This window comes from Plectropomus leopardus, chromosome 14, assembly GCF_026936395.1.
Source record: "Plectropomus leopardus strain MGB_pleo_1.0 chromosome 14, ASM2693639v1, whole genome shotgun sequence".
In the NCBI taxonomy this organism is placed as follows: domain Eukaryota; kingdom Metazoa; phylum Chordata; class Actinopteri; order Perciformes; family Serranidae; genus Plectropomus; species Plectropomus leopardus.
This window is the reverse complement of record NC_142189.1, coordinates 29,991,836-30,136,014: the sequence shown is the minus strand read 5'-3', so window position 1 is coordinate 30,136,014 and position 144,179 is coordinate 29,991,836. Positions and strand designations below refer to the sequence as shown.

At 37.3% G+C, this 144,179-nt stretch overlaps 6 protein-coding genes and 1 long non-coding RNA gene across 8 annotated transcripts; 2 read left to right on the top strand and 5 right to left on the bottom strand.

Annotated features, from left to right (window-relative positions):
* Window positions 1-34,782: 34,782 nt before the first annotated feature.
* On the bottom strand, window positions 34,783-47,450 carry gnmt (glycine N-methyltransferase). Its single transcript, XM_042501117.2, has 6 exons — window positions 47,119-47,450; window positions 41,619-41,746; window positions 41,336-41,449; window positions 41,096-41,238; window positions 38,047-38,168; window positions 34,783-37,231 (listed from the first exon to the last, which is right to left on the bottom strand). The coding sequence occupies exons 1-6, from the start codon at window positions 47,325-47,327 to the stop codon at window positions 37,060-37,062; spliced, it is 888 nt and encodes a 295-aa protein (XP_042357051.1). The 5' UTR covers window positions 47,328-47,450; the 3' UTR covers window positions 34,783-37,059.
* Window positions 47,451-51,510: 4,060 nt separating this feature from the next.
* Window positions 51,511-56,326, bottom strand: LOC121954062 (thrombomodulin). Its single transcript, XM_088087499.1, has one exon. It carries the CDS (start codon window positions 55,308-55,310, stop codon window positions 54,189-54,191), a length of 1,122 nt encoding a protein of 373 aa, XP_087943625.1. The 5' UTR covers window positions 55,311-56,326; the 3' UTR covers window positions 51,511-54,188.
* Window positions 56,327-56,466: 140 nt separating this feature from the next.
* cd93 (CD93 molecule) lies at window positions 56,467-60,528 on the bottom strand. Its single transcript, XM_042501077.2, has one exon. The coding sequence runs from the start codon at window positions 60,365-60,367 to the stop codon at window positions 58,670-58,672; it is 1,698 nt and encodes a 565-aa protein (XP_042357011.1). The 5' UTR covers window positions 60,368-60,528; the 3' UTR covers window positions 56,467-58,669.
* A 2,967-nt stretch (window positions 60,529-63,495) lies between these two features.
* On the top strand, window positions 63,496-87,048 carry LOC121954138 (calpain-1 catalytic subunit-like). The gene is made up of 22 exons (XM_088087221.1): window positions 63,496-63,695; window positions 66,139-66,393; window positions 67,859-67,928; window positions 68,013-68,131; window positions 69,005-69,138; window positions 69,246-69,420; window positions 71,414-71,488; window positions 71,700-71,785; window positions 73,214-73,288; window positions 75,316-75,476; window positions 76,476-76,633; window positions 79,320-79,331; window positions 79,442-79,650; window positions 79,798-79,837; window positions 79,986-80,054; window positions 81,063-81,120; window positions 81,620-81,681; window positions 82,917-82,985; window positions 83,136-83,214; window positions 85,407-85,523; window positions 85,810-85,862; window positions 85,958-87,048. Exons 2-22 carry the CDS (start codon window positions 66,157-66,159, stop codon window positions 85,982-85,984), a joined length of 2,085 nt encoding a protein of 694 aa, XP_087943347.1. The 5' UTR covers window positions 63,496-63,695; window positions 66,139-66,156; the 3' UTR covers window positions 85,985-87,048.
* On the bottom strand, window positions 69,275-110,261 carry LOC148187522 (uncharacterized). Its single transcript, XR_015778604.1, has 3 exons — window positions 109,658-110,261; window positions 106,462-106,578; window positions 69,275-69,412 (listed from the first exon to the last, which is right to left on the bottom strand). It is a non-coding gene; the product is annotated as an uncharacterized LOC148187522 (long non-coding RNA).
* Window positions 89,620-114,789, top strand: LOC121953760 (calpain-8-like). Its single transcript, XM_042500981.2, has 22 exons — window positions 89,620-89,778; window positions 94,597-94,851; window positions 95,092-95,161; window positions 95,301-95,419; window positions 95,526-95,659; window positions 95,752-95,926; window positions 97,926-98,000; window positions 98,228-98,313; window positions 99,956-100,030; window positions 100,815-100,975; window positions 102,039-102,205; window positions 102,518-102,529; window positions 102,622-102,830; window positions 104,346-104,391; window positions 104,565-104,633; window positions 110,268-110,325; window positions 110,471-110,529; window positions 110,785-110,859; window positions 111,386-111,464; window positions 111,944-112,060; window positions 112,828-112,880; window positions 113,078-114,789. The coding sequence occupies exons 2-22, from the start codon at window positions 94,615-94,617 to the stop codon at window positions 113,102-113,104; spliced, it is 2,103 nt and encodes a 700-aa protein (XP_042356915.2). The 5' UTR covers window positions 89,620-89,778; window positions 94,597-94,614; the 3' UTR covers window positions 113,105-114,789.
* A 270-nt stretch (window positions 114,790-115,059) lies between these two features.
* LOC121953318 (uncharacterized) lies at window positions 115,060-139,272 on the bottom strand. 2 transcript variants are annotated; one of them, XM_088087673.1, is made up of 35 exons: window positions 139,077-139,272; window positions 138,867-138,979; window positions 138,648-138,754; window positions 138,066-138,236; window positions 137,757-137,962; window positions 137,556-137,656; window positions 137,300-137,418; window positions 135,748-135,903; window positions 133,591-133,805; window positions 133,424-133,509; window positions 133,139-133,266; window positions 132,832-132,957; window positions 132,444-132,634; window positions 132,265-132,350; window positions 130,186-130,316; window positions 129,882-130,006; window positions 129,632-129,758; window positions 127,850-128,062; window positions 127,531-127,701; window positions 127,011-127,157; window positions 125,672-125,721; window positions 125,425-125,557; window positions 124,476-124,558; window positions 124,256-124,382; window positions 122,087-122,277; window positions 120,418-120,508; window positions 120,149-120,269; window positions 119,813-119,994; window positions 118,893-119,054; window positions 118,620-118,753; window positions 118,381-118,514; window positions 118,175-118,269; window positions 116,474-116,873; window positions 115,781-115,819; window positions 115,060-115,591 (listed from the first exon to the last, which is right to left on the bottom strand). In XM_088087673.1, the coding sequence occupies exons 1-35, from the start codon at window positions 139,238-139,240 to the stop codon at window positions 115,488-115,490; spliced, it is 4,929 nt and encodes a 1,642-aa protein (XP_087943799.1). In that variant the 5' UTR covers window positions 139,241-139,272; the 3' UTR covers window positions 115,060-115,487. The 2 variants fall into 2 exon arrangements, with proteins under 2 accessions (XP_087943799.1, XP_087943800.1); XM_088087674.1 differs by having other exon boundaries at window positions 118,893-119,048.
* Between the last annotated feature and the right edge of the window lie 4,907 nt (window positions 139,273-144,179).

Genomic DNA, 144,179 nt, shown 5'->3' with positions numbered 1-144,179 from the left:
GCATATCTTTCTCGTTCTCTAAATGGCCTAATTAAGCCTAAAAGTTCCTGTGTAAGAGATGTTATCTCCTACGTAGGAGATAACATCACATACACAGAAGATACTTAGGAGATAAAAACCTGCAAATAAGAGATAATACCTTGTACCCAGGAGATAAACTTAGATTTTGCCCAATATCCAGTGAATATATTGATATATAATATAATGAAGCTTCATCTTCTACATAGGAGATAACATCCCATACACAGGGCACAACATCCTGTACTTAGGAGATAACAACCCTCAAATATGAGATAATATCTTGAACCCTTTTTGCCCAACATCCAGTATGTATATATGTATATATATATATATATATACTTACAAAAGCTCATCATCCTTATCTCCTTTATAGGCGATAACATCCCATACATATACATATATATATTTATATGTATATATATATATATACACACACTTGGACACACTTTTTTTTAAAAATTATCTTTTCAGATTGTCTTAAATGTTGCCATTTCTCCTACCTATTTTGGTTACTCCTTGACCTTTTTTTTTTTTTGGCAGGCAACCCTCAACTAGCCCAACATGCTATTCTGAAAACTAAGGGTATGACGTAAATTACATTAAATCATTTTTCATTTGACAATTATGGTCTGTAGGAAGTGAATCCTCATGTTTTGGTGACCGCAAAGACTCTTTCTCTGCAACATCATGAAGCCATAAATTCCCCTTTGTAAGCAGGAAATTAATTCAGTTTACTGAGCACAGTCATGTCCCCCAAAGAATGAACCATGTCCACACTGAACACTGAGGTCAGTTAGACAATATACCTTGTTTAATATTAATTTACGATGGAAAATACTTATATTGAGTATTACTTGTCTTTATGTCATGGTGAATTCACCACTTGACAAAATCTACAATCTTTAATGGCTTAGAGTGTAAGCTTTACCTAAATCCTTCTTTAACATTTCAAACATGCAGAAATCTTGAGCTTCTGCGGGGGTGGCCTGCCAGGAGGAAAAACTTCTCTCTATGAAAATTTTATGTGATGATGTCCATACATGTGCGTGTGTGTGTCTGTGCATGCGTGTGTGCGTGCTAGGTGCAGGTTACGCTGAACTGTATACCATTAGGAGAGCTCACCATGTGGCTGCAGTTAGGAGAATGAGTGTATTTCCCCTGTTGTGTAAAAATGGCTATTCACCCTGCCCCTCCCCCCCATGTCCCTCTCTTTAGGCAAACACTTCCCCACTCTCTTTGGGACCCACAAAGCCTCCGAACAATAGACGCAGTGTACCCGGGACTTTCATTAATTTCACCACAGCAAGGGTTTGCCCATGTGTGTCTACTTTGTGCGCATAAGAGTTACACCTTCCGTGTGTGTGAGAGTGACATCTGTATGTTCATTTCTCCACGCGTTTAGGTTTGTTTGGTGGTGTGTGCAGACTGTGCCATTTCTCAGAGAACTGAAGATACATTATTTGAGCGGTGGGCGGCCCAGAGGAAGCAGAGGGGCTTTCAGATGGTTTGACAAGGTCGCTGTTTAACTTGGAGAGCCAGACTGTTATTTCTGTCTAACCTGTGGCACGCTGGCAACACTCTCTGAACCTGGAGGACCACTGGGAGGAAAACCAAGCTGAGTGCATGAATGGGAAGTTGGGGGCGGAGGGATAGACGCAGACAGAAAGAGAGGGAGACCTCACACACCAAAAATTTTTAGAGGCTAACTGAAGAAAAACAAACCACACAGGGTGTTGTAAAGAGGGCCTGAGAGTCATAGGTGCCATGACTCCATGACTGTGCCTCTCTGAAGAACAGTCCCATTGATGAACCTCTGGATTCACACTCTCAGTGAATGTTCAGTTTGTGTTTGTTAATGTGTTTCCATTGATGTGTGAGTATATGTGTGCGAATATATGCATACAAATGGACTCTGTTTGTGAGTGTGTGTGTGTATGTGTGCACGTGTGTATGCATGCGTGCGTGCTTGTGTGTGTGTACAATTTCTCTGTAAGTGGTGTGTCACAAGCTGTACACACTAACAGTGGCTGCACCTTTGCATCACTTTGACTCAATCCCACACCAGAACCATGTCCTGCTGGACTTGTGTTTAATGAGGTACTTAAAACTCAGTTTGCAACAAAGTGCCAGAATTTGTTCTAATGCAGCTTTAAGGGACTGAAGTTTAACATGCCCCAGTCACCTTCATGACACAAGTTCATCATGGCATACCGACCTATTGTTATGCGTTTTTTGATGGCATGCTATACTATGAAACACTAAACCATGAGGGGTTTTTTGTGACCTAATATATTTTGACTGTTGTGACACAATGTGCTATGACTGATCTAATAATATTTTTCATCGCATAGTGACTGCAATAGTATGACATTGTTATGGCATATAATATATTGACTATTTTTTGACATTTTGATGGCATACTGTACGTCTATATCATTTCTTTGTGACATACTACACAAGGAAATCATGACTTTCATTTTTTATTCGTCTTTCACTGCCTATTATACAGAAACAATTTTGTTACATTTATAATGACATTTTTTGGAAACATTGCTTTGAAATTTTTGGTTCAAATTTTTATTACACATAAAACATAAATGACATTCTACAACATGATGTTTTTGTTGATTTTAGGATGACATAATATGGTGTGATGTTTTTTCACAGTTTTCACTATACCATATTTTATATAGATATATATATATAAAATGTCATAGTATAGTATGTTTTCCATGAATCTTATTTACTGACAACATACTTTACCATGAAGTGTTTAATGATTTTTGGAAAAAATACTATACTATGATGTTTTTGATGATTTTTGGATGACATACTATCCCATGATATTTTCTGGACAACATACTACATACTATGACTTTTTAATGGTTTTGGACAAACTACTAACCTATGAAGTACTTTATGATTTTTGGATGACATACTATACTATTTTTACCCAAAAAGATCAAAAGCGTAATACTGTAGTATTGCAAAGTATGGCAAAAATGTCAAATTTTAACTGCTCCTAAAGATGGCTAAAAATGACATAATATAACGTATAGAGATGTGTCATAGTATATTAAGTAGAAACAAAGGCCAAAAAAGGCCAAAAACATCATAATTGAGCATATTGAAAAAATGGCAAAGATCGCATACTATACTATAGCAAAAATGTCAAAATTTGACCGCTCCCAAACATGGCTGAAAATGACATATTATAGCTTGTAGAGACACGTCATGTTATGTCAAGTAGAAATAAAGGCTAAAAAAGGCCCAAAACATCATAATTTTATAGTATGGCAAAAATGCCAAATTTTCACCGGTCCTAAAAATGGCTAAAAACAACATCATATAGCTTGTACAGACACGTCATAGTATATTAAGTGGAAACAAAGGCCAAAAAAGGCCAAAAACATCATAATTTAGCATGTTGAAAAAATGGCCAAAAGTCGCATACTATAGTATGGCAAAAATGTCAAATTTTGAGCGCTCCTAAAAATGGCTAAAAACGACATAGCTTGTAAAGACGCCTCATTCTATATTAAGTGGAATCAAAGGCCAAAAAAGGCCCAAAACATCATAATTTAGCATGTTGAAAAAATGGCCAAAAATCGTATGGCAAAAATGTCAAATTTTGACCGCTCCTAAAAATGGCTAAAAACAACATCATATAACTTGTAGAGATGCGTCATTGTATATTAAGTGGAAATAAAGGCTAAAAAAGGCCAAAAACATCATAATTTAGCATGTTGAAAAAATGGCCAAAAATCCCATACTATAGTATGGCAAAAATGTCAAATTTTGACCGATCCTAAAAATGGCTAAAAACGACATAATATAGCTTTTAGAAATGCCTCATTGTATAATAAGTGGAAACAAATGCCAAAAAAGGCCCAAAACATCATAATTTAGCATGTTGAAAAAATGGCCAAAAGTCGCATACTATAGTATGGCAAAAATGTCAAATTTTGACCGCTCCTAAAAATGGCTAAAAACGACATAATATGGCTTGTGGAGACGCCTCATTGTATATTTAGTGGAAACAAATGCCAAAAAAGGCCCAAAACATCATAATTTAGCATGTTGAAAAAATGGCCAAAAGTCGCATACTATAGTATGGCAAAAATGTCAAATTTTGACCGCTCCTAAAAATGGCTAAAAACGACATAATATGGCTTGTGGAGATGCCTCATTGTATATTTAGTGGAAAAGAATGCCAAAAAAGGCCCAAAACATCATAATTTAGCATGTTGAAAAAATGGCCAAAAGTCACATACTATAGTATGGCAAAAATGTCAAATTTTGACCGATCCTAAAAATGGCTAAAAATGACATAATGTAGCTTTTAGAAATGCCTCATTGTATATTTAGTGGAAACAAATGCCAAAAAAGGCCCAAAACATCATAATTTAGCATGTTGAAAAAATGGCCAAAAGTCACATACTATAGTATGGCAAAAATGTCAAATTTTGACCGCTCCTAAAAATGGCTAAAAACGACATAATATGGCTTGTGGAGATGCCTCATTGTATATTTAGTGGAAACAAATGCCAAAAAAGGCCCAAAACATCATAATTTAGCATGTTGAAAAAATGGCCAAAAGTCGCATACTATAGTATGGCAAAAATGTCAAATTTTGACCGCTCCTAAAAATGGCTAAAAACGACATAATATGGCTTGTGGAGATGCCTCATTGTATATTTAGTGGAAACAGAGGCCAAAAAAGGCCCAAAACATCATAATTTAGCATGTTGAAAAAATGGCCAAAAGTCGCATACTATAGTATGGCAAAAATGTCAAATTTTGACCGCTCCTAAAAATGGCTAAAAACGACATAATATGGCTTGTGGAGACGCCTCATTGTATATTTAGTGGAAACAAATGCCAAAACAGGCCCAAAACATCATAATTTAGCATGTTGAAAAAATGGCCAAAAGTCGCATACTATAGTATGGCAAAAATGTCAAATTTTGACCGCTCCTAAAAATGGCTAAAAATGACATAATGTAGCTTTTAGAAATGCCTCATTGTATATTTAGAGGAAACAAATGCCAAAAAAGGCCCAAAACATCATAATTTAGCATGTTGAAAAAATGGCCAAAAGTCACATACTATAGTATGGCAAAAATGTCAAATTTTGACCGATCCTAAAAATGGCTAAAAATGACATAATGTAGCTTTTAGAAATGCCTCATTGTATAATAAGTGGAAACAGAGGCCAAAACAGGCCAAAAACATCATAATTTAGCATGTTGAAAAAATGGCCAAAAGTCGCATACTATAGTATGGCAAAAATGTCAAATTTTGACCGCTCCTAAAAATGGCTAAAAACGACATAATATGGCTTGTGGAGATGCCTCATTGTATATTTAGTGGAAACAAATGCCAAAAAAGGCCCAAAACATCATAATTTAGCATGTTGAAAAAATGGCCAAAAGTCGCATACTATAGTATGGCAAAAATGTCAAATTTTGACCGCTCCTAAAAATGGCTAAAAACGACATAATATGGCTTGTGGAGACGCCTCATTGTATATTTAGTGGAAACAGAGGCCAAAACAGGCCAAAAACATCATAATTTAGCATGTTGAAAAAATGGCCAAAAGTCGCATACTATAGTATGGCAAAAATGTCAAATTTTGACCGCTCCTAAAAATGGCTAAAAACGACATAACATGGCTTGTGGAGATGCCTCATTGTATATTTAGTGGAAACAAATGCCAAAAAAGGCCAAAAACATCATAATTTAGCATGTTGAAATAATGGCCAAAAGTCGCATACTATAGTATGGCAAAAATGTCAAATTTTGACCGCTCCTAAAAATGGCTAAAAACGACATAATATGGCTTGTGGAGATGCCTCATTGTATATTTAGTGGAAACAAAGGCCAAAAAAGGCCCAAAACATCATAATTTAGCATGTTGAAAAAATGGCCAAAAGTCACATACTATAGTATGGCAAAAATGTCAAATTTTGACCGCTCCTAAAAATGGCTAAAAATGACATAATGTAGCTTTTAGAAATGCCTCATTGTATATTTAGTGGAAACAGAGGCCAAAAAAGGCCCAAAACATCATAATTTAGCATGTTGAAAAAATGGCCAAAAGTCGCATACTATAGTATGGCAAAAATGTCAAATTTTGACCGCTCCTAAAAATGGCTAAAAACGACATAATATGGCTTGTGGAGACGCCTCATTGTATATTTAGTGGAAACAAATGCCAAAAAAGGCCCAAAACATCATAATTTAGCATGTTGAAAAAATGGCCAAAAGTCACATACTATAGTATGGCAAAATGTCAAATTTTGACCGCTTCCTAAAATGGCTAAAAATGACATAATGTAGCTTTTAGAAATGCCTCATTGTATAATAAGTGGAAACAGAGGCCAAAACAGGCCAAAAACATCATAATTTAGCATGTTGAAAAAATGGCCAAAAGTCGCATACTATAGTATGGCAAAAATGTCAAATTTTGACCGCTCCTAAAAATGGCTAAAAACGACATAACATGGCTTGTGGAGATGCCTCATTGTATATTTAGTGGAAACAAAGGCCAAAAAAGGCCAAAAACATCATAATTTAGCATGTTGAAATAATGGCCAAAAGTCGCATACTATGGTATGGCAAAAATGTCAAATTTTGACCGCTCCTAAAAATGGCTAAAAACGACATAATATGGCTTGTGGAGATGCCTCATTGTATATTTAGTGGAAACAAATGCCAAAAAGGCCCAAAACATCATAATTTAGCATGTTGAAAAATGGCCAAAAGTCACATACTATAGTATGGCAAAAATGTCAAATTTTGACCGATCCTAAAAATGGCTAAAAATGACATAATGTAGCTTTTAGAAATGCCTCATTGTATAATAAGTGGAAACAGAGGCCAAAACAGGCCAAAAACATCATAATTTAGCATGTTGAAAAACTGGTAGAAAGTCGCATACTATAGTATGGCAAAAATGTCAAATTTTGACCGCTCCTAAAAATGGCTAAAAACGACATAATATGGCTTGTGGAGATGCCTCATTGTATATTTAGTGGAAACAAAGGCCAAAAAAGGCCCAAAACATCATAATTTAGCATGTTGAAAAATGGCCAAAAGTCACATACTATAGTATGGCAAAAATGTCAAATTTTGACCGCTCCTAAAATGGCTAAAACGACATAATATGGCTTGTGGAGATGCCTCATTGTATATTTAGTGGAAACAAATGCCAAAAAAGGCCCAAAACATCATAATTTAGCATGTTGAAAAAATGGCCAAAAGTCGCATACTATAGTATGGCAAAAATGTCAAATTTTGACCGCTCCTAAAAATGGCTAAAAATGACATAATGTAGCTTTTAGAAATGCCTCATTGTATAATAAGTGGAAACAGAGGCCAAAACAGGCCAAAAACATCATAATTTAGCATGTTGAAAAAATGGCCAAAAAGTCACATACTATAGTATGGCAAAATGTCAAATTTGACCGCTCTAAAAATGGCTAAAAACGACATAATATGGCTTGTGGAGATGCCTCATTGTATATTTAGTGGAAACAAATGCCAAAAAGGCCCAAAACATCATAATTTAGCATGTTAAAAAATGGCCAAAAGTCGCATACTATAGTATGGCAAAATGTCAAATTTTGACCGCTCCTAAAAATGGCTAAAATGACATAATGTAGCTTTTAGAAATGCCTCATTGTATAATAAGTGGAAACAGAGGCCAAAACAGGCCAAAAACATCATAATTTAGCATGTTGAAAAAATGGCCAAAAGTCGCATACTATAGTATGGCAAAAATGTCAAATTTTGACCGCTCCTAAAAATGGCTAAAAACGACATAACATGGCTTGTGGAGATGCCTCATTGTATATTTAGTGGAAACAAATGCCAAAAAAGGCCAAAAACATCATAATTTAGCATGTTGAAATAATGGCCAAAAGTCGCATACTATAGTATGGCAAAAATGTCAAATTTTGACCGCTCCTAAAAATGGCTAAAAACGACATAATATGGCTTGTGGAGATGCCTCATTGTATATTTAGTGGAAACAAAGGCCAAAAAAGGCCCAAAACATCATAATTTAGCATGTTGGAAAAATGGCGAAAAAGTCACATACTATAGTATGGCAAAATGTCAAATTTTGACCGCTCCTAAAATGGCTAAAAATGACATAATGTAGCTTTTAGAAATGCCTCATTGTATAATAAGTGGAAACAGAGGCCAAAACAGGCCAAAAACATCATAATTTAGCATGTTGAAAAATGGCCAAAAGTCGCATACTATAGTATGGCAAAATGTCAAATTTTGACCGCTCCTAAAAATGGCTAAAAACGACATAATATGGCTTGTGGAGACGCCTCATTGTATATTTAGTGGAAACAAATGCCAAAAAAGGCCCAAAACATCATAATTTAGCATGTTGAAAAAATGGCCAAAAGTCACATACTATAGTATGGCAAAAATGTCAAATTTTGACCGCTCCTAAAAATGGCTAAAAACGACATAATGTAGCTTTTAGAAATGCCTCATTGTATAATAAGTGGAAACAGAGGCCAAAACAGGCCAAAAACATCATAATTTAGCATGTTGAAAAATGGCCAAAAGTCGCATACTATAGTATGGCAAAAATGTCAAATTTTGACCGCTCCTAAAAATGGCTAAAAACGACATAATATGGCTTGTGGAGATGCCTCATTGTATATTTAGTGGAAACAAAGGCCAAAAAAGGCCAAAAACATCATAATTTAGCATGTTGAAATAATGGCCAAAAGTCGCATACTATAGTATGGCAAAAATGTCAAATTTTGACCGCTCCTAAAAATGGCTAAAAACGACATAATATGGCTTGTGGAGATGCCTCATTGTATATTTAGTGGAAACAAAGGCCAAAAAAGGCCCAAAACATCATAATTTAGCATGTTGAAAAAATGGCCAAAACTCGCATACTATAGTATGGCAAAAATGTCAAATTTTGACCGCTCCTAAAAATGGCTAAAAACGACATAATATGGCTTGTGGAGATGCCTCATTGTATATTTAGTGGAAACAAAGGCCAAAAAAGGCCCAAAACATCATAATTTAGCATGTTGAAAAAATGGCCAAAAGTCGCATACTATAGTATGGCAAAAATGTCAAATTTTGACCGCTCCTAAAAATGGCTAAAAACGACATAATATGGCTTGTGGAGACGCCTCATTGTATATTTAGTGGAAACAAATGCCAAAAAAGGCCCAAAACATCATAATTTAGCATGTTGAAAAAATGGCCAAAAGTCGCATACTATAGTATGGCAAAAATGTCAAATTTTGACCGCTCCTAAAAATGGCTAAAAACGACATAATATGGCTTGTGGAGATGCCTCATTGTATATTTAGTGGAAACAAAGGCCAAAAAAGGCCCAAAACATCATAATTTAGCATGTTGAAAAAATGGCCAAAAGTCGCATACTATAGTATGGCAAAAATGTCAAATTTTGACCGCTCCTAAAAATGGCTAAAAATGACATAATGTAGCTTTTAGAAATGCCTCATTGTATAATAAGTGGAAACAGAGGCCAAAACAGGCCAAAAACATCATAATTTAGCATGTTGAAAAAATGGCCAAAAGTCGCATACTATAGTATGGCAAAAATGTCAAATTTTGACCGCTCCTAAAAATGGCTAAAAACGACATAATATGGCTTGTGGAGATGCCTCATTGTATATTTAGTGGAAACAAAGGCCAAAAAAGGCCAAAAACATCATAATTTAGCATGTTGAAATAATGGCCAAAAGTCGCATACTATAGTATGGCAAAAATGTCAAATTTTGACCGCTCCTAAAAATGGCTAAAAACGACATAATATGGCTTGTGGAGATGCCTCATTGTATATTTAGTGGAAACAAATGCCAAAAAAGGCCCAAAACATCATAATTTAGCATGTTGAAAAAATGGCCAAAAGTCGCATACTATAGTATGGCAAAATGTCAAATTTTGACCGCTCCTAAAATGGCTAAAAACGACATAATATGGCTTGTGGAGACGCCTCATTGTATATTTAGTGGAAACAGAGGCCAAAAAAGGCCAAAAACATCATAATTTAGCATGTTGAAAAAATGGCAAAAAGTCGCATACTATAGTATGGCAAAAATGTCAAATTTTGACCGCTCCTAAAAATGGCTAAAAACGACATAATATGGCTTGTGGAGACGCCTCATTGTATATTTAGTGGAAACAAATGCCAAAAAAGGCCCAAAACATCATAATTTAGCATGTTGAAAAAATGGCCAAAAGTCGCATACTATAGTATGGCAAAAATGTCAAATTTTGACCGCTCCTAAAAATGGCTAAAAACGACATAATAAGGCTTGTAGAAATGCTTCATTGTATATTTAGTGGAAACAAAGGCCAAAAAAGGCCCAAAACATCATAATTTAGCATGTTGAAAAAATGGCCAAAAGTCGCATACTATAGTATGGCAAAAATGTCAAATTTTGACCGCTCCTAAAAATGGCTAAAAACGACATAATATGGCTTGTGGAGATGCCTCATTGTATATTTAGTGGAAACAAAGGCCAAAAAAGGCCCAAAACATCATAATTTAGCATGTTGAAAAATGGCCAAAAGTCGCATACTATAGTATGGCAAAAATGTCAAATTTTGACCGCTCCTAAAAATGGCTAAAACGACATAATATGGCTTGTGGAGACGCCTCATTGTATATTTAGTGGAAACAAATGCCAAAAAAGGCCAAAAACATCATAATTTAGCATGTTGAAAAAATGGCCAAAAGTCGCATACTATAGTATGGCAAAAATGTCAAATTTTGACCGCTCCTAAAATGGCTAAAAACGACATAATATGGCTTGTGGAGACGCCTCATTGTATATTTAGTGGAAACAAATGCCAAAAAAGGCCCAAAACATCATAATTTAGCATGTTGAAAAACTGGTAGAAAGTCGCATACTATAGTATGGCAAAAATGTCAAATTTTGACCGCTCCTAAAAATGGCTAAAAACGACATAATATGGCTTGTGGAGACGCCTCATTGTATATTTAGTGGAAACAAATGCCAAAAAAGGCCCAAAACATCATAATTTAGCATGTTGAAAAAATGGCCAAAAGTCGCATACTATAGTATGGCAAAAATGTCAAATTTTGACCGCTCCTAAAAATGGCTAAAAACGACATAATATGGCTTGTGGAGATGCCTCATTGTATATTTAGTGGAAACAAATGCCAAAAGAGGCCAAAAACATCATAATTTAGCATGTTGAAAAATGGCCAAAAGTCGCATACTATAGTATGGCAAAAATGTCAAATTTTGACCGCTCCTAAAAATGGCTAAAAACGACATAATATGGCTTGTGGAGACGCCTCATTGTATATTTAGTGGAAACAAATGCCAAAAAAGGCCCAAAACATCATAATTTAGCATGTTGAAAAAATGGCCAAAAGTCGCATACTATAGTATGGCAAAAATGTCAAATTTTGACCGCTCCTAAAAATGGCTAAAAACGACATAATATGGCTTGTGGAGACGCCTCATTGTATATTTAGTGGAAACAGAGGCCAAAAAAGGCCCAAAACATCATAATTTAGCATGTTGAAAAAATGGCCAAAAGTCTCATACTATAGTATGGCAAAAATGTCAAATTTTGACCGCTCCTAAAAATGGCTAAAAACGACATAATATGGCTTGTGGAGATGCCTCATTGTATATTTAGTGGAAACAAATGCCAAAAAAGGCCCAAAACATCATAATTTAGCATGTTGAAAAATGGCCAAAAGTCGCATACTATAGTATGGCAAAATGTCAAATTTTGACCGCTCCTAAAATGGCTAAAAATGACATAATGTAGCTTTTAGAAATGCCTCATTGTATAATAAGTGGAAACAGAGGCCAAAACAGGCCAAAAACATCATAATTTAGCATGTTGAAAAAATGGCCAAAAGTCGCATACTATAGTATGGCAAAAATGTCAAATTTTGACCGCTCCTAAAAATGGCTAAAAACGACATAATATGGCTTGTGGAGACGCCTCATTGTATATTTAGTGGAAACAAATGCCAAAAAAGGCCCAAAACATCATAATTTAGCATGTTGAAAAAATGGCCAAAAGTCGCATACTATAGTATGGCAAAAATGTCAAATTTTGACCGCTCCTAAAATGGCTAAAACGACATAATATGGCTTGTGGAGATGCCTCATTGTATATTTAGTGGAAACAAAGGCCAAAAAGGCCCAAAACATCATAATTTAGCATGTTGAAAAAATGGCCAAAAAGTCGCATACTATAGTATGGCAAAATGTCAAATTTTGACCGCTCCTAAAAATGGCTAAAAACGACATAATATGGCTTGTGGAGATGCCTCATTGTATATTTAGTGGAAACAGAGGCCAAAAAAGGCCCAAAACATCATAATTTAGCATGTTGAAAAAATGGCCAAAAGTCGCATACTATAGTATGGCAAAAATGTCAAATTTTGACCGCTCCTAAAAATGGCTAAAAACGACATAATATGGCTTGTGGAGACGCCTCATTGTATATTTAGTGGAAACAAATGCCAAAAAAAGCCCAAAACATCATAATTTAGCATGTTGAAAAAATGGCCAAAAGTCGCATACTATAGTATGGCAAAAATGTCAAATTTTGACCGCTCCTAAAAATGGCTAAAAATGACATAATGTAGCTTTTAGAAATGCCTCATTGTATAATAAGTGGAAACAGAGGCCAAAACAGGCCAAAAACATCATAATTTAGCATGTTGAAAAAATGGCCAAAAGTCGCATACTATAGTATGGCAAAAATGTCAAATTTTGACCGCTCCTAAAAATGGCTAAAACGACATAATATGGCTTGTGGAGACGCCTCATTGTATATTTAGTGGAAACAAAGGCCAAAAAAGGCCAAAAACATCATAATTTAGCATTTTGAAATAATGGCAAAAAGTCGCATACTATAGTATGGCAAAAATGTCAAATTTTGACCGCTCCTAAAAATGGCTAAAAACGACATAATATGGCTTGTGGAGACGCCTCATTGTATATTTAGTGGAAACAAATGCCAAAAAAGGCCCAAAACATCATAATTTAGCATGTTGAAAAAATGGCCAAAAGTCACATACTATAGTATGGCAAAATGTCAAATTTTGACCGCTCCTACAAATGGCTAAAAACGACATAATATGGCTTGTGGAGATGCCTCATTGTATATTTAGTGGAAACAGAGGCCAAAAAAGGCCCAAAACATCATAATTTAGCATGTTGAAAAAATGGCCAAAAGTCGCATACTATAGTATGGCAAAAATGTCAAATTTTGACCGCTCCTAAAAATGGCTAAAAACGACATAATATGGCTTGTGGAGACGCCTCATTGTATATTTAGTGGAAACAAATGCCAAAAAAGGCCCAAAACATCATAATTTAGCATGTTGAAAAAATGGCCAAAAGTCGCATACTATAGTATGGCAAAAATGTCAAATTTTGACCGCTCCTAAAAATGGCTAAAAATGACATAATGTAGCTTTAGAAATGCCTCATTGTATATTTAGTGGAAACAGAGGCCAAAAAGGCCCAAAACATCATAATTTAGCATGTTGAAAAAATGGCCAAAAGTCGCATACTATAGTATGGCAAAAATGTCAAATTTTGACCGCTCCTAAAAATGGCTAAAAACAACATAATATGGCTTGTGGAGATGCCTCATTGTATATTTAGTGGAAACAAAGGCCAAAAAAGGCCAAAAACATCATAATTTAGCATGTTGAAATAATGGCCAAAAGTCGCACACTATAGTATGGCAAAAATGTCAAATTTTGACCGCTCCTAAAAATGGCTAAAAACGACATAATATGGCTTGTGGAGATGCCTCATTGTATATTTAGTGGAAACAAAGGCCAAAAAAGGCCAAAAACATCATAATTTAGCATGTTGAAAAATGGCCAAAAGTCGCATACTATAGTATGGCAAAATGTCAAATTTTGACCGCTCCTAAAAATGGCTAAAACGACATAATATGGCTTGTGGAGATGCCTCATTGTATATTTAGTGGAAACAAATGCCAAAAAAGGCCCAAAACATCATAATTTAGCATGTTGAAAAAATGGCCAAAAGTCGCATACTATAGTATGGCAAAAATGTCAAATTTTGACCGCTCCTAAAATGGCTAAAAACGACATAATAAGGCTTGTGGAGACGCCTCATTGTATATTTAGTGGAAACAAATGCCAAAAAAGGCCCAAAACATCATAATTTAGCATGTTGAAAAAATGGCCAAAAGTCTCACACTATAGTATGGCAAAAATGTCAAATTTTGACCGCTCCTAAAAATGGCTAAAAACGACATAATATGGCTTGTGGAGACGCCTCATTGTATATTTAGTGGAAACAAATGTCAAAAAAGGCCCAAAACATCATAATTTAGCATGTTGAAAAAATGGCCAAAAGTCGCATACTATAGTATGGCAAAAATGTCAAATTTTGACCGCTCCTAAAAATGGCTAAAAACGACATAATATGGCTTGTGGAGATGCCTCATTGTATATTTAGTGGAAACAAATGCCAAAAAGGCCCAAAACATCATAATTTAGCATGTTGAAAAAATGGCCAAAAGTCGCATACTATAGTATGGCAAATATGTCAAATTTTGACCGATCCTAAAAATGGCTAAAAATGACATAATGTAGCTTTTAGAAATGCCTCATTGTATATTTAGTGGAAACAGAGGCCAAAACAGGCCAAAACATCATAATTTAGCATGTTGAAAAATGGCCAAAAGTCGCATACTATAGTATGGCAAAAATGTCAAATTTTGACCGCTCCTAAAAATGGCTAAAAACGACATAATATGGCTTGTGGAGACGCCTCATTGTATATTTAGTGGAAACAAATGCCAAAAAAGGCCCAAAACATCATAATTTAGCATGTTGAAAAAATGGCCAAAAGTCACATACTATAGTATGGCAAAAATGTCAAATTTTGACCGCTCCTAAAAATGGCTAAAAACGACATAATATGGCTTGTGGAGACGCCTCATTGTATATTTAGTGGAAACAAATGCCAAAAGAGGCCCAAAACATCATAATTTAGCATGTTGAAAAAATGGCCAAAAGTCGCATACTATAGTATGGCAAAAATGTCAAATTTTGACCGCTCCTAAAAATGGCTAAAAACGACATAATATGGCTTGTGGAGATGCCTCATTGTATATTTAGTGGAAACAAATGCCAAAAAAGGCCCAAAACATCATAATTTAGCATGTTGAAAAAATGGCCAAAAGTCGCATACTATAGTATGGCAAAAATGTCAAATTTTGACCGCTCCTAAAAATGGCTAAAAATGACATAATGTAGCTTTTAGAAATGCCTCATTGTATAATAAGTGGAAACAGAGGCCAAAACAGGCCAAAAACATCATAATTTAGCATGTTGAAAAAATGGCCAAAAGTCGCATACTATAGTATGGCAAAAATGTCAAATTTTGACCGCTCCTAAAAATGGCTAAAACGACATAATATGGCTTGTGGAGACGCCTCATTGTATATTTAGTGGAAACAAATGCCAAAAAGGCCCAAAACATCATAATTTAGCATGTTGAAATAATGGCCAAAAGTCGCATACTATAGTATGGCAAAAATGTCAAATTTTGACCGCTCCTAAAATGGCTAAAACGACATAATATGGCTTGTGGAGATGCCTCATTGTATATTTAGTGGAAACAAATGCCAAAAAGGCCCAAAACATCATAATTTAGCATGTTGGAAAAATGGCCAAAAGTCGCAGACTCTAGTATGGCAAATATGTCAACTTTTGACCGCTCCTAAAAATGGCTAAAAACGACATAATATGGCTTGTGGAGACGCCTCATTGTATATTTAGTGGAAACAAATGCCAAAAAAGGCCCAAAACATCATAATTTAGCATGTTGAAAAAATGGCCAAAAGTCGCATACTATAGTATGGCAAAAATGTCAAATTTTGACCGCTCCTAAAAATGGCTAAAAACGACATAATATGGCTTGTGGAGACGCCTCATTGTATATTTAGTGGAAACAAATGCCAAAAAGGCCCAAAACATCATAATTTAGCATGTTGAAAAAATGGCCAAAAGTCTCATACTATAGTATGGCAAAATGTCAAATTTTGACCGCTCCTAAAATGGCTAAAACGACATAATATGGCTTGTGGAGATGCCTCATTGTATATTTAGTGGAAACAAATGCCAAAAAGGCCCAAAAACATCATAATTTAGCATGTTGAAAAAATGGCCAAAAGTCGCATACTATAGTATGGCAAAAATGTCAAATTTTGACCGATCCTAAAAATGGCTAAAACGACATAATGTAGCTTTTAGAAATGCCTCATTGTATATTTAGTGGAAACAGAGGCCAAAACAGGCCAAAACATCATAATTTAGCATGTTGAAAAAATGGCCAAAAGTCGCATACTATAGTATGGCAAAATGTCAAATTTTGACCGCTCCTAAAAATGGCTAAAAACGACATAATATGGCTTGTGGAGACGCCTCATTGTATATTTAGTGGAAACAAATGCCAAAAAGGCCCAAAACATCATAATTTAGCATGTTGAAAAAATGGCCAAAAGTCACATACTATAGTATGGCAAAAATGTCAAATTTTGACCGCTCCTAAAAATGGCTAAAACGACATAATATGGCTTGTGGAGACGCCTCATTGTATATTTAGTGGAAACAAATGCCAAAAAAGCCCAAAACATCATAATTTAGCATGTTGAAAAATGGCCAAAAGTCGCATACTATAGTATGGCAAAAATGTCAAATTTTGACCGCTCCTAAAATGGCTAAAAACGACATAATATGGCTTGTGGAGATGCCTCATTGTATATTTAGTGGAAACAAATGCCAAAAAGGCCCAAAACATCATAATTTAGCATGTTGAAAAATGGCCAAAAGTCGCATACTATAGTATGGCAAAATGTCAAATTTTGACCGCTCCTAAAAATGGCTAAAATGACATAATGTAGCTTTTAGAAATGCCTCATTGTATAATAAGTGGAAACAGAGGCCAAAACAGGCCAAAAACATCATAATTTAGCATGTTGAAAAAATGGCCAAAAGTCGCATACTATAGTATGGCAAAAATGTCAAATTTTGACCGCTCCTAAAAATGGCTAAAACGACATAATATGGCTTGTGGAGACGCCTCATTGTATATTTAGTGGAAACAAATGCCAAAAAGGCCCAAAACATCATAATTTAGCATGTTGAAAAATGGCCAAAAGTCGCATACTATAGTATGGCAAAAATGTCAAATTTTGACCGCTCCTAAAAATGGCTAAAAACGACATAATATGGCTTGTGGAGATGCCTCATTGTATATTTAGTGGTAACAAATGCCAAAAAGGCCCAAAACATCATAATTTAGCATGTTGAAAAAATGGCCAAAAGTCGCATACTATAGTATGGCAAAAATGTCAAATTTTGACCGCTCCTAAAATGGCTAAAAACGACATAATGTAGCTTTTAGAAATGCCTCATTGTATAATTAGTGGAAACAGAGGCCAAAACAGGCCCAAAACATCATAATTTAGCATGTTGAAAAAATGGCCAAAAATTAAGCATACTATAGTATGGCAAAAATGTCAAATTTTGACCGCTCCTAAAAATGGCTAAAAACGACATAATATGGCTTGTGGAGATGCCTCATTGTATATGTAGTGGAAACAGACGCCAAAATAGGCCCAAAACATCATAATTTAGCATGTTGAAAAAATGGCCAAAAGTCGCATACTATAGTATGGCAAAAATGTCAAATTTTGACCGCTCCTAAAAATGGCTAAAAACGACATAATATGGCTTGTGGAGACGCCTCATTGTATATTTAGTGGAAACAAATGCCAAAAAAGGCCCAAAACATCATAATTTAGCATGTTGAAAAATGGCCAAAAGTCGCATACTATAGTATGGCAAAAATGTCAAATTTTGACCGCTCCTAAAATGGCTAAAAATGACATAATGTAGCTTTTAGAAATGCCTCATTGTATATTTAGTGGAAACAGAGGCCAAAACAGGCCAAAACATCATAATTTAGCATGTTGAAAAAATGGCCAAAAGTCTCATACTATAGTATGGCAAAAATGTCAAATTTTGACCGCTCCTAAAATGGCTAAAAATGACATAATGTAGCTTTTAGAAATGCCTCATTGTATATTTAGTGGAAACAGAGGCCAAAACAGGCCAAAAACATCATAATTTAGCATGTTGAAAAAATGGCCAAAAGTCGCATACTATAGTATGGCAAAAATGTCAAATTTTGACCGCTCCTAAAAATGGCTAAAAACGACATAATATGGCTTGTGGAGACGCCTCATTGTATATTTAGTGGAAACAAAGGCCAAAAAAGGCCAAAAACATCATAATTTAGCATTTTGAAATAATGGCAAAAAGTCGCATACTATAGTATGGCAAAAATGTCAAATTTTGACCGCTCCTAAAAATGGCTAAAAACGACATAATATGGCTTGTGGAGACGCCTCATTGTATATTTAGTGGAAACAAATGCCAAAAAAGGCCCAAAACATCATAATTTAGCATGTTGAAAAAATGGCCAAAAGTCGCATACTATAGTATGGCAAAAATGTCAAATTTTGACCGCTCCTAAAAATGGCTAAAAACGACATAATATGGCTTGTGGAGACGCCTCATTGTATAATTAGTGGAAACAAAGGCCAAAAAGGCCCAAAACATCATAATTTAGCATGTTGAAAAATGGCCAAAAGTCGCATACTATAGTATGGCAAAAATGTCAAATTTTGACCGCTCCTAAAATGGCTAAAACGACATAATATGGCTTGTGGAGACGCCTCATTGTATATTTAGTGGAAACAAATGCCAAAAAGGCCCAAAACATCATAATTTAGCATGTTGAAAAATGGCCAAAAGTCGCATACTATAGTATGGCAAAAATGTCAAATTTTGACCGCTCCTAAAAATGGCTAAAAACGACATAATATGGCTTGTGGAGACGCCTCATTGTATATTTAGTGGAAACAAATGCCAAAAAAGGCCAAAAACATCATAATTTAGCATGTTGAAAAAATGGCCAAAAGTCGCATACTATAGTATGGCAAAAATGTCAAATTTTGACCGCTCCTAAAAATGGCTAAAAACGACATAATATGGCTTGTGGAGACGCCTCATTGTATATTTAGTGGAAACAAATGCCAAAAAAGGCCCAAAACATCATAATTTAGCATGTTGAAAAAATGGCCAAAAGTCGCATACTATAGTATGGCAAAATTGTCAAATTTGACCGCTCCTAAAATGGCTAAAACGACATAATATGGCTTGTGGAGATGCCTCATTGTATATTTAGTGGAAACAAATGCCAAAAAAGGCCCAAAACATCATAATTTAGCATGTTGACAAAATGTCCAAAAGTCGCATACTATAGTGTGGCAAAAATGTCAAATTTTGACCGCTCCTAAAAATGGCTAAAATGACATAATATGGCTTGGAGACGCCTCATTGTATATTTAGGGGAAACAGAGGCCAAAACAGGCCAAAAACATCATAATTTAGCATGTTGAAAAAATGGCCAAAAGTCGCATACTATAGTATGGCAAAAATGTCAAATTTTGACCGCTCCTAAAAATGGCTAAAAACGACATAATATGGCTTGTGGAGACGCCTCATTGTATATTTAGTGGAAACAAATGCCAAAAAAGGCCCAAAACATCATAATTTAGCATGTTGAAAAAATGGCCAAAAGTCGCATACTATAGTATGGCAAAAATGTCAAATTTTGACCGCTCCTAAAAATGGCTAAAACGACATAATATGGCTTGTGGAGACGCCTCATTGTATATTTAGTGGAAACAAATGTCAAAAAAGGCCCAAAACATCATAATTTAGCATGTTGAAAAAATGGCCAAAAGTCGCATACTATAGTATGGCAAAAATGTCAAATTTTGACCGCTCCTAAAAATGGCTAAAAACGACATAATATGGCTTGTGGAGACGCCTCATTGTATATTTAGTGGAAACAAATGCCAAAAAGGCCCAAAACATCATAATTTAGCATGTTGAAAAAATGGCCAAAAGTCTCATACTATAGTATGGCAAAAATGTCAAATTTTGACCGCTCCTAAAAATGGCTAAAACGACATAATATGGCTTTTAGAAATCCCTCATTGTATAATAAGTGGAAACAGAGGCCAAAACAGGCCAAAAACATCATAATTTAGCATGTTGAAAAAATGGCCAAAAGTCGCATACTATAGTATGGCAAAAATGTCAAATTTTGACCGCTCCTAAAAATGGCTAAAAACGACATAATATGGCTTGTGGAGACGCCTCATTGTATATTTAGTGGAAACAAAGGCCAAAAAAGGCCAAAAACATCATAATTTAGCATGTTGAAAAAATGGCCAAAAGTCGCATACTACAGTATGGCAAAAAAGTCAAATTTTGACCGCTCCTAAAAATGGCTAAAAACGACATAATATGGCTTGTGGAGACGCCTCATTGTATATTTAGTGGAAACAGAGGCCAAAAAAGGCCCAAAACATCATAATTTAGCATGTTGAAAAATGGCCAAAAGTCGCATACTATAGTATGGCAAAATGTCAAATTTTGACCGCTCCTAAAATGGCTAAAAACGACATAATATGGCTTGTGGAGACGCCTCATTGTATATTTAGTGGAAACAAATGCCAAAAAGGCCCAAAACATCATAATTTAGCATGTTGAAAAATGGCCAAAAGTCGCATACTATAGTATGGCAAAATGTCAAATTTTGACCGCTCCTAAAATGGCTAAAAATGACATAATGTAGCTTTTAGAAATGCCTCATTGTATATTTAGTGGAAACAGAGGCCAAAACAGGCCAAAACATCATAATTTAGCATGTTGAAAAATGGCCAAAAGTCGCATACTATAGTATGGCAAAATGTCAAATTTTGACCGCTCCTAAAAATGGCTAAAACGACATAATATGGCTTGTGGAGACGCCTCATTGTATATTTAGTGGAAACAAATGCCAAAAAGGCCCAAAACATCATAATTTAGCATGTTGAAAAAATGGCCAAAAGTCGCATACTATAGTATGGCAAAATGTCAAATTTTGACCGCTCCTAAAATGGCTAAAACGACATAATATGGCTTGTGGAGACGCCTCATTGTATATTTAGTGGAAACAAATGCCAAAAAAGGCCCAAAACATCATAGTTTAGCATGTTGAAAAAATGGCCAAAAGTCGCATACTATAGTATGGCAAAAAATGTCAAATTTTGACCGCTCCTAAAAATGGCTAAAAACGACATAATATGGCTTGTGGAGACGCCTCATTGTATATTTAGTGGAAACAAATGCCAAAAAAGGCCCAAAACATCATAATTTAGCATGTTGAAAAAATGGCCAAAAGTCACATACTATAGTATGGCAAAAATGTCAAATTTTGACCGCTCCTAAAAATGGCTAAAACGACATAATGTAGCTTGTGGAGAAATGCCTCATTGTATAATAAGTGGAAACAGAGGCCAAAACAGGCCAAAACATCATAATTTAGCATGTTGAAAAAATGGCCAAAAGTCGCATACTATAGTATGGCAAAATGTCAAATTTTGACCGCTCCTAAAAATGGCTAAAAACGACATAATATGGCTTGTGGAGACGCCTCATTGTATATTTAGTGGAAACAAAGGCCACAAAAGGCCCAAAACATCATAATTTAGCATGTTGAAAAAATGGCCAAAAGTCGCATACTATAGTATGGCAAAATTGTCAAATTTTGACCGCTCCTAAAAATGGCTAAAAACGACATAATTTGGCTTGTGGAGACGCCTCATTGTATATTTAGTGGAAACAAAGGCCAAAAAAGGCCCAAAACATCATAATTTGGCATGTTGAAAAATTGGCCAAAAGTCGCATACTATAGTATGGCAAAAATGTCAAATTTTGACCGCTCCTAAAAATGGCTAAAAACGACATAATATGGCTTGTGGAGACGCCTCATTGTATATTTAGTGGAAACAAATGCCAAAAAAGGCCAAAAACATCATAATTTAGCATGTTGAAAAATGGCCAAAAGTCGCATACTATAGTATGGCAAAAATGTCAAATTTTGACCGCTCCTAAAATGGCTAAAACGACATAATATGGCTTGTGGAGACGCCTCATTGTATATTTAGTGGAAACAAATGCCAAAAAGGCCCAAAACATCATAATTTAGCATGTTGAAAAAAATGGCCAAAAGTCGCATACTATAGTATGGCAAAATGTCAAATTTTGACCGCTCCTAAAATGGCTAAAAACGACATAATATGGCTTGTGGAGACGCCTCATTGTATATTTAGTGGAAACAAATGTCAAAAAGGCCCAAAAACATCATAATTTAGCATGTTGAAAAAATGGCCAAAAGTCGCATACTATAGTATGGCAAAATGTCAAATTTTGACCGCTCCTAAAATGGCTAAAACGACATAATATGGCTTGTGGAGATGCCTCATTGTATATTTAGTGGAAACAAATGCCAAAAAGGCCCAAAACATCATAATTTAGCATGTTGAAAAATGGCCAAAAGTGCATACTATAGTATGGCAAAATGTCAAATTTTGACCGCTCCTAAAATGGCTAAAAATGACATAATGTAGCTTTTAGAAACGCCTCATTGTATATTTAGTGGAAACAAAGGCCAAAACAGGCCAAAAACATCATAATTTAGCATGTTGAAAAAATGGCCAAAAGTCGCATACTATAGTATGGCAAAATGTCAAATTTTGACCGCTCCTAAAATGGCTAAAAACGACATAATATGGCTTGTGGAGACGCCTCATTGTATATTTAGTGGAAACAAATGCCAAAAGGCCCAAAACATCATAATTTAGCATGTTGAAATAATGGCCAAAAGTCGCATACTATAGTATGGCAAAATGTCAAATTTTGACCGCTCCTAAAATGGCTAAAAACGACATAATATGGCTTGTGGAGACGCCTCATTGTATATTTAGTGGAAACAAATGCCAAAAAAGGCCCAAAACATCATAATTTAGCATGTTGAAAAAATGGCCAAAAGTCGCATACTATAGTATGGCAAAAAATGTCAAATTTTGACCGCTCCTAAAATGGCTAAAAACGACATAATATGGCTTGTGGAGACGCCTCATTGTATATTTAGTGGAAACAAATGCCAAAAAGGCCCAAAACATCATAATTTAGCATGTTGAAAAATGGCCAAAAGTCTCATACTATAGTATGGCAAAAATGTCAAATTTTGACCGCTCCTAAAAATGGCTAAAATGACATAATGTAGCTTTTAGAAATGCCTCATTGTATATTTAGTGGAAACAAATGTCAAAAAAGGCCCAAAACATCATAATTTAGCATGTTGAAAAAATGGCCAAAAGTCGCATACTATAGTATGGCAAAAATGTCAAATTTTGACCGCTCCTAAAAATGGCTAAAAACGACATAATATGGCTTGTGGAGACGCCTCATTGTATATTTAGTGGAAACAAATGTCAAAAAAGGCCCAAAACATCATAATTTAGCATGTTGAAAAAATGGCCAAAAGTCGCATACTATAGTATGGCAAAATTGTCAAATTTTGACCGCTCCTAAAAATGGCTAAAAACGACATAATATGGCTTGTGGAGACGCCTCGTTGTATATTTAGTGGAAACAAATGCCAAAAGAGGCCCAAAACATCATAATTTAGCATGTTGAAAAAATGGCCAAAAGTCGCATACTATAGTATGGCAAAAATGTCAAATTTTGACCGCTCCTAAAAATGGCTAAAAACAACATAATATAAACGTGGAGACGCCTCATTGTATATTTAGTGGAAACAGAGGCCAAAAAGGCCCAAAACATCATAATTTAGCATGTTGAAAAATGGCCAAAAGTTGCATACTATAGTATGGCAAAAATGTCAAATTTTGACCGCTCCTAAAATGGCTAAAAACGACATAATATGGCTTGTGGAGACGCCTCATTGTATATTTAGTGGAAACAAATGTCAAAAAAGGCCCAAAACATCATAATTTAGCATGTTGAAAAAATGGCCAAAAGTCGCATACTATAGTATGGCAAAAATGTCAAATTTTGACCGCTCCTAAAAATGGCTAAAAACGACATAATATGGCTTGTGGAGACGCCTCATTGTATATTTAGTGGAAACAAATGTCAAAAAAGGCCCAAAACATCATAATTTAGCATGTTGAAAAAATGGCCAAAAGTCGCATACTATAGTATGGCAAAATTGTCAAATTTTGACCGCTCCTAAAAATGGCTAAAAACGACATAATATGGCTTGTGGAGACGCCTCATTGTATATTTAGTGGAAACAAATGTCAAAAAAGGCCCAAAACATCATAATTTAGCATGTTGAAAAAATGGCCAAAAGTCGCATACTATAGTATGGCAAAAATGTCAAATTTTGACCGCTCCTAAAACGTGCTAAAAACGACATAATAGGGCTTGTGGAGACGCCTCATTGTATATTTAGTGGAAACAAATGTCAAAAAGGCCCAAAACATCATAATTTAGCATGTTGAAAAAATGGCCAAAAGTCGCATACTATAGTATGGCAAAATTGTCAAATTTTGACCGCTCCTAAAAATGGCTAAAAACGACATAATATGGCTTGTGGAGACGCCTCATTGTATATTTAGTGGAAACAAATGCCAAAAAAGGCCCAAAACATCATAATTTAGCATGTTGAAAAATGGCCAAAAGTCGCATACTATAGTATGGCAAAAATGTCAAATTTTGACCGCTCCTAAAAATGGCTAAAAACGACATAATTTGGCTTGTGGAGACGCCTCATTGTATATTTAGTGGAAACAGAGGCCAAAAAAGGCCCAAAACATCATAATTTAGCATGTTGAAAAAATGGCCAAAAGTTGCATACTATAGTATGGCAAAAATGTCAAATTTTGACCGCTCCTAAAAATGGCTAAAAACCACATATTATGGTTTGTGGACACGCCTCATTTTATATTTAGGGGAAACAAATGTCAAAAAAGGCCCAAAACATCATAATTTAGCATTTTGAAAAATGGCCAAAAGTCGCATACTATAGTATGGCAAAATGTCAAATTTTGACCGCTCCTAAAAATGGCTAAAACGACATAATATGGCTTGTGGAGACGCCTCATTGTATATTTAGTGGAAACAAATGTCAAAAAAGGCCCAAAACATCATAATTTAGCATGTTGAAAAAATGGCCAAAAGTCGCATACTATAGTATGGCAAAATTGTCAAATTTTGACCGCTCCTAAAAATGGCTAAAAACGACATAATATGGCTTGTGGAGACGCCTCATTGTATATTTAGTGGAAACAAATGTCAAAAAAGGCCCAAAACATCATAATTTAGCATGTTGAAAAAATGGCCAAAAGTCGCATACTATAGTATGGCAAAAATGTCAAATTTTGACCGCTCCTAAAAATGGCTAAAAACGACATAATATGGCTTGTGGAGACGCCTCATTGTATATTTAGTGGAAACAAATGTCAAAAAAGGCCCAAAACATCATAATTTAGCATGTTGAAAAAATGGCCAAAAGTCGCATACTATAGTATGGCAAAATTGTCAAATTTTGACCGCTCCTAAAAATGGCTAAAAACGACATAATATGGCTTGTGGAGACGCCTCATTGTATATTTAGTGGAAACAAATGCCAAAAGAGGCCCGAAAAACCATAATTTAGCATGTTGAAAAATGGCCAAAAGTCGCATACTATAGTATGGCAAAAATGTCAAATTTTGACCGCTCCTAAAAATGGCTAAAAACGACATAATTTGGCTTGTGGAGACGCCTCATTGTATATTTAGTGGAAACAAAGGCCAAAAAAGGCCCAAAACATCATAATTTAGCATGTTGAAAAATTGGCCAAAAGTCGCATACTATAGTATGGCAAAAATGTCAAATTTTGACCGCTCCTAAAAATGGCTAAAAACGACATAATATGGCTTGTGGAGACGCCTCATTGTATATTTAGTGGAAACAGAGGCCAAAAAAGGCCCAAAACATCATAATTTAGCATGTTGAAAAAATGGCCAAAAGTCGCATACTATAGTATGGCAAAATTGTCAAATTTTGACCGCTCCTAAAAATGGCTAAAAACGACATAATATGGCTTGTGGAGACGCCTCATTGCATATTTAGTGGAAACAAATGCCAAAAGAGGCCCAAAACATCATAATTTAGCATGTTGAAAAACTGGCCAAAAGTCGCATACTATAGTATGGCAAAAATGTCAAATTTTGACCGCTCCTAAAAATGGCTAAAAACGACATAATATGGCTTGTGGAGACGCCTCATTGTATATTTAGTGGAAACAGAGGCCAAAAAAGGCCAAAAACATCATAATTTAGCATGTTGAAAAAATGGCCAAAAGTCGCATACTATAGTATGGCAAAAATGTCAAATTTTGACCGCTCCTAAAAATGGCTAAAAACGACATAATATGGCTTGTGGAGACGCCTCATTGTATATTTAGTGGAAACAAATGCCAAAAGAGGCCCAAAACATCATAATTTAGCATGTTGAAAAAATGGCCAAAAGTCGCATACTATAGTATGGCAAAAAATGTCAAATTTTGACCACTCCTAAAAATGGCTGAAAACGTCATAATATAGGTTGTAGTCATGTGTCATTTTATATTAAGTTGAAATAAAGACCAAAAAAGGCCACAAACATCATAATTTAGCATGTTGAAAAAATGGCCAAAAGTCGCATACTATAGTATGGCAAAAATGTCAAATTTTGACCGCTCCTAAAAATGGCTAAAAACGACATAATATGGCTTGTAGAGACGCCTCATTGTATATTTAGTGGAAACAAATGCCAAAAAAGGCCCAAAACATCATAATTTAGCATGTTGAAAAAATGGCCAAAAGTCGCATACTATAGTATGGCAAAAATGTCAAATTTTGGCCGCTCCTAAAAATGGCTAAAAACGACATAATATGGCTTGTGGAGATGCCTCATTGTATATTTAGTGGAAACAAAGGCCAAAAAAGGCCCAAAACATCATAATTTAGCATGTTGAAAAAATTGCCAAAAGTCGCATACTACAGTATGGCAAAAATGTCAAATTTTGACCGCTCCTAAAAATGGCTAAAAACGATATAATATGGCTTGTGGAGACGCCTCATTGTATATTTAGTGGAAACAAATGCCAAAAAAGGCCCAAAACATCATAATTTAGCATGTTGGAAAAAATGGCCAAAAGTCGCATACTATCGTATGGCAAAAATGTCAAATTTTGACCGCTCCTAAAAATGGCTAAAAACGACATAATATGGCTTGTGGAGACGCCTCATTGTATATTTAGTGGAAACAAATGCCAAAAAAGGCCCAAAACATCATAATTTAGCATGTTGAAAAAATGGCCAAAAGTCGCATACTATAGTATGGCAAAAATGTCAAATTTTGACCGCTCCTAAAAATGGCTAAAAACGACATAATATGGCTTGTGGAGATGCCTCATTGTATATTTAGTGGAAACAAATGCCAAAAAAGGCCCAAAACATCATAATTTAGCATGTTGAAAAAATGGCCAAAAGTCGCATACTATAGTATGGCAAAAATGTCAAATTTTGACCACTCCTAAAAATGGCTGAAAACGTCATAATATAGGTTGTAGTCATGTGTCATTTTATATTAAGTTAAAATAAAGACCAAAAAAGGCCACAAACATCATAATTTAGCATGTTGAAAAAATGGCCACAAATCGCATACTATAGTATGGCAAAAATGTCAAATTTTGACCGCTCCTGAAAATGGCTAAAAACAACATCATATAGCTTCTTGAATTGCGTCATATTACATTTATTTAGTTTAGTTTATTTATTTATATTTAGTGGAAACACAGGCCAAAAAAGGCCAACAACATAATTACCATATTGAAAAAAAACCAGTTTGTGCTACAATGCTTTTTTTGTAGTGCTGTATAAATAAAGTTTGATTGATTGATGTCATCCAAAAATCATCAAAAATGTCATAGTATATTATATCATCCAAAAATCATCAAAAACGTCATAGTATAGAGTGTTGTCCAAAAAGTATAAAAACATTTAACGATAGAATGTCATCCCAAAATCATCAAAAACATCATAGTATAGTATGTTATCCAAAAATCAATAAAAATGTCAGTGTAGTATGTCGTCCAAAAATCATCAAAAAGGTCATAGTATAGTTCGTCGTCCAAAAATCATCACAAACCTCATAGTATAGTATGTAATCAAGTATGTAATCAAAGACTTTTTTTATATATTTGTCCAAATATAATAAAAACATTCATAGTATAGTCTGTCTTCCAAAAATCATCAAATGCTCAATACTATAGTATGTTGTCCAAAAATCATCAAAAACATCATCGTATAGTTTCTCATCCAAAATCATCAAAAATATCATACAATAGTATGTCTTCAATAATTATTAAAAATTTCATACTATAGTATGTCATCCAAAAATCGTCAAAAAAGTCATAGTATATAGTATGTCGTCCAAAAATCATCAAAAACGTCACAGTATACTATGTCCTGCAAAAATTCATCAAAAATGTCATAGTATAGTATGTCCTCCAAAAATCGTCCAAAAATCATCAAAAACGTCACTATACTATACTTTCTCGTTTTTGATGATTTTCTGGTGACATATACTTGGTTGTTTTTTATAATTTTTGGGCGACATACCTTATTATGTCGTTTTTGACGAATTTTGACATTTTTTGGGCAACATACTATACTATGTTGTTTTTGACGATTTTTGGACTACATACTTTAATATGTTGTTGACAATTTTTAGATGAAATACTATATTTTATTGTTTTTTTTTTTCAGGTTGCAGACTTGCCATGACACAATGGAGCACTGATTTGTGCTGACATAGTATACTATGAAATATTTTCATGATGTTTGGACAACATACTACACAATGACATTTTTGATGAATATTGCATCTCATCCTGCAATATGACGTCTTCGATGATGTTCAGATGACATACTATACTGTGGCGATGAAAGCCTCCTGTTGCACTGTCTCACATCGCTGTATCTTGGACAAAAAGTTACACTAGACCACAGCAAATTGACAGCCAATAAGCATGTATGTTTTGCGCCTACGTGATAGGAAATACCACTTTGTATCAGCAGATGGCAGTCATCTGTAATGATCATTCAAAACAGGAAACCAGAGGACAGTTGTGACACTAGTTAGCCAGTTAGCACATCAACAACACAACACAATATCAAAAGAACACAGCATATCTACTGTGTGAAAGACAGCACAACCCATCAGGAAATGTTTCGGTAAATGAGCTCAGTGGTTAAATAATTTCTTACCTCATATTACTTCTTTCTTTTGACTTCTCTCCCTCTTGATGTTAGCCATTTCTTTACACTTTTCACCTCAGTTTCTTGTCTCATGCGCTGAGCTAACTGGCCAATCAGAATGATTCCATTCAAAGGTGGGCTCCATGGCCACCGCTGCCGATTCAATTCGCTGTTCAGTGGGAACAGGTGACGAAGGTCGACCGGGGCAAATGATGCAAGGCACACTGTGGCAACAAGGACCACGAGCGTTCGCCATCGGCCAAATGTGAACAAGTGCTTGCTGTCGACTTGGTGTGTCAGGGCCTTTAGGCAGAAGAGCAACAACACAAATGCCAAACAAATAGAGCTCAAAATATTCACTGAGCTAAATCTGCCTCTGCATGCTGTTAAATCTTGACTTGCAGATAGATTATAGCATGATTTAGTTTTGTCCTTGTGCAATGCTTTTGTTAATAATAAACCATATTGTGCGTGTGTGTGTGTGTCCGTGTGTGTGAGCTTGTGAAACTGAGAGGAACTCTGTCATTCATTTGTTTCGGCACCCAAAACAAGCTCAGCGTTGTCCAGTCGCGGGCCTCTAGCCAGAGTGCTTCCTTCACTAGCCAGGCTTTATTGTTCTTCAGGCCCTCTCTGCACAGCAGGAGGATGTTGTCTGTTCCTTGATTCTCATACCGGACCCTTTTAACACACACACACACACACACACACAAACACACATCCACGCAGCGAGGCACAGACAAACACACACCATTCATGTGGGAAAGAATGGGCCCAGTCTGGATTAGGCTATTCCCCTGCGTAACACTAGACAAGGCATTCAATATCTGCAGCTTTCTCTGTCCAAACAGTGTCTTGGCACAAGCTGAGTGGAGGGCTGGAAAATCCCAGAGCTGCTGTTGAGTTTTTTTGGTGTGACCTACTCTTTTTTATTGCAACAACTCTATAAATGCTTACAGACCCTCGACTTGGCCTGGGCCCTGAGGAGGAAATTCAAAGAAAGTCCCGTTACACAAACACATTATGTAAACACAGACACACAAGCAGGACTTGACAAAAAGAGGTGAAGATACAACAAAAACACACAACCAACTATTCTTTCACTGTGTCCACTTTTCTCATCAGGAGTCAAGCAGTGGCAGCTGGGAAAGAGACAGCTGGGACTCCTTTAGTCTTGCTCCTCTGCCTCCCCACACACACACACACACACACACACACACGCACGCACACACACACGCACACACACAGGGAGATTGAAAAATGAGAGCCAGGCTTTTAGTATTAAGGAATCACATGACACACACATAAAAACATCATTTCTCATGCGCCCTGGAAAGAAAACCATCAGTGAAGTGGGAGGAAGAAGTAAAAAGAGAGGTGGAGGGGAGAGACAGCAGTTCAGTGAGTTTATAGCAAGCCATCAAGCCCAACAGGTTTTTTTTTCCCCCCAACATCTATTGTTTTCTGTGAATGCTGTGAGGCTAATAGAGGCTATCAAAGCACTCAGAGGCCCTCACCTTGCTGAAGTGTTTGCTGCCACTTACCATGTGCTCTGACCAGCCGTGGAAACTAACAGGAGGACAAAAAAAAAAAAGAGAAAAATCAGTATTGAGTTTTTCTTCCCTCCACATCCCCTCCCTAGTCTTCATCTTACCTCTAACATCTGGAAAATCCTCATCTGGCAGCACACAGTGGAAGCAACTGAAGCCAGTTTGATACTGTCTGACTTTTTTTCACCTCCTCAGCTTTTTCTCTTTCAGCACCTCTGAATTTCTCCTGCACCCCCCCTCCCCGCTCTTGCCTCGTAACATGTCTTCCTCCTTGCTTCTTGGTTGAAGTTTTTGTTGGGTGATTTTGTTGGCAGAGATTTAAGTTCTGCTTCATGTTTCTCACCTTCTATTCTTCTCCTCCAACGTCCTTTTTCTATTTTCGGAAACACATCAAAGAAAGCCCTCTATGTTTCCCTCTCTTTTCTGAAAACTCCTACTCAGACTAGGTTGGTAAATTTCACTGGAAAATAACAGCAACATGAACAAATTTATACACAGAAGATAGTTTGACATTTTCAGCTGAGAGATAGATGAAAACATACATACCACTCTCATGTCTGTAGCCTACTGAAGCTAACTCTAGCAGCCTGTTAGCTTAGCTTAGCATACGAAGCTTTGTTTTAATGCCGTGAGCAAATGTTTAATCAAAACTGAAACAATCAACATCATATACAGCAAGCGCCCAGCAATTTATTTTCATAAATATAGTTAATTGAAAATTTAAATAAAAAATTAATTGATAAAAATACCTTCCTGTGGTTTTAAAAAGTTCCTCCCATACTAACAATTTTTTTTACGCTTGTTAATTATTTATTTTTATTGGTGATCATTGAAATAAAATGCCAATACAGATCATTGTCAAAATGCCAAATATCGGCCCCAATAATGGTTCAGAGTGATAACCTGTCGACCCCTAATTTTAACCTGATGTTATGTAACTGATCTCCGGCACTCAAATGAAATATTTATGCCATGCTACGTGCTTATTTTAATCCAAAACATGATTTTTCTAAATGTAAGTAGTTTTGTTGCCTAAACCTAGCCGCCAGCTTTGACAGCTTTAACCATGTGTTGCAAGCTTCACCCTGTAAACAGCTGTGCGTTACATGCAGACAATAAAAGATGCATCTTTTAGAGACGCCAAAGGGTGCCGTACTGCGCCGAACGCACAAGAAAGCTTTGGGGTTTGATGACTTGTGAGCATATGGTAGACTAGACTGTTTTGGTCTTGTTAAGCTAGCAAACATCTCAAACAAACTACTGGATGACATAAAACCTGAGGCGTAGTTTAGATCGGGGCTTAGTTTGACAATACTTAAATACTTCACCCCTTCAAACTGCGCATACTGTGTATGGCTTGTTAGTTACAAATACAGTAAGTCCTCCATCATAATTTCAAGGGTTTGAAGTCTTACAGCAGCCCATTGTGTCCTTTTAACCAAAATAATGCTTGAATTTGTACAGAGCTCTGAGAACAGGTCTGGTTACAGAAGATTAACTCTAAACAAACTGCTGTTGCTTCACTCTGTTTTTTCCCAGAGTGACAGAGGATACGCAGAGTTTAGGAAGACAAAATATGGAACAGCTGGATGAGTGGGTGTATAGATACAGTAACCAAACAAGAGTCAGGAATGGCCTTAATATCAGTTGTTGAAGGATGTGTTAAAAACTGGATCTTATTATTAAATGCTGCAGACAGAAAATCCATAATTGACTAGTGAATTTAATGTGGAAGTGTCTAGACATATACTTCCACAACTCTTTTGTAACAAGATACTTTATGGTAAAAACACTTAATTTTAGGTATTTTCTTCTCCTCTCCTTTAATGGCTTTTCAGAGTAACTATTATTAATCATAATTACTCATCTCCTCCTTTCCAGCCAATCTGTCTCTTTCAGCTCCCTCTGTTTTTGTTTGATTTGGCCAATGACGTGCTGTGAAAGCGATCCTCCCCAGTAAAGCCAGTCATGGTTGACCACTTTGACTCCCCTAACTGGAGCAAAGCGAAGCAGAGCAGCCACATCTGGCAAACGGTTCTCACATCTGGTTTGTGTATCAGCTCCTTGCACGGCCGTCTACCGCAGAGTCTCATCGCATACCTCGGAGACATGAGAGGAGATGAGCTGCAGACGCTGCACTCACGGGAAGAGATGCTGGACAACGGTGAGCAAGTTCACGCTCAGGAGGTCAGACAGACGCGGTAGGAAATGTCACTCACTGACAAACTGTCAGACAGTGAAGAGGCTGTGTTCTTTATTGAGGCAGAGAACTTTATACTGGTCTTTGGATTTTAATTTGTTGCAGCAGTTTTGAGAGCTAGAAGGTAAAAACATCAATTTTTATAGGTTTCAATCTCCCATAATATAAAACAAAGTCAACTAAATTTGAAGGCCTTGGGTCTTGAAACAAAACAGTTTAGCAGTTACAATAAACATAATTGAGGCCAGACCAGTGCCATTAAAATGAAATGAGACATTTAAATCTTGCTTAGATTAAGTTAAAGAATTGCACTGGTATAATGACAAAATTTATCATGCAGAAAGACAAAACGCAGAAGTTTACTAATGAAGTTTGGTCCTCATTTCAGGCATTTTGACTGCTTTTCAATAGTTACATATGATGTAATACCGCCCTCTTGTGTTCAACTTATATTCTGCACTTACAGGACAATGATGCCTTTTTATGTGGGTGTTGGGACCTCAATAACAAAGACATTTTTGACTTGTTACGATAGTAAAAGCAAAGTTGCAAATAATAAAATGAACAATGGCTGAATTCAATCCAGCTGATTTGGTGTCAGGGTCTGGATATCATGCATGATGGCTCATTATCACTTTGGTACCCCTTTTCCACCAACATGGAATGAGTTAAGCTCTGGTTTTCCCCCCTAATTTTGAAACATTCTGAACTTTTTGGCAAAAAAAAAAATTAGTTTGGAATCTGAAAAAGTGGTCACCAAATGGACCAAAAAAAGAGTTTTTTCTTGACCTGAACAGCAAACTGTGACATTAGCAGGTGTGTCACAGAGATGAGACCAAGTCGTTGCTTTGCAACTCAAACATAAGTACAGGCCTTTGCACTCATGTCCAAAATCATGAACCAAAGTCAAGACTGACAAGTCTCAAGTCAAGTCCGAAGTGCTTAACACTGAATTTTGACTCCAACACAAATCACACCTTCTTCTCGTAACGTACAGTCATTTTAACAACAGAGTAATAATATATTGAATTTACAGAAACTTTTATTTTTTAAAAAGTATCTTGGAAGTTGTCTTTGTCTGTATTTTATTGGCTGCACATTGATTTGTTTTATGGTAACCACCATGTTCTTTTAGTTTACAAACTAGAGTATCTTTGGTTTCATTTTTTCCAAATGATACTCTGTAATGTAACTTGTTTGGATGCTGTCAAACTGGTTAGAAACCAGGAAATTAAGTCCTCTTAAATATAATTTTTTTAATCTGTGAGCTTGGGGGAGAGGTATCAAGTATTTTATAGTCAAAAGGTTCAAGTCCAAGTAAAGTTACGAGTCATTGCTGTTAAAACAGTCGAGTCTTTTTTTTTCTTTTTTAAAATTTTATCAAGTCGAGTCTAAAATCATCAAATTTGTTACTTGAGTCCAAATCAGATTGACTGCAGTTCACAAACAGTGATTAACATGATTGACAGCTGCATTAGAGACTCCACGGCTCTGACTGTTCGCTTGGATTGGTGCATTTTTGCAAATGCCACAAGAAGCTTGATGAGCAGGAGAAAAATGTTTTTTTTTTCTTTTTTATAGATTTGTCTCATGCACTACTGTCTGGATGTCTTGATATCAGTTACTACAAAAAGTTATTTTTAGAAAAGTTACCAACCAAATCATTAGTATCAAATATGCCAAAGAAACTTGACACGGAAAATATAAATACAAGAATCAGGTAGCTTATTTCAATTTTTTTTAAATTTTTATTTCATGCAAAAGAATTCCAATAATAACTGTTTATTATAAAATCTTTTACACTTTTTTTTAAAGAATTGGCAACATAATAAGACTGTTGTGAGATAGTTTTATCTTTACACAAACTTTTAAAGCCACTAAAACATCCAGCCATTCTTACCACATTCTGAACTAACTGTTTATCTCAAATGCAAACTACAACGTACCGTAAATTTAGTTCTACAAGAGGCACTGGCAGAGGATCCGAACGCACCATGTGCTCTTGTTTAGGCAAACAGCAGGGGTAGTGATAATGTTTGATTTCTCCCTGGTAGAACTTCTTTCTCATCCTAGTAAAAAACACTTTTTTAATTTGGTGCTGAAGCAAAACCTGGATAAACACTGCAAAATAAATTATTCTTCCATCACATTCTCCTGTTTTGGGTAAACTATTATTTGAGATGTGTTCTGTGCAGCACAACTGAACCACATTCAAGATTGTCTCGCTTTTGAGGCAAAAAAAAAAAAAAGAAAATTACACTTAAAAAATATCTTTGGTTGATAACACAATTTTAAAGACTGTAGGTTTTCCAGTTATTACTTTAATGCAACAATTTGCATTTTTAACTTTTCATTATGAGTATTCCTGAAATAATTGTGAAAGTAGTTTTCGGATGAATCCTCAATAGAATGATCATAATGACTGACTCTCACCTCTAACCTGCTGTATGTTCATTCGTGTCCAGAATATGTAAAAGCTGTTTTTGGCTCAAATAGAGCAAACATATTTGTACCATTAAAAATAAGAGGAACCATTCAACGAAACCTAAATTGCTACAAAGAAAAGGCAAATTCCGTAAAAATATGAGAAGCCGTCCTCTCAAGATCAGGCTCTGATTCTATGATTTGTTTTCAGCTTCAGAGAGGTCAGAGGTCATCTGTAGCTGCAGGAGATTTAGTGAGGTAGCCAAGGACACTTCAGAGTGGACGTCCATGACTTTGATTACTACAGAGCTTTAGGTTGAACGTGAAGGGATTTGCCTGAACTTGCAGAAAGGCAGTGAGCCAGCATGAGATCTGCTTTTTTTTCCTTCTCCGGCTCAAAAACAAAAGCAAAAGAACAGCAACTGTATTCACGAAACACAGATCTGTGTTTTAAGACCCTTGTGATAAACTTACAAAACACAGGTTTCTAAGAATATATCTTAGCGCTTTGTACATTACTGGCGATTAATATCAAGTGTTCCATCATGAGAAATATCACTAACATACAGCACCATTTCCAAACAAGTTTGTTGTGGATGTCAGCGTTCAGAAAAGCACGAAGCAGGAAGAAAACAAGGAAAACATAAGAGCAGCACAATTTGAAAATATCAGATATGGGAAAAACAGTGGTCCAATACTTGGGGGGGGGGGGGTCGATTCGGCACAGTACTGTGATATTTTTTGTGTGGCAACAATGTATCGATAAACAATTCTATAAATTATTAATCTCGCAAATAAAAATCAAACTTTTGGTATTTGAATGAAATGATAAAATCGACTGCTTTTAAGTGCACTAGATACATTTTGCTGCGATAAAAATGAAGTAAATTGAACTGACTAAGAACAGATGTAAACAAAGTTTTCCTTTGGGGAGACTATTTTCAGTTGAAAAAATAATGCTATAATATTATATTGTGACTTAAGCATCATGATAATATTCTAGTGTGGGGTAATTTGGTGATTCTCATCCCTACTGGATATTTTTTGAAAACATTTCACATACTTGGTTTGACATTTTTTGGTTTCTGTTACTATTTGAGACTTTATGATCTGCACTGTTTTTTAAGTTAAAAAAAAAGAGATCAGAGGCAACAATTTGCTCCTGGTGATGACATGAAATGTAGCAAATTATATGAATTTCAACTTTTCAGACCATAGGAAAAAAAAATAAAATCAATGGTAATAGAATTTCTTATGTAATGATAACAATGCCAGCTACTGGCATCAGCACGCCCGCTACTGTATGAACACTGGACAATTTATCAGGTGGATTTAAGTGCTAATATGCTTCTTTCTTTCTTTTTAAAAATTATTATTATCTATTTTTCTACACATATCTGAGATGAAATATAAAACAAACAAACATACATTTAGATATAATTTTGGCCAAATCTGAAGGACAGTAGGAGCATGTTGGGACTTAAAGAGAACCGACTGCTATTATTGTCTTATCAATTTCTGTGAGTGTAAGTGTGTGCGTGTGTGTGTGTGTGTGCAGCTTGTTGGTCGGTAGGACTCTCAGGCTGTCTTCTTACAGACATGGATGAAGTAGCACGGGGCCTGGGCCTGGCCTGGGATGTATGTCTTGAAATCTCCGTAGACGCTGTGCTCCATTTTGCTGTTGAAGGCGTCGTTCAGTAAACCTTTGAAGCTCTCCAGACGGTGAGGGTAGTAGGACAGACGAAATTTACTGCGGGAGACAAACAAAAGCGTGCACACGTTAGTTTCTCCAACCACTCTTAAAAAGTTACCTCCTAATGTGTAGTGTCGACCTTGACTGAAAAAAGTAACTTATGCAAGTGGATATGAGATAACATGTTCCTTTTACACTAGAGAATATATACATATATCTATCTATCTATCTATCTATATATATATATATATATATATATATATATATGGAGAGAGAGAAAGACAGCGAGAGAGATATACAAACACACACACCACACACACATAGGCTTGGGTGGTATCATGGTATAACAGTACACCAGGATATTTAAAAATCCTGTTTATAAAAAGGTTTTTGAATACTATTTATTGGAACAGGCAGCTAAGCTAAAAAATACAGCACCACCGTGGGGAGTAACGGCATGATTTTTTACATCTAACTTGGTAAATTGAGGATTTATTCCAACCAAACTAGAGAAAAAAGAAAAAGTTTAAAAACAAAAAAACAAACGTTATTGTTGTTTAGCGAGAGGACTTTAACAATTTCTTTAGAATTCCTCAACATCTCTGGGTGTATGACATGATTTTTGCATCAATGTGATGAAATGCTTGTTTTTTATTACATATTTAATTTGCTGAATTCCCCAAAAAATTGACATTCAATTCTGGTAATTGTATCCAATTAGCAATGGCTAAATTGATTACCAAGTACATTTTATATTGAAATAAACAAACAGAAAATGACATATTAATATATATAAGTATTATATTCATTCCATAAAAGAGGCTTTTTTTCTCATATAATGGTGCTGTCAGTGTTGCAGAGTGCTGACCGACCTGACTTCAGGAAGATTGTTGATGGCAGCCTTGGGCACCTGGATGGTGTAGTCCAGAGTGATCATATGAGGCTTGTTGTTGACCCACAGCACCGAGGTGGAGATGTCCTGAGTTAGATCACTCTGCACCAAAACACACACACACTTATGAGCTGTGTTGATGAGGGTTAGGATTCAAAATACTTATCACAACCTTTCATCTCTTCTACAGTGGTGACCAGTGTCAGCAGTGACTGAAGAGAGGCAGGAGGTAGTAGCTCTTGCTGTTATGGAGTACAGAGTTGGACCACGAGAGCAGACTCTGGGATTACAGAGGTATCAGAAGTGGATTTCACTCGAGCACAAGACTGTTGATTTAGTATTTCCATTTAGGCCTTCCAGCTGGTTTGTTCATTCTCTGGCTGGATTAAAGAATATGGAACTTGTTTTGAGAAAAATAAATCAAATATGGCTGGTTGTTTTTGGCGCCTGCTGTTTTATCTTTATATTTCCACATCATATCTTTCGGCTAAGATGGATAATAAATTGCACAATGGGTTATTTAACTGAACCCAAATGTATGCTGTCACGGTACCATGCTCTGTACAAATAAATGTGCATTTTTGCTACAAAGTTGATGCTACACATTATTTTAAGTGTACAAACTTGAAATATTTTTCCTTCTTTCCAATCCCAAATGGATACTTCCTCAGTTCTCCTGACATCACCTGATAAAAACAGTCTTAAAACACAGTTCCATCCACATTTCCTTCTGTTTCTCTGGGGCCACTTTCATTTAAAATCTCACAATATCCGGCAGGCTCTGGATAGAGATTTAGGTCTTAAACTCAGCTGCTGCTAGGGATGGTGTAAATAAACCATTCATAAACAATACTGTCTGTCTGACTCCTCTTCATGGAGCAATAAAGAGTCAGATAGAGCAGAACTCTTATTTACCGTCAGGCTGATGTCTTTGGTCTCCGTTGACATCTTTAAGTCGTCTCTTATGAGCTCGTAATGCATTTCACTTTTCTTTGGGAATCATTTCAAAAACTAGCTTGTTCATTTGACTGTCTGGCTCAAATAGAAGTGAATAAAATATGAAAACCTACATGGTCAAATGGTTAGGAAAAAACACAAAAAATGTTTTCACTTTTGGCAAAACTGCACCAGTGGATTCTTGGCATTTTACAATGGACTATTACAGAACCAGGACTCCAAAGCCAAAAGCACTATGTAAACATTAAACAAACGCATTAATTTGCTTTTTATATAACCTGTAATACATTGAAATAAACCATTGCCCTTTGGCTTTTCTTCAGTTTCAGTTTCTGTGTAATATTGTTGACACTGGCGGCCTGAGGAGAATGTAAGCAGCCACGTGATTTCTGAAACACATCAGACTAATTCTCTTTCTCTTCTCTCTTCTCTTTCGCTTTCCTGAGAGGGATCCACTCCCTTTGATCGTGATCCCCCTCTGGCTTCCCACCAACAAACGCAGACTCTGTTTGTTGGAGAGTGAGACCAAACCAGAAGTACGGCTACCAAGTATTAAAGACACAGTTGGTAACTTTTATGAAAACGACTCTGTCATATTTCATGAAAGTGTCACTATATGAAGAAAGAACTACATTAGAAAGATAATCTGTGAATAAAGTCATGTCCCTCCTTCTGCCTCTACTGACATTTGCTAGAATATAGTGCCAGGTGTCTTTAACACAGTTGACAATCGTGTCAATCGCTCCATGAACTGCAGTCAAACTAGGCAGCACTGATCAAATATGAATTAAGATTCTGTTACTGCATTGCCTATTTTTTGCCTCAAATGTTTTCAGAAACATATCTTAATGTACTGTTTAACCGCAGCCAGGTCACAAATTTTCTTATTTTATAGCTAAACAGTACACAAAAATATTTTAACCGTAATATGATCTTGGAACCCATCGGCTATTGTTGGACGTTAACTTTGCTTTGTACCCGACTCAGAATTACGCCAGTCAAATTAGATTCTGCTGTTCAATATGAATATTCCACAATTCATTTTTTTTCCATATAAAGTTTAAAAGTTTGAACGGGCTCAGCGGGACATTCAATGTGACAGCAACATTCATGTAATATAGTAAACAAGCTAAATGCGCTAACGATAGAGCAATTATGAATCAAGATTCTGTTACTGCATTGCCTATTTTCTGCCTCAAATGGTTTAAGAAACATATTTAAATGTACTGTTTAGCTGTAAAATGAGAAATTTGGTCCGAAAGTTGGTGGGCAGCGCTTGGTATTCTCGTTTAACTGTATCTATAATGGCAGCCAAGTCACAAACTTTCTTATTTTACAGCTAAACATAGACCAAAATATGTTTCAGAAAATTGGAATACGATCGTGGAACCCATCGGCTGTTGTCAGACGTCAGTTTTGCTTTGAGTTGCACACCCTTCAGAATTATGCCAGTCGAATCAGATTCTGCTGTTCAAGATGAATATTCCGTGATTCTTTTTTCCATATAAAGTTTGAACAAGCTCAGCGGGTCATTCAGTGTGACAGTGACATTGCACTAACCACAGATCTGCAAATGTGCAACATTTTTTGCTTACACTAGATATCAAACAAAAGCCAGAGACATTGTCATATTAAGTTGCTGTGAGCTGTAAATTCACCACTTCTAAGCAAAAGAGAGAAGAAAATGTTTTCTCAGAGCCTTACAGTGTAAAGTTACTCCTCCTCTGTGCCACTGCATTGTGTCTGCAGTTGCTGTGGAGCCTCTAACGCAGCTGTCATTAATGTCAATTACTGCTTGCAAAAACCCTTCAAACTGTCAAACTAAGCAGGTCTGATCAAATATGAATTAAGACTGTATTACTGCACTGCCTGTTTCTCACCTCTAATGTTTTCATATTTTTGTGTACTCTTTAGCTGTAACATGAGAAAGTTTGTGACTTGTGAAAGTTTGCCGGCATTTTGGATAGAGTTGAATCGAGCATCGCCCAGCTGCCGGACCAAGCAGAAATTCTGATACAAATTGATACATCTACATAATAGTTTATACCCACTAACTCCATTATGTTTCATACCTTATAATAGATATTTTTGCCTTGTGGCGCCCGCCCGGTTTCCAGGATGTAGTCGTAGTTACGGTGGTCGATGATGAGGATCCCACCTGGTCTGACCATGCTGGCAATGTTCTGAAGGGCCAGCTTTTGGTCACTCTGGTCCCCTGAGAGCATTAAAACATCACTAACATGATGATACCCTGTTAACTTAATGTTCTTTCGTTATTTATGATAATTGCTGTCACTTTATCTCTCGCATACCTTTAAAGTCTGGTAAGTGGGCAAATGAGTTGCCGAGGCAGATAACAGCATCGAAGCCAGCTCCTGGTTTCTGAATATCCTCTGGTAACGTCAACCAGTTGGCCTCTTCAATCACTGAGAATCAGAGGGAAGAGAATGGACAGAGAGGAAAACATTAAGAGAGAAAACATGAGAATGCCATCAGATGCTAATTTATTCAATAAAGACTGGTTTATGTAATGTTCAAGTGTTTTCAACAGTCAAACATGACAATCAAATGTGAATAAAATGAAAAATGCCATACCCCACTGGTCAAAAGCTGTTTCTTTTCTCCTCTCCCACCTTGACTTCAGAGCATACTTGAGCATTTTGTCACTGGCATCCACGCTTGTCATATTAAAGCCCTCCTCCACCAACATAATGGAGTCAACTCTAAAAAAAAACAGAGAACATGTATGCTCTGTAAATAAGTGTTCTATATATATCAACAGAATGACCTCAAAAGCTCTGCTCAAGCAGTAACCTCTGGGGATGAAAAACGAAGCCAACACAGCATCTCTAATAACTGCAGCACAAAACTGGACACTCCAGAAGCAAGTCAGTCTCCTGACCTTTATGTTAAAATGTTCAACTTTACAGCAGAAATAAACATGTTACAAAATAACAGCTTTGGTCGTTAATTTCAACATTAATGACAACTGCAAATGTTATTAAGACTGAGGCTGAATTAAGGACTAGTCTGCTTAATAGTGCAGGAGGGTAACGTCCATTGACAAGTTGCTACAAACTCAAAAACATTGGTAAGGTAATGTAAAAATAGCACTGCCATAGTTCACCATAGCCGTAAACACAACATGGTAACTAGTAACAAGCGTAGTAGTAGCATTAGAAATATCTCCACGCTGTTGTCCAAATATGATCACTTATGGTTAATAAAAAAATATTTTAAAAAAAGGATGGCAATGTCTTAAATGCAAAACTTGTTTTAAAACACAACTCTGTAACTCAAAGGCCGATGTCACAGCGCTTACGTCCATTATGTTATACAGTCTTTGGCTCTGCTAATTAAGGCTGCCTCCTGAAATCTGGAGATTCAAATCATCAGTTGCAGAGTTTTTCATGTTGAGCAGTTGCCTTTTTTGTTTGTTATCAGTCAATCGGTATGCAGTGTCCATCTGGGGACATTCTGATTTAGCTGCAGAGTTAGCGCTCTTTGCTTTTACGTTTCTCTTCGGTACAGGCAGCTGCTGACACAGAACCACATTGAGTCTGAGTGAATCAAAGGAAGCTTCCCAGAGGAGGAAAGACTTTTACAGTTCTGCCTTCAAGGTAACGTTATCGTCTTCCTTCTGCTTAGAAGTAAGATAGTTCTCATCATCCTGATGTTTCTTCAAGTAATCGTTTCATGATAAGCTTGGTTTTAATGAGTTATTCAGTTCTGGTTGGATGGGCTTTTGGGGGGACCTCCTCCGCAGATATCCAGACTGCAGACTCCTGCTCTGAATGATGTCACCAGCGCAAGATAGCAACAGCCGTATCCAGGATAGTTTAGCTTCATTTTAGCTTCAGCGGGGGTAACTGGGGACATGTTGTCCATCTTAATATGCAGTCTATGGTTTAAACTCTGAAACTCTATATGGACAAAATGAACTAATAGTCAAATTTGTTGATGAAGATTCTGAGTCATCGAGGTCATGGTAATTCTAAGTCCTTTATCGTAGGCAACTGGACTTGCTTGAGTTTCTTGAAGATATTTCTTATCAGAGCGGCTTCTTCAGTTCTCAACTGAAAGTTGAGAACTGAAGAAGCAACTTGGATGAGTGACCTCTTCAGAACTGAAGAAGCTGCTCATATGAGAAGCATATCTTCTTCAAGAAACAAGTAAGTACATTTGGCAACGATATAGCACCTAGAAGTAGTAGCTGAATATTTCAATTCAACAGCAAATCTGATTCAACTGAAAAAAAAATCTGAGTAAGGTTCAGCTCTACTGCTAATAACACACTCTACTGTGCACAACAGCAAAGTGAGACACATATCTGAAATGTTCAGCAATGGTTTTGCAAAGAGATGGTTGATTTATTTGATAATATCTTTTTTTGCTTACAAAACCTGGCAGAACATAAACCCAGGTCAAAACACAGTCTGGTTTAAGCGGCTGTTGAGTTTTGTCTGGACTCGTCTTGCCCTGAAGTCTCTTGTATGAGTGGAACTCTTTCCAAAGAGTAACTAGTTGTGAGTTAATGTTAAACAATGTGCAAGAGCTGTGGAAAAATTAAATGACAAAATCAAATTGACTCTCAGTCCTTGCTAAGGATAAGTTAAAGAAAAGGCAAAACAGTGACAAGGAGTGAGGCTCATTGCACAATGACCTGAAAAAAACTCCAGCCATTATCAACAACTGGTGATAAATATAACAGTATAGAACTAGAAAAAAAACAAGAGTATGAATACAGTGAGACAAACAAACCAATAGTAAGAATGCAGAGTACAACTACATAATAATACCCCAAAGTTCTACCTCGTACTTGAGAATAGGGAACATTTTCACAAACTTTGATTCAATTGCAATTACACAACAGGCCCAAGGCCAAACAAAAAAAAAGCAAATAAAAAACCCCACTGTGGGTCATATCCTTAAATTAAAAGCATAATCTGCAGCTTCTTCTGCTCTTACATAAGTTGCTGCTAAATTTGAAGGCAGAACAACTGGATAGCCTTGCATCACAGACAGCCAAAAATAGTGAGGCCATGTGTAACCTCATTCCACTGTGAGTGTGTTTACATCACCCCGTTTGGTTGTGCCGCTAAGACACACTTCTACTACTGAATGGGGTCAGAGTGTGTTCATGCTGATTTCCATACTGGATCCCAGAAGCCATGTGAGAAATGAAAACTGGAGGGCATTATGATGAAGATTATCAGCTCTGTATTATTAATCAGCCAAATAGAGGGGTTTTCTTGGTGATTAACCCTTAGGGACTATTTGGTGCATTTTAAGTGCTTTTCATTCTTCATTTTTTTTTTTTTTATAATTCTGGCTGTGTTCATGCATATGGCACAAATTTTAGCATGATTGTGCATTGCTGTTTAATCATGGAATTTCCAGCTCAGCTTCTACAATAAGTCTAAAATACACTGTGGAAACTAAATTGTTACATTCATACTGTTAAGTACAAAAAATGCATCATTGAAACCCATTCAAACTGTAATTTTTGATCCCATAGTCATCAAAGCATAAAAAACATGACTTGCATTACTTCTGGGTATCATTCTGGGCTTTTGCCTTGAAATTTGTCATTTTTACTATTTTCCACCTGATGCCGTCATTTTTACCATAGTTGTTATATGGAGAAAATACAAGCAATTTTCACTAGGTTCACTGTCACAATCAGTGTTGCTGCAAATCATTGACATATCCCAGGCTGTGATGATTAAGAACAAAAAAAATCTCCTTTGCATGTAGTGTATTGAAAATAATTCATTTCTTGTGCGTTCTTTTAAACATAGTGGATTCATCACAAAAACCTGGCATTTAAAGGGTTAAAATTCAAAAAAATTTTAAATATTTGATATTTATGATTAGGACTGATATTGTTTAGAAAATTACCTCTACATAGTAGAAAATAATGTAAATGTATAACATTTTTCAAAGCTTGATTTTGAAAGATGCATTCTGCATGCAGATCAATACAAGTGTGTGATATTAAAGTGGGCCCTAAGGGTTAAAAAGAGACACATTTCTTCAACCCTCACTGAATGCATATTGAACATGTCATAAAATGATTAAATAAATGATAATATTGCACCCGATGCACAATTACTCCCAGACAGAGAGGCCAATTGAAGTGAATTGAGGGGCTAACACGAACAGGTTAAAGTATGTTGTCTTGTCTGAGTTGAGCCAGTGGCCTTGCTGTTGTTCCAGGTCACAGATACACTATCAGCAGAGGTGAACAGATTACATGAAACCAGTCAAAACTCCCTGCAACAACCCAGAACCAGCTCATCCACCACTGAACCCTCCATCTGCTATCTCTCACATTCACGCACATTCAGCAGCTAGCCTTTACTTTAAAGGAATACTTCACAGCATCGTTACCCAGGCAGTGAGAATCCTGAAATTCTTCCTTCCACTCCAAAAGATGTAGCAGAATTAAGGACAGATTTTTATTTCATTTTTTAAAACTACTAAAGCTAATAAATCTACCTTGTACCTTTACCCTCCGTATATTTTTTGAATTATTCACCCCATTACATTGAACTCTGGATCAAATCTTTGTTTTTCTCGCACAGTGAATGAAGAATCCGAAGATTGAAATGAATGGGGAACATCAGCAAAACAACATCAAAACATCTTTTTACAAACTCTCACACACCTCATGCAGAATATTCCAAGTCTCATTTATCAAGTCATTTTTGCTAAATCATTACTATTACTAACATTTTTGCATAAAACAGAGCAGGTGTGTGACTGAAAAAAAGTTTTCATCATGATTTCGCAATAACACAGGGTGAGTAACTGAATTACTATTTATCATCTGGGGGTGTGAAGTATCCCTTTAACAAACAAAACAGTACATCCCACATTTACTAGCCCCATGTGGATTTAAATGTGCTTCAAATTTGGGTAACCTGTAAAAATGTAAAAAGCAAAAAATGTATACGAGCTGCACAATAACACTTTTATCTTGAGGCCTTTGATTAAGTCTTATAAGCCCTCTTAGTTGAAACATAAAAACACTTCTGGCTCAGCTCATGGTACCAGCTCTCTACTGCAGCCTGAGGCAGCAACCAGCACTGAGGCTGGTGCAACTCTGCACTTTCATTCATCACCCTCTCGCCTAATCCGGATTTTGTCTGGAGTAAAAGGGTCAGCCATCTGAAATTCCAGGAAAGTCAAGTGAACTTGATTATCTATAAAAAATCAGTCTAGCTTATTCATTGCTGAGCAAAATAGGCATTCTAATACTTTTAAATAGTGAGTGATCTGAACCTGAAATTACATCTTTAATTCATTTTTTTATTCTTCTGTGGCTCTTCCAAGCACAAGAAAAAAAAAACAAGAAAAAAAAAAGAAGGAAAAGATATGCCCAAAATAACACGTGGCAAAATTCACATCTTACATATACTGTATAATCAGTCTGTACTTCAAGCATGTTCACACCCATTCACAAACCTGTTGGGCGATTATGGGAGCCCAGTTTTGATCAGCATGTTGCATAACTTTTTTAACACGACTGCACGTTTTAATAAAAGGGTTTAGTTTTCAATTCGGCATACACTTAACAGACAACTCTGCATGTTTTGGCATTGCAACGTTTCAAACATAATTTATCACAGACGCTACAAATAAAAACAGGGTCGCTAGATTAATTCTATTTAAACAATGTAGACATGCTAAACAGAACTAATGCCGGACTGACGACTGGGTTGTGCAAATATAGAAAATGTCTAAAAGTTTGCACTAGGGATGTTGGTTTTGCAGATACTTAAGGGTTAAGTTTAAACTGACCACATTTTTAATGGAGTTTGGTAACACAGGTCTTGTAAATAATTTAGCCTCGACTTAAAAAAACAAAACAAAAAGAAAAAACTAAAGCCGAATTAAAAACTGGGTGGTGAAAATAAAGAAAATGTAAAAAAGTTTGGACTGGGCGCGTTACATTTGCTGATATATAAGGGTAAATATTAAATTGAACGCATTTTTCATAGAGTTTGGTGACGTGTTCACTGCCACACCAGCCCAAACCGAACCCCCTCTGAAAGCAGCGTGTGAAACTGCTGAGTCGGCCTGACATTACCCTGTTCCGCAGGCTACGTCCAGCACCCTCCGCACACCGTGCTCTTTCAGCAAAGACACCACCCAGCTTTTGTACTCCTGCGTCCTACTCTGCGTGTCTCCGATGTACAACTCCCAGACTTTGGCTGCTTTGCCGTCGGCGTACTGGTCAGGAAGACCCTCGGCGGCCACACCAAGAGAGCGGGTCCTAAACACGCCGTCGGCCGACATGCTGCTGCTTGGCTGTTTTCTGATAGCTAACTCTGCAAAGTGACAACGTTTAACGTTCGTGGCGTAAACGAGCTACTTGTCTAACAAGTACTCTGTCCACATGCTAGCTTAAGTTGTTATTACTTGTATGACAACGAGGGGAGGGGGGCAAACTTTAACCCAATAACACTGTTGTATGAACTGACGCCTACTTTGTGATAGGGCGAAGCGCGAGACGGCCCCCACTTCCGTGTTTACGTTTGCAGACGCCCCTCACGTTAGGTTTGATGCATTTCGTGGCCTAAAATGGCCTCTCAGGATCATTTACACATTTGCTTCATTATAAAATAACGCACAACTGGGTTATTCGGATACTTTGGTTGACAGATGTTAAGGTTAGGCTCAGGTTTGAGATTAGCCGGGCTGCATAGTAAAGCAGAATTAATTCACTGACTAAGGAAAGGTGTTGCCTGTGAGGCTAAACTCAGGTGTAAAAATTGAAATTCTCTTCCTCATTATCTCTCAAATATTATATCATTCATTATTTCATCATGCAGCCTGGACACACTGCTACCGAATTATCTAATATTTGTTTTACAAAATTACATAATAAATATTATTCACAGTTCATTTGCAAATCTATGCTATACTTATAACTTCATGTACGGTCTAAACACAGAGTGCATATTACTTATTGTAAGTATATGAACTCAAAAACATATCACAAAAAACAAAAAGCATGATACAGAGTAGAGAAAAGGAACAAAGCACCCTAAATGTGTCCAGATACACATTGTACAAAATGTTTTTCCTTTTTTTTTTTTGTTCCCTCCTCAAAAAGTGAACTCCTCTTGTTGTGATTGGCCCATGAAGCTTAAAAAGGTCCATGTATTAACTGGCAGAGCTGAGGCTGTGTCAGCCACAACCGGTGCCATCCAGGTTAGGTTTGTACCACCCAGTCTTATCAACAACTTTACAATGTGTTCTCTGTTCATCACATACACACCTATTTTCAAGAGAACAGAAGAATGAGGTCACATGGTGGCCTACAACTCCACTTCCTCTAATAATAACTAATAATAATAGCTGTGCAGTCAATAATTTATGTACTCACAACAAATGCATTCTGATTTTCTGTGTCCAATGGGTGAAACTGGGAGCCCAGACTTATAGTTACAAACATGTGTGCAGACACATGTTAAGTTAAGTGACTTCAAGAAATATCTTATATAATACACATCATATATATATATATATATATATATATATATATATATATATATATATATATGCATGACCTGTCCTGAATCACTGAGGTTGCATTTCATTCATGTTCACATTTTTTTTTTCAGGTGGTTTTTTTCACTGTGTTTTGGTCTTATTAAAACTTGTACGTTAACAGCTACAATCCCTTCACTGTTTATCTGACCCTTTCTACACTGAGACATCATTGACCTTCTGACCTTATGGAAACAAAAAACAATTATGAGTATTTGAAATTAAACCGCTACTGAATATACTGAATATCGAAATTTAAACGGTATGTATCCGACTTTCTATCTGAATTAATGTGTTCTGAATTAAACCCTATAAAATTAACTTCAACTTGAATTTTTAGATCTAAATATGACTGGAATTTGTGTCATATTTAATCAACTGTCTCCATTTTTCAAAATTCATTCATTAGCCATAACTGCTTATTGTCTTAAAGGTAATGATAATGTGTTTTTCATTGTTCAAAAATTATGATAAAAAACTTAAACGTCAGAATTAAAAAAAAACAAACAGATCTAGGTAACCTAAATTATTTGAATTAAAATCAAACCTTCAATTTGAAATTAAATTTAAAATTTGAAATTATGTCAAAGAGAAAAAGAACAGAAAACCAGCCAATTGCAACTGGTCAAGTTCAGATAAAAAAAAAAAAAAAAGTTAAAATAATCATATTTTATTTTTATAGAGGTGTATTTAGAATAACTTAATTACTTAGTTTTTAAAGTAAAATACTGTAATGATATGAATTTAGTGGTATTTAAATGTAAATATTTATAATTCAGGAGCTGTTAAAATTCAAAAACTGTCTTTTATTTGCTTCCGTACACAGCCAGTACACCATAAATGTGTCCCTGTCCAAATACTTCATGCATGCAGAAATATGTTGATTTGGACTGTGCATTTCGATATCTGTCATCATGTTTTAATTTATCTAAAATCATAATGCTTGAAAGTTCCAATTTTCCAAGCACAGTATGAGATTTCCACCACCACTGATCTACAATTACATGTTTTCTTTGGTGTTTGTTCATTCAGTGTTGCGCCTGTGTGCCTGATCAAAGTCTGTGAAAGCAACACACAGCCACGGTGTTTCTTTACTTATTACACACTGGAATTCCTGTCATTAACAGTCTTATCTTGTGTTTCTTTTCTGGGAGAGAGGAGGAAAAAGCAGGCAAAGACCCAGTGAGATAAAGGCAGCAATAGATGACGGTCAAAGTTTCTCTCCTGCTTAGAACCAGATGTTTACAATCAGGATTTTCTCTGTCATTTGATAGTTTTACCAGTTGACCATTTAACTGATCTTTGTTTCTGGAACTATTGGTGTCTTCTCTGCGGTGGCTTATTTTAACCCTCAGGGACTGCAGGGTGCAATTTACAAGCTTTTCATTCTTCATTTTGGGAGTAATTTTGGCTGTGTTCATGAATATGGCATACATTTTTAGAAAGATTGTGTATTTTTGTTTAATATGTGACTTTCCAGCTCAGCTCCTACAATAAGTGTAAAACACACCGTGGAAGCAAAACTGCTACATTCATACTGTGTGAAAAATGCTCAGTTGAAGCCCATTCAAACTGACATTTTTGGTCCTAGAGCCATTAAAGCATAAAACATGCATTGTATTAATTCTGAGTATTCTGGGCTTCTGAGTTGGAATTTGTCATTTTCAAAATTTTCCACCTGATGACATCATTTTTTTTAAAACCATATTTGTCATATTGAGAAAATATATGCAATTTCCAATAGGTGTGCTGTCACAATCAATGTTGCTGCAAATCATTGACATATCCCAGACTGTGATTAAAAACAAACAAAAATTATATTGAAAATAATTAATATTATTAAAACATACTGACATCATGAGAGAAACCTGGCGTTTACAGGGTTAATATTCTGAAAACATTTAGTTAGGATTAGGACTGATAAATAAACTCAATGAAAATAGAAAATCATATGTTTTTTGGTTGCAGAGCAGAATGAGTGAGTATTTGACACTGCACAAAAAATAATAATAATTATTGACATATCCCAGGCTGTGGTAATCAAAATAATAATATTAAAATTCTAATAAGCATGTATCTAAAAACATAGTGGCATCATGACAAAACCTGGAATTTAAAGGGTTAAAATTGAAGGGAAAAAAAACTGTGAGTGTTTCATATTCATGATAACAACTGATGTAGGTGAAAAAAAAAATCAATGAAAGTAAAAATTACATTTTGTGCACGGAGAAATACAAGTGTGTGTAAAATTAAAGTTGACCCTAAGGGTTAAATAGGTTGTCGCTGGTAATAAGTGGTTTGTTAGGCGCTCTGAGTAAAATATGTCTCTATAGTAACATCTAGTGGCAGCTGTGGGAAACTGCAACAAGATATGATGCTGTGATACTGAACTACAGATCAAAATGAAGAGAGATCTAATAATTTTTCCATGCACAGCAAAAGCTGAAAAAAGGTTAAAACTGGTATTTATGATTCGTGTAGCTCTGCAAAACTGCACAATGAGCAGCTCATCGTAGACGGCCCAAAGGTAGAGACAGGAAACAGACACAGAACAGACTGAAAGCATGAGGTGCAGAGCACTCGTTCTCTGTTAGCCGCCCCTCCCTGGTTTGAGCTCCTTTCAGCTGTTTCTTATTTCCAGATTTTTCCCTCCCTATAATAGTACAAGAAGTCCCAGAATGCATGAAGCTAATGAAAACAGTGTGTTGAATCTTTGAAAGAAAAAAGTCATAGTCCAGCTGAACCATATGGATCAGCAGTGGGCTTACTAGCACCCATCCAAAAATATCAACACTGCCTTTGCATACAACTGGTACAAAACAGGAAGTGGGTACTGTTCGTTCAGTCAGTACTGACAATAGGTTTAGGTAGATGATTCAACAGGAAACAGATGCAGAAAAAAATAAGATTCTGAACAATGTGCATCTAGAATAAAAGTATAATGGACTCCCTTTATTCTGTCCAACAATATGCTTCATTTATCATAAAAAGCAAAAAAAATCTAATTCATCATAACTGTCAAGCTGATCACAAGTTTTAAGAATCCAATTGTGGACAACAGGAAAGTATGTTTAGAAATATTTTGCAGTGCAGTTTTAATAGTCATCTGACTTTATGGTGAGATTTGTACAGAAACAATCCATTATCCTCTTTAAAATCCCTCTGAAAAATGCACGTTCACAGGGATTGTGGCCTGAACTCACTTTCATCTGTAAGTCACTTTTTAAGACCTATTTATGTACGGAGGCATTCTCTTAACTTATTGTTTAATTTATGTAATTTTTTATATAAATCTTTTACTCGTGTCGTGTAACTCCTAAATTGTTCAACTTTTTTGTTTTGTTTTACTTTTTTAATTTGAATTTCTGTTTCTGTCATTTTTTTTTAAGTAAAGCACCTTGTGGCTTAATTTTTAAAAATGCTATACAAATACAGGTTATTATTATTATAATAATTATTATTGCTGATGGACTAACCTTTCATTTAAAGTTGTAAGGCTGATGAAATAGAGTGGATACATTAAATCAGCTGACAACATCTAACAGAAATAATGCAATAGGCCATTAGTCTTATGGAAGACAATATGACACGTCATAGGAAGAAAACCCCCACAGGTGTAAAAAATGATATTACATATCCCACTGAGTCATAACAGTACACCTACATGAACTACAGGACCCTGAACCCCCCTTTTTTTGAGCTGCGTCAATCAGCTCTCATCCTCAGCACTCACAGTTTATAACTGGTTGGTCCATAAAACATTTCCAGCTTCTGGAGGTCACATATTTTAGACTAGGAGGCAGAAATTTGACATGGAGGTCGCAGCTGTTGCCAAAATGGACTTGATTTTATTTAAATTAAATAAAAAAAATTTAAAAAAAAAGAAGAATTAAAGACAAATTAGACAAAAATGTCAATATGAAAATTTACCAAAAAAAGATGCAGATTTAAAAAGTTTGTATGTTCTTTATAGCAGCATCTGATTAAAAAAAAAACCAAAACTATATATATGATTTTTCAGGAAATAATGAGGCCACGTGTTTGTCTTGTGTAACTAGTTTTTCCCTTTTTCAGCAGTTTGTTCAGAAGAGCAGCAGAGGGCACTATGAGAACAAGAATGACGACAACAACGAACCTGCTGATATAAATGAGTGAAGTCACATTTTTGATTTCATGATTTTATGCAAAATTTCACATGAAATCACACGAAATCCCATATTTAGGACCATTTAAGTCGCATACTTGAAAACTTATCTTTTACAAAAAGTTCAGTGCATTTGCAGACAAATTCATTTCTCACTCCATGAAAAAAGTCAGTGCTGAAAAAGAACACTGCACATTTACTTTTATATTTTCAGGAGCTGCACTTTCCCTGAAGATTTCCTTTTTTTGTGAGATTTGTCTCTGCTCAGCTCCACTTTACTTTATTTTTAACAGACCATTTTACTTTAGGAAATACTTCACTCACTGAATGATTTTGTAAAGTAATTAGTTGTGCCGTGTTTTTCTTGCACGCCTCCATGGAAAACAACAAACTTGTTGATTTATTGTTTGATCTGAGACCATGTAAACCAAGTCTCATTTATTCAGTGAAGATCCGTACTTCCCAAACACAAGCATTTTCAAAACAGAATAAAATATAAATCGAACTGGAGTCTGATTTTGAAGCGAGCACTTTCAGTTCAGTTTTAAAATGTAGTTCTGGCAAAAATCCATGTGTTTGGGAGATACTGAGCATGAATGAGACTTGGATGATGCTGCGCGATTTGTGTGCGAGTTTGTCAATAACTCAATATGTTCGCTTTTTTGGAGGCATGTGAGAAAAACAAAATATCCTTCAGAAAGTCAAAGTAACACACAGTGAATATTTGATATACAAATGGTTCTTTTGAGTCCGAAGTATTTCTTTAATGTGTACTTCGCAGGTTAGCATTTTATAAATGAAACATATACCCTAAGATTATGAAATGAGAACTACTAAGCAGTATATTGAAATGAGCTCTCAGCTCCATCTGGGACACCTGAAACCTGAACCTGAGCAAACTGGTGAACTTCTTCAAAAACATGGGGAAAAAAAAGGAGTGAGCAATGTGGTAAAAAATGTTTAATGAATTGAAAGAAAATAGTAGATTTAGAATATTCTTTTTAAAAAGCTAAGGAAAAATGTCGAGGGGTAAACAGAAGAAGCTTGAGTAAAAGAATATTTAGAATTATCATCATTACATATTTAATTTTTTTTACAGAATTGCTATACAGTTTAAAGTTTTATTTGCCTTGTTTTATTTTTTCCTTTCTTCTTGATTTTAATATTATTTATTATTTATTCTGTTTTATCTAATTTTCAGATCATTTTATTATCCTTTTTTTTTTTCTAATTTCGACAATTTTTAAGTTATTTCTTCTTTTGTTTGTTGTTGCCTTCTTCCCATATTTGCAAAAGAAATCAAGACATTTTTCCTCAGGTTTCAAAGAGTAAAAACTAATACTCAAAATGGTTTATTCTGAGAAGTTACTTTTCTGCAGCCATCTGATAAACGATAAACGTGATGAAGTCTCCCAAACTCTGAAAGCTCAAGGAACCATTAAAAGTGATCAGAATTGTTTTTAACACTCAATATTGTCCATGGGAGCAGCAGAGCGCTGACCGGAGTTTAGTTCCCTGTGCTTCTGACGCTGAACAACATAAAACCTCATCACAACTACAAACACGACCACAGCCACAACAACCAAAATCCATATCCAGAGAGGCGCGGCGGACCCGCTCAGTGTGTGATTATTGGCAGCTGCTTGGTTAACACTCACGACGACAGGAGTCGTGACAACCAAACTTTTGCTGCTCTTCGCTTTGACACATTTGACTTGATTTTTAAGTACAAATCCTTCTCGGCAGGAGCAAACAAAACTCCCAAACGTGTTTCTACACCTGTGGTCGCATTGTTCGCTGGAACATTCATCAATGTCAATACAAGATGTATAATTTAATAGATATCCATCGGGACAGGAGCAGTCAGTGTGCCTCACACAAACTGCCGGGCATTTCTCTTGTGCACAGTGTATTTTGCAGCGCTCAGGGCTCTTGCTGTCTGGGATATATCCTTTGAAACAAGAGCATATGTAACCTCCCTTCACTGCGGTGCATGTATGCTCACAGGGTTCACCTGAGCAGCCTTTGGAGCTTTGGATGACATTTGGCTCTGACAATGCTTGTGCCCGACATGCATCTTTGTGCTTAGTTTTGCACAGATAGCCATCTGTTTTGTCCGAGCACAGCCGCTCTGTCCACTTCTGATTCTTTGAAAATGACACACAGCTTGGAGAGCAGAGCTTAACGCTTTCCTTCCAGGTGCTGGAGGCTGGATTAAAGCTGTACACACCAGTAGAAGTCCACTTATAGCCTCTGAGAGGAGCTGAAAGGTTGCTGCAGGTGGCAGCTGGTAAACGCAGTCCAATCCAGAAGTCTCCAAATAATTTTTGACTTAAAATCTTAACAGTGTTCTCATCTTCCTCAGACTGCAATGTCAGCAGCTCTCCTTTGCTGTCATGGCAGGCTTCCTCAGCTGACTGAAAATCCACTCTGTGTTGGTTTACAGTGATGCAGTCAGTCCCAGTGCAGAACGGCCTACAGACAGCAGCCTGCTGCACGCCAAATCCAGTTTTAACACTTGAAAAAATCAAAATAATCATCATCTTCATTGGCACAAACGCAATCAGTTGTGAGCAGGCCATGATGTCGTGCAGTAGATCATCCTACAATGTTGGCAGACTGGAGTTAATGCAGGATTTAGAGCCAGGGGCCACAAACTGCGGAAGCAACGCCCCTCTGCACAATGACCAAGTTAAAGACAGGAAGGATGTGAGATAAAGTCATACATTAGTATGACTCCAAGGCTGCAGATGGCAGAGATCATCTTCATGCAAACCCAGGAACACAACGCTTTTCATGATTCAAAACAAACTATTTATTTTCCTTTTGTGTCAAAGCATGACTTTACATATACATAATATACAGGACATTTAACCCACACACTGGTGCACGTGTTTATCATCACAGCGAGGTAAAACTGAGTGATATGGAGAAAAAAAACCCAAAATATCTTTTATAAAAACCTCAATATCAATACAGCAATAGTATCGTCGGTTTGACTGATGGTGCTTTCACAACATATTTACACATCGATTTTTGATAAATAATTATCAGTAATGTGGATAAAGGCAAATAATAAAACAGGTACATCAGTCTGGTAAGCTCAGCAAATTACATCACTTTACCGTAATACTGCCTTTAAAGCAGGAAGAAAAAAAAACAATAACTTAATGGAATAATACACACAATGTACAGTATATTGCGGCAAACACATACAGTATCCCCCAATGATCAAAAAAATGATAGTTTGCTAGGTTACCACTGGCAACCATGCACCACTTTCCAGAATATCATATGCAAATGTATCATAATCATAAATAAACTTAACAGAGTGTCATTATTATTACTACTAGTTCTAGTGAAACCATGCATGGGTGTAGATTTCAGGAGGGATGCAGGGGGCACCTCCCCCTTGATATTTAGTCATTGAAAAAAAATTTGGCAAGCCCGTATAGCCTTACAAGACACTGGAAAACATAAAGGATGGCCACAGGCGGGGGCGTAGCACGAAATTCTGGGCCCTATGCATAAGCAGCTTCTGTGGGCTCCCTTCACTTCCTCTCTGGATCCATGTTTCTCTCACACCACCTTTTGAATTTTTTCTCTTCAAAGTTAGTTTGCTTTCCTCTTCTTTCTTTCTTAATTTCTAGAGACCCAATGTTCTGTTCTTTAGGGAAGACTGGTCAAAGTACACTGTTGATTCAGCAGTATGACCAGTCACTCGTGTCTCTAGCTGCATTTTTTTTTTTTACAAAGTTCAACCAATTTATTCAGCCAATTACTTCCAGCACTTAATACCTAGAAATTAAAAAATCACAAACAAAACCAAACTTCTCATTCCAGGCTTTATGAAGCTTCTCTTACCATTGGGAACCTAGATATAAGTCCAACTTTTCCCACACTACCATGCGCCTGGCCACATGACTAGTCTAACATACAGTTCCACAAAAAGAAAATATGTGGAAATTTAAAAAAAAAAAAAAAAAAAGTCATGATGGATACTGGATACTGTGTTATTAATCTTAATTTAAATACACTTTCTATAAATCTTTCTAAGGCAAAAAAAACACTTCATTTAACCAAAACAAATCAGGATTCCTCAACTGCATTTTTTTTTCAAATATTCTGCAAGATTCTGCAAGTCAGTGTAAACAATGGAACCCCCCCAATATGTTTATAATATGTATAATGTATCCACCAAAATATCAAATCAAATTCCTTTTAGATAAAACCTTCATGGCAAATTCTTTTCTGAATTCTGATTCTGACATCCGCCTAGTTTTATAGACAATAGTAGTCAAAGGTACCAGGTCTTAACTGAGCACATAGGGAGCTTCTTTCGTTATATCTATCAGATCACCCACATGAGGCCACAACAAAGTGCCAACCATTTATGCTGCACTGCATGTGTAATTAATGTAATAGTAGTAGCTTTTATTTATTGCATATTTATAGTAGTATACTTTACAGCTATACTTGCTCATGATCTATAATAAAACAGGAAATGAATTTTTAATTAAGTTTTAATTTTTTAAATTAAAGTGTGGTGGTTAACACTGACGCCTTACAGCAAGAGGGTCCCGGGTTCTAATCCAGGTTGGGGCAATGTACAGACCTTGGGGTGCCCTTCTGTGCGGAGTTTGCATGTTCTCCCCATGTCTACCTGGGTTCTCTCCAGGGTCTCCGGCTTCCTCCTACAGTCCAAAGGCATGCATGTCAGGTTAATTGGTGAATCTAAATTGCTGTAGGTGTGCATGTGAGTGTGAAGTCTGTATGTGTTGGCCCTGCGATACTCTGATGACCTGTTCAGGGTGTCCCCCGCCTCAATGAAAGCTGGGATAGCCTCCAGCCCCCCACGACCCTTACGAGGACATGTGGTTACAGACAATGAATGAATAAATGAATATTTTTTTCTTGGGGGAGAGGGTCCCCAGCAGATTTGTGCCCCCCAATTTTGACCCCATTACTATGGCCCCGCATTACATCTTGTACACCAGCATCAGATCTGCAAACTCCATTCAGCAAATTAAATATAAAATCAGATAAAGCAGGCTTGATTAAATGATCTGAAGACTTTCATTATTGCCATGTGGTTTTGGGAGGTGAACATACTGTTTGATTATCTGATGAAGCAGTGAAGACACCAATAATCCAGGAGCTGATCACAGGTTGAGCGAAGAGGAAAATGTGGCCCGATATGACAAAGTACAATATTAGCAGACTGATCTTAACATTTAAATGCTTACTTTCAATATTACATTCTAACGCAACTTTCTCCTTCTTAACACTTTGAAACCTGTCACGACTTCATTTTTCTTGTGCTGCGTTCATACACCTTTCACAAGTATTTAAACCTTTGAATTTTGAGCAAAGTGGTGTGATTTCTTTCAAAAACATGGGGAAAATGGCAATGAGCAACTTGGTAAGAAATGTTCCACTAATTCCAAGAAATTTGTAGATTTAGAAGATTATTTTCTTAAGCAAAAGAAATGTGTCTAAAGTAAAAAGGAAACACTAATTATCAGGTAATTTTCGGTAATAATTGCTGGCTAATTTCGGTGGAATTTCTTCTGTCATCACTCAATGCTTTCTTCCTGTGATTTTGAAAGAAATCAAGGCAAATTGCCCGGGTTTTAAAGGATTAAACTCAAATCAAAAGGTCATCTGGGATCATCTGGCACCTGGTTCAAACTTTTATTTCTCTACATCCAGTCACCCTCATTACACATCCTCTATATAACAGTTGTTTTTCACCAACACCTACATGTATTTAAAGTTGCTACTTCTTGCCAAAGTCACAATTTTTAAATGGTTTTTCTGATATGTCATTTGATATGTAAAAAAATGAAAACAACACATACCCTTGAGAGGTTTGCAAGAACAAAATTTACATAAATAAACATGATAATCCATGTACACAGTCTTCTCCACCACCATCAGGTCATAGGTCATCAGTCAAGATGGACTCGTATAGTTTCTCTAAACGCGGATCCAAACCTGAAGACACCCAGCAGTACCCGTCCGTAGTGGTCATTTTCTTGGCTTCTTTTTTGGAGCGACTGCATCGAAATATTGCGATCGCCAGACTCACTGCGATCAACAGCAGCAGAGGGATGACTGAACCCAGGACGCAGATGATCACCCTGGAGTTTACTGTCTTGTCCAGACTTGTCACCAGGGACGCATTGTTCTGCTGATCACTGTGCGTGACATTGACCAGGGCTGGGAGTGGCGCGTCGGTGTGAGGGGACTGGTGTTGGAGCTCCACTGTGGTTCTGGTTAAAGACTCGGTGACGTTTTCTTGTGTTTCCTCCTCAGCTGGGTTGTCTGATGAGGCAGATGATGTCTCCGTGTTGTCTGGAGTGCAGGTTGATGAATCTGTCATGTGGAAGCCTTGCGGGCAGGTGCACAGGAAGCTGCCGTCAGTATTAATGCATTTGAACAGACATGGATTACTGACGCATTCGTTAACATCTTCGCATGAGAGGCCATCCTCGGCTAAACTGAAGCCTTTGTTGCAGTAACAAGAGAAAGATCCAACATTGTTCAAGCAGCTGTGCTCGCATCTTGTCTGCACACACTCGTCCACATCAATGCATGCACCATCAACCATTTCGTAGCCGCTATTACACACACACATGTAACTGCCGTGTGTATTTACACACAAATGATGGTCACAGGCTTTTGACTTGCACTCATCAATATCAGAGCAGTTACGCTGGTTTGCATCCAGTTTGAACCCATGTGGGCATTTGCAGTAATACCCAGACTCCCTCATTATGCACTGATGCTCACAGGTGTCAGCGCCACACAAGTCTTTCATCCTGCAAGCTAGTCCGTCCTCACCGAGGTTGTAACCATCTTTGCAAAGGCATCGAACCTCATCTGCATGCTGGCGGCACAAATGTTCACATCCGCCGTTGTTTATTGCACAACTTTGCTTCCCTGCTTTGCAAAACGGACCAGGGACAGTCCAACGATAGACGTTGTCCACGTCATTGCACAGGGAGACATGAGACTCTTGGTCGTTGCATGAAATTGTAGCATACGTTGCGAGTGGAAATGATTGCATTTCACTTCTAAGTGGCTTTGGAGAGAAAGGCGCCGTGTAGATTATCTGTCCCGGCCCCAGCAGAGCCAAAGGTTTGCACATTCCCTTGAAATAAAACTTGCATGCATAAAAAGAAGACCTTTTGCAAGGTCCGGCAGTCCACTTCAGTTGACCTGATAAGTTGTAATTAACCTCTACACATCTCTCTCTCGTGCAGGTGGTGTCAGGTTCTTTCTCCCAGTTGGAGTAACTGGAATCTTCCTCCCCAGATACCCACTTAAACCCAAAAAGAGCCTCTCTTGGCAGCACACAGTCCCCTCTGTTCAATTTTAATCCGATCCAAACTTTAAGTGGACGTTGGATCTGTGAAAGAAGAGAGCGCAGAACATCCTCTTCTTCTATGTCTCTCACCGTTATCAGATAACCTCCGTAGTGGAAGCAGTACTGCCGGGCCTCCTCAAAGGTCACTAAGTCCGTATGCAGTGTGTAACAGGCGTCGGAGGTGCACAGCGTCTCATCTTGAGCTGCGGATAAACCCTCAAAGCTGTTGATGAGCTGCACTAGAAAAATCCACAGCATAATTGCCATAGAGATCAACAAATAAGCTGATATCCACAAGGTCCCCGGGAGATTTTGGGGTGAAATGTGAGCAATATGTGGTTGTCCATTCGAAGCCAAAAACAAGTGGTGCCGGGCTGAGACTAACAGTCATGCTCATGCATCCTGTTTGGGACCTAAACTAAAGACGGAAACCATGTTTAGCAGCAGTTATGGGTTCTTTTTTTCCTCCCCCGCTGACCAGTTCCGTTCTGGAATAAAAAAAACAATGGCAGGGTCCGCAGTGTTTTGACTGCTTCTCCAGATGTCTCCGGCCCCAGTGGGCTAAAGGAATTTAAGCTAACTCCCTTGATTGTGGTGCCTTACAATACATGAGCATGCAGGGGTCAGTCTCACAGACAACTTGACATTATAAATGGATCCTGTGGATGGACGCACAATGGGTGTTGGACTGAAAAAACCTGTGACCTTTGCCACGCTGCTGCCATGGAGACTACAGCGCACTAACAGTTTATTGTTTATAGTAGGGGAGACTGGAGGCCATTGTAACAATTTTGGGCTTTGATGGAGTTACTCAAAAACCTCTTCAAAGCCTATGGAAATAGTAAGAATGCATGAATTATATCAAAGTTGAGTGTCTCATTAAGTAACTATAAAAATCTGAGTGAAAATTAATGTACCGACTATAAGAAAATCTAGTTCAAAAGAGCTCATTTTGAGGTTACCCGCATTTCTCCAGACTGTGTGGGTGTGACAGATCACATTTTTAATTGACACCTTATTGGATCCCATCATTGTCAACTATCTCTCGTCTCCACGACAACCATGGAGCAAAGCAGAGTCAGCTTGGTGCAGTGCTGTCTGTTCCAGTCCTCCGAACAGATGACCACTGTGCTACGCCACAAAATACACAATCAACTGAGCAACTGGACATTTAAACTGAACACAAAAAACTTTTCTGAAATTATTATAAAAAACAATAATCTGCTGTTACTACGTCAGACATCATTTTGATGTTGTCAGGGTCAAATGTACACCGTTTACAACTCTTGACTGCAACTGTACCACCCATGAAACAAGCCAGTGGCTGGCTATATGAAGTTAATATGTGACAAACGTAAGATATAAAATCCTCCAGTCTCCCCTTGAAATATACCACCAAGTGTCAAACATATATCACCTTATTTGCCATCTGGTGTAATAGTTTAAAAAAAGATTGTATTTATTGTGTCTTGATCATCATCAGTAAAGATAACGTTTTATGATAAACTTCTGCTGTTTTGGTGCCAAAATTTAGTGGGAGATAAGGCACAAACTGATTTTATAATGTGGTGGTACTGAACCTGCCTTGTGGGAATAATGGGAAATAGTATATATACCTGACTACACAAAGTAAAAAAAGGATAATATATGACTGCTCACCCAAATTACAATTTAATAATCAAAATGAAGTACCTGTCTTTAAAATAAATAAATAAACTCATCATATTTACTTTCAGTTAATGCCTACAGAAACTACAATGCACATTTCCAAACTGAACACTCAAATCTACAAAACAAAGTCAATTTAGGTTCAGTTGTGTATCACCTGTGTGTGTTTCAGGGGCCCCAATGTACTGTTTTGGATGCCAAGGACATTCACACATTTCCTGTATTTGTTTAAACACAGGAAGTGCCCCCAACCAGAATCACAGGAAGTAGAATAACAGGCACTTACTTCAAAGACAGACTTCATGGACAGATTCTTCAATTTCTGTTGAATTTAATACTGCTATCAGGTTAAGACCAACATCTGTTTTTCAGGAATTCCCACGCAAAGTTAAATCACTCAAATTCTATCACAGTTAGTTATGTCAACACATACAGCAGAAACAAACAAGATGGATATCAGCTCTGGCTATTTAACAAGAAACACCAGTCATGACTCACATAATGGCACTAATATGGGATCAGTTAACACATGACAGTACACCCTTAAACAGTCAAGAGGGCAATTCTCTGAATAACAAGCACTTTTATGTTTGATACTTTCTAGTACGCCTTTATTTTTACATAAGTATGATAAAGAACATAGGATTTTCCTTGTCCTGGGCTATTTTTGCATTGCTGTATTGCAACTATTAGGGCCTTTTTCCACAGCTGAAAAGTTTAAGTGTAATCTGCAAATGTGTAAGAAAAGCCTCTCCAGACTAGTTTGCCTTTCATGGCTCTCAGAATGGCAATGTTGGTCCTTCACTCAAGTCACCACTTTGGTCCATACTGGGGAGCTGTGGTCGAATTTTTTTTTTTTTTAATTGTGATTTATTGCAGAATTTCAATAGTTAACCTTTTAAAACCTAAGCAAATTTACCTAGTTTTTATTTTACAAATATAATAATTTTCTAAATCTACTGCATTTTCTAATCGCATTATTTCAATTCCATTATTCTACATTAAAAATCGGTTTTGAGGTCCATATTGACGAGGTAAAGCAATTCTTACAAGGTTGTCTTGATTAGAAATCAAATGACAGCAATAAACTACATGGGACTAGCAGGAAGTGGGCATGTCAGAAAAGGGGAGACTCATTAATGTTCAATAACTGCATGATGTACTATAGGCCAATGAGTAATCATGTTAAATAATCGTGATTATTTTTTTGCCATAATCGAGCAACCCTAGTTCAAACATGATGAACAATCATTTCTTACGGTTGGCGGACTGATATTAACTTTACACTGTTAATGATTAAGCTACAGGTTTCACTGCCTTCCATTTGGCTTTATGATGTCTGACATATACAGGATTAAAGATATATTGGCATCTATCTTGATTTCATGCCTCTGTACCGATGAAGTCGGTCATTGTTAAATAAAAATGATAAGCTGCTCGCTACATCTTAACCGATTGGCTAATGATACTTAATCACAGGGCATCAAGGGTTCATGTGAGGACAGACGGAGCTGACCATAATCTCACCATCAAACCTTTTGTAAACACTGGCAGAGAACAGATGGCACCACATTTGTACTGTTAACGTGACAGCTTTGTGTATTGACTAATCATTGACAGCCACTGTAAAGATAATAACTATAGAATAAACACATAAACAGCCCATAATTCTGAACCTCTGCAGGATCTTTCCTCGTAAAATAAAACTCTTTGTCTCACTTGCTCTCTCTCTCTCTCTCTGCAGGTGACCGCGGGTTCTTTTTGTTCAAAGACAAATAACACATGTTGTCAAGATGCACTAAACAAAAAGAAAGTACACCTGGGCAGCCCCGGCAGCCTTAGGCGTTTACAGGCATTATATAAGTGACAAAGCCTCTCCGGCACCTACCTGCTGATCCACTCATTCTTTCTGTCTCCAGCCTTCAAGGTAAGATCTTCGAAAAGCCAATGATATCTAAACCGGTTCATTACAACTTCACATACTAGCAGTCTGCTGCATATTGACATTTAGCCTATATCGCAATTCTTTTTACTGCAGGAGGCCAGACAGCTCATGTTAACATTCAACACTACAAAAGTTGAAGTTACTTAAAATAATCTCGGAAACCAATTGCCTTGAAAAAGTAAATTAATTAATTAAATTAATTTTTTTATTCATGTTTACTTTATATCTAATTGTTGAGTTTACTAAAAAAAAATTGCTGTATTAACTTTTGCTACGTTGTTACATCTTAAAAATGACAAGTGAGATGACCTTGTTCTTTCTAAGTGTTAGCAATTTCAGTCAACCAAGTCCATCTGACCTAACTTGGTCATGAAGAAGAGCATTTGGCCAGTGATAAAGTTTGGAGATCTGGAAGTCCTATTTTAACATATTCAAGAAAATACAAATATGACTGAATAGCATACAACCAGCAGAATACAGAATATTGCACAGTAAACTAGGTAACTCAGTTTGCTTTAACTTGGTTTAATTAAACTTGTCATTTTTAAAAAAAAAAAGTAAATAAAACTTAATTTTAAGTAAACTTAACAATCAGATACATTTTGCAATGAGATATAAAGTAAACATAAGTTACATTTTCAAGGCAATCCCAAGGCAATTTCCCAGACTTAAAAAAAAGTAAAAGCAACTTGTTAGATTTTACAGTGAATTACCAACCTTAGAAACTGAGGTACACATTTGGTCTCAAGTGGCAAAGCTGTTTTAAGCATTAATGCTATATTTTTACTTACTACATTGTATAGCAATATGTTATGTTGTTGTTTTTTTCTCTATGACAGTGGAGTAGTTGCTGTTTTGTTTATAGTCTAAAAAGTTTTGGATATAAACAGGAGACAAAATTAAATAGGAAATTAATGTATAAATGTGAATAAATGAGCAGAAAAAGAAATCAAATATAGATGCTTTTCCATACTTTTACTTCATAATATACAGTACTGTATATGTACTGCCAGCCAAGACACTTTATTTTTTCTTTTTTTTTTTTAATTGCAAATGATTATATCAACTTAACCATTGGAGTGAAAAGTTAATATCTGATAAAGGTACATACATTTCAGAATATTTCAGTATTTCGTATGTACCCCTTTGCTTTGGTGACAGCATGTAAGTTGAGCTGATTAAATATGTCTCATCTGAGTAAATCCAGTCCACCTGAGTGCCATCTGAGTACATGCTTTAGTAGAAGAAATACAAGTCAAGGAAATATGACCTATATATATAGGTCATATTTCCTTGACTTGTATATGTATATATATATATATATATATATATAAAGAGATGCTTCCATACAAGGCTTAATGTCAAAAGTGAAATCTTAGACCTATGTGAAAAAAACCACAATAATCTCTACTAGACAACTTACAAATGAAAGCTAATTATGTAATTTATTTTGATTTAAAAACGCTCCTATACTTAAAAGAGCCTCAGTGATCTCTTTTTTCAAGAAAAAATCCTAGATGGCTGCTGGACAAAAACAAGTTATCCCATACCATCAGAGAGATTTTATTGTTTTTTATGAAAAATGTTAATCATAATATGTATTACCAAATAAGACATAAATAAGCATTTTATCTGTCTTAGTTTTTTATCTGTCTTTTATTTGTAGATTTGATTGGATGTTAAATCAGTTTACTTCTAAGTATTAGAGGTAAATTGATAATAGAGCAAACATAATCACTTTCCCTGCATCTGCAGTGCCGTCACTTGGAAAAGGATCTGCGCTTGTATTACATACTTCTAGTCATTCAACCACTCAAAGCACTTTCATACTACTTGGCCCGAGGCTACCATACAAGGTGCCACCTGCTACTCAGTTTGGAGAAGCCGAGGATTGAACTGCCAACCTTCCTGTGAATGGACAACCCCGCTCTATCTCCTGAGCCACAGCCGACCCCCTTGTAGATGTTGTATTCGATCTAACAGCAGAATTTGTTAGGGATTACCACAAATAAAACAAACTTTTTTAAAAAGTAATACGTTTTTGCAAAAAAAGACAACAACCCAAAAAAAACCTTATTATTCCTGCTTTAAGCATGTATTTGTCATGTGATCAGCTCCTTACTACCTCTTATATAGAGCCTATGTGTTGATTAAACAGGCTCTGATCACAACCTGACTAAACAACTTTAAGAGATTTGTGGACACCTTTGAGAGCAATCTCTTTTGATAGAACTGCGTTCATCCTTTAAAGCAGAGATCTATCTCAAGACTTGCAAAATCTATGAGCATGACAGCTGCTCTGGCTGCTTCTAGTAGACCATAACCTTTTATTGTATTTTGGTTTCTCCTATAATTTGTCTGCATCTCTTACATTTGTACTCAAAAATTACTGTTAAAAATGCTTCTGGATCTAATTCCTCAACAGAGCCCAAACACTGCAGCAATGCCTCCTCCAGGAGTGTGTCTGAACATCATAGAGGCTCGTCAGAAGCAAAGCGGTTATGGGAGCATCGCCAACCCTGACAGGCTGTTCAACCAAGACTACCAACAGCTGAAACAGTACTGTCTTGCCCGAGGAGTGAGGTACATCGACGACACGTTCCCCCCTGACAGGCAGTCTATTGGTGAAGGGATACTGAAACCTCATGACCTGGCCAAGGTGGTGTGGCTGAGACCAGCGGTGAGAGCCTCTATCACAAATAAATGTCTAATCAAGAGTGGATCTTATTGTACTGTGTCACTGGCAGGAAGCTCAATCATTTCAGACCTATCATCTTTGAGTGATTAAGTGCGTCGCACATTTTAACTCACAATGAGGTTCTGTGTTCAAACTCAACCTAACAGACAGGTTAGAGTGACATTTGTGTGTTCTTCATGTGTTGCCTCCCACAGTCCAAATACGAGTTTGTTAGGCAACTGACTCTGGCCGCAACAACACGTGCAGCTATTTGTTTGTTTTCACATTTTTGAAATGCATGCAATAGCTGCTGGTTGAGGGTATACATATTGCTATACAAACACAACCAAATTCCAACAGTCATGCACCATTTTTACAAAATACAGTAAAACATGGCAAATCTTCATACTTTTAAAAGCTTTAACAACAGTAAACATTAACAGTAGGCTGCGGTTTTTCATTATGAGGTATTTTACCAAAGTGAGCCTAGTGGAGGGAAACCGCATGCAGGTTAGTTACAGTATTACACTGCAACCCTCACATTCTACTGTGGAATACTGTAATTAATTTAATATATTCATTGATTAATTTAATATACTGTTGAAGTAAATAAAGTAGCAACACTGTAAAGTAGCAGTGTTACGCTGCCAACTACACCTGCAAGTAGTTAACCAGAATTTTACAGGAAGATTTGTTACTTGAATAGAAGCCTGATGTGGAACTTAGCATTGGTCTGGTTCCCATGCCAAAAAGCCTATGGGATTTTTTCATAGGATTTTGAATTATTGCAGAAAATAAGCTTGGTGACAGACAAACGTTTATGATACTAACAGGTTTTGTTCAGTGAGATATTATATATATCTTCACAAATGAGCACCACGTTTAGGGTTTTTGAAAACTAAACGCAATCGTCAGAAATAAAAAGTGAACGTATTTATTTCCCAGTTTTAGGACTAATTTCTGGGTAAAACACAGAAGTCAAAAACTAACATGACCGCTGTAAATACACCTTTCTAAACTGCTCGGGGACCATACAAAAATATTGGGGTTGAGTGCCCTTTTAGTTGAAAATGATGGGGTAAAAAACAATCTAATCTCATATTCGGAGGCTGACATCACCATTCTGTCATTCTGTATTGATATGTGTGTACTTTTTCCAGTATCAAATAATAGGTCAGATTCTCTTTCATGTCTATCTACATACAAACACACATGTATTTATGCAAATCAAGAGTCATTAGTAATTGTATTGTACTAAGAGAGACTTAAAACCAGAGGCACCACCTTGGGTTGTATGCTTCTGCAAACAGGTCAAGTTTTAGTTACAGTTAACATTCATGTCTGTGAAAATATGGATGTTCTACACACAACTTTGACCCGGCAGCACAAAAGATATATAAAATTAGCACAGTGGACACCCAAGATTTAATTTGTCGTTTTTGACCTGGTAATATTCTCTGTGTTTCAGAAAATTGCTCCTTATCCAGCCTTCGTACTTGACGGGATCTCCAGGTTTGACTTTGGTCAAGGAATACTTGGTAGGAAAGTGTATTTATTCCTAATTTTTTTCTTATTGTGTGCCGTCTTGTCTTTCTAATAACTTTCTGATCACTTTGTCACAGGAAACTGCTGGTTTCTCGCATCTATTGGAGCTCTGACATTTCAGAAAGACGTCTTTGGGCAAGTTGTCCCTCTTGAGCAAACCTTTGACGAGAAATACTGTGGACTGTTCCACTTTAGGGTAAAAACAGCACAACTGTTTTTTTGTTGTTTTTTTTTTTTAGATGTACATACTTCAACACACTCTCATCCCAACTCATCAAATACTGCTGCTTGGTCAGTGCAATTCTCATCTACATATTATGCTAGATATCCTCCTGTCTTCGTTGTTGATGTTCTGGGACAGCATGCCAGTTTATACCTGTTAAATGCATTGCCTTTTTAAAATACACAGGAAATGTGCAGCTTCTGCTTGTTAGATGCATACAGTTTTTTTCAGAATAAACTAACAACGTCAGTAAAACACTCCGTATTTACGTTTATTTATTTGGTTAGGCAACCAAAGCACATGATTAGGTTTAGAAAAAAACATCATGGTTTGGCTCAACATTCTTAGAAAACGAATGGCGGGCTCCTGGCTGAAAGTCTGGGATTTGTTGGACCAGTCCACCGCCTCTACCCTGCCTTATGGACGTTCCAAGTCATTAAATTACATTGTTACTAGCAGCGTTTGAAACTGATGCTGTTTAGCGGCGTATGATACTTCGGCGGCAGGTGATGCTAGGCTGACCAACTGAAAATTCTGAGCAGGCAGCAGTATTTGACAAGTTGGATTGAGAATGGACTGCAGATTAAAATCGAAGGCACAAGGCTGAGTGAGTTAAATCATTCTCCAAACTTTTGAAGGCTGCACTTTACATTTTTGGAAATATAATCAGTTGATGAATAACTGTGAAAAAGCAATATTTTAAAATAACTGACCACACACTAACACAGAACTTCAGTCATGGCACATACAGTACAGTGCCATGTTTTACTTTCAGCAGTTACTTGGTAATAAATGAATCTCATTTTAAATAAAGCTTTTATATTTCCTTCTTTTTTCACCATTTAGTTCTGGAGATTTGGAAGATGGGTGGATGTCATCATTGATGACAAGCTACCAACACTCAATGAGAGACCAATTTTTGTTCACGCCAAAAACCAAAATGAGTTCTGGCCTGCTTTGCTGGAGAAAGCTTATGCCAAGTATGGAAAGAAAAGTACATTGTTTCTCAGACATAAATGTGTTTCCTTAGTACAGTTTGGTCTTATATCTGGAGTATCTGTAATAATATCACATCTACCTCTGTCAGAGTGTGTGGTTCGTACACCGATATGAGTTGTGGAACTCCTGCTGAGGCTATGATGGACTTCACTGGTGGTGTTCACATGTCTATCCAGCTGTCAAATCCCCTTGCAAACCTGTGGGAGCTGATGTGCAGAGCTGGCCAATCCAAGTCACTGATGAGCTGTGTTACACCTGCAGGGGTAAGATCAACATATGACACCAAACCAACACTAGCTGGTTATTTTTCATCTGTTGTGTTAACTGCATGGGCAACTTGGAGAGATGACTGAAAGCAAAGCTAAACTTCGGTTAAGACAGTTTGAAATTTAAGCTTGGGTAGATTTACCACATTGATTGTGCTGGGGCTACTTGGGCACCAAGTAGGTCTTGGCCCAAAATGGGCTTCTTATTATGGGCCCACAGGCCCACGTGGACAATGGGCATGGAACCATTATGAAACCCCTGGACAATCCTATATAGGGCCCATTTTTTAGGCCAATTTACTACCAGCATAGGCCCCACATACAAATTTTGGCTGGGCTAGAGAAACAATGATGGGTTCAAACTGTTCCTGCCTACGTTGTTACAAAAATACATTCCACTACAATACCACAACTACTGTCATGATGAATAGTTCAGGCACTGAAATTATGGGGCATAAAGAAAGAAATGCCAAAGTGATGGATTGGTGCAACCCATGTCTTCTTCAAAAAATTATTTAAAAAAAGCCTTCTCTTAATTAACTCTATTATACCCAAAGGGTTTTACTTGACCTGTTGCTTAAAGGAGTAGTTTGACATTTTAAGAAATATGCCAGATGCTTTCTTGCTTAATGTTAAGATTATAAAATCACTACCATCACAATATAGTAATGACATGTCGAGATGAAATGAAAAAAATGCTTTCTTAAACCTTTCACATCCCTGGCCATATTGTGCACCATTTTTATATTTGCCAGAAAAATAAATCAGTTTTCTTATATTGTTACATCAAATTCCATTCATGTTTTCTTTCTGTGCAACAAGATATGAAATGTGATTTTGTAAGCTAGTACCAAACAATGTAAAAACAATAACATAAAGATATCTGCCTATAAGACTACATTATCTAGGCCTAGTAAGCAACAGTATGCTATGACAAAGTGTCTTTGTTTCCTCAAAATACCATGGTTACAGGCCCCCTGGATAAAATTCATTCACTCTGAGGAGACTGGTATCAATGCCAGGTAGAGATTGTGGGCAAGGTACTCTGCAACTTTTAGCCGCACAGAGCTAAGATTGAGTTAGCTAGCTAGCAACAGTATGCTATGTCAATGTTTCTTAATTTCCTCATAATACCATGTTAACAGGCCATCTGGCAAAAAATTATTCACTCTGAGGAAACTGATATCTGTGACAGGAATGGGCAAGGCATTTTACAGTTGACCGATTTAGCAACTACCATTACATAGAGCATACCATGGACTTTGCCTCTCTCTCACTGAAGGATACAATCCTGTCTGCCTCACACAGTCGCGGCCTCGCTGTTATGGCACACCCACTTGTCAATGATCAAATCAATACCTACCAACATTGTATCCTACATGCTTCTCCTGTTTCACAGGAAAGTATGTCACGCCACTGAGCTCCTCTCGAAATGCCATTTCATCGAGACTAAATATAAAGCTACAGCCAGCAGCTAGTTAGCAAACCTCAGCACAAAGCCTGAAAACAAAAGGAAACAGCTAGCTTGGGTCTGGCTTTAATAAGATATGACAAACTGAGACGTGCGCATTTGGCATTGCACACCTCGAACGCAGATTTCAACTGGGAAACTCTGACCTCCAGCTTTGACACAGCAATACCTTCAGTCTGTTGCCGGTCTTTATGCTCAGCTACTGTTAGCTGTTCACATGTACTGTACAGACAACATAGCAGACTAAAATTCCCTCTCTAACTCTAAAGTGAAAAAGTGTTTCCCTAAATGTTAAAATATAGCTTTAAGCTACCCCAGAGTCTAACCATTCATTTTCATCCCTTGTTCCAGCACATGAAGATTTTTTATTGACTACTGTTGCAGCAATTCACTGCAATTAAGTTTCTTTTGGACAGGTCTTCACATGAGATATGTCTGCAACACATATTCTGCTGCATTTTTTTTTTTACTGTGAAGGTCAGTCAACTACTGTTAATTATTAAAGTTTTTGGCTTACAGGAGACACCTTCCAACAGACCCTCGCCTAATGGACTGATCCAAGGCCATGCCTACACGATCACGGGTGTGAAACAGGTAAAGAATTACACTTAAGAAATTGCACTTGAAATTGGAAATAACAACATAACTTGTCCAGTAGTAGTCAAAATGATTTTATTACTAACAGCAAGTGATGTTTGAAGCTCTTACTAAACCATATCTTTAGAAATGATGTATAGAATAATTTATTGCATGTTTATATTGACGGTACATAACTATGGCGCTGTCTCCAATGACTGCTTGTCAGATGATGAGCCGAGGGAAAATAGTAAACCTGGTGCGCTTGTGGAACCCCTGGGGCAAAGTAGAGTGGAACGGAGGCTGGAGTGATCGGTAAGAACCACTCCCACTCAGTGACTGTTTCACAGAGACATGACTAGCTGGCAGAAATATTAGTATTATTTTCTAATGACAAAATAAGTGAAGATGTACCTATTATCATACACCACTTTGACATACCACTTTTTACATACCACCTTTCACATCAGATTTGAGCTTAAACCTAACCAGTTGGTAACAGCCAAGGGTCAAGGGCTTTTAACAAAACATTTATTCACTTAAGTGGTTTGTACTAACATAACATGAGGTTCCTCAGTATGTTGTTTACTCTTCATATGCTAAGAGATTCAAAAAAAGACATGGCAGGTGCTGGATCTAAGATAAACCAAAATGTGAAAAAATAGAGGTACGCACACTGGAGAGCTCCCCTTAAAGGATTTTATTCTGCAAAAATAAGTGATATTTTGAGCCAAAACACTCTTCCTCAGACTTAATATTCATATGCTGCCATTGGAAAATACCATCAGAGAACACTGAACTTATATTATATGTTGATGATATAAAACTATAGGCATACATATCTTTATACCAAATGACATCAGCCATACTTTTAAATTAGTTCAATGCACTGATTGCATCAACAAAGACAACATATTTTATTAACAGTTCAAAGGCCCAGAAAGTGACACTGCAATAAATTATTAACCCTGGCATCACATAAAACCTCTTCGCAAAAAAAAAGTTGGCATACTTCCAGACCTCTACTACTTAGGTCTTCAGACACTAGCCTTTTAGTTGGGTGGATAAGGACAAAGTGACAAAGTACAACCAAGGGGGTGGCAATAAGTGTCATGGATCTCACTTCTGGAATAGTCTGCCAGAAGAGCTGAGGGCATCACAATCTGTAATTACCTTTAAAATGAACCTAAAACTTACCATTTTAGCTTAGCATTCTCTCCTCTAATACTTTGTCAATATTTACTTTTTTTCTCATGCTGCCTTTTATCCTTGTATTGCTGTATTTTCCTAGTTTTGTTGTGTTTTTATTGAATGTTTGTATTTTCGTTGTATTGTTAAGAACTCTGTTTTTTGTAGTTTTGAATGAAAGGTGTTACAGAAACGAATAAAGGTTAAGTTTACAGTACGCTACATTCCTCTAAGTAACATATAAATGCTTTCAAAGGTCATTTGGAAACGAGCATGAGAAGCCTGTGAAAATTGCCCTCTTAAAACATCCCTCTAGTTATTCTTAACTGGTTTTGCGAGTTACAGTGAAGTAATCCGCTATAAAGCCCTGCCTTAAGGCGACATAGGCATAGCATTCAAAGAAAATACCACCTAAACTAAATTACAGTATGTGTTGAGTAGAAAATTGACAGGCACTGAGTCTAAGCCTCAGAACATGTGTAACAACATGCTTCCAAATGCCTCGAAGCAACTGCTGATTTTCTTTCCCCTCTTACTTAACAAAACGTCTTCAAGGTCACCCCTGTGGCAAACTGTGAGCGCCCAAGATCGTGACATGTGCCTTGCAGTGGCTGATGATGGAGAGTTTTGGTAAGCAATTTCAATCAAATCTATCATCTTTTCATTGCATCATACCTACATGGTAGCAATTACACGAATAACTACAAATCAGTGTATACTCAAAACATAAGGTATTCACAACTTTGCTTTATGGTAACAAATTAAAAAGTACTACAAATGCAGCATTATAAGATATAAGATATTGCATATTTGAACATTCAAGAAATTGAGACACATTTTACAATGAAATCATTTTCACTGGGGTGGCTGTATATATTTGTGATTTAAGTGTAATTCAAGGTCACATACTTTCAGGCACAAATCAAAGATTTCAAATGCAAGATTTCATGTGCTTCTCTTTAACAAGGTGTCTACAGGTATTAGAAACTTAAATCGAATGCTTTTTTAAACCTTTTCAAGATATCCATTAACCAAATTTAAGTCTGATTTCTGGGAGAATAACCTTGTTCTTATTCAAGCACTGAATGTAAGTGTAAAGGTTATTAGTGTATGTGTTGTCCCATGTAGAGGTAGGTTTTATGCAAAGATAAGGTTTTTAGAGCAAATATAGTATAAGACTGTGGGATTCAGTGGTAGATTGAAAGATATATAACATCATATCAAATTAGATAAAATATTGGTGGACAGACCTCCCAAATTCAAATTTGAGTCTAATGAACCCTTTGAAACCTGAGCAAATCGACCTTGTTTCTGTCAAAAGCATAGGAAAAGGGCAATGAGCAACAAAAGAAGATATTACCCCAAAATTAGCCAGAAGGTAAGTTATTAAAAAGTGCGCAAACCTTATCTAAAAATTAGTTTAAAAAATATACATGAGAAGCCTGTGAAAATTGCCCTCTTAAAACATCCCTCTAGTTATTCTTAACTGGTTTTGCGAGTTACAGTGAAGTAATCCGCTATAAAGCCCTGCCTTAAGGCGACATAGGCATAGCATTCAAAGAAAATGCCACCTAAACTAAATTACAGTATGTGTTGAGTAGAAAATTGACAGGCACTGAGTCTAAGCCTCAGAACATGTGTAACAACATGCTTCCAAATGCCTCGAATGCCTTCAAATTTAAGTCTGATTTCTGGGAGAATAACCTTGTTCTTATTCAAGCACTGAATGTAAGTGTAAAGGTTATTAGTGTATGTGTTGTCCCATGTAGAGGTAGGTTTTATGCAAAGATAAGGTTTTTAGAGCAAATATAGTATAAGACTGTGGGATTCAGTGGTAGATTGAAAGATATATAACATCATATCAAATTAGATAAAATATTGGTGGACAGACCTCCCAAATTCAAATTTGAGTCTAATGAACCCTTTGAAACCTGAGCAAATCGACCTTGTTTCTGTCAGAAAGCATTGGAAAAGGGCAATGAGCAACAAAAGAAGATATTACCCCAAAATTAGCCAGAAGGTAAGTTATTAAAAAGTGCGCAAAACTTATCTAAAAATTAGTTTAAAAAATATACAAAAATAGAAGTTAAAGAAAGTAAAAAACAGACAAACAAGGAAATAACCTGAAAATGTTTAAAATTATAATAATTTTGTGACATAATTTTAAATAAATAATAGTGATACTTATTAACATTGTTTTTCCCCCAGACAATTTCCCCTAACTTTTTACAAATAGTTTTGTAAATCTGCTTATTTCTTGGAACATTTCTCACCAAGTTGCTCATTGCCTTATTACCCATTTCTAAAAAAAGAAATCGCACAAATATGCTCAGGGTCCAAAGGTTCAAATAGTTGTGAAAGGCATCTGAAAGCAGCACAAGAAAAGTGATGTTGCTCCAGGTTTCAGAGGGTTAATAACTTTTAAGGCCTAATATTTAAAATTGGATTAAAGACATTTTATAAGGACCTGCATACACCCTGTTGAAAATGGAACTTCCCAAAGAGAGATTAATAAAGTACTTCTCAACACAAATGATAAAAAAGGAATTTATGACTCCTTATGGATCTTTTGTTGCATTTCTAAGGGCCGGAGTTTCATCGTAACAGCATCACATCCAGAGGAAGACTTATTCAAAAAGAATCTCTTTTTTCAACAGGATGACTCTGGAAGACTTGTGTAAGTTTTACACAAATCTTGACATCTGCTCCCTTTATCCTGACTTTCTTGATGCACACTCCTCTCATTGCTGGAAGACCTCCATGTATGAAGGCAGATGGGTTGCAGGGACAACTGCTGGAGGATGCAAAAATAACAAAGGTACTATCAGGATATCTGGACTTAAATTTAGTAAGGTCCGATGTTGTCGCCATCTTGTTTTTTTTTTGGAGCCACAAGTGACCAGATTTGGACAAAAAGTTTAGAGCTATGCAGAGGTGAGGGGTGGATCAGACTCATAGACTGTAGAAACGCCTCTCAGACAGACTCTCGCTCAAGCGGCCCTGCCTTTAAATAGTATGTGTGGCTTTAAACTTTATTCAAATTTAGAAAGGTTTCAGCTGAGGACAGATGCAATGAATGTTGAAATTAGCTGAAGAGACCAAAACTGGTTTTGTATCAGGATGTAGACGTTTACGTCTGCTGTGGCCACCAGAGGAACTGCAGTTTTTGCTGGACCCAATCCCAGCTGATCAGGTATCGGTATTGGTCAGGTATTTGTTAAAATTCAGGCACAAAGTGGTCAAAAGCAACAGACGTCAAGCAATACAATGTGTTACTTTCCGGCTTCAAATGTACACCCTTTCCATGTTACTGGGAAAGAGAAGTTGATAGCCACAAAAGCAAAGCAAACAGTGTAAAGTGCTTGAGATAAGACTAGACTTTACTGTAACAAAGTTTTACACAAGACCTTTATTATCTCACACCAGTGATGAACATAATGCCATTAAATTTACAATAAAAAAGAATTGCGTCAAAATGTTTATGTAACTTTAACTCTTTCACTATAGCCAAACTTTTTTTTTTTTTGGGAGGGGGTGGTGACAGCAATGCAAGTGGTATTATGTTTTTGCACTTTTAAGACTAATAAATAATTAATTTAAGACATTTTAAGAACAATTAAGGCCTTCTTTTTGGATTGATTAATTCTATTTTGAAGACACAGACGCTTAACTTAAATCTTAAATTTAAAATCTTAGTTCAACAGTAAGACCCAATAACATCTCGTTTTAATCAGACCATATCACTCAAAACACTAACCCGATTCTCTGCAAAATGATACAATGCTAATAATTTTTTGTGTCTCTGTTTGTCTTTCAGACAGTTTCTGGACTAATCCACAGTATCGGGTCAAGATTGACCGTGAATATTCAGAGAAAGATGGTGAGAAAAATGTGCTGATATCTCTCATGCAAAAGTCAGACAAAAGGCACAGACACCTGGCAAAACATCTCCATATTGGACTCTATATATTTGAGGTAAGTATTATCCTCATTTGTGTTTGCCACAGTATGAGGACTATTATGCATATGTCATGCATACAGAAGACATATATGATACACATACACTTTCAGTGTAACACTGGTATAAACTGCTTCCTACTTTATTGCAGCTCCATTAGTGAAGCTGACATTCAAAAGTTATGAAACACAGTCACGGCAAAACAGAAAGAGAAAGAAAGAGGGGAAGAGATGTATAGCAATAGTGGAAACAGGCGCATGTCATAATACAATAACGATAGGTGTAAAATTACTAAATGCACTCTATGGTAATGTGGGTGTTTATAAGAGTCCCATGCGTATACTGATAGTGGAGGCATGGCTCATAATGGCAGTAGACGGTGTCTGCCTCCCTGACCAAAACTGGAAGATGGTTCCATAAAAGAGAAGCGTGGTAGCTGAAGGCTCTGGCTCCCATCCTACTTTTGGAAACTATGGGAACCACAATTAACCCTGCGTTTTCAGAGCGCAGTGATCTTAAGATACAGTTAAGATGGAGCCTGACCATTTATATGTAAGGAGGAGGATTTTAAATTCAATCCTGGATTTTACAGGGAGCCAGTGCAGAGAAGCTAAAACAGTTCCTGTTAAAACAAGTGCAGCAGCGTTCTACTCCAGTTAGAGAGACCTAAGAGATTTGTTGGGGCAAGTGAATAATAGGGAGTTACAGTAATCCAGCCTAGAAGTGACAAAAGCATGTACTAATTTTTCAGTATCTGTTTGGGACAGGATATGTCCATGTAATGCAAGTGAGAGAAAGCAGTCCGAGAAGTTTGTTTTATATGGGAGGCAAAAGATAGATCTTGATCAAATAAAAGTCAGAGGCTCCTGACAGTTGTGCTAGAGGCCAAGGTAATGCCATCTAGAGTAATTACATCCTCAGAAAAGAGGTTTCTGAAGTGTTTGGGGCCAAGAACAATAACTTCAGCTTTGTCTGAATTCAACATCAAGAAATTACGGCTCATCCAGGCTTTTATGTCTTTAAGACATGTTTAAAGTCTAGATAGCTGATTGGTTTCATAGATAGATATAGTTGCATATCATCAGTATAACAATGGAAATTTAATGAGAGATTTGTGATTATGTTGCCTAGGGGAAACATAGAAAGTAAAAAGGATTGGTCCAAGGACAGAACCATGTGGCACTCCAAAGCAGACCTTAGTATGCACAAAGGATTGATCATTGATATGAACAAACTGGGAACAATCTGATAAGTAAGATTTAAACCAGCTTAGTGCCGTTACTTGAAGGCCAATTAAGTGTTTCAGTCTGTGCAGTAAGATTTGATGGTCAATAGTGTCAAATGTGGCACTGAGATCTAATAGGATTAAGACAGAGACCAGGCCTTTATTAGAGGGAATCAATAAGTTGTTATTAATTTTTACTAGCGGCATCTCTGTACTATGATGAACTCTGAAACCTGAATGAAAGTCCTCGAATAAACTGTTGTTTTGGAGAAAGCACTTTCTCAAGGATTTTAGATATAAAGGGGAGGTTAGATATCGGTCAATAGTTAACTAAAACCTCTGGATCGAGAGAGGGCTTCTTTAGAAGGGGTCTAATGACAGCTGCTTTAAAGCTGATTGTGGTACATAGCCTGTTAATAAAGACACATTGATTAAAATCTTGATGCATGTTGGGGGTGCGCGTGGGAAACCAGTTGACTTTTCTGTGAAAGTCGGACACTGCTCACCCAGCTAAAGGCTTAATTATACTCCTTTTATGTAGGAAAATAGATGGGATCGTTTCAATCACTGTAAATGTCAATGTCCTCATAGTTCCATGCATCCTTTATGTTGGCACAGATACAGCCTGTAGATGGCACAAGAGGGCAGAGTCAAAAGTTTCAAACAAAAACGGCAACAGTGGAGGAGATCATAATATTGGGCCTTTAAAAGGAGGTAGCATTTTTGACAGCGCAGATCTGTGCGGCTATTATATTCATCAAAACGTGGACGGAGAAATATTTTAACTAATTTCACTACTACATATTATTGCATATATTATCAATTGTTCCATACAGCGAATATCTAAATGTCTGTGCTGTCTTTCAAGGATCTTATCCCAACTGAACTAATGCCTTTCCTTTATTGCTCACATAATACACCTACGAAACCTTGGATTGGAAATAACAACGGCTAGTGGCTGCAATGGAAAAAACCTGCTCATCTTTTGAACACCCATCGCTATGCTTCTTGGAATGTTATTGCGAGAGAAAAGTCGCATAACATCACTTAATGGAAATGCGTCATCTCGCAACTGTGTTTTATCAACATTTTGAAAATATTGCGTAAGTTTTGCACAGATCTGTAATGGAAACCCACCTCGTGACTAAATCAGATTAACAAGGCTTTTAGCATTCGACCACTGACAAAACAGCTCAGGTTTTTCAAGAAACCACATTCTGAGGAGTCAGAGAAGGGCCACAGTAAATCAAATGTGTATACAGTAAATGGACTACCACAATCAAAGTCCACACAACTTCTAGGTTAGACAACAGTTGGCCACTAAGGCAGGGATAAATCTCCGTCAGTTTCCTTTTCCAGGGACTGAATATATGCATATGATAGTAACACATTATTTTATGTGTAACTTTGACACCCATTAACTGAATTAATTGCTTTTTTCTCCAACATGAATTCATCTTCCACTGATTTCACTCAAGTTGGCTGAACAAGTAAGATACAATTCTACCCTAATCTAAAAATATGACTCTACCCACATTGTGAAGCTAAGTTTAAATATATAAACTGCATAGAACTAAAATATATTTATTTATCATGACAGTACAAATCCCACAAAGGGAAGTTCCCAGAGTCTTTCTTCAGCAGCCATGCACCTGTCGCCCACAGTGAGAAATTCATAAACTCACGTGAGGTAATGGAGTTCCTGATGCTGAAGCCTGGTGAATACCTGATTGTGCCGTCCACCTACGATCCCAACCAGTCATCCTCCTTCGTCCTCACCATTATCTCCAAGGCCGAAACTCACGGCTAGTATGCTAACTCTCTCCACTACCCACTGTTTGTATGACACACACCATGATGCAAAATCACCCCAAAATAATCTGCGTACCATATGTCACACATTACTGGTGTTTTACATTAAAAAAAAAAAAAAATCCCATTGGTCTTTCCCGACAGTGAGAATTCCGGTGACCATAAACTTGAGCCATTGGAAAAGGTGTGCAAGATTTAATAATATTAAAAATATCATTGGAGTTCATATAAATATGACACTGTTGTTTATGTTCTTAAATACTTTAGGTGAATTATGCATTTCTTTTGGGATAAAATGACTCAATTTCTCTTCCACTTCTTTTAATTCCCAGCTCGAAAAGACAACAAATGCACAGGATGATGAAAACAAGAAAACAGTTTTCCGCCAATACTCTGACAAGGTGATATTGGTATACTTGCTAACTAGCAGTACTGACTATGACTTTAGTAAAATCCATCAATTTGCACACATTTTAAAGCTGTAGTAATAAAAATTCTTATATGAATAAAGCCTTAAATAATTGTATAAAGTGAGAGGGGTCATTCATTATAACAAAGTCACAGATAATTATCACCTGGCTCTGCAGTTCCCCTGAGCTTTATGGAGCATTTTAGTATTTTTTAGCTCATTGTTTTGGTTAAACAGACCACGTTCCCAGCACCAAACAGCTGACAGACAAAAAAGACCTTAAAGGAGAGTAAACATTGGACGTCCGTTTGTCAGGTGAACAAAAACAAGACTTGAATAGTGTTGCAGGAATTATATTTTTCTGTAGGCCGACGTCACCCTGGTTCTCTCCTTAAAAGGTCTATCACACTTTCCATTGGACTGGGACTATAGCAAAAAATAAGCTCTTTGGTTATGATTTTTTGAGGCTGAATGCAATCAGCAAAAGTAAAAAGCTAATGTTAGGCTATAAACATACTACACCAGGGTCGCATGTCTTGATATCACTACCACAACAAAACTATAAAGCCGCGATTGGCGCAATGATGTTCTCTAGTAACAAAGACACATAAAAACGTAAAAATCTACGAGCGGGGGATTTACTGACGTATTTTCGTCATAAAACCAAACTTACTTGGTAACTCATTTCCAGGTGTTAGGACTCATTCCAAGAGCACTCAAAAGCAAAGAGCAAAGAGAGCAACATTAGCTTGCTGAAGGCAAATAGTTATAGCCTTATGTAGTCTGCACTGATTTTGTCTGTTAGCATAAAGATATATAAATTGCCACCATAGCAACTGGCAAATAAGCCAAATAAAGTAGGCTTATCAGTCTTTGCTGAGTGGGTGTGGGGAGCATTTCTGTTTTATCTGTTGACATGTAGGTGAGAGAAAACTCAATAATGAAAGCTTAGAAAAAGTTTACCACAGTATATCTTATCTAACTTCAATGTAATTTCCAGTATGAAGAAGTGGATGCCGAGCAGCTCCAGAGGCTTCTAAATGAGAACATCCTGAAAGGTATGGACTGTAAAGTAATATTACCAGACTTGACAAATAGCATAATAGCCCAGAAAACATTAAAATACACTAAAAATCTAAAATGTGTGCACTGCTATATTGCAGGGGTTAATTACATATCATATCTGCATGATTTTGTCTTTTGCCTGTATTGTGTAGTATATGGTGTACACCTCTAATGTAAGGAAATGTGTCTCTTGGATGGATAGATATTTTACTGTATTATTGGCAGAAAAGTTCATTTCAGGCGTTTTTGTTGTCCAATCTTGTGGAATGCGCACATGGAGCAACTAAACATGGGGGAGACTTTTTACATAGAAAAATGTATAAATGAAGCTGTATTACATCCGAAAATCTGCTGGCTAAGTTGTTTTATGCTAACTTCCTTTGGCACAATGATTTTGTTCTGTCTGAAATCTGCCAAAGGTTAAGTATTCCTACAGTATACCTAAAGCCAAAGTATGTCTAATACTGATTTTTGTTCCTTTTTATTTTTTAGGAGACTTGAAATCTGGAGGCTTCAGCATTGATGCCTGTCGCAGCATGGTCGCTCTGATGGATGTATCCTGCTGTGATGCATTTGATATTTGTTACAATTCCATATAACTTAACCAATGACAAGAATACATGTATTCACATTTTCACTTTCCTTTATTCAAGCTGCTTAAATGTTAAAGGGGAGGGATTACGCTAATTTCCAGCTTCATACCTCAGAGTCTCACACAACATTTTTTTCCCAAGCATGCCTAGTCCCAACTGTGCAGTACCCGCCATGTCACCATTTTAAGGGTTAGCTAATCACAGCACAATATTGGCATTTCTTTTCTAAGAACACACTTAGGAATCATTGCAGCCAGGAAACTGACTGTAACGGAGTAGGAGCTCTTTCTGCAAGGGGTTGACCAATATTGGTTTTTCTGGGTCGATACCAATACCAATTATTAGTACTTAATGAGACTGATAACCAATATTTGGAACTGATGTCCATGTACAATAACAACAAAAATGTCTGGGGATATTTAGAATTCAGAATGTAGCAAACTCCAACACAAAACTTTGTTTCAATGCCTTTAGCAATTGTTTAATCAAAACTGAACCTTTAAACATAAAATACAGTTGCAGTTCCCTGCAACTTTCTTTCTAAAGTTCAGTGAAAATTTCAATTAAAAATGAATAAACAGAAATAGCTCCCTGAGGTTTTACAAAGTAAAAGTTCCTCCCATGCTGACACTTTCTTTCTATGTATTGCAGACTGTGCTGTTTGTTGAGTTGTATACGCACACTTTTTCATCAATTAATTTTTATCAGCGATCATTAAAATAAAACGTTGATGCGGATAACCTGCAAAATGCCAAGATAATCTGTCACCCCCTGGAAAAATTACCAATGAAAGCTTATAAACCAAAAGCTTCAAAACTGCCCATGATCCTGCAGGATTCTGACCTGAAATTCTGATCAAACAAACTTTTACTTTTCCTCTCTGGTACGTATAAGGTGCTAAATTTATTTTATTTTGTCAGTCTTTCAGCCTTTGTTTGCATACCGTGGCGCCAATAGTTTCCGCCACGGTGGGCGTGACCTTCAGGACAGATGCATTGCGTTCTGTCTCTATAGGTCCCCTTTCAAAGAAAATCCCCCCAGTAAATGCAGTTACATAATCCATTTAAGTTATTCACATGAAAACAGTGCCAAAACCTGCCAGCTATTTTGTCTATTTAGCACAAAAGAACAGATTTAAAGGTCAGGCTAAGACATGAAACAACATGTGCAGCTCTGATACCTTAATGCTGAGTTAGACATCAATCACTGGCAAGCTGAACAGTGAGGAATTTTTTCGTTTGTGGAGGAAGGTCGTCACATACAAGGTAAGAGGCACCCAGTCCAGCACAAACATTTCAAATTACTTGTAATATTTACAACTGTGTAGCGGCTCCCTTATTCTACCATGAACAAATATGCATCTAAATATATCAAAGACTGACCTGATCATTGTTGGTGTTCTCTTTGTTTAACAGGACATTTTCTTTCGCACTGATGTTTCACGAACTGGAACGCTGTCAATGAGCGAGCTGAGGAACGCTTTCATAGCTTCAGGTAGACCTGTTACATTCATTCCCTTGATTGATTTATTAAATTATTTATGACTATTTATTTATTATTATTATTATTATTTATTAAATGCCATTTACAACTCAGAGCCAAACAAAACTGGGAAACAGGCGAATAATGTGACCAATGTGCGCACACTCACAAAGAACATTTTCATCAAAGTCATATTAGATGAAACGAAGGTTGTGTAAATGTGCATACAACTCTACCTCTTCCACAAAATACTTACACAGACGGAACCAGCTTACCTGAGCCTGATACAGCAAGAAATTATAACGTCAAAGTGGAAATTTCACAATCTGAACTGAATCCTAATTGTTATTATTATTATTATTATTATTATTATTATTATTATTATTTGCATTCCAAAAAAACTAAATTGGCCAAAGCTTACTTTAAATTTTCAGATGGAAATTACACCTTCCAGGTCCATCACATAATGCCAAGGAGCCCAAAGGACTATTGTCCATTAACATACACTGGTAAATAGATGTCTGTGAATCACTGGATATATGTCTTTTGAGCATTAAAATACATGCAAAATCACTGGTTACACTGCCAGGATTCAATCCATTTAGTCTGATAACAGTTTGAACATGTAGAAGAGCCACATGATTAGGTATTTTGTCCCTATTCAAGTTAGCAGAGCGCTAAACTCTAAGTTAGCCATTTAGCAGGCGGAGGTAGCTGCTCGGCCACGATTGCTGCACCCAGCAGCTGCAAGTCTTTAGTGTACATGCTCTATGAAACCCATAAGATCCAGGTTATTACATACCATGGACATAGAAGGTTTTAGGCTTCATGCACCACTGAGCACCTTTCATAGGAATGAAAGAGGCCCCTGCCTAAAATGCTGAATCCAGGTCTCTTAATATATCCATGATAATAATATGCCAGAAAACATTCACAGGCTGTTTCTGCAGACCCCCTGCTGAAATCAGTAACTGTTGCTTTAAAGCATTTACGTATGGTAGAGTGTAATGAGTCCCAATAAGGACAAATAAAGAGTTTAGTTTGCTGAAAGGGGTAATGAGAGGCGTGAGGGGGGTGAATGTGTATGAAATCCACAATATTACCCCGGCGCTTTCTATTATGCCATGTTTGTTCAGTTTGATAAGTTAAATAATGGTTAGTTGGAGCGATACAAAGCCATGAGCAAGAACTCTTTGCGTGACATGTGCTCCCAAACAAAGTCCTTGTTAAAGTAAAGTTTCTTCTTGGAGCTTGACACTTTGCAGTGGTGACCTAAAGGTTACAGAGGCGGGAGGTTGTCTTTTCAATCTCTGGACTGGCAGTCTAAATCTGGGTGGGGTGAGAGGAAAGCAGGCCGTGCTCTTTCCTTTAGCACCACTGAGATAAGAATCAGTGGCCTGCAGATTAGACTGTGAATGCACTGGGCAGCTTCCAGATGTGTATATGTCTAACTATGCAAATATGCTCAGGGCATTTCTGCAGAAGAGTGACTTCATCTCAACTCCAACAATTAGTCTTAAATACAATGTGGAAACAAAATTGTTACATTCATTCTCTTCAGTGCAAAAAAACTGACCACTGAAACCCATTGAAACTGCAATTTTTGATCCCACAGCCATCAAAGCATAAAAACAATTTCTGGGTGTCATTCTGGCCTTTTGCCTTGAAATTTGTAATTTTTTCTATTTTCCACTTGATGACGTCATTTGTACCACCTGGAGAAAGTACATGCTATTTCTACTAGGTGCATGTCACAATCAATGCTGCTGCAAATCACTGACAATTTCAGGCTGTAACAAAAAAAAAAAAAAAAAAAACAGAAAAAAACAATCTACTTTGCTTGTATATTAAAAATAATTCATTTTTTGTAGTTTTTTTCCCATGTAAACATAGTGGCATTGTAACAAAAACCTAGCATTTTAAGGAATACAATTCTGAAAACAAATGAATATTTGTTATGTATGATTAGGACTGGTGTTCATTAAAAAAATAACTCAATGACAGTGGAAAATAATATTATTAAATTTAAATTAATAAAAACTAATAATAAAAATTTACATTTTTTAAAGCTTGATTTTAAAAAGTGCATTTTGTGCACAGAGCGATACGGGTGCATATAATATTTAATCAGACCTTAAGGGTTAATACTAACAAACTTGTAGCTTAATATGAAAACCACCTCCTCCTGTGTGTTTGTTGAACAGGAATCACTGTCATGGATAACATGCTCAACTTGATGGCTCTGCGCTATGGTGCCTCCTCTGGACACATGACGCTGGAGAGCTTCATCAGTCTCATCCTTCGCTTGGACTGCATGCACAGTAAGTGAAGTCAAGTGGGACACATGCTAATAGTTTTTATACCTTGATGGCATGATAGGAGGCAATCAAGTTATTACTGTAACAGATGACACTCAATGAAAGAAGTATAAGTAACTATCTACCACTTTTGCCTTTTGATTATATTAAATATTTTCATATTAGAAGGATTCAAAGATTTCATTGCATAGGATGCATAGGATGCATAGGTCAAATAAAGGTATACCATTTATCGCAAGTACAGCTTAAAGTTATACAATATATTTACAATGTGTGTGTTGCTTATTAGAAATCTTCAAACAGCTGTCTAATGGGAAATCCATGAATCTTAAAGAGTCTGAGGTAATAAAACATACTCTTCTACATTTTTTTTTCTTTGACAATTTGCATTACTGTATATATACTGCAATTAATTCCTGTCTCTTCTTTTCTTTCAGTGGATGTACATTTCAATGTACACCTAAAACAAGGAAGACAGCCGGCAATTCATCCAGATAACACTGGAGTAAATATCTCAAGTGTTTTCTTTTCATTTTTCAAACTGCATTAATAGATAAAAGATGTTTTCCTCTGTCAATGTGCCAATCAACAATCTGCACTGTAACTAACAGGCATTTTCTTTTAACTCATTTACCTCTACCGTATTGCAACACACATTAATGTCAAATCATAACTAATCCTGTAACATGAAGTCCGAGCAACTGTATTATATGTTAAAATGATTGACTGAGTCATGGTACTTTTTTTGTAATTAGTTGTAGAATTATAATGAAGGCTTATCTTATCACTCACAACTCATTCCAGATTTCAGGGTATGACATTCGCTATTTTAACCAGCTCAAGATCCAATTATGTATGAAGCACATAGTATTGTAGTGGTGGATTTCTATTCTAAGATCACTTGTAAATCATTAGCAAAGCATTTTTTCCACTTGAATACTTTATTATGTGTCGTTTTGCTCTTTCTATTGTAATGGACAGAGAATCTGAACTAAGAGGTAACTTTTGGATTGAAAACTGAAGCCAATGCATTAGTGCAAAAACTGCAGTTCAAAATAAACATGTTTACAGTCAGGTCCAAAACACAGTTTTGCCTTTCTACCTAATTTCTGCATCCATGACATCTGTACAGAGGGGTGAACTGACATCTATAACTAATCTGTTTAAATTTAATTAAGGATTAAAGATATGCATTTTCATGGGCAGGGCCACCTGCCACCACTACAGTGTGTGAATTAGATCCATCCTCTAAAACTCCACCCTCTCATTCAAATATGGTCACTTCTGGCTCCAAAAAAAAACAAGATAGCGACTTCCTAAATGCTGAGCTCAAAGTTTTAAAAGGGTAGTTTACAAATGAATGGGTGACATCACCGTAGCTACATCCATTATTTATATGTTCTATAAACCACCGAATATTAACAATGACAATTAATGGTGTGAAGAGGCCTTTTTTGTAAAAGAAAAACATAAATGTATTTCTAATGAATTTTTAAATGTATCTTAATGAATAAAGTGATTCACAACACATTGTATATATTATTTATATTTTATTTGTCACCACTACTCAAAATATCTGCGATTTCTGAAGAATTTCCAGAGAACAGCATGTTTAAAAGCTCCCAAGCGGAATATTTTGTGTACACAGTCAATAGGATGCATTATAAGCTGATTGTATCATTAGAAAATCAAATCAGTATTTTCCTATTTAAACAGGATTCCCTCAATTCATTTTCTGGTGACATTCAGATCCATTAATAATCTTTTGTAAAAAAGCTATATATGTGTTTAATATGATATTTTGACATGCATATATATAATATCATGTTCACTTCATAAATATTTTTTAAAAAAATAATGTACCTTAACAATATGATAAGTAGACTGAAGTGTGCCTTGTGTGGTCGGCCATGCTTGTTAAAAAAAAAGGGGACGTGAATTTACTGCAGTCCAAGTCTGTGGATTTGGGTGGATTCAGATGACAGTAATTATACATAAATCTATACATCCCAAAGTTATGGCCATTGGAGGGGACAGGGGACCTGAATGACTTTAACTGCAAAAACCACCCTGGACCATTTTCTTCAACATTTTAAAAATGATTTTAAAAAAAATACATATATATATATATATATATATATATATATGTATGTATATATATTTGAAAATGTGTGTGCCCTTGTAGCTTAAGACTGTCATTTTGAATGGGCAACTATAATGACTGACACTGACAGCACTTGTATGACAATTACTTAGTACATGTAGTCCATTACTTACCACTGATTTCATCACAGAGGAACATTTCAGCTGTTATATATTAATTTGAGAGGAAATAAGGATATTTCTGTCTGTCTCATTGGAAAAGCAATGAATGTGCAATCAAATGTAGCATTAATGAGGCAGAATGTATAACCACTATGTAATACCCATTTAATTTAAGTGTTCATGAAGGTTTTGCAGTTCAAATGCCCTCAGATTAGTGTTGCACTTCTGCCCTCTTGTGGCTGAAAATCACACAAGAATTTCACCTGAGCACCGACCAAAGTAGCGACACCCACTCCACAAACTGAAGTGAGCTCATCTCGGCTTGATTTATATGCTGTTTTGGATGAGCAGCTGACTTGCTCACATTGATCTATAAACGTGGCCTGATCACATCATGAGTGTTTGTGATATCAATTTTTTTTCAATGTTAATTGGACTTTTTCCTCCTGATGTCTGATCCCACTTGTCCATATCTTTTTATGTGCACCAAGTTCTACCACGAGACATGGAAATGCATCCTGTACACCACACCTAACAATATTTTTCTCTCTTCATTTAAAACTAGAATTACTTTTTTGTGGTTGTATGCCTCCGCAAATTAGTCAAGATACAGTTTACATCCACATCTGTCCAGACTTATATGTAATCATGAAAGCTGACAATGCTTCCAATGTGGATGTTGATGCAAAGAAGCTACAAATTCTACAACATGGATGCTTCAATTACATTGTGCCCCAGGCAGCAAAGACGATCTCTACAATCAGCACAATTTTAGGTGGACACCCAAGATTAGTGCCACCAGTTCAGTACCTGACCAAATGTCTCCCCTTCTGTTCCTGAGTGACATGCTGCCTTCATGTGCTCCCCGAAAAAATCGTATTTAGTGTATTTGTGACTTACAAGCACATGAACAGCCCTCCAAAGCCGTAAGAATTGACTTATGACCCAAAGCATGTTTTGTGATCTTTGACCTATGATAACCAAAATAAAATCGGTTCATTGTTGAGTCCAGGTGGACGTTAGTAGTAGAGATAGTACGTTCACATATATGTTATATCTGGATTGGGCTGCTTCACACACTGCATGTCAGACTTTTTCAACAAAATCAATTAAACTATCCTTTCCATATAACCACTATGAGAGATAGTGGATCATACTGGTTTGCACTGTTAATGGTTGTGAGAGAGTTTGAGTGCTCTCCTTGTCTTTCATCCCCTAAAGACACACAGGACAAGTGAGCTAAAACAACTACATTGACCTTACATGTGAATGTGTACATTACATGTATGTCTGTCTGCCAACACCACATTAGCTCTTTGACAAACATGCAGCCTTTCCGGTAACAACAATTAAGGGTGCACCCTGATGCACACATACACTCCTTCCATCCATCATAGGATAAGCTGTACAAAACTGGTGGATCTTCATTACATAAGCTTGACACTTTATAACTTTCTTGAGTAAAATACACATTGCTGGCATCATGAAAGAGCAGTTCTGCTGCTATGAGGTTATCAACAGACCTGAGAGATGAGTCAACATGCACAGGCAAGCACTGCTAATGGTGGCAGATTTATTTAAAGAGGACCAATTGTTCACAAGAAAGTTTTATGTTTTAACAAACTACTGTGAAAACACAGGTCCTTAACATTTAAACAAGTCAGGGCAGCATGGACCGGTGAGTGAAATGAAAGCTATTTGTCATGTTCTACCCCCGTACACAAAGCTGTTATATAATCTCTCCCCCTCCCTCTGTCACTATATTTGTATAGTTGTCTGACTATCATCTACCTGTTTGTGTGCCAGCATACTGCACGCAGCTGTGGCAGGTAAAATCGCATGTTCCTTTAAGAAACTCCACCTTTATAGAGGAACATCACATTCTGACAGTGGTAGCCTGAGGTGTTTACAGGTAGAATATAAGAACTGGAGATTCCTCTCTCGTACTTGCTGATCTACCCAAACTAAACACTCTCCCTTTCTGGCTAGTGAGGTAAGATTAAGATCTTTATGAGCATGCAGCATTTTAAACAGCTTAAATTACACTTTAATGTACAATTTTGCAGCTTGTGGTATTCATAGCTGAAGGCCGTGTTTCAATTGTGTTATTAATTTTGCTAGAAAACATGCTGTTAGTGCAACATCCAAACCAATGATTAACAGCAAATCAGAGGTATAAGGTGTCTGCAATATTTTACTATTTTATTATATAAGGAGTCCACTTACTTTTACTTAAACTGACATTTAAATGTACTGCATAAAATATACAGTAAAGGCAACCCTTTCAGTTTTGCTCTAATTTCCATGAGTTGAAATAGAGTATCTAATAGTTTTTTGTTTTTTTTTTATGCACAGAAAAGGCTTTTCTCTCTCTCTCTCTCTTTTTTTTTTTTTTTTACAAATTTGTTTAAATCTGTTTTATTGAGCACTTTGCTACCATAGTCCATAATCCATCCTCCTAACAGATGTGGCCTATTAAAATGCTGTTTAACAGCATCATTACTGCACAGGTGTGCTTGGTATAGTTACAATAAAAGGGCGCTCTTAAATATGCAGTTTGATTGCACAACACATTGCCACAGATGCCACAGGTTTTGAGGGAGTGTGCTGTTGGCATGCTGACTGCAGAAATGTCCAACAGAGCTGTTGCCTGTGAACAGCAAATTCATGTCACTATTAAACTGTATCCAAAGTCATTTTAGTGAGTTTGACGGTAACCATCCTCATAGCTGGGAACAACTTGTAACCACACCAGCTCAGGACCTCCACATCCTGCATCCTCACATGCAAGACTGTCTAACACCAGCCATCCCAACAGCTCATGCAACAACTGATTTGCACAAGCAATCAGAAACCATCTCAGGTAAGCTCAGCTCTGTGGCCGGTCTCACGTAAATTAACAAGCTGGATGTGGAGGTCCTGGGATGGTTTAGTTACACGTGGTCTGTTGTTGTTAGACCGCTTGGATGTGCTGCCGAATTCACAGAAATGACTTGGGAAATGTTTTTGGTAATGCATTTTAGAGCAGCCTTTTATTGTGACCAGCTAAAGGCACATCTGTGCAATTATTGATGCTGCATAGTTAATATTAGGGATGTCAACATCTACACGTGTAAACGGGTACACGGATAACAAATCATAACCGTTCAGAAAAATCAATAACCGTTTACCCGTCATTTTTTCCTCTCCTCCTCCTCGTTCATTTCTCACCAATAGTATTTTTAGGGGTGATAATGTTGCCTGAAAGCTTAAGATAATAACATTAACTAACTATACACTTAAATGTTCCCACTAATGCAGTTATCCGCATACATAATACATGCACAGGTGGCAATGTTACGTTGATATTAAAAAAAAAACGCAGCCACAGCCACCAGTGTCGCGTCACTTCAAGTTGACTCGGGGCCGCATGGACAACAAGCAACAAGCGATGAACAAGCGGAGCTTAAAAAAATATATTGTACAAAAGTGAGCAATAGTTAAAACAATGATTAAAAAAGAAGGTTAAACCTTTTCCTGCTTTCACTTGTACGTTTTCTTGTCTGTCAAAATTGATGATTTTATTTTCAACTCATTTTACTTTCTGTCATAAGTAGGTCTAAGCCTTAAATGGTGAGATGGATTGCCTACTTTTTAAGTTCTGTTCGCTGAATAAACGTTTTTGTGCGATAACTAACTACTGGAATGGCTTTGATTTAATGAGATTAGGAGGTATTTGAATGGAGACAGAAACATCTAGTGGTTATATAGCGCAACTGCGATAGAAAAAGATCATAAATCGTGTAACCGGGTACACGTTGATTAGAAATCCCGTTTACACGTGTAGAAAAAATTGTAAACGTTGACACCCCTAGTTAATATCTTGATATGGCATACATGTCAGATGGACGGATTACGGTCGGACGATGGTCTTTGGTAAACAGAACAAGTCTTCTTTACCTTGATTTAATGAAAAAAATAGGAGCAAATACAAAAGTGTTGATTTAAACCCCTTTGGGCCCACTTGAATATTACACATTGTATCGCTCTGCGCACAAAATACACTTTCCAAAATCAAGCTTTAAAGAAATATTATATATTAATATGATTTTTTTACTTTGATTATTTTTTTTTTTAAATCAGTCCGAATCAAACATATCAAATATTCATTTATTTTCAGAATTTTAACCCTTTAAATGCCAACTTTTTGACTTGATGCCACTATCTTTTTACATGAAAAAGAAAAAGAATTATTTTCAATTTACTACATTCACAGAAGATTATTATTATTATGGTTATCACAGCCTGAATGGGTACACTTAATTTAACAGTATGAATATCACAATTTTGCTTTAACAGTCTATTTAGATTTATGGTAGCAGCTGAGCTGGAAATTCCAAAATTAATCAAAAATACACAACAATGCCAAAATGTATGCCATATGCATGAACACAGCCAAAATTATCAAAACATAAAGAATAAAAAGCACGTAAAATGCACTCAGCAGTCCGTTAGGGTTAACATCTTTCTCTTGTTGTGGTATGTATTTTAGTTTACCTGCAAAGTCATTGGATGAATCTCACCACCTCTTTGACTTGAGTGCATGTTTCACGACTGTGAAATTCAGTCTTTAATATGCAGCTATCGTCTCCAAGAGCTTGTTTATTCCTGCTATTAACATACATTTCGGAACATAAGTGGACAGTCAACACATCTGTTCATGACTGTGTCTATCATCCGTCTCCAGCTGAACACTTGTTTTCTGATTTCATTACTGCCAACATCACACACACTAAAAGTTCAAAGGGCCTTCGCACAGCTGTTGTGTTCACACTCTAAATACATTAATTTACAAATTAAAAATGATACAATATTTGTAGTTCTTTGCTTAATGTATGTGTGGTGGGAGAATGGGTGAAAGTGGCAGAATTTACACGAGTAGGCTTGTATACATGCAGAGGGATGTGATGTAAAAGTTTACTGAAAGTTCACTTCAGTAATGCCACTAATAGTCATTAGAAGGTGTAAACATTCATTTTGCTTGTGGTAGTATTTTATTTTCAGTGTGTGGATCAGTGGACCATTTTCTGGAAGTATCCTGATACTTTGATATCACAAAGTTAACATTTTGTCCACAGTTTTCAGTTTTGTTTGCATTTTATTTTGACATTGTGTCTTGGTATTAACTGACTATTAATTCGTTTTTTCCATTGCTCTTTTGGCCTTTTTGGTGTGTTGAGCAATTCTGTGATGATTCTGGAGCATGCCTAAATCAGCACTGCAAATTGACAAATTGAATGGGCAGTTTTGCCGGGTTTCCTTCGCTGAACAGCATCCGTGTACCATGAAATTGCTCACACTAACCACAAACATCCAGACTGACTTATTTAGAGACCTTACTTCTCCTCTTTGGCACTGTCTAGAAGGTGGAATTCAACTGTGTAGAGAATAAAAGCGAACATGTATGTCAAAGAAAGATAATACTTTAATAACACAAACACAGGATATTATATAACATTATGTAGGGAGGACAAGAACCAGCAAGCGAACTGACTCGTGCACAGATCGTATTGTACCTATCTGATAGCCGCAAGGTGAGATTAAACTGTGCAGAGAACAACAACACACAGGTATGTTGAGGGGGAAAAAAAAAACAAAAAAAAAACTCAAATTATTGTTCCGTAAGGTGGAAAAAAAAGGATTACAAATGAAAGCGAAAGAAATTTTTTCTTTACTTCCAGTCAGAGAGGGTTGAGGCAAAGCAATGTTACATATTTGGGAAGTGCTGATCATATGACTGGATAAATGACATGTGTTATCCTGCACAAGTTGTGTGAGATATTCTAAACCATGAATTGGATATAGTTTTGCTGTTGTTAAATGTGGTCCTCATTTACTTCAACTAACTGCCAATGTTTGAAGTTTTTGGATTCTCTGATCAGCCAAGACATGTAAAAATAACTAAATATTCTTTACAAATAAAGGTCACAAGGCATGAGTAACTGATAAAAATGATGATTTTATGTGTGAAGTATTCCTTTATCAAGAGTCTGTAGCGTTTTGAGGGGTTTTTTTATTTGAAAACTTAATTATAACATTAATTTTTTTAAAAGGATCAAGGAAGTTATGTTAATTTTTATTTTCCTTATGGAGTGAAGTTGTGGGTATTGAAGAAACTAGCCCAGCTGCCATTTCTAAAATAACATAGTATAAGAGCTGACTTTGTCATTGGGAGTTGGAAGGGATATGGAATGAAGTGACACATTAGTGAGACGCCTGCCAAGCTGTAGAGCACTGTTTAAGACGAAAAAAACAAAACAAAAGCTGCTGTGATATTGCAAGTCATCACTACCTTTCTAGCAGCTTTTTAGCCCTCAAAAATTGGTACTTTTTAACAACATATCACTTTGTTTCCTGCCAGAAGAGTGCCATCAAATGTGTTTTTTGTTGTTGTTTTTTAAATTTAAAAAAATCCTTGCACTTTCTGCCAGGATAAAGCCATCTAGTGGTGGAGAGGAGGGTATACACAGGTATGCAGGGTATACCCATCTCTTTTTCTAGCCATTCACAGTACACTGGCCTATTAGCCAAAAAGCCACTGGAATATATAGGACAGTATACCCACTAAGGTACCTACTGATACTACACCCACCTCATCAACTACCCTTAAGCCATTGGTGCAATGAAAAGTATCTAGCCCACCTTGAGCTTTGTTTTTTTTTCTAGGGTTGATAGCTTAATACATGCTTCTAGTATTAAATCCTTTCGCTACTCGTAAGACAGACAACATTGAAAACAAGTAGTTGATGTTTTCTTTTGTTTGTGTGAATAGAGATCAAACGCTACAGCAATGGCTCTATCCGGAGTGTGTATGAATATCGTCAATGCCCGTCATATGAAAGATGGCCGTGGGACCCATGACAACCCTGAGCGGTTTCTCAACCAAGACTACGAGCAGCTGAAACAGTACTGTCTTATCAAACGGGTGAGGTACATTGACGACATGTTCCCGCCTGACAGGAGATCCATCGGTGAAGGGGTACTGTCCCCTTCTGACCTGGCGAGAGTAGTGTGGCTGAGACCAACAGTGAGTATTCAGGTCTTTGATCCCATAAAACACTGAATGTTGATGGTTAAGAGAGTGAAAGTTCTCTTTTGCTTAATGCATTAAGCAAAACAGCATTATTATGTCAGCTCAACACTTATTTTGGTGGCACTAGCAAACCTTTCACATAACCATCACTGAATCGTGTTAATATTTAAAAAGTACTGCTTGATGTACTGTATTGGTTTATAAAAGGTGCTGTCAACAATTCCTCTCTCTCAGAAAATTGTTCCCAACCCATATTTTGAAGTTGATGGCGTCTCCAGGTTTGACTTCGGTCAAGGCTTAATTGGTAGGAAAATTTCTTTATGCGTAATAATTCATAAATTGTCTGTCCATCAATGCAATCTTGAGATGCAAGCACAGACCACAGACTACAGTAGGGCTCAGGAGATACTGTACTAATGTGTTTTCTGCACTCTTTCACTCAGGGGACTGCTGGTTTCTTGCATCTATCGGAGCTCTGACGTTCCAGATTGACATCCTTAAACAGGTTGTCCCTCTTGAACAAACATTTGATGGGGACTACTGCGGACTGTTCCACTTCAGGGTAAACCGACAATCAATGCCAGCAATATTTGTCTAAAAGTAGGCTAGCTTCTGCTAAATGGTTCATTGTGCCACAAAACATATTCCCTCCTCTCTCAATTACTCAGTTCTGGAGATTTGGAAGATGGGTGGATGTTATCGTTGATGACAAGCTACCGACAATTAATGGCAGGCTAATCTTCGTTAGCTCCAAAGATCGAGCAGAGTTCTGGCCTGCTTTGATGGAGAAAGCCTATGCCAAGTATGAAAAAAACAATGTACTGTTTGTCATTAATTGCATTCTCAATGTGATATTTGTATCTTGGCAAGTAATATCACACCCTCTTGTGTCAGAGTGTGTGGTTCCTACTCGGACATGAATGCTGGAACTCCTGCTGAGGGTATGGTGGACTTCACCGGCGGTGTTCACTTGTGTTTCGATCTGCAAAACCCTCCCCCAAACCTGTGGGAACTGATGTACAGAGCTGGCACATCCACATCACTGATCGGTTGCGGTACATTGCAGGGGGTAAGCGCAAATAAACCCCTCAAAACTAACACTGTCTGATTCTTTTTGCTTTTAGAACTCACACAGATCAGGGGCCCGTTTCAAAAAAGCATCTTAAGGCAAATATGATCATAGCCAAAGAATGTGCTAACATAACCATAGTTAGAAGGACTGTTTAAGTATGATCTTTCAAAAACATTGTTTTTATGTTTTGCATTTCCACAACAGCAGCCTCATTCTTTGGTATTTGATCGACGAACGCTTGATGTGATGACCTTTCTGGCTCCCAACGTTTTTTTTTGTCAAAAGCAGCAAACTAAACACATTATGATGGCAGTGTTCCATTTACAGGAGGTGTGTAAACTCCCTGTTCATACATGCACATGGACTGAAAGACTAGAGAGGTGCTAGGATGTCAGCCTCTCAAGTCTCAATAAATCAGGGACATGCTCACTGAGATAATTTATATAAAAAATGACCGACAAATCTTTTTTTTGTATCCGCTGCGGCAACAGATGTACACGGCTCATACTCAACATTTCCTTATGTGATCTGAGTGTTTAAATAACACCTGAAAGCTACAAACTCGCCAGAGGAAAAGGACACCCTTCTGCTTTTGAATCTGTATGTGTAAAGTAAAAAGTAAAGTGTATGTCAAGTGAAAACGACCGTTATACAGTTAAGCTTTAAAACTTTACTATGCATGTTATCATACAGCGCTATGGCTAGTCCAAAGTGCTACACCTATGGCATTCTCTCAAATATCTGACATTTTAGATTTTTTTTTAAGGTAGTTACTTTATTATTGTTTGTTTGCACAAGTTAAGAGTTTTTTTTATTTATCTTTATGTGGTAGAAGATAGCGTGCAGTCAGGGTTCTGCGTGGGTGCACTCTAATTAGATGTGAAAGCCGTTGGTGCAGCTGTCACACACAGCAATCCAGTTCATTTTGACTCTTCATATAATTTTCACATTTTATTTGGCTCAATGCACAAAATTTGTGAAGGCATGCTGATCTAATGAGGTTAGCTAATTAAAACATTAACATTAACAGCGAAGAAAGGAAAATAACAGTGCCCTAGGGATAACTATTCTGTAGGCTATACCGGGAGTTAGTGTTGCCCTGATTCCCTTGTCAAAAGCCTATGGGATTTTTGCACTGGTTTTTGGATTATTGTAGATAATAAGATCTGTAGCAAACAAATGTTTATGATAGTTACATGTTTTATTCAGCAAAAAAATCTTCACAAGTGAACAGCTCTTTTAAGTCTTTATGCAATCACCAGAATAAAAAAGCTAACGTAAGCCTATAAATGAACTACACCACGGTCACATGACTAAACATCCCTCCCAAAACAACTGTAAAGCCATGTTTGGTGTGATGACATTTTGTAGTCTCATTAGCCACTTGTCAGCAACCACCTTTTTTAAGTCACAAAAGCACCATAGATTACTGGTGGGGTATTTATTGATGTATTTTATGTCATAAAAAAATTAATTCTTGAGCACGTGTAAACCACAGACCTTATTTCAGGCTTCTGAATAAAAAAAACATTCACAAAAAATCTTTTGACACAAGGGAACAGGGTGCTGAAATTCCAACTACTTTCTATGTTGTTTAACTAATTCCTGTGGCACTCTATATGAATCATTATTTACGGCTGAAAATGTCATGTTCTAGGACAGTGTACCTGCTAAACTAAATGACCTAACAGCTCTTTGTAACTATGACTTGTTTGAACATATAAGGCTAACTTTCAAGCTAAATTACACATACGTTTTAATGTTTTTAGTAGCATCAATATTTTTGTCTATCATTACTTTTTTCCTTAGCTATGTTTAATTTAAGCGAAATGTTAAATCTATGGAGCCTACGGTTCCCAATCAGTGATTAAGATACACAAGAGATAGACCATCACATGTTTGTCTTACGTTAACTTCATTTATTTTGTGGTTAGTGAAAAGTATGTCATGTAAGATCACTTGCAGTTATAACACACAAGGTGTCTCCTTCTTTTAGGAGACATCTGCCAACACTGTGTTACCAAATGGACTGGTTCAAGGCCATGCCTACACTGTTACAGGTTTGAAACAGGTAAAGAACTCCATGTGTATTTAAGGTATTATGCAGTATATTACCAGCAGTTAGCAGTTTAAGCTCTGCAAATGATTGGGTTGATTTATAGAGTTTTAGGGTAAAAAAGGTCTTAAGTTGGCCTCTACTGTATATTTGTATATATTAAAGGAAGTAAGCACATATTCAAGTACATATATTTTTATGGCAAATAACAAATTCTGTTTTCTCTGGTAATTATTAATCAGGTGATGAGCAGAGGGGAGCTGGTAAACCTGGTGCGCTTGTGGAACCCCTGGGGCAGAGGAGAGTGGAACGGAGACTGGAGTGATCGGTAAGAACAACATTGAGTGCTGTGACTGTTTCACTGATAAATCACTCTGACTGAGGAAAGAAAACAGATTATTATCTTTGGCAACATTTGTTGCACACACATTTCTTAGGAATGCTTAGTCAACAATTTGTCTGCTTCTTGACTCTAATCTCTACAGTGACATATTAAATAATTATGTTTTTGTAAGTCATGTGTAAGGGACTTTGGGACATTTTGAACATACATGGGAAACATTTGTTGTTGTTTGTTGTTGTTTTACCATAAAAACCCTCTCATAATTACAATACGGTTGTACCACTTAACAGCAAAACATGACCACGGAGGCCAAGTTTTGACAGCTCCTCTTCATTCATATCTTGGAGGCTGTAATAAAATAAAGATGTGATTTATTTTATATCAGTGAATGTAAATCTATGCTGGTACACTGTCATTGCTTTTCATTTTAGCCAGATGAACAATAACTGTCTTAGTTTTTCCATCCAATCATTACTGGCCTCAACCTTACCCACTGATTGCAGCAGGTTACAGGTTACAGGTTACAGGTTAGGCTGATACATCCAGTTCACGGGTCATCCAAGTCATGCTTGATCTGTGTGCTCTCTTAATTTTGATATATTTCTTATGTGCAGCTTTATTTTTGCGTGACATCTAATATAAGCATGTTATCTAAGTTTGGAACAGAGCCTTGAAAAGTCTCTGTCTGTTTTGTTGTCTTGGCTATTTGCACAAAACTGGTTTTGGAAGTTTTCAGTTCTGACGAGCTGACTTTTGTGCTTGTTGACATTTTGTCAACAGATGAACTGTTTGCTTTTTCAATTAGAGCTAAGTATGTGTCAAGCACCCAAAACACTGGATTTTTAAATATTTTTCAACTTCATACTTTACTATGACGTTTTTGATCATTTTTGGACGACATTTTATATTATGAAGATTTTTATTAATTCTGGTCTACATACAATGCTATGATTTTTTTTCAAATTTTTTCCACGATTTTTCGATGACATGGTATACCATGACATTTTTATGGTTTCTGAATTTGGATTTTACAGCATCTTAAGTTTGTTTTTCTCAGACCTTCTGTCCTTTCAAACTCCATGCCACAGGTTTAAAAGTTTTACATTACTACGAAAAACGTCCAGGCTCCATGCCAAAGCTGAAATTATTCCTCATCTAAAACTACCACACAATGGCCAGGATTTGTGCTCAAAAACAACCCTACTCACCAATGTGCGCTATTGGCCCTGCGCTTGAGCCCATTATTTGAATAGTGACTTGCATCCTGATTAGGGTTGCAGCAAAATACCAGTTTTAAGGTATGCTGTGATATTAAAGTCAACCATTACCATAACATGTACATTTGCTTATCTTCGGTGTTGAAAAAAAAATGCAATTTGACGGAGAATCCCACCTTTATTTTAGTGATTTTCAAAAGGTAGAATTTATAAATACACTTCCTTTAAAAAAATGATAAAACGCTTGTTCAACCAAAACTAACTCTTCTGTTTTCATTCCATTGTGATGCTTTGAAACCCCAATATTTTCAGGACGGTTATTATACCCTGAAAATCTCATACTGTTGCAGCAGTACTCCTAATGAGAACAATTGATGAAAATATTGCCTCTCCTCTTTCTTCACTAAAAGCTCACCTTTATGGCAAACTGTGAGTCCTGAGGATCGGAAAATGTGCCAGTCAGTGGCTGATGATGGAGAATTTTGGTAAGCAAGCTGAAATCAACTTTTGACAATTTTTTGTTGTCTCAACAACTTTTGTGTAAACATTTAAAACTGACTGTACCACAGTTTTACATACAACAAGTACAAAAAAGTAGGTACCTGTAATCACTAAATGCTATCCATACATATTGTTTCATAAAGGATAAATTTCTATGGTGGCAAAGACAGGCATTATTATTGAGTGATGATGTACAAAGTAATTCAGTGTAACTATTTAATTGTAATAAAATGTAGATTGAGGTTACAATTTCATTTCAATTTCAGTACATCTAAAAATGTTTCTCCAGATTTCATTTATCCACATTTCACTTGCATGTTTTATCTCAACTGACTTTTCTTTGATGGATCAAGTGAATTTAAAGGCCATAAGCGGGCCGACAGCGAGCGCTCGCAGCCCTTGTTGCCGATGTTTTTCTTCTGCCATTGTGCTCTTAACAGAAACATTTCCTGATGTGCTGTTGTTCACTTGCACACAGTAAATATGATTTGTTCTTTCGTTATTGGGTTGTGTTGTTAATGTGCTAACTAACTAGTGTTCTTCCAATTTCCCATTTTGAGTGACTATTACAGACAACCTCTGTCTGCTGGTATGGGGGCGTATTTCCTCTCACGCAGGCACAGAACATACGTGCTGGTTGGCCGTCAGTTTGATGTGTTCCTGTGAAACTCTTTGGCCAAGAGACGGTGACATGAGGCGACACAACAGGGCGTCACGGCCTTTAGATTTAAAAAATGCGTCATCTAACCGAATCTCTGATATTGACAGGGTGACTGAGGCAGACTTCTGTAAGTTCTATTCAGATCTTGACATCTGCTGCCTTTGCCCTGACTTCCTTGATGGAGCCTCCTCTTGCCACTGGAAGACCTCCTACTATGAGGGGAGATGGGTTGCAGGAACAACTGCTGGAGGATGCATGAATAACCTCGGTACGCCCAGGACATCTGAATTTATGCAAAACTGTCCCCTCCAAAGCAGTAATGGAGACTCGAGTGCACTAACAAAAAATGTAATGATTGTGTACAAGCAGTGCAACACTTTTTAAATGTTTGCATTAGGGGTGTCAACGTTTACAATTTTTTCTACACGTGTAAACGGGACTTCTAACCGACGTGTACCCGGTTACACGATTTATGATCTTTTTCTATCGCAGTTGCGCTATATAACCACTAGATGGTTCTGTCTCCATTCAAATACCTCCTAATCTCATTAAATCAAAGCCATTCCAGTAGTTAGTTATCGCACAAAAACGTTTATTCAGCGAACAGAACTTAAAAAGTAGGCAATCCATCTCACCATTTAAAGCTTAGACCTACTTATGACAGAAAGTAAAATGAGTTGAAAATAAAATCATCAATTTTGACAGACAAGAAAACGTACAAGTGAAAGCTGGAAAAGGTTTAACCTTCTTTTTTAATCATTGTTTTAACTATTGCTCACTTTTGTACAATATATTTTTTTAAGCTCCGCTTGTTCATCGCTTGTTGCTTGTTGTCCATGCGGCCCCGAGTCAACTTGAAGTGACGCGACACTGGTGGCTGTGGCTGCGTTTTTTTTTAAATATCAACGTAACATTGCCACCTGTGCATGTATTATGTATGCGGATAACTGCATTAGTGGGAACATTTAATTGTATAGTTAGTTAATGTTATTATCTTAAGCTTTCAGGCAACATTATCACCCCTAAAAATACTATTGGTGAGAAATGAACGAGGAGGAGGAGAGGAAAAAATGACGTGTAAACGGTTATTGATTTTTCGGAACGGTTATGATTTGTTATCCGTGTACCCGTTTACACGTGTAGATGTTGACATCCCTAGTTTGCATGTTAAACTGCATTATTCATTCATTCTGTACAATTTAATTGACCATTAACAAATAGTAAAAAAAATCCAATTCACCTTTTTAGAAGTAATCAGATTCAGTAAACAGATTCACCCTTATCTTGACAAAATTGTAAAATGCTAAATTGTTTGACTCTTTGCCATCCAGACACTTTCTGGACTAATCCACAGTATCGGGTCAGGATTGATGAACTGCTGAGTGAATGTTCTCCAAAAAAAGATGACAAAAACATGCTGGTGTCTCTGATGCAAAAGCCTGACAAGAGAAACAGGCGCTTGGTCCAAAATCTTCACATTGGATTCTCTATATTTGAGGTAAAATGACCTTATTTTTGTTATATTAACAGTGTTATAGATATATCATGTGTTGTCAAAGGAAGCAGCTGTTGAAGACAGTCGAATGAATCAAAGCAAAAATAAAACCATTCTGTGGCACTGTAAACAATGTCAGTGCCAAATCATAAAGTTAGCATTTATGTTACATTGCTCATCTCATTAAGTTTTAATAATGTATCATTATTTGAAGTGATGTCTATTTGCATTGTTTATATGTTTTCACAGATTTATGATTTAACTCAAAGTCTTTTTTGTCTCTCACATGAACTCATTTTCCTGATTTCTTCTAAGGTGACTGAAGAAGTAAGTAAGAAGTTCAATTTTTAACCACCTGCATTCTGCAGCCCTATTAAAATCTGCATAGAAATGACCTCCACTTCTTATGGGTATTACAGTACAAGACACACGGGGGGAAGTTCCCAGCTGCCTTCTTCAGCAGAAACAAGCCTGTCGCCCAAACAAAAAGCTACATGAATGCACGTGAGGTGATGGAGTTCCTTTTGCTAAAGCCCGGTGAATACCTGATTGTGCCGTCCACCTTCAATGTTAATGAGACAGCTTCCTTCATCCTGACCATCCTCTCCAAGGCAGAGACCCACATCCAGTAAGTCACTCAACCAGAATCAAACTGAACGCATTCAGCACCAAAGGCAAGATCCCTCCACCACCCCAGTCTGCCTCTAATCTGGAAGGCTCCTGACCGCTTTCTTCCTTATTCTCGTTAGTATTCTGTTCACAAGACAGCAGCCTTCCAAAATGCATGGGTCATGCACAACTAACTGGCTCATCAAATGTACGAATTACTGCATTACTTTTCGTAGGAAAACCTATCAATAGTGCATGTGAACTGCCACACATCACATATTACAAAAGCATTTTATCCAAAGAACAAAAACACACTGCAGTTTGACAGGCGGTGTTAGGCAAGTTGAGCTGAAAAACTACACTAATTACTCAGCAGCAAAACTTATGTGTCAAAAGTGCCTTTAAACAACTCCAAAGCACAGAAAACAAAGCCATATTATCTCTCTATCAATGCTCTATTTAAGACTGCAAAAAAGCTGAGCCTCAAAATGTCAAAGTAACAGAGAATTAATGGGATTGGTAACTTAACCCTTAGGGCCCGCTTTAATATTACACACACTCGTATAGTTATGCACACAAAATGCGCTTTACAAAATCAAGTTTTAAAAATCAAATTTAAAAAAATATTATCCATTAATATGATTTTCTACTCCCATTTAATTTTTAAACAAACACCAGTCCTAATCCTAAATATCAAATATCCATCATTTTTTATTTTTAACCTTTAAATGCCAGGTTTTTGTCATGATGCCACTATGTTTTTAGATGAAAAAACAACACAAAAAATGAATCATTTTCAATATACTACCTGCTAAGTAGATTTTTTCTTCACAGCCTAGTATATGTCAATGATTTGCATCGACATTGATTTTGATCTTTTTTGTGCAGTGTCAAATCCTCACACTCATACCACTCTGCACACAAACTATGCTTTTTAAAATCCTATAAAACTAATATAAAAACATATTACATTAATATGATTTTCTGCTTTCATTGAGTTTATTTTTTAACCCTTTAACTGCCAGGTTTTTGTCATGATGCCATGTGTTTTTAGATTAATACCCCAACACCCCCCCCCTCCCCTCCAAATATTTTCAATATACTACATGTTAAGTAGATTATTTATTTTTGATTATTACAGCCTGGGTAATGATCTGCAGCAATACTGATTGTGACAGTGCAGTACAGAAATAATACAATGCATTTTTTTTATGTTTTGATGGCTGTGGGACCAAAATTAATAGTATGGATGTAACAATTTAGTTTCCACAGTGTATTTTAAACTAATTGTAGGAGCTGAGCTGGAAATTCCAAGGTTGAACAAAAATACACAATCTTGCCAAAATGTATGCTATATGCATGAACACAGCCAAATTTCAGAAATAAGGAATGAAAAGCTCATAAAATGTGCCAAACAGTCCCTAAGGGTTAAATGTCATGACTTTCACACTTTACTCCCTCACACTTGTTACCAAAGGGGATCACATGACTGTAACGTGTTACTCGTGTACTGCTGTCTCGTCTTTCTTTCCAGTGAGAATTCTGGTGGCCATAACCACGAGCATAAGGAAGACAAAGAGGTATGATAGATTAAGATAAGATTTTAAGTACATTGGCAATGTTTAAATTATGTTTGTATTGCTGTTATGTTGCATGTTGTTCACTTTGTTAATTGTATTAATAGCATTAGTAACACATACATGTTGAACAGTGCTTTTTTCACCTGAAGCTAAAAGCACTTCATATTTTGCAGCCCATGCAAATCCAGAATGGAGGGGATGACGAAAATAAGAGAATCTTGTTCCGTCAATACTCTGACCAGGTAATTTGTAATTATCTATTACTGAATGAGGTAAAACTATGGTGATTGAGCCTAAGGCCCACTGATGAAAGCTCTTGCATTTGCAGTATATCAAACTGAATTTCTGTGGCAACGCATGGGGGAGAAATCACAAGCAACGCACACTCAATAAATAATCTGCTCTCACACACACTCTGAAACACACACACACACACACACACACACACACACACACGCACACAAACTGTGCTGTAGTAGCCCTTTCATATCACCCAGGGGCATAGATTTCGTTATAATATTTATGTGGGACACATATAAAACAGGGGTATTTGGGATTCCTCCACCAAAGTTTTTAGTGCTTAACATTCTACTTTCTGGTGATTTTTTAATGCACTGATTGGTGCATTATCTGCATCAATTAAAGATGCAAATGTCTTTAATTTGGTCAAAGTCCTTTGCTACTTTAATGTTTTTATTTGCGGGGGCAAGTGCACATGTTCTAAATACAGAGGGGAGCATGTGCCCTGCATCATGATTTGCGCAGATGATCTCGCAGCTGTAAGGCTCATTGAACAAGCTGATATAAATTAATTCAAGCCATAGTCTGCCAAAAAATGGACTGCAACACCATAATTTCTGCCAAGGCAATAATTCAACATTTTGAATAATCTGCTTATTTGCTTTGTGGCATTACTGTGTTTTATCGACATTTTAAAAATATTGCTTAAGCATTGCGCAAATCTGTAATGGACCCGCCTCATGTCATGCAAGCTTTTTGGAAAGGGGGCTGAATAACGCTGCAAATTTAGGACAAATTTTTTTCGATGAAAAGGGCATGACCATTTTAAAGGGTTCCCTTGACCTCTGACCTCAAGATATATCAATGAATGCCCACTTTATGCAAGTCCCATCCAGTTTTTTCTGTAATTTGATTCCTAATCAAGACAATCTGGTAAGAATTGCTTCACCTTGTCAATATGGACTTCAAAACTGTTTTGAAATGCAAAATAATGGAACTGAAAACATGTGACTAAAAAATGGGCTTCACTATAGAAATTCTGCGATGAATCACGATTTAAGATCTAAGTCATGATTAAAGCTATAACGTCAAACACTGTTGTTTGACCAACCTAACTGATGTTTCTGCTGAGCTTACTTTATGTACTGTGTTGCTTGCCTGGATTTAGTATCTACAATATCTACATCTGGGGGTCTCAAAGTATCACAGACCTAAGATCTACAACTCAGTCTCACATCAGGTTAACTCAGTTAACTAGGTTAAATGAATTTTCTAAGTTCAGAAGAGAAAGAACAGCAGCAGACTCCACAAGAGAGAAAAAAAGACCTCCAGCCAATACAGAATACACACAATCACCAACTTAGGGAAAACAGAAACATATGTTTGGGCTATAGGATCATTCTGTCCTGTACAAAATATATTTGTTTGAGACAAATATAAAACTCAGGTATAACCAAAATAAAACTAAACACAAATGTCAAGTAAAATTGCATTAAATCAGCTCTTAGTTTTGCTAAACAGAAGTTAATTGGAAAATTGCTCCAAAAATGCTCTCATTTGCAGTTATCCGTTTTTCATAATTTGTTTTCCTTCCACATAAACTTAAGTTTCCTTAACATCATTAGTCTCTTTTAATCTTGACTTTCTTTGCCTTACATGTTCCTTTAACGTTATTTCTCGACTTTGATTTTCCTTATAAAATCAATTGTAGTAAGTTTTTAGTCTGTCTTGAGCCCCAAAACAAGAAATCACCTGAGATCTTAGTGAAATAAATGCAAAAATATAAGTAGCAATCTTCCTTGATCAAGTCAAATTTAACTCAGTTCCTACCGGCCTCCATGACAGAATGAGGGGCTCCGCGAGCAGCGATGACAATCTGGGTGGTAAGCCAAGCAGCTCCATGATGTCACAGATGATGTCATCCCTCAAAAAAAAAAAAAAACCAACCTGCACACAAGTGTGAAGAACAGTCACATATCCATTGCTTAGAAATACAAGAACTAAAAGAACTAAATGTGCATAACACTTACAATAACTTGAACTAAACTGTCCCCCTTCTTCCCCATATACACATTTCAAATTAAATGCACATTCACTTTTAACAGCATTACATGCTATCTCAACTGCTGGGGCATGCACGGTTTTGGTGTTCACGCTGACAGCATTGTTGCTGCAGAGCTGCCGGTTACTGTAACTGTCCACAGTTAAAAGCGCATACTCTACTCATTCATGAAGCAGCAACATAGTCCTGCAAATACTTCACAATAAAACACCTTGTGTCATCAATTTAAGGGGTTCTGTGGACAGATATGCTGGCAGGGTGCTTTTATTTTGAAACAGACAGGGAAGGTTGATTTCTCCATGTCTGTGACGGATATAGACATTGAAACTAGTGTTGCAAATTGTAATCACTTTCCTTAATCGATTATTGGTAAAAAAAAAAACTAAAAAAAAAAACTAACAATCCATGGATGAATTTATCGTAGTTTGAAAAAAAACCATAAAAGCATATTTCAAACAACATCAAATGCGTTTTTTTCCCTCAGTCAAAGCTGACAGCAACATATTGCATATACTTTAACAGCATTTCATAGCCTATTGATTGATTAAATTCCACATGTTCAATTCAATTCTTAACAACCAATGAATCGGACAGCAATTAATTGTTATCATCCCTAATTGAAGCTGTAGTGAAGGGAGGTATAAAGTCAGCGTGACCATTTAAACTCCATGTTCACTGACTATTTTTTGCTGAAAACTATGCACATCACGCAGTAAAAATCTGTGATGTTTTTCTACATGTCCCTAAGCTGAGCAGCCGTGAGCCATGCCTGAGCAGCGCTGCTCACACCGGCACTGTGGCTGCTCTCACGCACGGGCCACGACTGCATGGGTAAGCAGTTTGTGTGCGCTGTGGAACCTCTTGTATTTTTTCTCTGCATCCATGTGAACAGGTTAGAGCAGCTTCACTGGTGGAATGAGCAACAGCTCAGCTGCTGCACATCTACAGAAACTAAGTCTTGACAATTCTTTCCACATGGCGTGTGCAGCTTTCAGCAAATAGAAACAGTAAAAATGGTCTGTTGATAATTAATTTGACTCTATACCAACTTTTACTACAGTTTCAGTGTCTTGAGACATGATGAATTACAAATATACCCTTTTCATTTCTTCCCTGGTGTTTTTCAAACATATCTAATTCAAACTCTATTCAAACATAATTTCAGCAAGCATGCATGCATAGAGGGAAAGACAAACTGCAGGGGAAACATGAAGAAATGTAATGATGGTGAACACGTTACACGTGACACATATTATAGCCACATTAAGTATGTTATGGATAAATGTGCCACAAGGTTACATTTCGTGGACAATTATCCACAAAAGAATATTAAAAAAAATCTAATTTCACACAGAAAAATCCATGTTTTTCCCACCAAAACTTTCAGTGCTTTTTACTAATTCCGTAATTTTTTCAGACCTGGAACAAGTGATTGTGGTATTTCATGACTTTTCCAGGTTTTCGATCATAGACATATAGACCAAGTCTTTGCCGCTCCAGTCCATTGAAACTATGCGTCAGCACAGCCGCCATCTTTTGTCAGTGGCAGCCGCATCTACTCACTGCATTAGACAGTGCAGGCAGAGGTGTATCAGTGATTAATATCATCATAACTCACTTTTTAAAGATTATCAAGCTGTTTGATTAGTTTAAAATGGCAGACATGTATTTATAATATAGAATAACTGGTTAAATGAAAAATGTAAGTTTTTATATCAAAATGCTTGACCCAAAATGCTAAATATTAGCTCTATGAGTAAATATAAATTCGATGACCAATTCACGTATATATATATATTGCAAGCATTTTTAGCACAGTGTAACATTGTTGTATTTATGATAATTACAAACAAAATTCTCTAGACATTTTCCCCTAATTTTCTGATAATATTCTTCTAATTTTCCCAAGCGTCTCCCTCCTTTCTAAGAGTATTCATTTGCAAAATAACTTTACATTAATTCCTTACGCTACCACCATCTGGCAATTATTTTTGCAAGCAAGTAAAAACTGAACACATGTAGAATATATTTCATGAATTAGTCATGGAACTAATATTTACTATCTACATTAGATGCATATCACACACACACACATATATATATATCATACAAGCAAAACTATAGCACAGAAAAAAATAAACAGCTAAAATAAGAGTACTCATTAAAACCGGGAACTGAGGGAACGCTACCATAAGTGATAAAACACCAAAGGCAGGATAGAACCAATAGATAAAAAATAAAAATAAATAAACAAATAGAATATTAATCATAAGATTTAAAAAAAATGAATGAATACAATATTCAATACTCTCAATAGTTGATAAAATATCACTTTAAAAATAAATAAATGAATAAAAATAATATAATATCACGTGAAACAGAGGGAAAAGGTATGAATAAATAAATGGTCAATAAATAAATAAGTCAAATATAAAAAACACAAACATTTGCTGAACCATATTGTTGACAATACAGTGTGTTGCACAGCTTCACACAGGAGTGGAGTGTGTGTTTGTAATTGTGGAGATATGGTAGTTACAGCTGCAACAACGCTGCAGCGTGAGCACAACAAGCGCGCTGAGCTGAGGTTACCCTCACGCGCTGCTGCCTGTTTGAGCATCTCCGGGTGTAAACTAGCTAGCTAAAGGGTAGCTAACTGGCGAGCCGCAAAAAACAGCAGCTATGTTCTCTTCATTTCTCCAATTATACGTTTCTATTTACACCATGCATTTGAAGGTAAAGTAATACACAATTCAGTTAGCTCTAAACAAGCCCTAAAAGCTAACCCGCTACACTCCATTAGCTAACCCACTGGGATAACTGGGAAGCACACGCCGTCTCGTCCCGAAGTTCCCTTTCCACAGTTACTCTGCAGCTTAACAGTTTTCTCAGTCTCTTACTATGGCGACACACCAGCTCCACTCAGCTTATAACTATAACACACACAAACATACACACACACACCTGTCCGTGTCGCGTCTGCTGCATTTACACAGGCGAAACCCGACCGAAGCTGCTCTGCACGAAGCTGCGCCATTCTTTGCCCGTGAAGCGTTCAAGGAACACCAGTAAACCAAAGCCTTCAGTAAAAACTTGGGGTACACTGTGAGGCATTTACAGAACACCTGTAAATTGTAGGGTCTGAAAATAACTCATTTTTCGCTGCTATTGGAAAGGGCTGCCTGGCAGCAAAGCAAAGCTGTGAAAACTTTCTTAATTTGAAGTTCACTTAAACTGATATAGATTTTTTCAAATGCATGTCTTTATTTATTTATTTTTATTTGCTTTATCATTTTTTTTTAAACATGGCTACTGAACTAACCAACTGAGGCAGCATTTGCTCAGAAACGTTTGATTTACGTAAATGGCGTGGGGGTTTTCTACATGGAAGTTATTGTTTCAAACATTTTACTACTATCTTGTACATTTAATTAAAGTAGAACTAGACTTTTATGTCTGCGCTGAATTTTCTATTTGAGCTTTGTTATTATTCTTTTGGTGTTATATAAAGGTAATCGAGATTTTGAGAATATGAAACCATAAATAAGTGTCCTTGTTCTGATTTCATTTCCAGTATGAAGAAGTGGATGCTGAGCAGCTCCAGAGGCTTCTAAATGAGAACATCGTGAAAGGTTTGTAATGTAAAGAGGTTCAACAGCATATGAGCTAAAAAAGAAAAAAAAAATCAAATATAATAATCCTGTGTAGAACTGCTTTGTTCATAGATTTTAGCCAAGCATCAGTGTTCTGCTATTTCTTTCTTCTATTTTTATATAGATGTGAAATCTGGAGTCTTCAGCATTGATGCCTGTCGCAGCATGGTTGCTCTGATGGATGTATCCTCTCATGTAATATTCATTATGAATTTCATAATGTACTGGAAAAAATATGATTGTTTTTCTTTTTTTACATCTCATGTGTCACTTTGCTAAAGGTAGAAGCTCTCACAGTAAATGCAGTTACATAAAACACATCATAGTGTACATGCCAGAACCTGCCTGCCCTTTTGGTGGTTTCACAGAATCAGATTTCAATGTCAGACTAAGACGCGAAGCAACATGTGCAGCTCTCATTTCTTAATGTCAGGTTAGACATCAAATAGACCGACTGGCAAACTGAACGGCAACGAATTTCTTCGTCTGTGGAAGAAGATCATCGATTACAAGGTTTTCTTTTTGCTGCATTCAGAAACTCTGAACCCTGAGCAAAGTGGTTTGCTTTAGCTTAAAACATGGAGGAAAAGGCTTTTGATTAACTTGGCAAGAAATGTTTCAAATATTGCAAAAAATTAATTGGTTTAAAAAAAAAAATTAAAAGCTGGGGGACAAAAAAAATCCAGAAAACTATATCTTTAATTGTCATAATTGTATATTTAAAATTATGTTGCAGAATTTTTACTTTTTAAGCTGTTTTTTCAAGTAATTCCCCTGTTTTTTGTTTTTTTTTGTTTTTTTTTGTTTTTTTTAACTTTTTCAAACTTTTTTTGCTTCTTCATGTAATATTCTTGTATTTTTTCCTACTTGCTTTTATTTTTAATTTGGGGGTAATTTCTTCTGAAGTTGCAAATTGCCTTCTTTCCATGTTTTTGAAAGAAATCAAGCCAATTAGCTCAGTTTTAAAGGGCTAAAAATCTTATAAAAGGAAGCTTAGAGTTGTTGACCTTTACATAGTTACTATCTTCTCTTTTATCAGGACATTTTCTTCCGCACTGATGTTTCACAGACAGGAACACTGTCGCTGAGGGAGCTGAGGAATGCAATCATGGCTTCAGGTAGACGATCAGCTGCTGTCCTGTGATTTATCCTCCTTATTTTAAATCTAATGATAACAATAATAATACATTGGATTTATATAGCGCCCTTCTTGAACTCAAGGTTGCTTTGCAAAAAAAAAAAAAAAAACCCCAAAAAAGTGTAATGAATGGTGCAGAACTTAAAAATCTTATGTATGATCTAAGCAGCTAACTAACATTATCTCTAGCATGCTGCATGGCAACCAGACAGAGCCTCTAATTGAGACAGGCCTTTATTTGTCCAAATGTATCGCCACACCAGGCTAGTAAAAGAGACTAGGCATCTAATGGGGATGAGGCTTTTAACTGAAGTTTCATGGTATATTTAATTTCTGCCCCCACACTGGACCTTTAATAAAATGAAAATAATCTGCAGCATAGTCACTAATGAAAACAATAGTCAGTAGCAGCCCTAAAATAAATATACCTAAACTTTTGTTCCGTGTATGTTGGTTTAGGGAAGAGCATCAGTGATGACATGCTGAATTTGATGGCTCTGCGCTACGGTGCCTCCTCTGGACACATGACGCTGGATAGCTTCATCAGTCTCATCCTTCGCTTCGACTGCATGAGCTGTAAGTACATTTGGGCATCTCCTGTTAGCCGACAGTAGGTTAAGTATAATACAGACTAAAAACTTTTCAATACTTCGAAATAAACTTAAGGGCTTTCTGCCAGGAAGTCAAGTGAAGTAGCATGAAGGGCAACAAAAGTCATGTAGATGGAAAGTTGTGTGGGATGAATAGATAAAGCACAAGACTTTCATCCGCAAAACTGGGGTTTGAGCTCCATGTGAGTCAATGTCAGTTTAATGTTGTATTCTGACATTGCTGAGAGGCTTAGTAAAGATGTCCAGCTCACAGACAGGAAACATCTTGTACAAAAGCCGAAGCTTTCATTTTGGAACTACTTGAACAATAAAGGGACATCTTCATTGGACGTTCAAGTAACTATCATTAAACATTACAGTGTTTGCTGCCTAAGTACAGCTACTAGCATGTCTGTAGACTATTAGTTGGTTCAGTTTTAACATCTGGAGTGTATTTTGGGCTTTTCAATACCCGCAGCTTACTGGGATAGCAAGGGAAAGCTACTTTATAGCAATGCACCATAGGGTGGGCAACAATAACAGCAGGAATCTCCAGTGCATTTCACCTTATCATAGTTTCACATACTGTATGTGGCGGTACTAGAGTGCAGCAACTGGTACAGATGAAAATGGTGGAACTTATCTATATCAGTTTAAGTGAATGATGGAACTTCATGGCATGTGACATCTCTGACTCCCACTCCTTGCCTTTATAGTTTCTGAAGTCATACGAATTTTTGTCTTTCTCAATAGGTATCTTCAGACAATTGTCTGATGGAACACACATGAGTCTCCGTGAATCAGAGGTAATAAAATGTATTCTGAATTTGCTGGTACTTTTCATTTCTGTCCATTCACAATCTGCAGAACAATTTCTGAGTGTGTTTTATACTTAAAAAAAGCTACTACATTTGTAGGTCCCTGTGATGAAATGATCTTGCTTTTCAGCAGAGCCAAACATGCAACACAGCGCAACATTAATCTGTCTCCTCTTAATTTGCAGTGGATGTACCTTTCGATGTACACTTAACCTGACAGAGAAGATGAACAGCAGGATTCGTTTGTAATTACAGCAGCAGATGATGTGAAAAAATATAATTATGTCTTTATGTCTCCAAATGAGCTACAACAGGGTATGAAACAACAGGGCATTTACTCCTAACTTTGCTTCCTTTAGGGGTGTAACAGAAAAAATCCCACTGCAAAGTAGAGTGGGAGAACAATTGGAAGGAACATGAAGCGCGATTCATTTGTGAAAAAACACTTGTTAGAGATAGTACAGTGGCCAAAATATGCATAGCATCAAATGCAACAAAATTTCAAAAGTGTGCTTTTATTGTTAAGGTCTTTACACACTTGGGGTGCAGGAAATAAAAAAATTAAAAAAAACATCTCTGGTGTGCAAAGGCCTTAACTGAGGTTCAAATGTTACATTTGTCACAAAATGCCTTTTTTTAAATTAAAAATTGAATGTGGATTTAGGACACTAGATCACAGTTAGATCGTGAAAATAAAAAATCAATCAAGTTAATAAATTGTTTTTTGTTACACCCCTAGTAAGTACATGTATTGAGAAATTCAGTAATGTGAAAATATACCCTGTCTGATGATACACAGCAAAGATGCCATATCTTTTTATGTCTACATGTTAGTCTTCAGTTATTTGTGCTGGATTTTATATTTTACTGCAAGATGGAAATAGTTTTTGTTTTTTTCCTGCCATGCTAGCATCAGTCAGTCCGCCATTTAATATCACAACAACAACTGGATGGACTGCCATGAAAGTTGATACATACATTCAGGATGCTCAGAGGATGAAGCCTGCTGATTTATGTGATCCCTTGACTTTTTCCTAGGGCCATGGTGAGGTTGATTGTTTATTAAACATTAAATTAGTGCTAATTGGCAAATGTGACACAACCTCCTAAAATGACTTGTTTCATTTGGTCTGATAACATTTTGAGAGTCTAAAAAAGACTCATGTTTAGAGCTCAAGTGTGGAGGATTCAGAGGAATCTATTGGCAGAAATGATAATAATATGTAACGTGATTTTCATGAATGTTTTCATTAGATTATTAACACCTAAAGATAATAATCATTCCGTTTTTCTGGCCTTACAATGAGCCATTTACACAGAGTGGATCCTGTTTCTACAGATGTCCAGAATGGATAAACTGAACACTGGTTCTAGATAGCACCATTCACATTGTCATATTTTCATGTCAACCTCTGACATCTTCTTGCTTGGTCCAAAAAGTGATGATTGGTTGCAATGTGCAAACTCACCACTAGATGCCACTAAATCCTACACACTGGACCTTTAAGTTTTTTTCATCCCCATTCAACATTACAGAGCAGTAAACCAGAACTCAGCCACTCTAAGTCTCAAGTGTGCCTGCTCTATGATGCTGAAGATGAAAAAACTGAACTTTTTTGGCTTTGTGTGCCACCTTGCAACTTTTATTTAATGAATAAGGTCCCACCTCCAGTGCAGCATTAACATACAAGAATTTAGCTCAAAGCACCATTGTGTCTAAGTACATCCTCTCAAAGCTGCTAGCATGGCTGTAGACTCTTTATCTTGTTAAGTCTCTCTGATGGGGCACTTTTATTTTTTTAAAGTGGGTTAATGCATATTTCTGTTTAAGGTGGTGATAGACTTTTATTTTAATAATTTTGTACTTCACATAATAAAGACATTATCCAAACCGGTACGAAGATGTGTCATCCAGGTCTACATAAAAATCAAGATTAAGAAACTAACTCAAGAGACATATGCTGCCTTTTGATTAGTTCTTTGGAGACTATTCATGAGTAGCGCTGGATTTGATGGTGTTAGAAAAAAACCTGTTAAAGCCGACCAACACATTGTCATCCAAATGCATCACATGGTGCCGCTTCTCTTTTCTTTGCTTTTCTTTTGAAAAAAGAATAGGCTGTCAGGACACATCATGCGCTAAAGATACAGACACACAAACATCACATATTTATTATGTCTTTATTCATTTCAGGAATAGCAGTTTAAATAATGATTGTATATAATGCAAGCAATTTGAAAGATTTATTTTTAATTTATTCTAATTTATTTTTAATTTATTTAACTTTAGCTTTTAATAATGATTGAGCATACATTTTAATATTAGCAGAATATAATTTCAAAACACTAGTATGAAGAAAATAGCCCCAGATCACCACTAAAAACATATTATTCTAATTCCTGTGATTGTTCAATAATGTAACTTTACAACATTATGTCATAGAGTGAAGCAGGAATTAAGCAATAGCAATAAACCAATTCCCTTTATAATAGATATAATAATAGATCATTTTAATAGATAGCTAACTGAAAATGTATTAAAAATGTAATAGTCACTGTTAATTGATTAACATGACTAGTAAGTGACGGATGGATTTAGGCTAGTTGTTGAAGTATTAGCAGCACAGTTGTCAGCAGAGCAGCCAGGGATATGGATGCTGGGTGTCCTACAAGCTGTGCTCCCCCACTTGTGGTATTTTCTAGAAATAAAAGCCAAAAATATATATTTACACTTCATTTATCACAGAGGTCAAGTTATACTTTCAACAGTTCTTGAAATCATTTGCATGGTTGAAAAGCAAAGCAAGGGTTAAGCCCCTAAAATGGCAGTGTAAGCAAAGCCATACTATTTACTCAAAGTGGGAAAATGTGCACTGTAAGATGCTTACCTGGTGTTACCCCTGCAGTGACAGCAGTCGCTGTGTTTTCTGTGGATGGGATTCAGTTTAATTAGACGGTGCATTGTGAAGTAAAACAAAACCCAGCAGCATCACAGAAGAGGCTGTTCTCACAAACTGTTCCCATGAAAAGTAATGCACCAAATTTGTACATATTCCAACGTATTTTCTAAGGCTGCGATTAAGTGACCAATGCAATGACAGGAATGAACAAGGAAACAAGTCTTGTAAAGAAGCAGATTGAGATGGTGGATCACAAAAACCTAGACTTTTCCCTTGGACATTGCCCTGGAGACGTGTTTGGAACCATGTGAATGTGTGAATGAGTCATTTTAAGGTATATTTCTTTTCCTAAACCTAACTAAAGTAACTTCTATTGCCTAAACCTAACTTAACCTCCTTAACTGTAAGTAAGTCAGTGACATGACTTCTTTCGCACCAGCTGGTATGATATCATATGAACTGCTGTGCTTGCATTTTCATAGGATATCATGCAACCCGTTCTGTGAGAATACACTGCAAAGAGGCAAAACTGCACCTTTAACAGTTCTTGTAAATGTTCACATGATCGAAAAATAGATACAGCAAGGGTAAAGAAATTAAACTGGCAGTTTAAGCAATGCTATATAATGTCTTTAAAGTGTGTTAATGTATTCTTTAAGGTAGAAGCAAGTCGAAGTTCACCTTGTGTTGTTGCTGTAGCAGCGTTGGTGGTACCGGGTTTTGCAGTAGTGCCGGGAGTTGCAGGGGTGCCAGGCAAGGGTGTTGTAGTAGTGTCGGGTGTTGTAGTAGTGCCGGGTGTTGCAGCGGTGCCAGGCACAGTTGTTGCAGCGGTGCCAGGCACAGTTGTTGCAGCGGTGCCAGGCACAGTTGTTGCAGCGGTGCCAGGCACAGTTGTTGCAGCGGTGCCAGGGGGTGCAGTGGTCAGGGTGGTTCTGATGGTGGTTAGGCCAATTTGCAGTTTGTCCAGGTTTTCCTGTGTCTGCAAGTTTCTCCATCTCTCAACTGCAGCATCGTTCTCAAACAACTTCAGATCTTGTAGATGGCTACCAACGAGGCCTCTCACTTGGTCCACGCTCAATTTCTGCTCATTTCCAACAAAAAACAGTAGAAAAAATTGGTCTGAAGTCTTCACACAGTCATAACTATGAAAATATCATAGATTTGAAAGAAAGCTGCCCAATTTTTTTTTCCCTAAATACACTAACTTTAGTGTATAGGCACCTGAAAATAAGTATTGTTGCTTTCGTTACCTTAGAATGAGCCATTTATGTCTACATGGGGAGCGGGTCCTCATTTACAAGGATCGCCATGTTTCAACTGTAGACCAGAATGGACAAACCAAACACTGGCTCTAGAATTTTAGGTTTAAATGCCCTCATCCGTTTGTTGTGGAGAGTAAGAGACCTCTGTGCATAATCTGGCTCCTGGTAAAAACCTCCTCAAGGTCTGAATCTTAATTTCTTGATTTATCAAAAACTCGAGCACAGATTAGCGTGTAGTGGGCGAGCCGCCTGTTTCCAACATGCTGAACAGCATCGGAGATGATTTGATGATTTGTGACGTGAGATGGCTTTATTCAGTAATTTTACTAGTTTAAATCAACGGGTTCTTTTGTTTTGGAGAGGAAGAGACCTTTGCAGAGAATTTGGCTTATGGCAAAAACCTCCTGAACAATGAACACTGAAGAAATTCTAGCAGGAAGAAGTTTCAGCTGGTTGCGATGTGCAATCTTCACGCAATGCCACTGTATCCCCAAATTGGGCACACTGGACTTTTAAGCTCTGACTGAAAATTCTCATAATCCTTTAAGAAGAGATGTTTGCAGGTAAAAACACCAGACCTTTAAATTAAATTGACCAGGTGATTCAAACCGGGGAAAACACTGACTAAAATCTGTGTTTTGACGATGCTCTCATGGGGCTGCGAACTATGGTGGCCCATGAGAAAAAAGCAAATAGCCCTGTCTAGAGGGTGTGTTTAGTTTGTCCATTCTGGGCTACTGTAGAGACACGTCAATGAACATGGTGATGTTTTTGGATGACAACCCCTTCCCTACATAGATATAAACAACTCATTCTAAGGTAACAAATACAACAATAATTATTTTCATGTGATTAAACACAAAAGAAAACACTTATACTTATTATAAGACATTCTATTTCTGACAATCTAACCCCTAAATCCTGAACACAGGACCTTTATTGGGTTTTTCTTATTCTTAGACCTTCCCAAATCCATTACAGTGTTAATGTAAGTTAGGCTCAAGCATCCCCTAAATAAATAGTATTAGTATAGTCATAATAAAACAACTAGACACATGTATAGCTGATAGATAGATAAGCTGTACAAAACCCTTTCTGTTGTCAATTCTAATATCCTTACAGAGATTACGTCTGGATCCAGACTAGCGAAAGTGGCAATGTCCATACTGATGCCCTGGGTTGACAGTTGTTCTACATCTTCCAGAGGTGCCCCGCCTGTCAGTGAAGAAAGGAAAACAAGGAAATTAGAAATGAGTTCTGGAGAGAGAGAGAGAAAGAGAGAGAGAGAGAGAAACAGCCGCAAAGACAGGTAACGGCTATTCTTACCTAGATAAGGCTGAATTGAATTGTAATAGGCAGTGGGATTAGAATTCAGCGAGCTGAAGGCCGTTTTACTGATCTCATACAGGACTTTCTTCTGTTCCAATGAACACGACGTCAGGTCCAGAGGATTGGCATTTCTGACACGGCGCAAGAATAAAGACATGCAGTTTTTAGTTCATATCATCATTCACAGTGGCAAAGTTTTGGCATCTTTAAACTAACTGCTCCTTGTCTGTACCCACCTGATGCTCTCTGGGGTGATGGTCCTCAGCGTGCTGGTGTCTAATGAGCACACATTGGAACCAATACTGTTCAGCTCGGTGCTGCCCAGGGTGTTCCCAGAAGCACTCAGGTACTTGGTGATGATTGCTTTGCTCTACACATCAATAAGGAATACAGCAAGTGAACAAATGTATCCTGATGTGAGTAAATTTCTTAATATTTATATTACACTGTTTGTAAAGAATGAAAAAACTCCAACATTTTGTAGTTTTAATAATCCTTTCACACTGTACCTTTTCTGCCTCCCATGATCCATCCTCAGATTCCATTAGGGCTGCTAGTGTGTCAACTTTGGTGATGGTCCACTTGGAGATGTCGTCAAGTGATGCCACACGAGACACTGAATTGAGCACCTGAACTTTATCCTCAGGAACATCCGAGGGGTATGCCTGGAACTACAGAGAATATGGAATAAGAAGCGAAATTGTATTGAAATTAATTTGTGTAAAGATTTGACCATATTTTTCTATTCATAATAAAATCAGAAACACTTTTTTCCAGTGACACATGACAAGATGTCTGTTGTACCATATTTACCTCTTGATTTAACGACACATTCGCAAATGACTAAAAAAATAAACTACAGCTGGACGGATTTAAAGGCTGGCTGATTCTATCTGTTGATATGGGCCTTTTAAAGATAATAAGAATACTAATGCTGCGATATGAGATCTTATTTTACATAAAATATAATGCAGAAAAGAATGTTTAGGGTTTATATGAACATGGTGCCATTACAGGAATTGTCCAGCAGAGCACGCTCTGCTCTGCTCTGCTCTTCATCGTTTACAATGCTCTCAACACTGTGCAATAAAGTACAAGCAGTAATTATTCAGAAAACCCGCAAATGAAAGTCAGTGGGATTTTCGAATGGGTTTTTGGTTAGATACTTGAAAAGGGATCTGTTGTTAAACCAAGCCAATTTCACAAATTATTTTAATTTTAATTTAGTTTTAATTTTAATCACCTTTTTTTTTAAATCTTTGGATTTATTTTTTTAAGTTGCTCATTGCCTTCTTTCAATGTTTTGTTTAAAGAGAGCCAATTTATTTTTAACACGTTATCCCCACCACTGTTATAATGACCTGATACACAAAACAAATCTTGCGATAAAATTTAAGGCAATTTCACATTCCATATACAAAAAACGTACCTGGTTGAGTTTCGCTAGAATGATTTTCTGATATTCATCGGCATCCACTTTCTCACAGATAGTATTCAGGTTATCCCTCAGGATAGGGAGGTCCAAGCAGAGGTCAAATTGCGATGCGGTGTAGCCAATGGGGAAAGAATCGTCTTTGACTGTCACCTCGGTTATATCACCAACAGTGCAGCCTTGAGAATGATTGATGAATGAAAAAAAAAGAAAGTCAAGTTAGACACATAAGTGCAGGGTTGTGCCATATGTCATTTCATTAAATACGTACAATGTAAAAAACACAAAACAAAACCAAAACACACTATGGCTTCCTATCACTTTCATCTTTACCTGCTCCTCGTTTGGCCCTGACAATGTTGACCTCTTGAAACAGATCCTTGAGCTTAGTCTTCTCTGTGTTTTCTTTCCTCAGTTTGCGCATGAAGATCTTAAGGAACCTTCTCCTTGTTGACTGCAAAAAATATTTCAGAAATGTTTTTACTTTTATCTTTAAATAAGGTGACTCTTACAAAGTTCCTTAAAAATTTAATTTAAAAATGATTGAATGTATAGTATTGGACTAATTAGTATCAATAAACAGGTAAAAGTGAAAATCATACAGATCTGAGCTCGTCCCAGATGTTTCTTGTTAAATACAGAGGTATGTCCTGAAGATTTTCCAGAGTTGTCCTGTTCCAGGTGCTGACTTTGCTGAAAACAGAAGTTGATATATTCATATGGAATGCTTTACTACCTTGATTTGAACTTGGTGGCAAACAAGGCCATATTTGGTGCATTGGCATCAAAGTTATCACATATAAAAATGCCTCTAAATAAAAATGATGATGATCTTTTGATAACACAATGTTGTATGTGTCACGCCCCTCAGCTTCTCATAGCGACACACAGGGTGTCTTTAAGAGTCCCTATGAAAACACATTATAGCAAGTGGTTAATGTTGAGTTACCGTTGTAACAGTCAAGTTCAAGTAATGAAACGACTGTGTTGGAATTAGAAAAAAGATAATGTTTTGATTAAAATAAGTATGTTTGTTACATGATATGACATGACGCAAATGTGTCATGAGTCACTGTGAGACCACAGTATGTACATTTCGTGAGATAACATTAAAATTGATATTTGGTTTCACATAGGACACAAACTGTGATTTCCTGGTTGAAATTCTGTGTTTGTTTGACCCATGCACCTCCCTGTCGCCTAGCAAAGATTTTTTCACTCTGTAGACTTTGTCAGTTGCTCTCAATATCAAGTCTTGCAGCAAAAAAGTTTACAGTGGAGGTTGTTCAAAGCTTGATGTATCCTATAAAGACACCAATGGCTGCTTCAACACAAGGTGTAAATGTGTGCAAACACCACATAATGAGACCACAGCACATGCCCATGATGTTACCCATGATGCCCATGACATCATGGGTAACTTTCTTATCTGTGAAGGCACTATGAATGCTGAAAGGCACAATAAGGTTTTGGAGCAACATATGCTGTCATCTAGATGAAGTCTTTTTCAGTGATTATCCCTGTTAATTCCAGCAGAACAATTAGCCACAATTTGCATACGATACAACAGCGCGGCTTTGTAGTAAGCTGTAGTAAGACTTCAGGTACTAGAGTGGCCTGCCTGCAGTCCAAAACTCACTCCCACTGAAAATATGTAGGGCATTATGAGGCACAATATACAACAACAGAGACCCCAGACTGTTGAGTAACCGTAGACGTATATTAAGCAAGAATGCAAGTCTCATAGAAACATTAAAGGCTGCCTTTGACAAAGTGTCAGAATTTGACCCCTGAAATGATAACAGAACTGAATATTTTGTTTCGGTGATTAAAAAAATATTTGACTTCTGGAAACAGCTAGGCACAGTTGCTTTTAAAAAAAGCTGTTCAAACTGTTGCAAAAAAATTTAGTTGGGGACTGTTTTCAGCATTTGGTGGCGAGCTTAATGTAGAGACTGCTTCTGAGTATTTACAGCAGCAGAATGATGTATGTGGAATTGAGTTGGTGTAAACTGCAGTGCTTGTGTATGTTTCTGGGAATGATTGAACATGTCACAAGGTGTAAGAGAATGGTTCTGCAGTGTGCAATGTGATTCTAATCGTTTTTGAACAACAATGGAGCTGTAAACTACATTTGGTTTTAGAAGATCAATGCATTGTTGGTTTTGGTCTTTTCATTGGATTTGCGGACAATAAGAAAAACATAGAATATTACCAGCCTATCCACTGAATTGCAGTCGGAATAGCTATTGATTTATCAATTTCTTTTACCCATATCGTGTGTTCCCAGACAGCAGCTGTGTCTCCATGGCAGTAATCTGGCTGGCAGAGAAGTCCTTGCAGGCTTTGAGTTTTTCCAGAATGAGAGGATCAGAGTTCTGGATGTAAGAACTGTCCAGAGTGCAGGCCATGTTTCCCAGCACCTCCAGGTTATCGCTGCTCAGATTCACACCACTTATACCCTAGACAGTAAAATCACAACATTTAATTTAAAATGCCACACAGTACCTTGACTGTCTAAATCGGAATATAGATCCTTCATCCCTTGAAGACCACTTACATGGGACATGGCAATTCTTTTTCAAGCCGGAAGTTGGATGTTATTTTCTCCGCTGTTTACAATAATTATTTGTAACATTTCATATTTACATGAATGAAAAAATGATATGGACATCTGCATGTCTTTGGGATGACCCCAGTTCCAGAAATGTTAACATGCTGTGTATAATTTGGTTTAAGAACAGAATGCACCAATTTGCAAATCTGTTTTGACCTGTACTCTGGTGAATACAGTCCAAAGACAATATATTTAATGTTCAAACTGATTAACTTCATTGTTTTTTGTAAATATACACTCATTTTGAGTTTAATGCTTGCAACATATTCCATAAAAATTGGGACAGGGGCAACAAAAGACTGGCAAAGTTACAGAATGCTCAAAAAGCACCTGTCTGGAACCTTCCACAGTGGAACTATTGTCTGTAAAAACAGTTCATCACTGTATCCACCAACTAAAGTTAAGGCTCTACCATGCAAGTTAAATCCATACATCAACAACATACAGAAACGCTGCCAACTTCTCTGAGCCTGAGCTCATCTGATACAGACTGACACAAGGTGGAAAAGTGTGCTATGGTCTAACTAGTTTACATTTCAAATTGTTTTCTGGAATCATGGGAAATGTGTCCTCCAAACTCAGGAGGAAAAGGGCCATCCAGAGTTTTATCAGTGACAATTTCAAAAGCCAGCATCTGTGATGGTATGGAAGTGCATTAGTGCACATGGCATCATGGGTAACCTTTCAGGGACGTCTCTGCTTATCCCAGCAAGACAATGAGCTATATTCTATACATGTTACAACAGCATGGTTTCATAGTAAAAGAGTGCAGGTACTGGCCTGCCTGAAGTCCATACTTATCCTATCCATTAAGTGCAAAATATGACAATGTAGACCCCGATCTGTTGAGCAACTGAAGTCAAAGATCAAGCAAGAATGGGAAAGAATTTCACTTTCAATCAATGTCCTCAGTTCCCAAACGCTCCCTAAGTAATGGTAAAATAGAAGGTGATGTAACACAGTGGTAAACACGCCCCTGTCCCAACTTTATGGGAACATGTTGCAGACATCAGATTCAGAATGAGTGTATATACAACAAAATAATAAACTTTATCAGTTTGAACATTACATCTCTTCTATGGACTGTATTCAACTGAGTACAGGTCAAAAAGGATCTGCAAATCACTGCATTTTGTTGTTATTTAAGTTTTACACCCTGTCCCAAATTTTTGAGGTCATATACTATTACTAACTGTTGCAATAAAATGGGGTCTAAACCTTTTGAAACCTGAGCATGAGAGGAAGAAGGCAATGAGGAACTTGGCAAAAAAAATTGCCAAAGAAATTAAAGAAATCTACTATTACTACTAAGTTACAAGAAAACTATCTAAAAATAAATGACAGAAAATAATCGTTTAAAACAGAAACAAACACAAAAATGACCTTAAGAAAGTGATTTAATAAAAAAGAAAAAAGGAAAGACTAGACTAACTCTAGATATATAATAATTGGATTTATAAATGACATTTTCTAGACATTTTCCCCTAGTTTTCACACTATCATATAATTCCCTCCAGCTATTTTTTAGATGATTTTCTCATCTCCTTATACCTTTTTTGTGTCTGTGACTCTTCTTTCCAGGTTGCTCATTGCCTTTATTCCAAAAGTTTTCAAAATAAATCAAACCCTGTTTCTCAGGTTTCAGAGGATTACATACTTGTGAAAGGCTTCTGAACACAGCACAAGAAAACCAAACGACAATCCAGGTTTTAAATTAAGCTGTGTTTGTTGTTTTTTGCTATTTAACTTTTTTAACACAAGGTGCTACCTACCCTATTTCCCTTAGCACACTTATAACAAATCTTAATTTTAATGGCACCCACCAAGCAGGTCCTGGCGTCACTGAGTAGCAGTGAGTTCTTGTTCAAAATGCTGGAGGTCACAGAGAAGTCTGCATCACCCATTGCGGAAAAGTATGACTTGCAGTTGGCTTTCTCCACATCTTTGGTGCTTTAATGAACATACAAATAGATGGGAAAATCTATAAGCAATGTTAAAAACCATAGACATATTATGAAGTCAATGCATAAAATGCTCACTCACTTTAGGTAGAGCAGCATGTCTGAGGGATAATCTGTGAAGTTCTGGGAGATTCTTCCATCGAGCAGGTTGTACATGCACGTCAGCTGTACAAAATTATGCAAAGACACAAAAAATACTAATTGTTATACAAGTTAGTGGTCCTTTGCACAACATTCTTAAGTCATGACTCTGGTATTACACACTCAGCTATAATTATAATATATTATAATTATAACATGGGCTATGATCCCAACTAATCTGGCTGGTATATTCATGTTGATTATAAATGTACATATGTGTGTACGTGTGTGTTTATATATATATATATATATATGCATATATGCATGCACACATTTATTAACTGATCTGTTGGTAAGGATGTCAACATCTGGAAAAGTGAAGTTCTACCTTGGTAGCTGTGCTCTTTTGGTTGTTGACCCCAGAAGCTAAAATATTTTAATAATAGAAGTCAAAATAATAAAATATAAATAGATAAAATATCTCAATTCAGAAGCTGACCCTCTTGAAATTAATTTGGCCAAGTGGATCATTTAAATTCTATTATTGATTAATTCAATTGATTTGTGAGTAAATGCTAAGATTTTAGAATCTTTTTGTTACTATTCTAAAATGGACTGGAAGCCACTGTATGTACTTTGTGTGTTTATGGGGACATGTGCGGGGGTCAGGGTGCTGCTGGGTGGCCAATCGGGGAGATAGGCTGTCCTCTGTCTCTCCACCAGTGCTGTTCAGGGTCTCTTGATCACCAAACACTACCCCAGTATTGATTTGCTTGTTGACTGGTGTCATATAATCCCATATGGGATGGGTCACAGTAGTGGCATGACACAAAAATAAAATCATTCATTCATTTATTTATTCATTCTTAGTTTATCTTATTTTTTAACTTCTCAGATAAGGCCATAATTATTTGTTAAATTAGTTTCAGGTAGATTTCATCTGAGCTTACCTGTGACTCATCCAACTTCACTTTAGCCCTGCCTTTCCTTGGCCTGCTGGCATGGATCAGCTCATCGATCCTGTTTTTTGTCATTTTTTGGACTGTTGTGCATGTGAAGCCTTGCAGCATAGGTGGATTAAGTCTATGGGGAATAATGACAAAAAGAAAAAAAGAGTTAATAAACTGTGGACAATCTTCCTTAGGCAAAAAAAACAACCAAAAAATCCAACAATGGTCGTGGAACTTGTTCACTTACTCTTCGATGTCAAAGTCTGTTCCACCAAGTGTGTCAAAAAACATGGCAGCCTAGAACCACAGATACAGCGAAGTTAACTGTAAATTCAATGATGTATCACTCAATAGTAATGCTATATCTATATATATTATCACACAATATGGCATGATTGAGTGCTGATGCTGTTTTTTTTATATGGGGAAAACTTTAAAGGGGTAGATCAATTATTTTGAAGTAGGATTATATGGGATACTTATCCATAGACATTAAATTACACACAGTAGATGTCAGATGGCATGCCCCAAGTTTGGAGAAGCAGGATGTAGTCTGACATGGAAACTAGGCAATGTATTCTTTTAGATGAGTGTAAAAACCTATTTAAGCCTCCTAAAAAAGTCCCACTTGCAAGAGACTGATATTAGTTTAAGCTTGAACTATTTTGAGAGTAATTTTACAGCTGTATCTTGCTTTCAGACAGTGATTTCCAATGGGAAACTAAAGTTGTTATATTGCCCTCTTTAGAAACCAGACTCCACTGAGAAAAACAATGATTTACCACTGCTGACACAGGAGATGCTGGTGTACAGCTGCCTTGATCAGTTGTTTTGTTTGTATTATTCTGTGACATTGGCATTTAAAAGGGTTAAAAGGTTTACGCAATGACACAAACTTACTAGCTGATCAAAGCAGCAGTTGACAAGCAGCTTCTTTGTGCTTTGAGCTAAAATTAGTTTTTTTTGTCAAAGGAGTCTAGTGGCTGTGACAATGGGGAACTGAAGCTGTTCAGGGCTTCAGTGCCGAAACGGGCTGTCTCACAGAAAGGTAAACCCTGAAAATATTCTAAATATAGCCTACACTTAAACTGATATTGATTTTTTTAGGTGGCTAAAATATGTTTTCTTGCTGACTCCTATCCACATCAGTACATTGCCTAGCTTCTGTAACAGAAGTTCTGCCTACTTCTCTAAACTTGAAGCGTACCAGCTGACATCTACTATATAAAACACTGACTTTTAGAAAGTACCCCATACAACCCCACTTCAAAAAATCTCCCTTTGAATTTTTAAGCCTTCATTTGATCTGGTAAACCTAACCTTAATCCTAACCATATTTTACTACCCCTAGCAGAGAGTAAGAGTAAGTTAATGGGGGTTGTTGATAAGTATCGTGATGGTAGTCACCTTATAATCCTGAAGTCAATTTAATTGCCTTAGTTTCAGTAAGGAATCATGCTACATGCTAATTGTAATTTCTGGCACTGTAATGGAACATCTGTAACTTCAGTCTGAAAATTTCAGCATTAGATTTCAAAAACTTGTCTGCAATTAACTCCCCTCTCTGCATATGGCCACAGACTGACCTGATCTGACGTCCATTCCTTTTTGTTAAGCACGCTAATATCCACAGTCTCCTCGGAGAAAAGGAGCAGGGAAGGTGGGATCTCACTTGCCAAGGCATCAGGGACATTCTGCACCACGCTGGCTGGTGCTGTGTCCACAGAAATGATCTGCCAGGAAATTTAACAGAGTTAAAACCAAAATCAGAAATCAACTCAAAATTTCCTGTGCATACATAAATAACATACATTTCAGCTATTTTCTGCATTTGTTTGTGTGTCTGAACCTAACCACATATTAGCGATAGCATTGTTGAAACATAAAGTCTTAACATATCTGCTACATAATAACATGCAAATGAAACATATCTGTGCTCCTTTTAAATTTGGATTTTGAGAAGTGAAATTTACACCCTGGTTTTTGTGCATGTACTCTGTTTAATAAAACCATAAAATATCCAAGTATCAAATATGTTTTCAGTTTAATCTTTGATCAACAATGGCTGCAGTGTTGTAAAGAGTCCAAAGTTACTGTAACTTGTACCTGCTGGGTGAAGGTGTGCTGGACGATTTGTGGGGCTGTCAGCATGTTGGAAACGAAGGTGCTGCTCTGGGCAATGGTAGTAAGCTCAGCAGCTGGGATTTTTTCTATTGAGTCTGAAGAAACTCCAGCAACCAGTGTGCCGAGGGATTCCAGGGAGTCTCCACTGTTGATCTGTTTAAAACACAAAGTACTCCACAGTCATTTAATAAAAGTATACTGAAATGAATACCAAACAGCGTTGGACGTACCCTTGGGTGTAAATCATTAAAATAAATCACATGATTATCAGCCATGTCACCAAGGACAGTGAGGCCTTTACCTGGAAGCCTGAGGCAGTGATGGTTTGGACGATTGTAGTGGCCTGCTCCTGGTTCCAGTTGCCGACTGAACCCAGGGTGGGCAAAGAGGAAACCAGCACTACTGGGGAAACCGAAGTGATCTGGCTGCTGGTCAGGCCTGTGCTAGAATTGCCCAGTTTCTCAAACGTATCTGCCGTGAAGGTCTTGATGTTGGATACCAGAGCTGCAGATACCTACACAATCAAAAATACCAGGTTATGAACAAAAAACAATTGTGGACATTTTACTATTGTATCATTTTAATGCTCAGCCTCCCTGGGAAAGTTTACTCCAGGGTGCTGGAAAGGAGGCTCTAACAGTTAGAGCCTCCTTGACTCCTCCTGAGTCTGATATATGGCAATCAGTTAACTGATTGTCATATATTAGACTCAGGAGGAGCAATGTAGATTCTGTTGGCCTCCACCAGGTTTGTCCCTTGTCTTCGATTCTGTTTGTGATATTCATGGGCAGGATCTTAAGGTGTGAGGAGGGAGAGGAAAGGGGCCAATTTGTGGACCTCTGAATTGCATCTTTGCTTTTTGCAGATGATGTGGTTCTGTTGGCTTCATCAAAATGTGATCTCAAGCATACACTGGGGCGGTTTGCAGAGGTTCTCTGCTGGAAACAGTGGCTTGCCCCCTCTTGTTTGGGAGAGAGCTACTGCTCTAAGCAAAGGAGTTCAAGTATGTTGGGGTCTAGCTCATGAGTGAGGGTAAAATGGAGCGTGAGATTGATAGGCGGTTTGGTGCTTCATCTGCAGTGATGCAGTGTTGTACTGGACTGTCGTGTTGAAGAGGGAGCTGAGCCTCAAAACAAAGCTTTTAATTTACCTGTCCATCTATGTTTTGACACCCACCTATGGTCATGAGCTTTGGGTAGAGAATGAAAGAATGACATTGCAGATACAAGCAGCTTAAATGAGGTTTCCCCTTAGGATGTCTGGACTAGGCCTTAGGAGCACACACATCCAGAGTTTGTGTAAAGCCACTGCTCCTTTGTGTCAAAAGGAGCAAGCTGAGGTGGTTTGGGCATCTGATCAGGATGCCTCCTCAGCAACTCCCTTCAGAGGTGTTCCGGGCACATCCAATTGGTAGGAGGACCTGGGTTACACCCAGAACAAGCTGCAGGGATTATATATCTCATCTGGCCTGGGAATGCCTCCAGATCCCCCACGCGGAGGGTGTTGGTGGGGAGAGGGATGGCTAGGCTGCCTTGTTGGGCCTGCTGCCCCCGTGTCCCAGCCCCGTATAAGCAAGAACAATGGATGGATGGACCATTTTAATGATATGCCAGAAAAAAAATTTGAGGAGTTGTGCACACTATTTGTAATACACTGTCAGAAAGGCATGGATCAAGAGTAAAAATTTGGCAACCAAGTTAAAATGGTGAACAGGGGTGCAAAAGCAAGCTTGCACAAATTTAGGCTCACTGGAGACTGTTTACTATTCTATGTTGAGTAATGCAGCGTAATCATACATTCAAAGTCTGCTGCTGGACCAATTAAAGACAGTAATAACAACATGACCATTATGGCGTTCAAGTGGTCATGTAGTCATTGATAATCTGGTGCTTGCATTTGAGTTTTATGGTGAATTAGTTGTAGTTTGTGTTCTGTGCTGTTTTGAATGTATTTTTTCTCCCCCTTGTGTACTCAAAGCTGTCAATGCTAAAAAAAATTTCAAAGTGTGTAAAAGGTACATATTTGAAGACAATTTAAAAACTGTTAAACTCTGTTTCTGTCTTGCAATAATTGGAGCTGGTACCTCAGGATCATTTGTTCCATTACAGAATTGCTCCAGCTCAGTCAAGATGGGTAGGATGTCATCTTCATTTGCAGCAGAATATGCTGAACTTGGGACTTCACTGAAGCACAGGAAGGAACCTGGAAGCCTAGATGAAATGCCAATATAGACAATTTTAACATATCAAATGACAAAAAATGACCCACTAAATAATATGTATGATATACATATATGCCACAGTTGCATTTTTGTCAAATTAGTGGATACTTACTTCAGAGGGCTGAAGGTTGGGTCAATTTCATAAAGCTCAAAGATGTACAGTTCAGTTACATCTTCTGGGATTGCTGGGTTGTCAAAGAGCTCCAGGTTCGCTTTGTCCGTTAAGAACACTTCAGCCTTCAAAAATGTATTAGCACAAAGGCCAATAAATTACCATTTAAAAACAACTTTGGTTTTCTCAGCCTTAACTCAATTATTTAATACTAAAATGAAAACAGATTTTAACAAAACTAGATTTTATTTATTTTGAACATTATCTTTGATTAAATTTGATAAAAAGTGATATCAGGGCATACTTGACTGGTGGAGGTAAAGGTGGTGAGATCATCCACAGTGACAAACGTCACAAAAGTGCCGATGTTATTAACAAACCAGGCAGTGGAATTTAGTTCTGGGTCACTGGTACTGAAGCATCTGGCTTCAGAGCCTATAAAACGGGAAAAAACAGAAATTTACTAAAAAAGAATGTAAAGTATTGAACAATCATGTAATATAAGCAATAAGTCATTTAAGGACTAGCGGAGCTGATACTAAAACAAGAGTCTACAACTATGCTACTAACTCTGTGTGGCTGGGCACAATAGTGCTTATAGTTAATTTTGATGTTAATGTGACAATACTAACATGCTTATGTTTAGTAGCTATAAAGATGACCACATAGTTAAGCATGTTAGTATGCTGAATTAGCTGAGGCTGATGGTAGTGTCAATATTTTTGCATACAGAGGAAAAGTCAGGGGATCCCTTAGGAATCATCACCTTGAGACCATTAAATGTTTGCACAAAATTTCATGACAGACTGACATCGCAAGCCTTATAGCCACTCTGTTAACATGTCTGAAAACAATTGGCATGGTGATTTGTAATGGAGAGTTGGCTTTTGTAGATTTGAAGTTGCACATGGCAAGATTTTGTATATAAATCCAGGCATCTTATCAGTCAAAGTTACATCAGATCCTTATAAACTGATATTATGTAGAATTCCACAATTTGCCCAAATGATTTTGTACAATTGGATAAGGACGTTTCTCAACCTACACCAAATGACAAATCACACAAGGTCTAGTGTTTCGGATTTAGTGTCATCTATTGGTGAGGTTGCAGAATGCAACCAGCTGAAACTTCTGTGTGCCAAGCATTTGGGAGAAATATGGTGGATGGGAAAAAGTGAATGGCCCTATTTAGAGCCAGTATTTGGTGTGTCAATTCTGGGCTACTGCAGAAACAACATGGTGACCTCTGTGGAAGAGGGCCAGGTCCCCAGGAAGTGCGCCAGGCTTTGAAGCCAAGTTTTGAATAGGCCAAACAGTCAGTATGTTTACATGCACCGTTGTGTTGAGCAGACGGATTATAGCTCGATTAGGCTATTTAATCGGACTACTGTTCTTGTCCCAGTGTAAAAGCCCCAGGGAAGACTCGCTTTATTGATGTAAGTATATCCAACTCCACCATGGTAGGTGGTGATATACCCCCTTTCAGCTAGTTACTATTGATCCTTTTTCCAGTTGACCGATTATGTAACATATAAAACAAGTTAGCGAGAAACAAAAAGGTTGCATGTCTAACGTTGAAAATAATTGCCATGCTGATACGTACATATTATTTCATTTTCTTCCCTTTTTCTTCTTTTGTTTTTCCCAACTTTCTTACAAATTTATGGTGTTCGACCTCTAGGTCAAAGCCTGGCACATGGACTATTGAGCAATCGCAGAACACCAGGCCAGTTCATGTCTGGTTGATATGTATACATGAAAGAGGAAATTAACCCCTAACTACATTATCAAGGTATGTTAGTCTGACAAATCTGACTAGATACGATTTCAGTCAGACTAACATGCTTACATGTATTTAAAAGTCCAGAAATAGTGGGACTAACCCAATAATTCAACTTTTTCTAACATCAAGTAAGCATACTGAGTCTAATTAGAACATTACATGATGTCATTGGGCCCATAAAGAACTTTTCCCAATGACTGACATGACAAAAGAGAAGTCTGTAAATCAATGGATACATTTTTTTGAACGTCACAACCCCCAAGAAATGATTTGTTTCACCATCAGAATTTGATCCTTCCCATTCAACAATACTTTGAAAGTCAAGATGAGCCATGCAATTAAATATTTTTATGCCCATTGAAAGTAGTGGAGTACTAAAACAGAAGTTAGCCACTTGGCTGCAGTAAGTCACAGTAAAATAAACTAAATCAAAAACCTTTGTCTAATTAACTCTTGGTCTAAAAAATTAGAAAGAAAAAAAATTCAGCTTCATTCTCTCCACCAAGAGTTGAAGTTAGACTCAGCATGGACAGTCATAATTAGACCCTTTAGATCCACATCCATCCTACGTTATACATTTGTTAAAAAAATGCTTTGTACCAGTTAAGTAGGTCCGGATGGTGTCATATACATCACCCCGTCCAAACTCAGAATCGTATGTGAAGTTATTTCCCAACACAGAGACACTGTTGAGAGGAAAAACACATTATTCAATGGTAGCACTATTGTCACTGAGCTTTGTGACACTGTAAAAAAAAAAGAAAAAAAAGTAGACTTACAATTCCTGGAAGGCAAAACATGAAGCATTCTGCACTTCGTTGGCACTGATGAGGCTTTTGGTGAGGAATCTGAGATAGTTTGGCAACCGTCGCTCAAACCAGGCATGAACCTCAGCTCTGCTGTCGCTCCTCAGTGCCAAAGGCCAAACACAAGGCAGGATCACCTGTCTCACATCATCTGCAACATCCTCCTAATAGCATACACGTGATATGTTTAACGAGAAGCTGGCGTTAAATCTTTTGTTTTAAACTCACGGTCAAATGATGTTTTATAGACAGTGCCTATTGTGGCAAAATCATCATTTGGATGCTACATCACAATGTAAGAGTGGCATGTTTCATCAGTAATAATGTATGTTATATAGAACCACTTAGCAAGAGGACATACCGTTTCAAGGAAGGAAGTGGTGTTTTGGTAGTTGTTTAAGATGACACAGATGTCAGAGTCTTCATCAATCACATTGGGTTGACTGAGGAGCTGATTCAGCTCTGAGGTGCTGATGGTATTTAAGAGCTGAAAGAAAAAGAAATTAGTTGAAAAAGTTGCATATATTTTGATATCATTGGTAGAACAGTACATCTGTTGGCATTTGCATTACAACCATAACTATTATTTACAAAAGTATCTATGTCTTTATAGTCTGTTTGGGAATTTCTATATGGATTTAAGTATTGTTTTGTATAAGTATTATTACCTCTGACTGGCGTTTCTCTGGCAGAAGAGACGTGAACATGGACAAGTTTGGAAAATCAAATCTGAGGAAAGTGTCTCTCAAGTAGATGTAGAAGCTTCCACTGGTGTAACACTTGAGGGGTGGTGGACCTGTATTAAACATAAATGAAATCACTGTGCACCCTGGTACAGAATAATCTTTATTGATATTGGGAACATATTGGCAGAAACAAATATATTCAATAGGCATGGGCTACATACAACAACACATTTTCTTTTCTCGCAGATGTATATCTCTCACACAAACCTTGGAGGAAGTAGAGGATGTTATCATGGATCTCCCTTTGGGTGTCATTGCTGAATGTCAAGTGTTGTGCGTCCAGCAATTTAATCCTAAATTCAGATAAAAATTAGTCCAAAGCAAATAAAAACTATTATCAGAACGATTATGACCCAGACTAAAAGGATTCTTACAACTCTTGGCTGCTGTTACAACTCCTGTTATTCCCAATGTCAAATAAGGGTGTCACCAGGCTCGAAGAGAGGTTAACCACCAGAGGGCTCAGTCGAACCCTGAGCCACTGCAGGAACTCTGTATCATTGATGACTGAAGAGGACAGATCCCCATTGTCAATTACTTCTTGGAGGAAGGCAGATTTCACCTCTACTGAGTAGTTGAGTGGGTGTTCCTGAAGAATTTGGCACAGAATAAATAAAGGTTAGAAGTGAATGGTTTGCATTATAGTAGAGATGATTATGTTACCCCTTATGCGTCATTTATCCAGTATAAAAACCCAAATTTCTGTGTTCCCTTGTTGCTTTTAAAATCCAGCTAAAGACACAAAACTACTTTTTGTGGAAATATCCAGAAATGTACCTTTAGCTTTAAGCCTAGATTGAGATTTTAGCAGGTTTACCAAGTTACAAGCTAAATACAATGTAACCTTGACATTTGTAGGTATGTTAACTTTTAAGACTGTGAAACACTGAGCCGACATCGGAGAGCTAGCAGCAATGAAAGCCCCATGCTGCTTCACCCTCATGTTGCTATGTCCAGACCAAAAAGTTGTACAGGAACACACCAAACCGACAAACACATATGTTCTGCGCCTGCATGAGAGAAGAATCCCCTCCATGCCAGCAGATGGCAGTTGTCCGTAATCATCATTCAAAATGGGAAATCGGAAGACCACAATCCATCAAGAAACGTTTCTGCTAAAGAGCTCAGTTGTTAAAGAAAAACAATCCTACTTCATATAACAATTTTTAACCTCCCTCCTTCTTGACATTAGCCCTTTGCTTACATTTTTCACCTTTGTTTCTCTTCTAGTGCGCTGAGCTGGACAGCCAATCAGGGTGATTTCATTCACCAACGGGCTCAGCAGCTGCCACAGCTAATTCAACATGCTGAATGGGCAGAAAACACGCTGACGAAGGTTGACAAGGGGCAACGGTGCAGGACACACTGTGGCAATGAGGGCCACGGACACTCAGCGTCAGTCCAACGTGAGCGAAGGCCAAACGGCAGCTTGGCATGTCACAGCCTTTCAAGCTAATTGCTACTGCAGCTGACTAGTTAACTTGCTATTTTAAGTAAGCCTGAAACAATGTTAGTGAGTATACTAGGGTTTTCAGGCTACAATAAAAGACACAATAATTGGGAATACATCTAGAAATCTAATATTTGCTGTTGTTCACGTCTGATGTTACTGCTAAAATAATTCAGTTTTTTGAGGTGTACAAAACATTTTTTTTTCATGCTAGTTTGCTCAACAAGCCACAAGGAGACATCTAAACGGCTAGGATTTGTTCATGCTTTGCTGTCTCATGTAACAGCTACTAAAACAATTTAATCTAAGTGAAATAAATAGGTGGAGAAAATATTAGTAATTCCTCTCAAAACAGAGTGCCCCAGGGATGACGTTTTTCTGTAGGCTGATGCAGAAGTTAGCATTGTCTTGGTTTACTCTTCAAAGAGACCATGGAACTTTCCATTGGATTTTGGATTATTTCAGACTGTGGCAAGCAAATGTATGTTTACGATACTTAAATGTTTTTGTTCAGCAGGATAATCTTCATAAATGAATACAATTGTAAGGATTCTTCAAGCCTATTTGCAATAATTAATAACTAACATTAGGTTATAAACAAACTGCAGTTGCATGACTAAACATCGCCACCACCTGCAGGCTGTAAAGACCTGTTCAGCACAGTCTGGTGTGAGGAAGTTCTGTAGTCTCATTAAATATTCTCTCTCAAGTCTCTCAGGCTTGTTTTAACCATAGACCTTATTTTAGGCAATAAAACCAAAAACCCATTGACTTCAGGACGAGGGAACAGGGAGGGCTGAATTGTTAATTCATTTCCTGGTTTTAGGACTCAGTCCTGGGGCACCCTATAGAGCAATACAATTTAACAGCACTACAAACTGATATCACCAAAATTCTCAGAATTTTGTGTCAATTCAACACCTCTCTAAAACAGTTTGTCATAACCGTAATGAAGTTAGGATTCATTGCAGAGCTGTTGTATTAAACTACATGATATTAGCTATAATAGTCTGGGCATTATATAAACTGGGTACACACTATATTATGCAAAAAAGAAAACATCAGCTATACAGATTTTTACCTCAATGGCCGGTGAGACTGTGTCAAAGAAAGCCCCAAAGTCAACAGGGTCAATGACTGTCATGATTTCTTTCACATCTTGCATGGTCTTTAGCTGTGAGGGAGTTGCTGCGAGGTCGGTCAGCTGACTGAGAGAAAGAAGATCTGCAACCTCCACCTAAAAGTGACAAGTAGCATTTCAGTAAGCAAACACCAACAGCAGGGCTTTCACTTTTTATGGCATGCATTTGTATGCTTAGGTCAAGCATTGGACTTTTAATGTCACACTGACGGTTAATCAATCGACGTAGATCTTCTAAATATGCAGTCACTGCAAAAAAAAAATTTTTTACTTTAGGGAATAAGGATAAGTGATGTCCAATGAAGAAAAACACAATTAATGGCATGTTTACCTACCAAATGAATAAATGTGTCTGTTATACCCTTTAATCTGAAAGATACTGTGAAGAGAGCTGCCTTTAAAAGTATTAAGAATTCAGTATCTGGATTGTATGATGGTTTGCTTTTCTATGTGATATCTTACATTTCTTATATATCACATTCACTTTTAAAAGGCATGTGGACCTTTACATAGTGGTTTTTGCTGGTCAATTGCGCAGTCACTTTCTGCTGCCATAAAATAACACGATGCCAGCAATGCACCTGACCACACCTTATTTTAAAACCTGCAAACTTTTGGGTGCACAGATGGGCAGAAGTACATATTTTATTTACATTACATGGCTTCACTTCACTGGCCATCAAAATGACAACTGCTTCATTCAGAAAGTAGCTATAAGAGTTGTGTTGTTTGCCGCTTTGCAACAGGTGTAAGTTAGGGCTCCTTAGGTTTGTTGCTGTGCTTTTCCCTGTTTGCCTCTTAGATTCAGACTGTCTATATTCATGTGAAAGCTGTCAGTCAATTTTTTTGTTTGACTACTAAACTGGACCAAGTTTGTTCACTTCTAAGCACACTGGTGTCTGGGTTATTAGTATTAATTCAAAAATTTAAATACTGTTAAATTTGCTGATTATGAACTGTAATGGAAGTAAAATTAGAAACAAATTGTATTACAGCATATGCAGTATAGTAATACTGGTAACACATATTATAGTTTCCATGTTAGTTTTTGGAATTTTCCAGATCATTTAGAAAGTGAATTGGTAAAAAAAAAAAGTAGTGTGTTGTGCTTGTGTCCAGGTAAGGTTTATTTTGGCAGCTCCTTGTTGAAAAGTGAGTGAACCATAGTGATTCTACAGTATGTCTTTTTCACCCAGTTTCTAATTGTTGACCATTACTAATGACATATATGGTCAAGTATTAGTTTGAAATAATTATATTCATAATGAGTTATTTTTTCATGACCTCTTCGTGACACTGAAGAATTTAAATTAATACACAAGGTTTAGTGAAGTGTTGAATGACTTGATTTGAACATGGGTCAACAGTGATCAAAACTGTCCACTAAATGACTTGCCTGTTGTCTATATAATTAAATATTTATACTCCTTGGTGCATGTTTCATAAGTGAGTGTGATCATAAAATTAACAAGGACTAAAAAGCAACACTTACTCCATTGAAATTGTTCTTTAAGGTCACAAAGTCCATGTAGGAGGCATGCACAAGGAATCGACCAAAGTTGTCTACGAGCCAACGTCTGTCATCATTTAGAGCTTCAACGCAGGCAAAACCTAGGTATCAAGACACTGGATTTTTAAAATGAACATGGCATACGAAACATGGCAATAGGAAGTCATACAATTTTCCCAACAAAAAAGTAGGAGCAAATGCCATGCCAAATGTCATACAGTAATGCTATTCAAGTTACCTGATGAGGAATGTCTCCGAAGATAGTCCTTTATGAACATGAAAACCTGTTGGGTCTGCCTCGTGGAGAGTTGAGTGAAAACACTGTCATAACCCTTGACACTGTGAAGAAAAATGAAAATATTTTCTGTGATGTTTCCATTATCTATTTCCATTTTCTTTTTATTATTTTTGTAGGAGGAGAAAAATTGTTTTTACTCACATCTCTTGATATGAGTCACAACTGATATCACGTGGAATGATTTCCAAAGTGCTTGACTGAATGCCTGGAAGGAAAAGAGGTAGGTAGACCTGGAACCATAACTTGACCCCCTCAGCATCTAGCATAGATAGTTTTGGTCCAAGTGCAGTTAGGGTGAGATTTAAGATGGTTTCACGCACTCTTGGGTCAATGGCGGTCAAGTTTTGCTAGAAAAAAATTACAACAGTGAAAATTAAAATAAACAAGTCAGGGACATACTTTTGGATTTCAGCAGAAAAATCAATAACTAAATGTGAAGAAGATACTCACCTCTAAAGCACCACGACCAAATTCATCAAAGAAAGAGCCGAAGTCTTCCACATCTGATGATGCAGTAAGTTCTGTGAAGACAAGCCTCACAAGGGTTTCATTTGACAAGTTGTTTGGTTCAAGGAGAAATTGAGCTTTTTGTGTTGAAGAGAGAGCGTCAATTGCTGTCACCTAGGAAAAGGGTACAAGACACCAATCAATCATTTTTTTAAATTGTTGTGGAAAAATATTCTTCTTCTAATTGTTAACTTCTTATCTTTCTGAATGGGTTTTTTTTTTTTTGGATCCCCATTACTTGTTACTGAGGCAAAAGTTAATTTCCATACTGATAAACAAAAGGAGGGCCTTCTACTGGAGTAAAACATGTTTGGTCACAATTTTTTTCCTAATAAACACACAAATGGTTTCTGGACCATGGAAAACTACATTCTGGAACGCCTTTTTTGGCCAAAATTAAAAAGAGGATATATGAATTCCTTTTTTCTTTGACATGGCAAACACAGCGCTCTTTACAGATTCTCCAAGTTCAGAATGTGGTGTGGCTGCTTTCAAGAAAGACTGGTAGAAAACCTTTTGACTTACCACAGAAAGGTTGAAGAATTTGAGGTCAGAGAGTGGTATGCTTTCGGAAAATGGACCCAAGTTTGCTTCAAGAAATTCTGCGTCACTCTGAATTCCCTGCCTGCAAACTAAGGCACAAAGACAGATGTTAGCATAGGTACCACTTCCCAAGCATTCACCCTTTGTTGATGCACGTGGAACAAGAGCACCACATGGCAAAGCTTACTGCGTTAGCCCTACCTGGCTTGTTGATGACGCTGGCAGAATTTTGCAGGTAATCCAGCAGAACTTCTGTGATTTCTTGCTGTCTCTGTGGTGACATTTCAGGGAAAGCTCTGGCCATCCCTCTCACACTGTAAAGGGCAAAAAGGAGAATTCTTACCCAGTCCCTCATTAGTGTGTTGTACTTTGCTGCAATGCAATATCGCCTGTTTGTGAAATGCTACTCACACAACGTGATAGTTTGTGCAGTTAATGTCTGAGATTGCAACCTCGAGCATCATCGCATTGAAACTCGGGAGGAGAGGAACCAGTAACCGCTGAAACAAGTCAATCCAGTCGACTTCCTCAAACGTTGTGAAATGGGGACTGATGATGGTGAAGGTCCTGTTCATCACACGGTCTCTCACAAGGGGTTGGAAATCAGGGACCTGGAAAATGATGACATGGGAGGATGTCACGGCCACAATGCACCATACAAGTTGCAAGAAAGGATGTAATGAAACATTTGATATGAATGAGTCCCCTACAACTGACCTAGAGGACTAGATACATATCTAAGTAATGACTATGCTGGATTAAAAGCTCAGGATTGTCCTTCTTTGCCCAGACTCAAGACAAGAATACCTCTTCATTTGCGGTCAACTCTGTCAGGAATTCCTCCACATTTTCTAGAGGATTGCCCTCCTCGAGCCGGTCAAACACACGGTCCAATGGTTCTGTGTCATCCAAGGCCTCGAAGTCCGTACAAACTGTCCCAACTGAGTAGGAGTGAGAACTGACAAGACTTCGCCTACGAAAGGGAAACAATACGAAATCAAACAGCAGGAATTGCAAGGCAATAAGTGAGACATCTCAGATTGGGAAAGGAATACTACAAGCCCAGTCACCACTTACGCTTGAGAAGTTGGCATTAAGGGCTTGCAGATCCTGCAGGGTTGCAAAAGCTGCGAATCCGGCAAGGTTTTCCTCCAGCCACTCTTGACTATCTCTGGATAATGATACACAGCCAGGATCTGCAAAGAAGCCACAAACAGAGACATTGGCAGGGCAAAACCACAGCTTGCTATCAAGACTTTACGGAATTGAGCCTGATTGGCCTGCTTTACCTGAGGAGTCATTTCTTGAAAGGAATGGCTTGATGAAATGAGTGTAGACTGCGCGCTGACTCTCTCTGTCCATGTATGCCATTTGGCTGCTGAATGTCTGGGTGCTAAAAAGTGAGAGAGGGCTTTTAAATCTAAAGAGACAGAAAACTGCAGGTTCCTCTGCAATCTCATTCAAAGTGGAGCAATATGTCACATATTTGCTTACACAGTCTGAATGCGATGTGGCAGCTGAAGTTCCTGGAGCTAAGGCAGAAGAGGAAGTTCCGGGATGGAGAGGCCAAAAATGGACGAAGATTTGTCTGGAACAAGCTTCTGACAAAGGATGCGTTCTGCAGTTGGGAGTGGCTCAACTTGGCAATTCTCACTTCTCCGAGAGCCTCAAGGGCGTGTGAAAAGGATGGGTTGGTGTTGTTGGGAGCCTGGAATTGGAAACATCATTTTGGTTTGACACAGAATTGCCACGGGCACACAACAGTTTTGTGAAATACTGGGATTGGATTTACCATGGTGGCAAATGTCATAAGAGCCTCATCTAGTGCAGCGGAGGCTTTTTCAAAGAAAAGCTTCCAGACCGCTACAGGTAATGGCATGTGGCTTTCCAGTGAGCATTTCATCAATGTGACCACGTTGCTGGCTGTCAGATGCGTGGCCTAGGCAAAAATGCAAGTAAGTAAAGCAAAGACTTTCAGAGCTTATGGACATTTGTATTAGGAGGGCAATGTGGAAAAAGCCAAATCTTTTTAGGGAAAATGCAGCTAGCATAAAACAGTCTTACCGTGGAGCAGGCATGTTCAGTGAGGGTCAAATTGCAAAGGGCTTCAGAGGAACTGGCGAGAAAGTGCAAAATCCATGCGGTCGCTGAGAAGAGCAACAAAAAGTAATCCATTGTCACATTAGTTAGACTGGGAAAAAGCACTGTACCGACGTAAACTCAGCACCTGACAAATCCATAATTCCCCTACCTATCAACTCCCTCACAGATGAGGTCCTCTGTGAAAAGACAATATTCATGTATCAGATATGACATCATCAGAAAGCTATTTTTCATCTAAGTTGAAATGTCTGGTAACTTAAAGACCTACCATCAACCTGGGTCTCCTTGCACTGGAGAGAAGCAGAGCATAATTGTTAGTCGAGTGGCAAAAGGTACTTAAATTTAAAATACCTTAATGCAGCCACCCTAACAAAGTTAATGCATGGAGCCTGCGTCTTGTAAATGTTTTATTGATTATTGTATAATCCATGTGACGCATCCATGGACGTGAACTTACCATGAAGGAATCTGGAACTGAGCAACCTGTTGGAGAGAAAATTGAAATGAAGGCACGACGTCAATACAGCTGTCGTCACTGTAGTGGTAATCGGCTTTATTGTGAAATGGTTTGTCAGCTGAGCAATTTGCCACCTACGTGGGAATCTCCTCTCGAGGAACTTTTTGCTCGATCTCACACCAGATGAAAGGCGCACTGGCAGAGATTCCAAACTTTGCCGAAAACCAGTGATTCTGAGGGAAGAAAACAGACATCCACGTGACTTGTCTGAGGCCAGAGTTTGATATCATAATACAAACCCCAAATGTCTAGATGTGGACCTCAGAAATTTGGTCTCTTACATAGCTGCGTAGGATTCACAGCTGATGTTACTGGGGATCACTGTCAAGTTGCCAGGGCGGATGCTTGCCATCACAGGAGCCAAATTGATCTGAAACAACGTCTGAAAGTCTTCCGGCTCAAAATCTTCAAATTCAGGGGCAAGGGCTGTCAAGGTCATGTTTAAGATGGTATCTCGCACAGCTTTATCTCTGATGAGGGAGATGTTTCTCTGGAAATAAAAGGATTCGAGTTTCAGTTCAGGAGGGAATTCGACATTTCTGCAAACATACTAGAAATGCAAGCAAGTGTGGTGATGCATCTTTGTACGACGGTGCATCAGGGGAATGACTCAGGGGCATGACTGAAGAACAACTGGTGCAAGAAGCATTTGCGGACTGTGTAATTTTGAGGTAAATCCTGGCGTCTGATTAGATTCTGCAAGAATTCGTCATGCCCAGGGCAAGTTTTACGTTGCCCGTTTGCAAGTCAACTTAGTGGGAAAATATGGCGATCTCAAAGTAAAGCACTCACCTGCTTGGTGATGGTTGCAAAAGCCTCAAGAAACTCCCCCAGCTGCTCGTCGTCAGGGGACTCTGTCAAGCTTTTGAACACCTCCCTTACCAAGGTCTCATTCTCCAAAGCACCGATTTCTGGATCCAGGATCAGCTCGGCCCTCTGGTTTGGTGAGAGAGAGCCCTGGCGTCGCCTGATGACACAAACAAAGGGATTATGAATTCCTTTTTTCTTTGACATGGCAAACACAGCGCTCTTTACAGATTCTCCAAGTTCAGAATGTGGTGTGGCTGCTTTCAAGAAAGACTGGTAGAAAACCTTTTGACTTACCACAGAAAGGTTGAAGAATTTGAGGTCAGAGAGTGGTATGCTTTCGGAAAATGGACCCAAGTTTGCTTCAAGAAATTCTGCGTCACTCTGAATTCCCTGCCTGCAAACTAAGGCACAAAGACAGATGTTAGCATAGGTACCACTTCCCAAGCATTCACCCTTTGTTGATGCACGTGGAACAAGAGCACCACATGGCAAAGCTTACTGCGTTAGCCCTACCTGGCTTGTTGATGACGCTGGCAGAATTTTGCAGGTAATCCAGCAGAACTTCTGTGATTTCTTGCTGTCTCTGTGGTGACATTTCAGGGAAAGCTCTGGCCATCCCTCTCACACTGTAAAGGGCAAAAAGGAGAATTCTTACCCAGTCCCTCATTAGTGTGTTGTACTTTGCTGCAATGCAATATCGCCTGTTTGTGAAATGCTACTCACACAACGTGATAGTTTGTGCAGTTAATGTCTGAGATTGCAACCTCGAGCATCATCGCAATGAAACTTCGGGAGGAGAGGAACCAGTAACCGCTGAAACAAGTCAATCCAGTCGACTTCCTCAAACGTTGTGAAATGGGGACTGATGATGGTGAAGGTCCTGTTCATCACACGGTCTCTCACAAGGGGTTGGAAATCAGGGACCTGGAAAATGATGACATGGGAGGATGTCACGGCCACAATGCACCATACAAGTTGCAAGAAAGGATGTAATGAAACATTTGATATGAATGAGTCCCCTACAACTGACCTAGAGGACTAGATACATATCTAAGTAATGACTATGCTGGATTAAAAGCTCAGGATTGTCCTTCTTTGCCCAGACTCAAGACAAGAATACCTCTTCATTTGCGGTCAACTCTGTCAGGAATTCCTCCACATTTTCTAGAGGATTGCCCTCCTCGAGCCGGTCAAACACACGGTCCAATGGTTCTGTGTCATCCAAGGCCTCGAAAGTCCGTACAAACTGTCCCAACTGAGTAGGAGTGAGAACTGACAAGACTTGACCCTGAAAGGGAAACAATACGAAATCAAACAGCAGGAATTGCAAGGCAATAAGTGAGACATCTCAGATTGGGAAAGGAATACTACAAGCCCAGTCACCACTTACGCTTGAGAAGTTGGCATTAAGGGCTTGCAGATCCTGCAGGGTTGCAAAAGCTGCGAATCCGGCAAGGTTTTCCTCCAGCCACTCTTGACTATCTCTGGATAATGATACACAGCCAGGATCTGCAAAGAAGCCACAAACAGAGACATTGGCAGGGCAAAACCACAGCTTGCTATCAAGACTTTACGGAATTGAGCCTGATTGGCCTGCTTTACCTGAGGAGTCATTTCTTGAAAGGAATGGCTTGATGAAATGAGTGTAGACTGCGCGCTGACTCTCTCTGTCCATGTATGCCATTTGGCTGCTGAATGTCTGGGTGCTAAAAAGTGAGAGAGGGCTTTTAAATCTAAAGAGACAGAAAACTGCAGGTTCCTCTGCAATCTCATTCAAAGTGGAGCAATATGTCACATATTTGCTTACACAGTCTGGTACGATGTGGCAGCTGAAGTTCCTGGAGCTAAGGCAGAAGAGGAAGTTCCGGGATGGAGAGGCCAAAAATGGACGAAGATTTGTCTGGAACAAGCTTCTGACAAAGGATGCGTTCTGCAGTTGGGAGTGGCTCAACTTGGCAATTCTCACTTCTCCGAGAGCCTCAAGGGCGTGTGAAAAGGATGGGTTGGTGTTGTTGGGAGCCTGGAATTGGAAACATCATTTTGGTTTGACACAGAATTGCCACGGGCACACAACAGTTTTGTGA

What these genes read in the sequence shown, in the direction of transcription:
- gnmt (XM_042501117.2), bottom strand. Translation starts at nt 47,327, where the DNA reads ATGTCGGCCGACGGCGTGTTTAGGACCCGCTCTCTTGGTGTGGCCGCC. An exon ending in GACGTAGCCTGCGGAACAGG is followed by an intron (nt 41,747 to 47,118) that starts GTAATGTCAGGC and finishes GTTTTTTTTTAG; the next exon opens with AGTTGACTCCATTATGTTGG. An exon ending in GCAAAAATATCTATTATAAG is followed by an intron (nt 38,169 to 41,095) that starts GTATGAAACATA and finishes GTTTTGGTGCAG; the next exon opens with AGTGATCTAACTCAGGACAT.
- LOC121954062 (XM_088087499.1), bottom strand. Translation starts at nt 55,310, where the DNA reads ATGGCCTGCTCACAACTGATTGCGTTTGTGCCAATGAAGATGATGATT.
- LOC121953318 (XM_088087673.1), bottom strand. Translation starts at nt 139,240, where the DNA reads ATGAACAGGACCTTCACCATCATCAGTCCCCATTTCACAACGTTTGAG. An exon ending in TTGGTCGTGGTGCTTTAGAG is followed by an intron (nt 137,963 to 138,065) that starts GTGAGTATCTTC and finishes ATTTTTTTCTAG; the next exon opens with CAAAACTTGACCGCCATTGA. An exon ending in TCACTGCCTCAGGCTTCCAG is followed by an intron (nt 127,702 to 127,849) that starts GTAAAGGCCTCA and finishes TGTTTTAAACAG; the next exon opens with ATCAACAGTGGAGACTCCCT.
- cd93 (XM_042501077.2), bottom strand. Translation starts at nt 60,367, where the DNA reads ATGGCAATTATGCTGTGGATTTTTCTAGTGCAGCTCATCAACAGCTTT.
- LOC121954138 (XM_088087221.1), top strand. Translation starts at nt 66,157, where the DNA reads ATGCCTCCTCCAGGAGTGTGTCTGAACATCATAGAGGCTCGTCAGAAG. An exon ending in CTGGAGAAAGCTTATGCCAA is followed by an intron (nt 69,139 to 69,245) that starts GTATGGAAAGAA and finishes TACCTCTGTCAG; the next exon opens with AGTGTGTGGTTCGTACACCG. An exon ending in CGATCACGGGTGTGAAACAG is followed by an intron (nt 71,489 to 71,699) that starts GTAAAGAATTAC and finishes ACTGCTTGTCAG; the next exon opens with ATGATGAGCCGAGGGAAAAT.
- LOC121953760 (XM_042500981.2), top strand. Translation starts at nt 94,615, where the DNA reads ATGGCTCTATCCGGAGTGTGTATGAATATCGTCAATGCCCGTCATATG. An exon ending in AGGATGCATGAATAACCTCG is followed by an intron (nt 100,976 to 102,038) that starts GTACGCCCAGGA and finishes TTTGCCATCCAG; the next exon opens with ACACTTTCTGGACTAATCCA. An exon ending in AGAAGATCATCGATTACAAG is followed by an intron (nt 110,860 to 111,385) that starts GTTTTCTTTTTG and finishes CTCTTTTATCAG; the next exon opens with GACATTTTCTTCCGCACTGA.